Here is a 144,179-nt window from a genome sequence, read left to right as displayed (position 1 = left end):
CCAGGACCACGTGGCAGCAAAAGACTGCATCAAGGAGAGATATAGGGACTGGTACTATAAGTTTACATTTTCTGAGATTAGCATGGCTGGTGCAAAGCAGAATACATGAAGCGGAAGCACTCGTTTGGCCAAGAAAAATAATTATCCTGCACCAATGACAAGGAAGCATGCACCCTGTTCTTACAAGCAAGGTTGGGGATACTCCCATTGGCAGCAGTTGTAAGCAGTTGGGGCAAAGGTGATCTACCCCTGTGTAAAATCTGCAGGCAGGGAGATGAAGACCTTGAGCACTTCTTGTTTATGTGCCCCCATTACAGGAACATCCACTGCAACTGGCTTGTCCCTACTTATAGGACAAAAAAGCAGAGGATTCAGGCTAGGAACCCTCCCGTCCCCTGTACACTTTCAAATGTGTGGACTGGGTCCACTACTAAATTTAGGTATTAATATCAAGAAAGAATATAAACCAGAGGATCCAGTTCTGTAAGATAAAGTGAGAATTTATATCATAAATATATACTCAATGTTCATTCACAAAGAAACATTATAAAGTAAAGAAGCAAAAAGTGCATCAATAGGTCACAGCAAATTTGAAGAAATGGTGGAATCCAATTCAAGTGGCGACGCGTTTCGAGGATACTTTCCTTTTCCTCATAAGGCCAAAATTGAATTATTAATGCAGAAAAGAAAAAAAGGGACATTTGTACAAAATTGTCATTGTTACCTTAACATAGGCTATAATGCATGTGCTGTACATTCAAGTTTCATCAGTTAACATATCTATGTCATTTTTGTATGTCATATGTTAGACAAAAGAACCTCAATTTAGTTTACCCTGTACTGGGTACGTACATTGACTCATGATTCAAGGTTAAGTGGTGCTGGTTACATTTTATAGCGTTAATCTATTTATGTCCACAATGGGGATTCGCTCAAGACGACTATTTGACAGACAAGCAACATGAACACACAGTGACTAGAAGAGTTTCAAGGTGAGTGTGTCTGTCCTAAAGATCCATATAGCCCACAATAAGGATAGTGAGGGATAGTTATGGAAAAGTGTAATTACCAACAAAGGCAGTGTATTCCAAACTCAAGGTGCAGAAAAAATCGAGACTGGTGATTCAGGTAGTGTGATAAACCTCCGCGGGTAAGATCCTCCAACTGGAGAGCGTTTAATTACTGTAGCGACAGGAGACATAAAAGACAATAGATAGTATGTAAGTAGGAACAAGCTGATGAACAGTAGGAGTAGAACGGCTAGTGCACATCCAAAAGGTATACCTGAAGAATGAATGTAGACAGTGGATTGGTCCCTAATAACGGGAATAGTGAGAGACGGACAGTCTCAGATTCAAGCACTCGCAAGGCAGCAGTGCTTCAGAAGAGCAGCCTGTTATAAGTAGACTGGTCTGCAAGTACAAAAAATATCAGGGGCGTATCTTAACAACCTTATATATAAAGTACAATGATAATCTGAGATAATAACTTCTGGAAGTCGGTAAATAAAATACCTTGTGAATATGTCCTCAAAAAAATGATGTTGCACGGACTGTCACGCTCCACGAGCTGAGTATAAAGATGCTCGTTCAAGCAGTCCGGCGGCTGTAAATGCGCCGATCAGATTATGTATACATTTGGACGTTAAGCAGCTAAGTGAGAAAACTCACGATATGCCCATATGCACGTATTAAACCCTGCAAGAATGAAACAATAGGTTAACCCCGCTAACGGGTCAGATCTGTGATGGATGTACTATTCCGGGGAGGGGATAGTGTAGTACTGCTAGCGCTTACCTTCATCGAGGGGGACCGACCTGAACAGCAGCTGCTGTGAGGTTAAGCGTCTTTCCTTTGCAACTATGGAGACAGCGCGAGTTCTAAGATGTTGATAACAGATATGGCGATAGAAAAGGGACTGTAGGAGTCTCATCAGAGTTCGGCCATCTTTGACCGGTCTAGTAACGTTAGAAAGCAGCCATCTTAGAGTGGTCTATAACGTCATAGACTGATCTAGTAACGATATAAAGTGGATATTTTAGGAAGGTCTAGAGCGATATAAAGCAAGCTGTTTGCAAACGCAAATGTGAAAAAATAGAGAAGTAAAAGTATGAAAAGAGAACAAGAGATGGTACATAGTATGGGTACCAGGATAAAGATCAGATAAAGATATATGAAGTTCTACACAAGATGGAATGAATGACTGAAAATAAGAATAGGATTAGATCGATATATGTCAATGCTGTCAAATCGTCGGGGTGTGGAATTTTCCAACCTCGGTGGGGCAAAACAAGAATTTGTTTGGAGAACTCGGAGGGTCATCTGTTTGGTGCAAGAAATGCAAATATTCACCAGCATAGACATGGATCTAGTGCATATAATTCAAAGCAACATGTCAAAATAGTTTTACACAATTTAACCATAAGTAAGACATATCTTGAGAGGATATCAGGGTAAATCAAAGATTACAGTACAAAGTTACTTATTGACACAAAGTTCACAGTGGAATGGTATGCACATAGTTTGATCATCCCAAAAACCATAAGTCTAACACTGGTCTAGCCTTTTTGAAAAATGCCTGGCGCTTGAGAATGAAATGTATCTTATGAAGAGTTTAACCTTGTATTTTTAATGTTTTTTTCTGATTCCTTGTCTTTTTTGCTTTTATGGCGATGCTGCCGAAATAAAGATTATTACTACTACTACTACAATTATGTGTCACATGTGATGGAACCATTGTTGGAATTATTTCACTCTGCATTTATTGGGATTTTAGCTAATATTGATGCAAGTGTTATGTTTTCCTTTGACTCTGAGGACACTCTTGAGTTATTCTTCATGGGGTCATTTGGCTTATAGTTGTCAGCACCTGGCTCACAAAGATGAGTTGTACTCTTATAAAACTTTAATTAGTCTTGGAATATACCTCTTTCCCCTTGGAATTGTTATCTTGTTTCTTCACTGTACGTTCTGACCCTCCCTTAACCTTGGCTGTGGTTGCCAGCTTCTGCCTGGGCTCTGCACGAATCTGTATTTCTCTGGTTTCAATATTTTGTTTTCTCTCAAAGTCTTGAGGCTTTTGTCTATCTGAAAGTGTGCTGTAGCTTGGATTTTTGAAAAGTTGACAGCTCATTACTCTTGCTTTTCTATGATCGTGAGCTACATTCACGTGTCGTTCATGTTGCATTCAGCTTATACATTGCTTATGTTAGTATTCTTCGTGTCTTATGGATGCTATGTTAATAACCTTCATGTAAATCACCTTTGGCATCTTCAGCTTAGATTGTGTCCATCTCCAACAGTACCTGCCTGGGAAGATATCAGGACGGTTGTCTTAGTGAGAAACGTTTCTCACCTTATGACATTGTGCTGGGGGAGGGGCAGAAGCTATGGATGATGTACACATCTGCCTCCCAACACCATAGTATTGTCTAGCCCAAATGATAGTGTGTATCAAATGAACCATTCAAGTAATTTCCATAATATGGCAAGCAACAACGCACCATGCTCGTTATGGGATTCTGAAAATCCTATCTTGGAATATACAAGGTCTTACAAACACAGTCAAGAAGTCTTAAGTGTTAGCTCATCTTAGCCAACTTACGTGTGAAATCAGGAATCATACTTGGCTGCCTACAAATCAGCTAAACTTAGCAGGGATTGGATCAAACACTACATTTTTACCTTGGCTATTGACATGAAAGGTGGTATGACTATTTTGATAGGCACATCCATGTCCCATAAAATCTTACCTACAACATCAGATCACATGGAGAGATGTGGAGTTGTTAGAGTAAAAACTGACATTTATTGTTTGAATATTGTGAATATTTATGCACCAACAAAAGATGATCCCGCATTTTTAACTGCATGTAACAAACTACTTCACACATTTTCAAATGTATCTAATTTATCTCTTGTCCTAGTCGGAGACTTGCCCATGATCCACATTTGAACCCTTTCTCTTAACAAATCATAGAGATTGCTACCCATTAAGAACTTACACTTCTCTTTTTTCACATTCATCACTACCGAGGATAGACTACATGTTTACGAATGCCACTCTTACCCATGGCCATGTGCAGTCTGAGACAGGTTATGGAATTATTTATCACTACTTTCCAGTCTCCATCACTTTTCACCTGGAAGAGATTAGCCCCTGACCACATAGCTGATCACTCAATCTCACTCTTTTGAAAGATGTGGCAGTCCAACAGCTGATCCAATTTCTGTACTCTAGCTCTGATCTGGGACGCTTACTAAGCTTCTCTGCGAAGTGTCTTGATATCACATGAATCCCACTTTGGGAAGTGTGAGTTGCAATGCTTAGAGCAAGATTCCACAAATTTGAAAACCCTTGAAATGGAATTTGCTGCACCTCGCAAATAATCACTACTTCATTAGATGCATAAATGGACATTTGCATTTAATGTTTCTCTGAGGGACAAAACAAATTTGACATTCCTTAATAATACAGAAAAATATCATATTGGAATGAACACATGAGGGAGATTGTTGGCAGGATATTGTGAGGGGTCAGTAATGTGATGCAGACAACTGCCTGTAGTTTTCTCAGTATTTGAAATTTTATTAATAAATTAAAATGCAATGAAAACTTAACTAAGCCTACTCTACCAGGTAAATCTGTAACTACTCTAACTTATAAGGGAACATCTCCTAGCATACACAAAACTGGCCCTCACACTAAACAACAAATCATTAAACATAAATAAATGATTACCAAATAACCAGTGATTCAGAGAGCTTCCACTTTTCCTCGGAAGATCCCTTTCCCAGCAATGTCCAAAGTCAATCTTTCACAAAGAAGAGTAAAGTCTTGAACCCGTTCTTGAAAGTTCCAAAAGAAACACAAGTTCACCCAAACAAAAATCCACTGGTAACAGTTCTTTCTATGTCTGTTGAAAAGTTCCTTTTCCAATTTCCGCAAAGAAATTAGCACCAATCCAGGATAACCTCCTTCCAGGATAAGCTTCACAAAGTTCAAAACAAAAGTACCACATCTGCTTCAACAACTGGCCATCTTTTTGTAACTTCTGCAGCATCGTTAGGATAACTCGTTAGGATGCTTCTTCTAAGGGTGTTGCTTTCCTCTGGGCAACTCACTTCTGCTAATGGTACTGGGAAAGCAGGCTCCCTTCCTTCACAGTACACTACTGCTTCAACCACCTTCAATATAATGTTTTCTGACAATATTATACACAACCACAGCTCTGTTAGTTCTGCTGTAACTTGGCACTGAGAGAATGAATTAGGCAACTTAAAGACCAGACTCGTCGACCTCCACTCTTTGCAACCACTAGATTCTGCCTTGGCTTCTAAACTGCTAATTTCTCTCAGCTTCAACAGTCTCAGCTGTACAGATTGTTTTTTTGTTCTTTTAACAAGCACTCAGCTCCCTTCCCCAACTTTATGCACACCTTCTTGATTTCAACAGTGACTTCAAAGCTGCATTGCCACTCTTCCAGCCTTGGGTAACCTTATCACACTTGTATCAGAGGACACTGTATTGGTAACAACTTCGACAACTTCAAAATATAGGTGATTAGATCTTATTAGGGCTTATATCACGTTAGAAAATGGTTTCCTACTGGCTCGGGTAATGCTTGTTCTTCTTGCTACTTTTATGACTACCAGGTAGAATATGATATGAGACAAACTACCTTTCGGAGATCAGTGGATAGTGATTCTGTACATCACACTGCCTAATTTTGGAGCAATCCATTGTTTTTCCCCTACCTCTGAAAACATTACTGTACACATCAATGCCCACTTCTAAAAGCTGAAGAAGGTGATCTCCTTTTCCAAGAAGTCATTTGATAAACATCGTTCTAAATTGGGAAACCCTGATTGGGATTCTCATGTAGTTCTATTTGGGATAATTACCATATTAAGATAGGTGGCAAAGTTACTGCTTGGGAAAAATAAATTAGACAGGGGATACTCATTGATTATCAAATTATTTATGTTCCTACTAATATCCCTTTCAACATTATTTGAATTAAACATCAATTGCCAAACTGGCTTCAGTGGGAATGTATACATATATGGGTATCCAGTGAACATGTTGCCAACAAACATGTAGTCAGTGAAATAATCGTGGTGAAATTAGCTCTATAGTGAAAGTCACCTAGCAAAAAGCAGTATTAATATTTGCTGAAATGTAGGAAAAATGCAGTGCTGCTATGGTCACTGTTAGGGTTAAAGATAATTTTGTGAGCTTGTGATTGCCTGGATTAGGCTCAGTATAGGAGTTAGGGTAAGGGATAGGGGTTAGGTTAGAAAACATATTTGGGTTAGAATGAGGATAAAGGTTAGTGTCAGGGTGGTTGTGGGAGGGCTGGTGATCTTGATGTTTGGTTAGTGGTTAGGGTAGAAAGTGTCAGAGTAATTCTAGGGTATGGCTTATGCTAAGGCTAGGGCTAATAGATAAATGGTTTGGCTAAGTGTTAAACAAAGTAAAGGGATGTTGAAGAGGGCTGGTGATGTTGGCATAGGATAGCTTATGATAAACCAACGGGTTAGGATAGAGTAAGCATTAGGGTAAGTTGTAGAGTTGCGGCTAGGCTAAGTCTAGGGTTTGGGCAAGGGCATGGGATATATAATTTGTGGTGAGCTGGTTATGGGGTTGGAGTTAGGTTCACTGTTCATTTTCTATTTATTTGTTTTTTTATAATGAGTCACATGCAAATAAAATGCTTTAGCATACTATAGGGTTACCGTTAGGTAAGTGTTCAGGGTATAATAAGGGATTTAATTAGAGGTAGGATAATTGTTAGGAATTACGTTAGTGGTATTGAAGAGGTGTTATTAGAGGTGTTGCCTTTTACAGCCTTGTACTTTTGTGTGTTTAAAAATGTTTTTTTGGGCGACCTTATTACTGGCAACATTTTCACATTTTTAATGCTTGCATTGGGTAGCTACATTTTTAAAAACATTTTGCTGACCACTTTTTCACATGACTATATTTTCCTGAGGACATTTTCCCATAGAACTCATATCCCCAGTGATTTTGTGGCCATCTACATGTCTGTCCCACTGATGATTATGAACTATTCCCACTAGTTAATGAAAGGCACAAACTCCAGGTGCCTTGGGCACCATAAAAACCAATCCAAAACTCTGAGTACACAAGCCTGAGAAAAGACTAAGAATCCCCTTCAGCCATAGAAATATGGCCCACAATGTGGAAATTGTGGTATGCATCTTCCAGGGCAGCTTCGGTATCTCAGTTTATGTCTTCGATCACCTAGAGAACCCTTTAGAAACTGCACAAAACTGCTTTGCAGGATTCTGACTGCTGCTGTCACTGGCAATCTGAAACTGGTACTCTTGCCCATATGGTTTTTCAATGTCCCTGTATGTTTGCATTCTGGATACACATTTTACCTATCCTTAGTTATATTACATATTAGTACCTACATATTAGTACCCGGCGTGGCAAATACCTGAGATTAACCTACCTTCGATTGGCTACATTCCTAGCCTTACTGTATGGTAATCCCAAGCATGCAACAGCGTGCAGCTCACTCCAGTCCTGACATGTCTTTTTCATTTCGGAATGGCTGCCATGGAAAGGGAGAAGGGAGTACACCTAGCCCCTTCTCCCCTTCCATGGTGGCCATTTTCATTGTTTTCTGTGGCCACCATGGAAAGAGAAAACGGCCTATTTTTTCCAATCCACGGTGGCAATTTCTTTTACTTTTTTTGCCAGCTGCAAAACACAACGTGTTTCGCAGCCAGAAAAAAAAAAAAAACATTAGTACCTCGGTCTAACGGGCCGGAGTACTAATGACAATAAGTCCTTTGCTGGTGGGCCATTACTGCATAAGGTAATGCCCCTGGTGCTACGCTCGGGCCTGTAACTATGGGCCCAGAACATTACCTTATGTGGTAATGGACCGCCGGCTCTGGGCGTATTGCTTGAATAATGATGATAGGCTTACAAGGATGCCAGATCGGTTTAAACCAAACCATCATAGTTGTTGGTGTAGGAGTAATCTAGACAAGCCTATGACTCAATCAAAATGCTTTGGTAACTAGGTACCATGTGGTTGGAAATTAGTTAGACCTTTCTTTCTGGGGGATGGCCATTTTTACATCTCCTGATGTGGTCTATTTACTAACAGAGGTCCTCCATCAATGACATGCCAGGTTACATAGGTATATTCCTTAATTCCTATACTTTTTATTTATTGGGTACTAGCTGGGGTACCCAGTGTTGCCCGTGTCCTGGTCTAGTGGTGTTGTATGTACCCGAGAGGATGTTGCTCTTGTCGGCAAAACTTGCTTCAGTTTGCTATGGCATCTCATGTGCCCTGGAGAAAGTTGCTCTTGTCCTGTGGTCCGCAAGTCGTGCTGCTGTTTGTTGTTGTTTTTCAGAAGCTCTTGATATTGATTGTCGCTTTGCATCAGATGGAGCTTGTCCAAGTGATGTTCATTTTTTGTGCGGGATGTTTCAGTCACTCAATGGCTTCAGCACTTTTGAGAAAATATCCTAGAAAGATTGCTTGATTGATTGTGCTCTCTTCTTGTGAATGAACTTAAGTAAACTGCAACCTTGCCATTTCCCATTTTTGGAGTGGCGTTATAAAAACCTTTTTAAAAGTTTTTTTTTCCCTCAACATTTTTTTGCATATAAGATTCTTCGATCCAAACATAGACTACGATCTTTCTCCAGACAAAAGAGGAATCCAGGCACAATTTGGTAGACGTGGGATCAAACGGTGCGGATTTGTGTAGCCGGACAAACATATATACATTCAGCTTTATATATACAGATTTATAATGCGCCTATACAGCAAATGGTGTTCATATTTTCCCTCACACTCAGGGGTCTGAGCTGACATTGCTACCCCTCCCTCGATAGGCGTTGCTTTGCCCTCCCTATTTCTCCCTCTCCTGCCCTCGATTTTGCCATTTTTTACGGTTGGTTCTGGAATACCTCACAATTCTTCAGGAATCGAGCTGTGAACTTTATTTCATAATAACTAAATGACTGTGTTTATGTCATCACAAATGCTAAAATTGCAGCTGGCCAGGTCCAGAAATAGCCATGAGGTTTTGTGCTAATGTTCTTTATTTCTTTTTTATTCTTATGGACCGGCTTTCTGCCTATTTCTTAATGAGTATACGCTGCACACTTTGATGGTGAGACCATGTTTGATTGTACAGCTAATTATCAGTCATACCAACCTGGAATTACTTTATTTTTGATATTTGATTGTATGTGCTGATATTCAATGACTGCTGGTTTTGTGTTTGAAAATCATAATACAAAATAATAATTCAGAAATAGGGACAGGCGGGTTCCAGGGACCCTCCAGGGTTGTGAGTGATGGAAAGGTGCAGCTACTGATTTGACCCCCACTATGATATCAGTGCAGATGCCAAACCAGCAGCAGCGTGAGAAGTATGCTCTGATACTCCCGAACATGGAGGGTGTGCTCAAGAGCTGCATATTTTCAGGAATGGACACAAAGTTATAGGCTGCACCTGGCAACTTGGCTCCCCTTCACACCTGCGTATACTCCAGCTTTAATGCGATGACAATCATGTATTTCATTCACTGATCATTGGTTTATAGACTGTTAGCTTGCTAAGTCTTTCTTCAATGGTTCTATTTCCAACACCGCATGAGTATGTGCCATTAGTATCTTTTCCAATTTCTCTCTCAAAGTCATATTTTCTTCTATACTTTGACTAGATCTTGAGTAGACACCTTAATCTGATCACCTTGTGCCTGTGTCCATTGTTAGGTGAGTTGGTGTTTTATTTTTTGGATAGCTGTGTCTTTTTCTTGGGCTTGCTGGGCTCTCTGGTGTTTAATTATATTTACATTCTGTTGTAACTAACCAATTCAGCTTGCAAATCCACCGATTTAAAAATGAGTTTTGCAGCAGTTTTTGGCTCGCATATTTAGAGTCAGGATGCTGTCTTATAAACCATTGGCATAAGTGGTACGATCATCTTGTTTACTCTTTCATTTGGCATGTATCTGTAAACACTGACTATGGGCATCCGTAATACTCGAAAACTCATCTTCTAAACATAATTAGCTTCCTTGCACACATTCAGTTAATCTTGAAAGACCTCAAATAGACAGTGCTGTCTTTCGGGAGGCTATGCATAAACTCATTTATTTTGTTTCTTGTTCTTGATGATCACTCATGTGTTGAATGAGTGTTATTTCTGCTGATATCTTTTTCAAAGTCTCTTTACATGTGTTCATAGCAATTTCCCATTCAGCTAGTCTGTCCACCAACTTGGGTGGAAAAAGAGATCAGCTGAAAAGAACAAAAGAAGCATATGTCTCGCTTCTTAGTTAGAAGTCCTGTGCAGCCTCTACAATGACTGGTCTAATGGGGTTTGCTCTTCCCGGATATTTTCTCCTACATTCTCCAATCTTTCCTTCATTTTTTCTTTCCATGACTCAAGATCATGTGTCGACCATTGCCCATGCAAAAAATATCTGGACCGTCCATGATCCTGGGGTATTCTTAAATCAATAACTACTTCTTTGGATACTTTTAGATGAGATATTTGATATTTGATCAAGTACAATCAAAAGGCACCAAGCAATAATCAAATAAACAATCTGTCTGAATTATATTTCTGACTTCAAATACATTACCATTTTATCAAACTACAATTCCACAAATTACAACACATTTTTCAAATCACCTGTACGTGTCTTATTACTAGAACAACCTGTATCCTGCGTAACATTATTCAGCAGGAAACATCTAATGTGCAATTCCACACATATCTGTGATCCTGGGCATAATCCTTGCTACAAAATGGTTCATGTGCTGAGATCAGTGACATAGTAACATCTGCATCTTGGCGTAATACCCCATCTTGTGTTGAAATATATCCAAGGAATGCATATTTACTTTTATAATGGTTTCTATGAAAACGGAGAAATATCCCAGATCTAATACCCCACCGCAGAAATCTCACCCACCAATCTAGGAGAAGAAACAGGCGGTTTCAATCATAATATTTTGTTTTATTTCAAATAATCAAGGCATGCAGCTGTCCTCCTAGCTTCCAATTTTGGGAAACAGACATTTAAAATACTGCAAATATTATCAGACTACAAAGAACATGAATCCACTGCAGCCTGCCTGCTTGTGTCTCACCAACATTTTCATTTAAAATAAAACACACCCTCTACTTTGCAGATTTGCACAAGCACCCATATTTATAATATGTATGCACACTGCTTGACAATGATGGTTTCACAAAACATAAATCAAACAATCTACAGTAGAGAATTGTATCTACCTTAACCCACCTCTCCTTGAAATCCACAGTTGATGCATTTCTATGAACAAATTTGGAAACAAGGCGATGAACTTAATTTTCTTCGAAACCATTCAGACTTGATCACAGATGTCTTTAATAATCCACAGACAAAGATGTCAGGGTTATCAACCGTGTACAATTTTTAAATTAAACCTTCAGTGAGACAAATGGGTCCCTATCACTCCCGTGACCTCCATGTGGGCTCCCTTCACTGTAGCCCTGGCATCCCTAACTCCCAGAATGTCCCCATTTGTATCCCAAAGCACGGTAATCCCTACTGTCTTTGTCTTCACTATTCTGGGATTGAAAAATAAAGTGTGTCCTTCTTTTTCTGACTTCCTCAGGTTATTTCTAAATGGTCGTCTATCTCTCATCAGCTTTCATTTCAAATGGGATTCTCCACCAGCCGTTCTTGCTCACACTCTCTCTCTCTCTCTCTCTCGTTCTCCTTCTGCCTCTATTTCTCCCTCCTCTCTCCTTCTTATGCAATGTTTGTTGTCTCACTCTCTCTCCCTGTACCCGTTTCCTTCTCCTTTCACTTCTCCCCCTTCCCGCTCTCCTTCTACCTGCTCCCCTCTACTTTTCCTCTCTTCTGCCACCCTCACACTAACTGCTCCACTCTCTTCTACCCTCTGTCTCTATGCTCTCTCTCTCTCTCTCGACCTGCACGACTCTCTTGTCAGATTCCTCCCACTATAATCCCTGTCAACTCTGATGTCTCCTGAGCTTAGACACTCTATCCACCTGTCTCTCCCCACTACCTTCCTACTCCCTCTATCACCTTTCACTTTCTTGCCACTCTCTGCCCCACGATCTCTGTCATTAACAGTCACTCACACCTTCTCTAAATCCTCTTGCAATTCTCCCACTCTCTCTATCTCTATATTTATTTCTCTTTTTCATCACCTTTTACACCCCATCTCACCACACTACACTTTACTGGTACCACTCTTTTCTAAATACAATACCTAACCTGCACTCTCTGAGAACACTGTCGCTGTCTCCTCAGCACCATCCACCTCTCCTTTCCACCGACCCCCCTCCTCCTGGCCTCTTGGTCAATGACCACTCCACTTCACCTCAACAGAACACCGTTTCCTCTCCTCTGTGCTGGCTCGGCTTTTATAGCCCAGCCTGCCCTCTTCTAACACGTCTCCCCATTCCCATTGGTACCCGTGGTACCATGTTCCCCTTAGCCAATCTCTGGCTAAGTGAAGCTACTGGAGTTTGGGACTTCGTATGGAAGGCTTTAAGATGGATTTTATCCCCACTTCTCTTTCTTCTTATTGTCATGGGGCAGCATATCCTCAGGCTGTTTGTTTTGGTTGTGTGATTCTCCATGCTCCAGTGAGTTTCAGTTTCATTTCAAATTAGACTTCGGAAGAATGTCTGTGTCTCCCGCCCCCGTTCCTTGGAGTACCTTCTTAGTCTCAGTGTATTTTCTGTTGCCCAACCATTACCCTGGGTCCTGTCTGGGGTTAGTGGGTTGGGTGTCTCATTCCCCTTAGGCAGGAAACATCAAAGTCAATTCCATGTCTGTTCTTGATTCCATTCCATAGGTTCCAGTCTGTTTCTTGGATGCACCATGCTGCATTCTGGGATTTGCAGTTCTGAAAAAAGACAAAAAAGAAATCTGGCCATAAGAGAGCCTGGCGGGCTTTGTGGATGGGACAGCAGTATGAGCATATACTGCAATACACACCGAGAAAGTAGGGACTGGGCCCCCCACCAGCTATCTAAGATAACATATTTTTTTATAGCTTGGCCGGGTACACTATTTGATATAATCTTGCATGATGTTGGATTTGTGGCAAATAATTACAAAATTCTTAGGTTTCTCGGGATTTCAGTTGCTTTTGGAATACTGGGACAGTGGAGCCATCCTCTCTCACTGTTGTCAAGAAATCAGGTTCACCCTCACAGACACCAGTTCCATGTTTTCATTAAGGAATAGCTTTCAATTATTGTATTGACAATAGCATACACCAGTAAAAGTACTTGTTACTTCACAATTACATGTCTCAAACCTTCAGAGATCTCAAATTGCTGGAGAAAAACCCTGTATTGAGGGTGCTACCTAAGGTTTCTATTTTACACATAAATAACAATGAAAACACACCTTGCACTATAAGCCCTTTTTCAGTGAAATGACATTTTAAAAGGGCACCACATTTTTTCAGTGCTATATGTGATTTATTAAACCTCAGCAAAATTATTTAAATAATCTAGCATCATAGGTACTCACTTTTTGTGTGTCTTTCATTGAAACACCAGGGTATGTTTGGACACAGACCGGCCTCAGTAGCTCCATCGGGTAAGGTTTCCCTAAAGTCTGTGCATCTGCTCCCAAAATCACTCTCAGATAATCATATGCTGCTTTGGGAAAGGCCTCTGCATTCAGTCTTGTCTGGATATGGCCCTTTTGAAGAGAGGTACCCATCAGCAACATCCAGGTGAAATCCAATTCTGCTTCTCTCCTGTCAGCCAAACTCTCTTGCTTCTCTTTTCTCTCCAAAACGCACCCTTTCTCCTATGTTTTTGAGCTTAAATACCCAGTAAAATGTACCCATGCAGCATGTTGTGACACAGCATTTTGGATTGCACAATCCCTTCTCCAGAAGGGCAGTCCGCTTGCCACCTTTCTTACCCCTCTACACCAGCAACCAAATAGTGACCAGAATGTGGTTTCCCATTTCATCTATCTTGACTTTGGCAATGTATGTTTATATCTGATGATCTGTATGTCACAACACATGAACAGCAAGTTTTACAACTGTTGGGTTTGCCAATATTCCCCCCTCACCTTGAGCAATGTTTGTTATCTTGGTATTGCTGGGTTTTTGCATACTCTTAGCATGGGTATTGTTTGTAGGCTTTTGGTTTTCCTAAAGCTTCTCCACTGGGTTTATGGGCCTTCCACAATCTCACACGCTTGCTTGCATAGTCACTTTGACTCAACAAGTATAACCTTTGTTGGTTTAGTTTAGTTCAGTATTCAAAGTTATAGTCATTGCTTTTTTCACTCACACATGAGTGGCTGCTGTGAACACGCAGACAGCGTTGGAGTGCTCTGAAGTCACTTTCAAGCTCTGAACGCACTGGGTAAGTCGCTCGTTCATGCTCCACTTGGCGTTCGCAGGTCTTCTGTGTTTGTGGCTCCTCGCGATTGGGCGGACAGCTTCCTCAGTTCAATCTCCGCTCATGCCACTGGGAAATGGAGCTTCCTCTGCTCCAGAGAGGGTGAGGTGCAACCCAGCCGGCTGGAACCTATAAAGAGGGCACACTTCCCTCACTACTGCTGCTTCAACTGCTCAACCTCTTCACAACGGATCTTCACCGGGCAAGCACCTTTTTCTTACACCATCCGCTGTGCAACCTCTTTTCACCTTCTCTTCTCTCCAGCTTCACTTTCAGCTGCATACACAGCCCACGCTGCTTCCTCCTCTTCTGCTGCTTCTTTCTCCATGCCTGCATCTGAGGGGGCTTTTTAAGCCTCTCAATCTTCCGCAGGTGTAGGTCATCTGCACTAATTAGCTGACCGCTCCCACAGCAGTGTTCCTCTGCATCCCTCTTCCTCGTCCCAGTACTAAGGACTGAGGGAATTATGGGACTTGAAGTCCCTGCCAACAAAGTTCGTTTTTCTAACCCTTTCTGCTTTAATGATTTGATTTCCTCTCATTGAAGGAGTATCATACAAATCATTCACCAATCTTGTTTGGAAAAGAGGAATACGGCTTGCTAGGCTTTTGTCAGTTAGTATTTACAGACTTCCTTCCAGTACCTCCTTTAGGGTTAGGGAAGTTTCCAGCTCTATCAGTTTGAGAAGTGTTTTTATTCACTTTTATATCAAAGGAGTTATGGCTGATTTCACCCACATTAAGTTGTTCAACAGGTGGAACAGTTAGATTATTGTGGCAACAAGCGATTATATATTTTGGCAGTTGTGATATCTCTTCCTTCTAGAAAGGCAAATACTTGTCTCACCTTGCTGGATCCTCTCACTTCCTTGAGCCCTTTCTCCTTCTAGGTGATGCTCCCACAGAACACCACCCCCTGGTCAGGATCAGGAAGTGTCTGCCTTTCCCTGGCCTGTTGGAAGGATACTTAAGGCAGGGGTTTAGTGAGGGATCCGTAGGAGTCATCCCATGTGTTAACTTGAGAAAAGGGGAAAATAACCCAGAGTCTAAGAAGCACACATTATAGCACACACATTAAAACATAATAGAGAGAGATAATTGTGTGCCAAAGACCTGAGGGATCCCTAGGATAGACTGTATACAAAGAGGTCCTGAGAAGGAAAAGTTGAATCACAACTGTATAGAAATCCCAAGTCTCAGAGGAAAAGACACTACAGGAAAGAGAAAAAGAGTCCGACCAGAACAAAGCATCCATTAATAACAGGAGATAGAAAGACTGTCAATCATGTCAGGAAATTACAACCAATGCAAGGTATGGACTGTATACAATGAAGTTCTGAGAAGGAATAGTTGAATGAATCCCAACTGTATAGAAATCAAAAGTCTCAGAGGAAAATACACTACATGAGACATCTCAGAGTCCTATAGGAAAGAGAAAAGGATTCCACCGGAGCCAAGAAACCATGAATAAAAGAAGCTAGAAAGACTATCAATCCTGTCGGAGAGTTACAAAAACGAATACAAGGGATCATGAGAGACTATTTGAGAATTGCATACCAATCAGGAAAACAGAAAGAAGAGAAGACAAGTGCAGAAGCACAACCAACAGGAAAAGGGAGTCATTCTCCTGACCTTAGCTGATTATAAAGGTGGTAGCGTCAGTTAGCTTAGCTTTGGGTGGCAGACTCTTTTCTTTGGACATTTATACACGACTGACGAGCACCTTAGTTAGTAAAATTGGTAGGGAAGCCCCATAGTGATAGGGAAAGATAGATAAAATACACATTACAAATGCCCTCGTATAGTATGTGTCAGATGGTTTTGCATTCCAGTTCTGAAGTAGGGATCATCCCCTCCAGTGACAAAGCACAATTTAGCTATCATGTGTATTCCATTCCAGAGATGCGTCATGATCAGCCCTTACCAGATGCATACGGAGCAGCCCCTAGAATGCTTCGTTGTAATTAATCTATGCAAATACTTAACCTGTCACTGAGTACAGCTCATTTTTCATACAACAGGCCCCCAAAGCAGCCAGGCAGATGACATCAGCAAAAAATATGTACCATGCAGCCCAAAGTCCAGCAAACCACCCGAAACACGCAAAGAAACCTGCAGCCACCATGACACCTCTGTTCACACCATCTTCAGGCATCACTCCCACTGCAGCATCAGAACTTCCAATTGCCACCACTGCCCGTCAGGCTACTGCCACTAATGGTAAGGAACCAACCACCATCACTGCCAGTCAAGCTGCTGGCACTCATGAGCCTGCATTGGTCCCCAGCATCATTGCCAGCATACTGGTGGGCGCATCCTCAAAGGACAACGTGCCTGCACCTGCCCACCTTAACAACCTTGAGCCCCTGCATCTGCTTCCAGCTGTTCCTCATTTGCTTGGGATCAACAGTGGCAGCTCTAGCTGCACACAGATCTCGTCAAGGATGACAATGACTCTCCAGCTGATGGGGATGACAGAAGAGGAATGCGCTCACTAGGTGACATGCCCTCCCCTGCCCACCCACAGAATGGGCTGCCACAAGATACCCTGACAGTCATTTGGGAAAGGCTCACGAGGATGGAGCATTGCCAGAAAAGAATGGAGTAACTGTTAGACCTCCAACTACAGCTTATGCAAGCCATGCTGGGTGTAGTACAGTCTGCATCTTGCTGGTTGGCAAGGGAACTTGGTCGCCAGTGCAGTCATCTCACAGAAGCCAAAGTTTCAAATGCTGTGGTTGGGCAGAGAGCCTGAGATCGAACTGGAGCTATATTGCCAGGTCATGAAACTGTGCAACGTGATCTGCTGCTAACAATACAGCAAATCTCTGGCCTTGATTCAATTAGCTCTGCATCTGCTACCCTAAAAGAGGGATCCTATGATGTCAGTCCACACCGGCGGTCTCAATACACTGCCATGTGTGCACTTAAGCAAGACAGAGGAAGTACAGCAACAAGTGAGCCAACAATCTGTGGACATTGATTTGTGCTTGAGGGTGGAGGGAGAGCTTGGGTGTTGGGGACTGGGTTTGGAGGCAGAGCAAGTTTGGTACCCATTAAATGAATGGAGTTTGCATAGTAGGTAAATAGATGATGGTTGTAATTTTAGGAGGGGCACACCATTTTGGCCCCATTCATTTGACTGGGGCGCCTTTTCTTCAGATGTCATGTCCCCCCCAACATTTTCAGCATAGTTACTCCACTGAAATATATGGTAATCTATTGGGTCTTGTCACAGATTTTACTACAGCAAATTCTTTATTTACAGTGTGCAGTGTAGATATCATTGTTCAGAAACAAATGCTTGTCAGTTCCTGACGTCACATGTGTCCATCCTTCGGTGGTCTGCCAGCCTCTGTATCCTCATCCTCCTCTTCCTCTGATTCTGCTGGTCCAATGTCCTCCTCAGTAGCAGTGGCACATTTCTCCTGATGCACATATTATGCAGAATCGCACACACAAGAGCGATCTTACCAACCTTCACCTGACTGTGCACAAATGCCCACCCTGTCCGGCCGAAGCACGTACATATACATAATGGTAATACTAATCCACCACGACAAAGTGGTGATGCAGCGTGATAATGGAGGCACCGTAATCTTCTTTTCAGGAGTCCAAATGTTCACTCTATGCACACTTTGTTCCTTCTGTGTGCCTCATTGTAGAGAATCTCCTTCCCAGGAGTTTTATCAGGCTCATGAGCCATGGTAGTTGTGGGTAGCCTGGGTCAGCTGCAGTGGCATGATATTGGGTCACTTGTACATAGGCAATGGTCGTACTCATCTGTTCTGACTAAGAGGTGATGGCGTTCTACTTCCATAAAGTAAAGTGGGTCCACTCAATTGCCATAAGGGTGTGTCCCTTGCATTTGACGATGGCCAAAAGAGTTGTGCGTATCCTGCTCTGCAGCCCCATTTTCTGCATCTCCAATCCTTCCTGCCCATCCCACAGGATACTTGGTCTTTTGCAGCATGTGCTGGCTTTTTCTTCGTCATGATGGTGCATTTGGCGTGCGCCTATGGCAGTCTTTTCGATCAGCACACTGCATATCTCCAGGCAGCTGTGCATTAGTAAGAGTGGTGGAGTGCTTTAATTTCAGCTTCCATAGGTAACCACCTAAGCTGTTCATCATTTTTGAGTGGTGGGAAAGGAAGCATTCTAGTAATAGAATGCAATTACAGCTATGCCATCCGATACATTCTGGGACATTGGTCCCGTCAGCCCAATTGCTTCAGTGTTGAGGGACATGGCATGTTGTCTTAGCGAGGCCATGTGGATCATCTCCAGGAAGGTTCTCACTAAATCTGCACAGTGTATTATTGCCCCCCTACCACTAATTCACTTCCACATGTACCTTCGTAGATACATACCCAGGATCCAAGTGTGCTCTCCTCTGTATGTGTCCATGTATGCAGGCAAGGTGCTGCTCCATAGTACCAGGGTGTCATGACTTGCACCAGAGAAACAGGTGCAGCAGTGGGTCACAGTCAGGTCTGCATCACATATAAATTGTACTTTCATAGAATGGAAGTGTTTCCTATTGTGAAACACATGCTCTGATGCATGGGGTGCCACCATTGCCATGTGTGTTTACTCCTTAGCTGATATTCCATTTCGGCAGTGGCATGAAATCTGACCTTCTTGGCATGCACTTCTGCAGGGGTGGTGGGCAGAGAGACGTGATGCTGCATGGTTCAGTAGTGCATCTAGTGCTTGTTCCGGCAGTTTAGAAAATGTCGGCAGTGGCATGCAGCAAGCTGTCAGTGTGCTGATACGTTCCTGTGACACAACAGTGCAGGACTGACACCAGCTTCAGCAACGGTGGTATGGCTGTTCGTGTATTGCTCCCACTCTCAATGCCAGGCTGGGCGAGGAGGTCTGCTCTAGTGTGGTGGTTTAGCTGATTGTACAGTGTCACCAACAGCGCCTCTGCCAGTGCCCAGAGAGATTGTCTGACTCTGGGAAGAGCCCGTCTTTTTGCCACACCTCTGCTTCACCTTGGCCCTGTTGGGTTATTTTGTTGCTGCTGCTTCTGCACTATCCTCTGCAGAACAATGAAGTGTAGGAGCCTCTGTATGTCGAGGTGTACAAGTGCCAGGGGCTGCTTGGTGCCTGAAAGTGTGTTTGGAAATGGTGTGTCCCGTACACACCCTTTTACATGCCTTTGTGTGTACTAGTGGGTTCATTGTATTCACTGGGTGCATCTGTGGGTTCATTTTCTTCACCTGACTGCATTTAACTGCGCCCATTTCTTGGTGGAATTACAGTTTTTTTAATGGTATTTTGGCGGACTGTGCCTTGTTATACTATGGAATTAACACTGGCGTTTTTGGGAATCATTCTGATGGAGGAATTCACTCTGGCGCAATTACCACTGGTTACTTCTTGTCAATTCCTGTGGCGCTAATTCCTCTGGCTAGTGCATACATTTCAAATAGAATAAATGCTTTGGCATCCCTGTCCCCGACCTGCATGTACAATATTGTGTCCAATGAACATTTCCTTTTAAAAGAACATTTGTACAAAACAACCCGCTGTTTGGTGCTGTTGGTCCTGTGCCAGTGTTTAATTTGTGAAATGCAGGTGGTGCATGGACCGCTGTAAGCAGCGCTTTGGAGGAGCTTTTCCATTGCACGGATCTTTAAGCCTGTGACCCATCCTGCCATCGTACATAGATTTTAAAAGAAAAGGAATGGAAAATATTCAATATTTTTTCAGAGTCAGCACTAGGATTGCGCAGCTGATCCATCCAAATGTTATAGGTGCATGTTCAGTGTGGTCATATTTGGAAAATCTGAGTTTTCTTCTGTAAAAATGACGTAGCCATTAAACACTGCTTATGTCCAAGAGCCATTTATTGGGAAGTTTATTGAAAGCTGAAGGCCTTCCCAGGGGCTGTGTAAAGTGCAATAAAAAATGCAAGCCTTCAGTTGTGAGTAGATTTAATTGGAGGAATTTCCATTTTCTCTCTCACCGTACTGCTTTATGAAGGCAATATCAACAGTTGCCATGTCTGTCCAGCTCTGTACACTTACACTGCTTTTTAGCACAATCTTTGTCCTATTTTCTATTTTTGGCCCGACTGCATTTGACATTGGTGATACAAAGAGAAAACCAGTACCCGTGCCTTTGCTTGCTCTGCCGCTGCCTACTGGGACACCATCCCCGATCGCAATCAGGACAGCGCCAACGCTCCTGTCTTTCAGGAAGGAACTCAAAACCCTACTCTTCAGGGAATACCTAGGGGCACGTAACACCTTCTTTTGTTAGGTATCTACGACCTCTGTACTATGGGATATCCAAACTATTATAAATAACCTTCAATCACTCCTTCCAGTGACTTCTGTTAACCTCACATTACTTGTACAGAGCTCCATTGCTGACTAACTAGGTTTACACTACATCAATGCGAACCATGAGTGCCAGAGACCACCACTTGCTCCGTGATGCAGGCTTCTCGGGGGGCATACAGAGGATCCCCCAGGCTTATTTGTCCATCGGTAGCCTTGAATGTATTCCCTTGCATTTTGCACAAAAAAAGCATTAATGTGAGCAAAACACTAAAAAGGCAAAGACAATACAGTTTGTGGACCCACCACGGTGGGTCTAAAAGAGTGGTGTGGTTTACAAAGAGAGAACATCTCATGATTGTGGTGCATCCAGCAGTCCAGGGACCATCACAATGACTACGAAAGAGAAGGAAAGGCTCCATGCCCCAGGTAAAGAATTGACGTCCCCCACTTAAAAAGCAAAACAAACATGGTGACTAGATGTTTTAATGTGTCAGTTAGTAGGACTGTATGGCGGACCACTAGCCAAGTATTTTCACCTATGATATTTGTTGTTTAAATAAGAGCCATACACTTATGAAGTGTGCTTGTACCACAGTCACAGTGGAACACACTTGTCCAATTGAGAAATCCAGGCTTGAGCCCATGTGGGAATAATGGCGACCTAGGCTAACTGACATCCTCGAAGTTAAGAGTACTGATAGCGAGGAGGTGTTTGGAATATGGTGGTCTTTCTAGGTGAGAAAGCAGAGAGATAGAGAAGATAGAGAAGCAGGGAAGGAAGAAAGTGGAGCAGAGGCAGAGAGGACAGTGGAGGTTAGGGAGAGATGAGCAAAGGTGAAGAAAGGAATGAAGGAGGGAGAAAGAGGAGCAGCAGTGAAAAGAAATTGCAGTTGGGAGAGTGAGTGATGGTGGGAGAAAGGAGTGGAGGAGAAGAGAATTAGAGTTGGAGAGAATATCAGAGGTGGGAAAACGTGGCCCAGAGGAAAAGAGAACTTCAGAGGAGTAGGGATAAAAGCCAACCTAGGGTGCGGAGGAGAAAAGAGTGGTGTTGGGACAAGGCCACTCAGAGATGGAAGACTAAAAGCCAAGGAGAAAGAGAAGAAAAGAAACCAGGAAGTCAAGGGAGGTAGAAGATGGAAGGAGGTGCTAATGATAGACACAATGTGCAATATGGTGTAAAAGAGAATGACACAATGTGAAGGAGGTTAGTTAAAATGGCGGGGAGAAGTAAACTCACAATAGATGGAGAGGAGTTGAGAAATTCGAACTTAAGCTGAAGTTGGCAGAAAGGAGAGAAAGGAATAGAGTTGAGTTGAGGAATGTGCTGCATGGAGGTTTGTCAAGGAGACCAGAGAGGAGCAAGGTGGGAACAATCAGAAAAAGACTGAGACAGGAGAGAACAAGCACAGATGAAAGAAGTGCAGTGATCAGTGGTAACTGAAGGCATAAAGAATACCCATCTGTTCTAGGCTCATACCATAAACAGGCGGAAGCGGTTTGCTAACCTTACAGTACAACACCCATGGAAGGGTCTAAAGCAAACCACTACCAAGACTAACCATGTTAACAGGGGTAGTGGTGTCAGGTATTCTCAAAGTCCAGATTGACTCATGCCACATCCTGACGTGAACAACCCAAGCCGAAACAAACTATACACAATTCCTAGAAATAAGTGCTGGGGTACTCATAACCCAAAAGTCTGCTAGTGTCTGTTTACAGCCCAGAAGGGAGATTTGTTCATTAGAAGAAGGAACGACTGAAAATCATGTTCCTAAAAATGACTGATTCACTTGCACCTATTTGGGAACCCCACTCCATGGAATCAGACAAAACTAATACCATTGTTTCCTGTTGTGTCCAATAAAGAAACTGAACCTTAATGTTGACTCTGAGTTTTCTTTTGATAACCAGTGGTGTCACTAGACATTACCTCAGCAGAGTGGTATTATTGATCCATTATAATACCACCTAATTAAACGTACAGTTTACCAAATTTGCGGGTGTAGCTAGCTTTCCTAGTCATACATGTTGTGTTGTTAGTATTTATACAGATAGTGCAAATTATCATGAGTATTTACAATTTGTAATTAATGTACAATGTGCATATTCATGATTTAGAGCAGTCAGATGACATGCTGCTTTACATACCGGGGATACAGTTGCTAATACATTAAACAAGATCTGTTGGCCAAGGTGGACATTTGAAAAGCACAAGGCAGACATTAAATCCATCATCAATATTATTTGAGGATGGATTAAAGGCCTGTCTTGTGCTTTTCAAACTTTCCACACCACATCTGGGAGTCAGCAAGCTGGATGAGGCAGTTAGATTTAAGAGAGCTGGGGCGCAGAGAGTGGGAGGGATGAGAAGCAGATGATAGATTAAGCATTTTAATAGCAAAAAATGTTGAATAGATAGCCTCCCTATTTGAAGGTGGTGCATAAGACATTGAGGATTGAGGGAGTTTGTAGAGGGTACATGTAACAAACTTCAATACTCTGTTGAGAAGAGCAAAACAATGGAGGGAGAGGTTCATACAAAGGCTGGAGTAGTAATCTAGCCTGCTGCTGACAAATTTGGCTATAAGTGCTCAGGTAGATTAAAATGTGAAATACGTATGGGGTAAGCAGGCCAGAGGGAACAGAAAAAGGAAAGGAGCGAAGGTGTGTAACATTGGAAGAATGATGAAATATTGTTTCTGTTTTTGAGGAGTTCAGTATGAGCCAAAGCAGTACCAGATAGCAAATTGGCACTTTGTGACATAAGATGACAGCTTTGGGGGGAAGACAAAGAAGAACATTTGGGCATCTTCAGCAAATAGATAAAATGATATGGCAAAGTAGAACATGAATTGACTGGGGTTGAGTGTGAAGATAGGCCCTTGCAAGACCCCTTGAGGGAATCAAGAGGAGAAGGAGAATGGGTTTCAGACCAGAGTTGCAGGTTGAGGTGCATTTTTATCCTCTGCCATTTTTATGTTATTGGAATTTCTACCATGGCCGACTACCATTTGTATAGTTTCCAGGGACTGGCAGATCTGAAAGAAAGTGGGTGGATATGATTAGTTGGAGGTGTCGGGGAATTCAGGATAGCTTTGCTGTTGTATTGATGTGTGAAGACCAGAAATACCCTATGCCATGGGTGTTTGTTTCTGGACGATTTGTGTCAAGAGCATCAAGGCATTTGTGTCCACAAAGGAAACCATGTGTCCATGGTGCTAGAATACATTGGCCAGGGTGTGATATCTATGTTGGCTCTAGATGAGTAGTGTTTGGTAGTTTGCTGTCTGGTGCCAAGGGAATTAAGAAGATATGTACAATTGACACGTTGGTTTGTGTGCAGTGTGTTTGAGCAGGGAAGTTGAATAATTGATTGGTAGGGTTAGCAAAGATCTGCAGTGGGCCATTGGAGCACAGATGTAGTCTCATTGCCCATGTTGCATAGGTGCCAGACGGTCAATCGCCACTTAGTGCAGTTTATGACATAGCACTTGGGCAGGGCCTGCTTGTGATACTAGAGGGAGGGTTGCATGTGCCCTGGTGTGACTATAATGTGGTTCTCAAGTGCAGAGCTAATAGGAGAAAAAATCTTTGTGGTACAAATTGCATTGCCATGGGGAGGAGCAAGAGTGGCATTCCTGGTTACTTGGCTGACACCGCGATGGGTGAGCATAGGCCATGGACTCAGGTTCTTGTTGCTGGTATGTGTCAAATGTTGAATTGCCTCCCATTTCTGGGTGCTATTCTAGTAGGTTAGGTGTTGAAAAGCCAAGTGGTTTACTGAAGCTAAGTTGATCCTGGATAGTGTGGGTTCCCTTTGGAAAAGTATTCTAGAGTTTTCTCTGCAATGTTGGAGAAAGCTGATCCTCCATGTCCTGCTTCTCTGGGGAAACCCATGATTGAAGGTGTGGGCTAGAGGTAGTGGAGGTTAAAGTGAGCTGAGAGAGAATTGAATTTCGGAAATGGAGAGGTGATTTTGGTTCATTTTAGTGTGAACAGTGAAGACAGATTTTTCTATATTAAACAATTCTAATAATGACACTAAACTTTAGAAATTATCATTTTTTAATTATTTATTTCGATAATATTTCAATTTCATAAGAACTGCTTAAACCACATAACACAAAGCAAATTTCCATGGTGGGATTTGTCGGAGCGGGAGAAGGGGAAATTGCCAAGTGGATTAAATGTTCAGGAGCTGACACAGGGGAAAATGTAGTGACAGAACAATGAATAACAACACATAAGTCAAAATAAACCACAGGAAACATTCCTTGACAGATTAAATCCGATACTTGTGGTGTGATGATTTTCAAATAAAGATAGTTTGTAAACGATTTAGATCAGGTGCAATGTGAAAGAGTGTTTGTTCATTGAAGGAATTGATTTTTCAGTAGGATTTTGAAGATTGTTGGTTTATTTATTGAAGCAAGGGAACACAATTAAAAGTTGTTGATTGTAGGGGCAGACCCACAGTTAGGGTCAAATGTGAAATAAACTTCGTTGGAAAGGAGGAATAGAATGTTGATAAAATCAGGTTTGGTTTATCCAAATGTATGCTGGTAACTGCTAGGATATTCTAGGAAGAACCTCACCCAGTGCCAGAACCTGCTCCCCAGAGAGCGTTCCCGCAGTGGGGATCCTCCCCATCAATAGAATGTGACCTGACCTGGGTGACAGTTCATGTGCAGCTGTTTGCGAAACTGATGAAGAGAGGCAGAAGACACTGAGCACAGAGATTTGCATTCAATTGGAACAACACCATGTTTAAAAAAAAAGGGCAATTATGGACGTTTTCCACTTCTTGCCATACTTCAGGAACCAGTGCACACAAAAATAAAGAATGGTTGTAGTTCCCTCAAATCTATGACCCTTCCAATTGCTAGCAACAGGAAGCACGGGCAAGACAAGAACAAAAGAAACCATGTCCAAGAACAGAGACACAAAAAAATGCTGCCCATGATTGACAAGGAGAGCACAGACCACAGAGACATGGAACATGGTAAAATGAACTTGACCTGCCATGGCAGGATATCCCCTTCTATCTTCTCTTATATTTATGCCAACAATTGTTCGCACGCTTTCACCATCAAAGCCTTGAGTTTAGAAGTGACTGAGTGTAATGAGAAAGCATGAGCCAACCAAATTGGTTTTTGGGAGGTCTTCCACATGAGAACATTTTAAAAATAATGGGTTCAAATGGTGCATTTTACTGCATACATTCAGTGAAAATTGGGTACACCCTGCATAGTTCACATTTAGTTGTGTAGGGTAAAACATGAAAATATCCAATATATCTAAGTCACCAACAGCGCACAGATCGGACTTTCTGCACCTATGTAGGCCAACCTAGACATGCAATAACTCTCATCATGTTTAGTTTACCCTTGATGCACAGGAAGAAATGTCATGCCAAAAGGAGAAAATGTACCCAGACTGGCTGCAACAATTTAGTGCTGTCGAGCCACTTAACAACAATTATGTTTGCTTTAACCCCGATGCCCTGTAAAAACTGCCATGACAGTAAGAAATCATGACCAGAGTGTCTGCAGCAATGTAGGCACGTCACGGCACATAATAAAAATGATCAAGTGTCCTTTAACCATGATTCCCAGTAAAATAAATGCCATGCCAGAAGAAGTAAAGGTCACCACACTGGCTGCAGCAGTGCAGGCCAATCTAGCTATGTAAAACACTTTCCACATTTTCTTTATCCTTGATGCACAAGAAACCACCATGCCAGAGGCAGAAAACATAACCGGATTGGTTTCAGCAATGCAGTCCAGTCTAGTCACGTAATAACACTTATCATGCTTATTTTAACATTGATGGCCAGTAAAATATACCAAGCCAGAGAACATAACCAGACTGGTGGAAGCATTTAAGGCTAGTCTGGCCACTCAAAACGTATCATGCTGCGTATTACTTGAAACCATAACGTCCCTTTAACAAAGTTTTTTCTTTGAATTTTGTTGTGTCAATAACCACACCGGGTGAGTTTCTTCAGTGGTTTATTGAACACTTAAAGACATACTGCAAAGACCCCCAACCAGCACATCAGTCCATATCTAACTGCCAATACTTGAGCAACAACAAGAGCTGTGGATTCTATGCTCTAGAATCCCTTGACCTCACACGCTTAACAGGAGATAGGAAATAACAGGGAGAAACGGTGCCACATGTTATAATAACATTAAGCATTTACACAACACCCCCCCCCCTTATCTAAAACAAAATAAATGATTGAACTTGGTTCTCAGATTATTTTAATTTACAGTGGGAAAACCAGGAGAAAAAAAAAAAAAACTAAACGTGTTTTATGTACATAATAATATTGCATACACTTTACCTTTTTAATTTTGCAACTCTGGACAGATTCCATACCTGTCCACTTTCTAATCGCACTGCATTTTCAAACACTTGAGCAACTCTAACAGGATCTAATAGAGAGGCTCACCTGTTTTAGGAATAAGAGTTCTCCTTATCCTGATAAGATCTCCTACTTCAACAATGTTTTTTTTTTCTAGGAAACCACTCATTTATCTTCCTCACCCATTTCTCTTTTCGGGCATCCATCCTTTTCCTCACATCCTCAACTACAACATCAGTCCCTCTTGCCCTATCCAGCCAGGCCGGTGATAGTAAGGTGTTACCCTTTCGACCTCTCATAAGTTCAAAAGTACTTACACCCGTTTCCATGCACGGTGCCATTCACAAGGCATACAAGCGCTCTTTGACAGCTACCTTCCTGTCCATACCACATGCACTTGCCTCTCTAAATTCTTCCATGATACACCTATTGACTCTCTCAATCATGCCATTCCCTTGTGGATAATAAAGCACAGTTCTTTTGTGTTTATTCCCACACTTGTTTAAATATTCTTGAAATAACCTTCCCGTAAATTGCGGACCATTGTCCGTAAGTACACTTCTAGGCAGTCCTTCCCACTCGAATATTTCTTCCAAAAATCCCACAGTATTCTAGCATGCCACGTCTCTCAGCACTATTAACTCTGTCCACCTCAAAAAATGTGTCTACTAAAGCAATAACAAGCCTTCCTCGCCCCATACCCATGTCAACCGGGCCCAAAACATCTATTGCGATATCCTGCCACACTCCATTAGGCGCATGTACTTTCCTCACCGGCTGGGACACAGCTGACAAGTTTTTCCCTGATTTGACACAATCAACACATTCTTCAACTGCCCTCTCAATTTCATGATCAAACCCTGGCCACCAGTAGTCAGCTTTTATTATTTTTTGTTTTGTACACACCTATATGACCTTGATGTGCAGTTCTGATTAATCTTTCCCCCAAGCGTCCAGGCACAACCAACTTGTCCCACCGATATAATAACCCATCCTTCACTGACAACTCAAACCTCACTTCCCACATTGATCTTTCTTCACCAGACAATAACCTCTTCTCCGGCCATTCCTCACTGACAAAACTTGTTATGCGTTTCCACATTTGTTCCGACTGCAACAACTGGATCCATTCTTCTTTTTGTATAACTCCTTCTACAGTGGCAAAAACCATATTTCCCACCTCAACTGCCTTATCACTTTCATCATTATTGACTTTGTCTTTTCTAACTCTGGATGCGTGATCAGCCTGCACATTTTCTTTGCCTGACACAACCTCTATGACAAATTTGTCGCATTGTAATCTTGTTACCCAGCAGGCGACCCTCCTTGACACCTTATCAAGACCTTTGCTTTCAAATATAGCTTTTAGGGGCGTATGGTCAGTTCGCAGAACTAATTCTTGACCCCACATAAAGGTTTTTAGTTTCTCTATGCCCCAATGACATGCCAAAGCTTCATTCTCTAGAACGGAATAATTGAGTTCGGCACCTTTCAACATACGGGAGGCATGCATCACAATAGCTTCAGTACCATCCGCACCAGGTTGTGACATCACAACCCCAATGCCCGCATCACTGGCATCAACAGAGAGGATCGTCCTCCTTCTTGTGTCATGCATAGCTAAGGGCTTTGCCATGTCAATTTTCTTTTTAATTTCAGCGAACTCTCAGGCGCATTCTTTGTCCCACTCAAACTCCACTCCCTTCTTCAACAATGCCCTTAAGCTGGTCAGGCTACCAGCATAATTTTCCACAAAACGGTGGTAAAATTCAATCGTTCCCAAAAACGATCTCAATTCCGCTTTATTCTGTGGTGATTGCATTCTCACAATACCATCCACCAATTCTCTTTTCGGCCTCAACCCGTCCTCTGATATCTCATGACCCAAATATTCTATCAATCGGGTAGTAAAGACACATTTCTCCCCTCGCAATGTTATACCTCTTCCTTTGAAAATTTCTAATACCACCTCCACCCTTTCTTTCAATTCCTCCTCAGTCTTCCCGCATATTAGCACATCATCTTGAAAACACCATACTCCACTCAAATCTTTTAAGAACTTATCCATAACTTTTTGAAAAACAGAGGACGCCGATATCAATCCAAAAGGCATGCGCCAAAATTGATAAATTCCTTCATACGTGATAAAAGCTGTAAGCTTGCGAGACTCAACATCCAAATTTATCTGGTGATAAGCACTTGCCATTTCTAGTTTGGCAAAGTACTTTGCATTACCAATGCGACTCAAAAGTTCTCCCATGTTTGGAAGAGGGTGACGATCAGCTACCACACATCGATTAAGTTCCCTCAAGTCAACACAGACACTCTCATCGCCATTTCCCTTTTTCACCACTGCCACTGGGAAATCCACTCCAGAGCTTTAGCAGGCTCAATTATCCCCGCTTTTTCCAGTTTTCCTAGCTCTTCACGTACTGCGTTTCGCATTGCTAACGGCAAAGAGTTTAGCAGCAACTGGCACACTTCCCTCTTTCACAACAATTTTGTGCACCATCCCTTTGAGACATCCTACACCCTTGTTAAATACTTCTGGATATTTCAATATTGTGCCTTGTCCTTTACAGGCACTTTTATCAATCTCTGCTGTGTTGGCTACATTTAGGACTTGTTCTTTACTATTAGGGTCTCGTTTAATGCATAACCCCTATGCTCTTTCCACCCCAGTAAAGTTTCACCTTTCTTAGTAACATATATTTAACCATACGTCCTCCTACCTTTAAATTTGAATTGGACATTACAACATCCCAGTACTTCTATTCTGCTCCCATTGTACCCTCCAGGATTCTAATCCGAGGGAATCAAATCTTCCATATGTCCACCAATTATATTTTCATAAACCACCCTGGACATCAACGTAATTTTCGAACATGAGTCCGCTAGCATTTTCACTTGATGTCCATTCACTTCAACCCAAGCAGAGGGATGTTCACATTCATCAGATCCCGTGCAACGTACCATATGCACAGTAACAATCTCATTCTCTGACATTTCCCCTTCCTCTGATGACCCTACATTGCACTCATCAACCAACATGGTCCCCTTTCCTCCACCAATGCGGTAATTCTTACCACAATTCTCAAAGTGCCCCCACCTCTTGCAAATACTGCAGTTGGCACGTCTGCCAGGACAAATGGTAGACGTCGATAGATGGCGTGCACTGCCACACCGGAAACACAATCTATCATCCCTCTTTACATTTCCTTGCATGTTGTCTTTTTGGGGCCGTTTGTTACCCAGTTCACCCCCCTCACCTTTGCCCTGGTTAACATCATAACGTTTGGCAGGTCTGACCTTCTGTCTCTTTTTCTCCTTCACACTCTCCTTCTTTTTGTCACCTACCCTCAACACTTCAGTGGGCTGAGATGTTTTGATCTCTTTAACAGACAACTTGGCTACACACTGCAAAGTAAGCTCAATTCTTTTGGCTATACTAATAACCTCTTCTAAATTTCGGGTAATCTTTTAGCCACACTTCCTCACAGATTTTGTCATTGGAACAGTGCAACATCAACTGATCTCTTATATGTTCGTCCAACCCCCCACCAAATTTGCAGTTCAATGACAAATGCCTCAGGGCTGTAACATAGTCTTCCACAGATTCCCCTTCATGTTCGAACCTCATGCCAAAATGGTACCGTTCCAGCACTGTGCTTATTTTCGATTCAAAATGCTTATCTAGCTTAGCTAGTGCTTCATCAAAATCATTTGCTCCGCCTTCCAAATCCAGTTCAGCAGTGTCAGGTAGGGTATCATAAATCCTTTGCCCCTCTTAGCCCAGAAAGTGCATCAACATAGCCACCTTACATTCCACAGACATCCCATTGCCACACGTAGCTTTGACGTAGTGTAGAAATCCCTTCTTCCAGGGGGCCCACTTAATTCTGGATGGGCCCGGTCCGGGCATAAACACCTGAGGGCCAGGAACTCCCAATAATGCCATATTTCTTGCTCACCAGTTAAATGCAGTACAATGACAAACCTCCAGTAGATGCACTCAACATCTTTTGCTAATACTGGAGATAGTACATGAAGGAGTGCTCAGTAGGTAAATGCAGGCACTGTTTCTTCCTCCGTATTCACCAAAATAATAAACAAACGTCTGTGACCAGATGCCGAGTCTAACTTTGATCACTCTCACCTGTGATCCAGAGTGCTCCGTTGTAGCACACAAAAGCTGTACTGCCTCTTCATAGTGAATTCCGCGCACTCAACCAATATATTCACTCTCCGTAGTGGATGCGGCACAGGAAGGAGTCCTGTAATTGCTGGCGCTCACACTGCTTACCCGTTTGGGCACCAGGCGCGTCTGTGGGTACGACCGGCTCCCTTATTCCTACACTCCTTCCCACTTCCTGGTTTGACGCGTGCAGCATGACGCGGTGCTCATCACGTGACAGCAGTCACGGGGCCAAGTGGCGGAGGAGGGGCGGCCCCTCCCCTTTTGAGACGCTGAAGCCCTCCTTACTACTCGAATGGGTGCAGTTGCCGGAACCTCCTTCTTCCTCCGGTGCGGCGAAAAAGAGGCAGTCGCTCACACCGCCATCATCACACCGGCATCCGTGCTTCAAGATGGATCAGCTGGGCCGCCAGAAGCTGGGCATGCGCAAGGGCGACCTGGCCACTTATAGGCCCGCCCAGGGAACTGCTGGGCACACTGTGGCTTTGTGGATCCAGACGACAGGGCGGCACAATGGCGGGCAGCAGTCCGGGTGCGCAGCGACCTCTCCTTGCTCGCAGGCTGGGGCTCTTGGAGTAGCATTTTCGGCTCCTAAGTGGGTGGTGCCTCCTTCAGCATCCCATCCTCATCGCCAATGTTGTGTCAATAACCACACCGGGTGAGTTTCTTTAGTGGTTTATTGAACACTTGAAGACATACTGCAAAGACCCCTAAGCAGTACATCAGTCCATACCTAACTGCCAATACTTGAGCAACAACAAGAGCTGGGGATTGTATGCTCTAGAATCCCTTGACCTCAAACGCTTAACAGGAGATAGGAAATAACAGGGAGAAAGGGTGTCACATGTTATAATAACATTAAGCATTTACACAACACATTTCATAGGTTTTTATTAGTGCATCTTAACCATAACGCCCCTTTAACAAAGTTTTTTCAGTGAATTTCATAGGTTTTTACCCGTTCATGCTATTTTCCTACAAATTACTAATATAATACTAACCCAATATAGCAATGTTTGTGTCCAATTTACAAAGTGTCACCTTAAACCTCTGCCATTTCCCACCTTATGGAACCATTTTTAACACTTCCATACAGTTTTTGCAACTATTTCAACTAGTTTTGCATCCGTAGACATCTACGAACATCTGACTTCATAGCGGACCTTCCGGACAGTGCCACATGACCAATTCGCTGGCGCGCGGCATGATGACGTGTCCGAGAACCCGTCCACACTTCACGATAAGATCTCTGCTTCGTGGACAGTTCAGAACTGCATTTTCTACTGAACTAGGAACTTTCAACTTCAAAACTTCACTTTCACAACTCCAACACCTATTCCTACTCATTATCCATTAACAATCTAGTACACAGTACATACTTTTAGAAAAACTGCTATGTATCTTAAAATGGCATCAGCTAATGCCATCCCTCCTCCCCAAGAGCCACCACCACAGGGACTGGAACGGTTGATACTGGCTCAGCAGCCCAAGTTATCAGCCTAAGCGAAGCGAGGGTGGATAATGAGGTCTCTGGACCATTATCCCCCCATTCCAGTCCCTGAAATGGGGGATCAAGGCCATTGGCAAACTAGGTTCCCAAAGCGGGAACCCGGGGTGCTAAAAAAGAGGATTTTTCTTCCTACACCGGGACACCGCAGGCGCCCCGGTGTAGGAAGGAAAATCCTTTTCCAAGATGGCTACCATGGAAAGGGAAGGTGAGGGTTCCATACAGGGCCCCTCTTCGCTTTCCATGGCAGCCTGCAGAAGGTAAATGACCATATTACGACAATCATATTTTTCTTATCTTTCAGATCTATCCTAATTTCGAATAACTTTACCACAAAGCCAGTCCCAGGTGGACATGGCCACTTTAATCGTATGTTTTGTCCCTTGTGGTCATGGCCAGTAGCCAGATTGTTCGGATCATGACCTTATTCCATAACGCAGACAATCTGGCCACTGCCCATGGCCACAGGCTACCCCTCAGTCACTAACGGTATACCGCTATTTTTTGTAGCTACATTATGACACTTGTCAAATAATAAAAGACTGGCACATTTGCAAAAATATGCTTGTAGGCCTTGCCAATGCTCCTTACGCAAGTTTGCTGGCAATCCACCCATGTTTTATTTTTTCAAAAGTGTCAAAAGTATGCACATACAATCGTCATATAACCTAGCCCCTACTTGACAAAATCCATTCAGACTTTACGAAAACATCTATACCTAGATCTATAATCTTTTTGCAAACCTTTGTGTAGATTTGTCAAATGACACCACATTTATAAATCTTTACAATAGTTTGGTACCCCCCTACAATTTTGCTACTTCTTGACAGAATCCCACCAAACTTCACAAAAACATGTATATCTAGTCTATTATCTGTTTGCCAAATGAAGTGTGGTTTCATCAAATGGCACCTCATTTATAAGCCTTTACATTATTTTGGGACCTTCCCCTCTAATTTTGCAACCTCTTTACAAAATCCCACCAAACTTCGCAAACACATTCATATCTAAATGTATTATCGGTTTCCAAAATTAAGTGTAGATTCGTCAAATGGCTCCTCATTTATAAGCCTTTACATTATTTTGGGACCCCCTATAATTTTGCCCCTCATGACAGAATCCCACCAAACTTTGCATACTCACTCAGAATCAGGTCTGAAATATACATGCAAAATTTCATGCAGTTCCATTAAGTGGTGCCAAAGTTATAAGCCATCCAAGAACTGCATTTCACTAACCCTGTAATGCTGAGGTTTCCGCGAACTTTTCAGAACTGTTCACGAACATCTGAACTGTTTGTGGACTTTTTCGGCAAAAAACACCTGTTTTTTTGCTTCTTGCAGCCATATCTCATCCCATCCTCATCACCCCTCACCTCCCAGAGATTATTTGATACATTTTCCAAGTGCAATTTTGCGTTTTTTAATATGTTTTTACCGCGATGTCCATGGACACCAATCGCTGTCCGTGAATCCAAGATGGCGGGCGTTTCCAAAAATCTGACGCACTTCACACTCTTCACCATACAATCAGCAAACATGTCGCATGTCCACGGACATGACGCAAGCCAATTAACCAATCGGTGTCCAGTCCGCGGAGCGGACATAGATATCACACATTTTTTGTAACCTACGTTTTGGTCATTTGTCATTTAAAAAAAAACTACTGGATGGATTTTCACCAAGCCGCCCTGCCGCAAATTTCGGGAAAATCCGTCCAGCGGTTTGGGCTGTAGGGCATGAGCAAAGTTTTTTCCCCATTCAGTCTATGGGAAAAAAAGAAATTTTGGGACCCCCCGTATAACTTTGCTCCCTGGACCAAACCTCACCAAACTTTAGAAAAGAAATTCAGAGTGGGCAATATACTTTTTTTGCAAAGTTTGGTGTGGATAATTATTCAGTGAAAAAACGTTGTTAAAGGGACATTATAATGGCATGTATCTATAATTTTAGGTAAGTTCCACATCCTCTCAAGGATTTGCTTTCTCTTTTTCCAAGCCTGTGTTTTGAGAATCTTTCACCTAAAATGCTGTATTGATTCTCCATGACATAAGTAAAACCAAGAATACCCCTTTTTTAAGAATCCTTTTTCCTCTCTTTTCTCTACCATCATCCTCCTGAACTAGTCTTAACATGGATTTACACTGAACAATACTTGGTTAATTTCCTTTTGAACCAATTGGATTTCCAGTATCACTTTAACCACAAATACTTGATACAACAAAATGTACCTTTTGGAATTAAGAATTAGGATGAGTCAATAACTTTATTTATTTATTTTTGAAGAGATGCAGCTTAATTGTTCTCACAATTATGAATTGTTAACTATTTGTTACAGCCCCCGCTGCCCTAAACTTTACATTCATTATTTTTTCTTCTTCTTTCCTTTTCTTTTTCTCTTTTTGCCTTAGAATACCCACTGTCTCTCCTGATGAACCACTGTCACAATCAATGTGGAAACATGTGTTGAGAGGGTTATTTGCTTAAAGATACTTGAAAATATTATTTGCTTTGCTAGCTACATTGTGAAAACAGATATCCACTGTCTATTTCAATCTGAATGAAGCTACAAAACACAAGGTGTGATGTAACATCAAATTGTTCTCTCTATTTATGTAAACAAATAAAATTGGATTTTCCTTTTTGATCCCAACACAAAGTTTCAATGTATCAGTTCTTCAATTGACTCACCAACAAAGAACTCAAAAATCAGGTTGATGCATTAGAGTCTCTTTCTCATCAATATATATTTTGACGTTTAGCGTGTGTGGCAACCCCACACTTTGGGAAAGTACTTGTGCTTGACAACCATGTTCTCTTTAGACTATTAACTTTGTTTGACCAACATTATTGATTCTACATTAACTAATACAGGGAACGCCAAGGGAGAGCTTTGTAGGCTGCAATATATGTTTTCGGACATTATGGCTGGTTGTACTAATATAAAGCTGTGAAATTCAGTGAAAAAACTTTGATAAAGGGATGTTATGGTTAGGTTCGACTAATAAAAACCTGTGAAATTCTGTGAAAAAATGTTGTTAAAGAAACGTTATGGTTACAAGTACAATTGCAACCCCCCAAAAATATGTCAGTTATGGTAAACTAAGCAACCATAACTCAGGCCACCACCGTGCACTGGTAAGACTAACACCCAGGACATCACAGATTACATCACAAATGTGATGTCATCTTAATATCCTAGGTGTGAGTCTTAGCAGTGCGCGGTGGAGGCACGAGTTATGGTTGCTTAGCTTACCATCAGTGGTGAATTTCTGGGGGGGTCAATTTTACTTGTAACCATAACATCCCTTTAACAAAAAAGTGTCACTGAGTTTCATAGGTTTTTATTATTGCAACTTAACGATAACGTCCCTTTAAAAAGGTTTTTTCACAGAATTTCATAGGTTTTTACCAGAGCACCCTAATTTGCTACAAGTTCCTTATATCATACTCACCCACAATGTAGCAGCTGTAGAGTCTGCGCACAGTACGAAAGTCCACAGACAGCAGTTAGCATCAACCATACCAAGAAGCACAGGGGACAACAGATCATTATGTATCCTTCAAACAACAAAAACATATACATGAAACAACATTACTCATATTTACTACACCCAAATATACCTTTTTGTATAATTCAACCTTTCAAAATATACAAACATGTCTTGTATTTAGCACACCATATTAAGGAATGTACCAAGCACAAACCAAAACTGTACACCTCATATTATCAGTTAGTACAACTCTTCATACAGAATGAGATACACTAACAGCTCATTGCAAAACAACATCTTACCAAATTGTAAGTACAATGTATTTTTTTTTATTACCATTCATTACATTAACATATCTCACAAGCAAATATCACAATTCTTTTATTTTGTCAGAAATTGCTACCATTCTTTAAGAAAACTTTCCCAAAGAAAAAATGAGTGATGATAAAATCTCTAATAGTAGACAATACATCTTTCATTGTAAACAAATGATGTAATTTATACAAAGCTCATAGAAATAATAATTTATTATTTTGTTATAGTACAAAGTTTACAAGAAAAAACTATAAAACAGATTAATTATGGAGAATCCCAACAATCAGAAAGGCAATCCCAATCCCCAACTGTACAGAATGAAATCATGACCAAGTCTTCAAAATTGGATAAACTTAGCAATTAATTTAAGGAACTTCTAAATTATGTTAATAAACTTGTTATTAGAAATGTTGATTCTCACTGTCCTACTTGTAGCTGACCCCCATGTCTCCAGCATACACCCAATCAAATTCACAAAACATAAATCAAAGGTGGTTTGATGAAACATCTCTCCTTCCCTTCCCCTATAATGACTTTACAGAAATTCCAAATTCTCACATTTATGTTTCCCATTCCAATAGCCCATACCTGTAATAAATAAATTATTTTCATATACTATAAATATTGTGAATATTATTCTGTGATAAATTCCTTTTCTTTTTGTTAAAACAATGAATAGTCCACAGACTAGACAACATTTTGGGGATCAGTTTATGAAATGCGGTGTCTGCAGACATTGCGCCATGTCCGGGCATGCCCGGTCTCGCATGACACACTTTTAATTGGTCTGGGGACAGTGTGCCCAATGACGGACATTCTGTGCATTGACCCGCATCTCCCACTCGCCGAAGTCCATGGACACTTGTTGGCATTGCTGACACCCGCACATGTCATCATGTGACTGCGCCTGTGCGGCATAATGATGTGCCCATGAACTACCGCCTTGTCCATGGACGGCATGGCCAATTAAAGAGGGTGGGGAGGTTTTTAACTCAATTTAAATAATGTATTCTGCAATGAACCTTTTTTGGGGAGATGTTTAAAAATACCCTTTTTTCCTTATTTTGCTTTTATGTATTATAGTCAGACATGCTAAACTGTACTTATGTGTTTTTGATAACTTCTACAGAAACTGCTTCAGATTTTTGTTTCACATTTTTTTGCAATGCTTTAGTAACACTCCACATCTTCCCTTTTAATTTGTTCACACAAACTTTTTCAATGCAATTTTGAACATTCAAAAGAAAAGTCTGATTGCCAACATCAGGCAAATGCACTCCATTGCTCCAAAAAGTATTTTCGCCATCCAACTTGATATTTTTATTGTCAAAAGATGCTGCTCTTGAACAATATAAAAAGCATATACACCTTTACTAACATGCTGCCTAGCTTCTTCCATGTGTGGACAAAACAAGTTTGGACTTCTCCATATTTGCCTTTGATGGATTTGGGAAAAAATCATCTTTGCAGCTGGAAACAGCTCCATTTGGCTTTTCAACATATCCTTCATGGCAAACTGCAAAGATACTGCAGTTTCATAGGCCAAAGAATCATCTTTGCAGCTGGAAACAGTTCCATTTGGCTTTTCAACTTATCCTTCATGGCAAACTGCAAAGATACTGCAGTTTCATAGGCCAAAAGGTTGCCTCCTCAATGCACAATAATAATATCCAGAACTTTAAAGTCAGTCATACTCTTACAGAATGGTAATACGGTCACCCATTTTAACCACAAACTGCATACCACAAAACTTCCACTTCTTCCAATCCATTAGTAGCAGAGATGTCACAAGATTCAGTGTAAACCTCCAATCAATGGATCCAAGAATCTCCCACCATCTACACACTCTGCTTCTTCATAGCCATAGCCATCCTCATCTCCATCTTCACTGCACACAACAAAGAACACACTTGCTACCCTATCTTCCTGTACACCACAAAAACAAAACCTGATTGGCTAATCCCCCAATGTCGGTGGACGTTCGTGACTGTCCACGGTACCTGCTGTCTCATTTCCATGCCTGGCATCCTTAAAGGACCCAGATGACACGTGCTGGTCCATGGACTAACGCAGTGTCCGCAAATGCAGTAGCACAGGGCAGCCCTTCTACCCTTCTTACATTTATGTTTTAACACTCCCTCATTGGCTACTTTGAAACAGTCACAAATCTGCCCACCAAACACGTCACAATCTCTGCATGTAACTCTGTCATTTCAGTTCAACAATTCAGAAAAAATCTTGAACTCTCAGAGTACATGTGTTCTCTTGGTCACAGTCACCTGCATCAATAACTACTGTGAAACTCTCCAAGATTTTTATTTGCAGATTCAACAATATCTGCATTTAACAGAAAACATGCCAGTATGCACATATTTGTAAAGTACCATTTTAAAACAACTCTATATATATTTATATAAAGGGTTACTGCCACTTACATTGTAATAAGCTTCTCAATAAGCATATTGTCTTTTTTAACCACTGTATCAAATGCCATGTATTGCAGCATTCTGCACCTGGTCACATCAAGTGACAATTAGTTACATGTACTGCCAACATGTTAAACTTCCACACACCACTTAAAAATGTTCTACAAATCTTTTGCATCTGCTTTTCCTTTCTTTTAGAAAAAAGTGATACAAAGTGCTGTTATAAATGCACATATGCATTTTTTTTACTTTCAATAAAATGCTCCTAAAAAGAAACATTTTTAAACGCACAGCATTTTCAGTTTTCCCTACCATATAAATGTCATACTTTCCAACCTTTCTCATTATATCCCTTATAGTGCCACCATTCTACCCCTTAACACACATATGTGCATACCACCAAAGTGTCTATATACAACACTTCATCTTACATATAAAGTACTGTTCATTTCCAACCACAACTATAAGACACCATACACTGCTCCAACTACAATCTACCATTGTATTACCACTAGGCCAGTTTCCCTATTATCTAAAAACACTGCAACACATTACAAATACATTGAACCAGAATCAAAGCACTTCGCTTATTAAAATCACCAGCACAAAAATAACCTAGACATGCATCTTTTTACATGCTCCTATCCACATGAGGTCCTAATTCCAACCCAACAACTTTCAAACTCATTGCATTCCAAATCACTACCACACATTAACACACATACAGACACTTCCTCACCCCTTTTCCATTACACCCACACTCCCCTCATACCTATGCACATAATCACACATTATAACAACCACTGTTTTCCTCAAAACATCATAATGTCCCTACTTATTCAATCACACCGCCACTCCGTTACTCACTAAACCAAGCGCATCACACCTGTACAAAAGATGTACAAACAAAAGAAGACATATTAATGAACCTAACACCATATCGGCCAATGTTAACGTAAGCACAGTAAAGCATTCTCCAAAAAATATATTGCAAACAATTGTCCACTGTATAGTTCTTTACAATCTTATAATGACAGCTAAAAAGTCGTGATCCTCCCTTGAAAACTACTGCTGAAAACGAATCCCATACCTCCAACTCACACGCTTTCAGCAGGTGTGATCCGCCACTTAGGGAGCTCTCTCACTCACCAAGCTTGCTGCACGATCATAGGAATCAATGGGCTTTCACCCACCAAATGTAAAATCTGGTGTTTTCACCTGCCCAAGGGCCATGAAAGGTTGAGAGCTTTGGAATCCTCAAAGCTCTAATTGACAGCACATTTCTACTAACGAGAAAACATGTTATATTAATTTTAAACAGAATGAAACCAATAACTAAATGAATCAATAAATTACAAAACGTACATGTAACATCTGCAATGTCAATATAGATACCTTCTCGAACTTTTTAAAAATGTTTATTTATATTATTTGTAATGCGCTAAAGATGAGCCCGAGGGCATGGTAGCACCAACAGGACACAGCACACAAACAACAGAGCGTATCCGTGGGTAGCAGAAGATGGAAGGGATATGTTATGTGAACATGCAGAGTCAGATTATTGAGTGGAATTTATTTAAAAAAATGGGTTTTCAATCTGCTCTTGAAATGCTGCATCCACATAATAAAATGCATTCTCGGCATCTCTAGTAAGCTAGTATTTTTTTACCTCATTTCTCTATGCAACGATAAGCGCGAAATGCAACTGGCCTGTTACTTGGGGGCTTGCCCTGAGATACAATTATGCGTAATACACATCACGCGATAATTGATACGGCTACGAATAGGGAGCCAATGTAACGCCGTTGTAACGTGGTCCCTCCTTTGCAGCCCGGCCACAATGCTCACAGCATTATTCTGGATCACCTGCAACCGGGTCAAATCGTGTTTGGAGATACCAAGCAGTAAACTGGAACAACAATCAATCTTGGCTCCAATAACGGCACGAGCCACTGCAGCACAATTTGATGACAAAAATGGCCGCAGATGAGCTAAAAGCTTCAGATGATACCACGTGCTGGAGACAAGATAGGTAAGCTGCTTTTACATGGTCAATTCCAGGTTCAAGATCACACCCAGTGTCTTGACCTTATTCTGGGTGTTAATATTGCAGTCAGCAAATTTAAAAGATGAGTATGCCGCATTAAGCTTCTTCAACTGCGTTGCAGTGCCCAGAATCATAAGCTCAGTCTTAGAACTATTAAGGGCCAGCTTATTTACTTGCATCCATGATTGGAAAATTTCATAGATGGAGTTTAGCGAGACAAGAAGACGCGCGTAATCACTGGTCATAGGCACAAGACACTGTGTATCATCCGCATATTTCGCGTACACCACACCAAGTTTATCCACTTATTCAAATGATGGGATCATAAAGATGTTACAAAGGGTGGGTGCCATGCATGAACCCTGTCGGACCCCGCATAGGACAGTAAACTCCTAAACCATGACATTATCAGAAAAAACCCTAGCTCTGCGATCCGCAAGGAAAGATTTCACCCACTCCGTCGCTGGTTCGGAGAAATGCGCTGATGTCCGCAACCTCTCTGCCAGTATAGTGTGATCCACGAGATCAAATGCAACAGAGAAGGTGAATGGTTTCACACAAGCAGCACAGAACCATATTTCAAAGAAATGCTTATAAACAAGAATAAACAATCCCAGGTGCTACATACAACAATGGCCAAGGTTATGAAATGATAGGAGACACCATTATGGCACAAGAAACCCTTATAGAAAGAAATTCCCCCACAAACTTTCAACCTCATTTTCCTTTTGACAAAGCAAACTGCCCAGTGTACACATGTATGTAAAGTTCAATATTTAACATACACCAAAACCCCTTCAAATCTTTACAACAATTCCTCAATCACTATGTAAAAGTAAAAAACAAAAGTAGAGTAAAACCATTTCAAACCACAGACTCCTACCTAGTACACATCCACACTGGACTGCAAAGACATTCATTAGCCTGCATTCCAGGAACTGCTTGTAAAAGCAGCTTCCACCACATTAAAATGTTAGCAACACACCATTCTGCTATACAAAATCTTTACATAGACTGTAATATGCAAAATGTCCTGTTCGAGAACTGAAAAATGTTAATAACATTCTCCTACATGGAATTGCCAAATAACTCCTTCGAGAAATGGAGCACATCCAAAGCAAACATTTTGGAATTGACGTTGACATTGAAAATTCCATAACTTTAGAAAACATTTGTGAAAACCTCACAAACACTGCCCACATTACAAACACATACAAAAAAGTAATAGCTAAGTTTCAAAATACATCTGCCAAAATACCAGACAAAGTATGGGGCTGTTGTCGCAGAACGTTTTATAAAAAGAGCACAAAATAGTAGATATGGCCTGAAAAATAGAGGACAATGAAGAATCCCAATGGTTATAATGTGCTTTATATCTAACAACAGAAAATAAATACAAAACAACTGACCCCTCAATAGTTTGCACATACTGCCATATAAAGCTTGACACTAACCAAATGCCATCATATGCTATCATTAATAATTTAGAAATCTTCTCACTTCCAAAACCTCTCCAACAACTTAACTTATATGAGAGCATTATAATTCTACCAGTACACCCATTTCAAGCTATAATACGCCTTTAGCAGAAAACGGCCAAATTGCCTCCATCTGAGTTACTAAAAAGCATTTTTGGCAAAGTAGTATATTTTCCATTAGAGCTTAAAGAAAATGTAGAAATACTATGTGTACAACGGCCAATAGAGCAATCATTGATTGTACTAGTTAATGGTGTACCAACAAAAGACAACACAATTTGGCAACAACTAGTCATTTTAAACAAAGCTAGACAATCCCTACAATATCTCAAAGAAAACAATGAATACTACAAATATATAAACATAGAGGAAAACTTAAAAAGAAACACCAAAATAACACCACAATAATTCAAGATGCACCACAAAGTGGTCAGTTTGAATGTGTAGATCCTGTTACTGCAGCCAACATTCTAGACCAGTATACAATTCACCCGCTACACTCCAAAGACACCATTGAAGATGCATTAGAAACTATCAAATGCATCAAGCCAAAGGCTCCCCAATTAGCATATGGGAAAAAAGTTTAGAAACACATTATTTTTCTCTATTCTTTCCTGCAGAAAAAGGAGGAAGATATGTTGAAAGATCCACACAAGTTAGTGCATCAGAAGATTGCTGTTTACAAATGTATTCTGAAGAACTCTGATTCAAACAAAACGTAGACTGCATTTTCCACCTCGTGTTTTAAAGTGAACTAGCAACTCTATGTCATGGAGTGTGCACACATTAAAAACATGCTCTGGTTTGTTAAACATATCCGCTACACAACTGCTTCAAAAGAAAAAAGACAAAGGTGAAGTTTTGCAGTCAGGTATCACAATTTCTTGGGAAACATGTGCTGCACTTCATCAGCAATAAAACTACCCCTTCACTTGGAGAAGTGGAACACTTCTTTTGGAGAAAAGAATATCAATCCAGAGGACCACCACACAGCCACATGCTTTTGTGGATAAATGATGCTCCCAAATGTGGCCATGGCACTGATGCCACTGTTTTACAATCCATTGAAAAATAAATTACCTGTGATATCCCTTCAAACACCACACATAGTGACCTACATAAGCAAATCTTACACTTCCAAAAACATAAGTTTGACAAATACCTGCAACATCAATATAAAAACAAAGGTAAATACTATATCAAATGATGCTTTGGCTTTCCTAGACCAGTTTACACAAAAGGACAAGTAAATAGCTTGATGTCTTCTGTTAGACACAATGTAAAAGGCAAATCCCCTAAAAACACATATAACATTAAAGGGGAAGAAGCAATCATTGCCCTCTTGTGGAATGCAAATATAGACATACAATATATTGCAGACCACTCCACTGGAGTTGCAAAATATGTCACAGCTTATCCCACCAAAGCTGAGAAAACAGAGCTGAAAGACCTTTGCGGTGACATATCATCTGACAAAACACTTTCACAAATATTGTACAGCTTTGGTATAAAAATGATCTCCCAAAGAGAATGCGGGTGCTACACAGCTGCATTGACTGGTTAAACCTTGGTCCAGGATCATCACGAAAAAGGGTACTAAAATCCTACCAAGAGATAGAAACAATAGCCATAAGTGATCCCAACAGCCAGGACATTTTAATAAACAATTTAAGTGACACATACTACCCAAACAGAAGTACTGCTTTGGAAAACATGTGCCTCTATTACAAAGCCCAAAACTACTCCTACAAAAATAATGTCACACCAGATGAGACAACTGGTAAATATGTAGTCTCAAATTGTGAAGAAAGCCAGTAGAACTTACCAAACCAAACCTAATTAATCATATAAAGTTATCATTTAAATATCCACAACATAGAGAACTTTATTACATGGCCCTACTACAACTTTTCAAACCTTGGAGGAAAGAGGAAGAATTATTAGAGGACCATGACTCATTTGAAGCTGCATTCAATGTAAATGAAAGCAGTATAAGAAATGTCAATGTTAAACAATACAAACAAATGTTGGACAATGAACGCCAACAAGAGGAAGAAATTGAAGCTCTACTAGATAAAGACACTCCTGAAGGCAGTCAACCTTCTCTTACAGGAAGCCAAGAACCACTCATTCTAAATGAAGCAGAAATAGCCATGACTGAGGTAGAAAATACCATGTATCAATCTAAACAATCCGAAAAAGACTTGTCAGTGCTGAAATCACAGCTAAATGATGAACAACTCACCATTTATCTAGAAGTCACTGAAGAAAATGAACATGGTGTTAAACATTAAACTAAAACTTGTAGCTGTAAAGTTGTAAACCTCTGCTCCTGTGCGAAAGTGCGGAAGCTGGTTCTGGCATAACGTTTTGAATTAAAATAATCAGCACATTTCTAAACAACTTAACAAACAACAACCTTTCAGGTGTTGTATCAGCCCCCAGAGGTCTAGCTTCCTGCAACATATGAGGTGTAACTTTACACCTACTGCTGCTCCTCCCAGTAGAATACCAAAACAAATTAGAATACTACAAATTATCAGAAGAAGCTGCTACTGAAGTGCGCAGGATTCTGAAACAAATGAAAGTGCTCCTGATAGATGAAGTAAGCATCAATTCATCTCAGAATGCAAGAAGTCCTAAAAATCGACTACGAAGAACTGTTTGGAGGAAAACAAATTATTGTTTTCGGAGACCTCCAACAGTTAACACCAGTAAAAGGTCAACTTATTTTCAAAACATTAGGACACAAACAATGCTGTAACACACTTGGCAGCATAGGAAATATAAATCTCTAGCAACATTTTTGCTACAGAGAACTAACATAAAACATGCATCAGTCTGCAGATCTCACCTATGCTTACATTTTAAAAAGCATTAGAACTGGCCTGCTTGTTGTATTTTGAAACTTGTATAATATTGCATTTTCTACTGTATATTCTACTGCATCTATCTCTGTATCTTCTTTTTTATGGTATATTATTGTGTATAAACTATGTAAACTCCTGCCTAAGAAAGCACCCAGATACCCTTGGGTTTGGCGTGCTATACAAGCAAATAAAACAAAGAAACAAACAAACATCCATCTTACAAATTAGACTAATACATGAGCTTTATGAGCAAAACACATCTCCCCCTGATGTCATGGAACAATTAACTCAACAAAATATAACATGTATGTCCTTATTGCCAACCCTTGCAAGCTATAGTCCATTCAACAATACAATGTTGAAAAAAGAATTGCAACCCATACTGCATATCAGTTCCACAGACAAACTAGAAGTGCACAGCATGACACTCCCTATGTGTCAATGGGCGACAGCACGACCAACAGGCCGATTCATGGAATAATTAGCGCGGCGCAAGTGGGCAAAAACGTGCGAATCGCAGTGGAATAGCGAAAATCGCAGTGCAAGTGTGAAAATCGCACGAAAAGCAGCGCACGTCGATTCATGGAAGTCCGTGCGCGAGAAAACCAGCGGATGTGCGATAAAAAAGTGCGCCGCGCACGTTGGCGCACAGGCCATCTAACAGCGTGCGCCAGGTCACAGCGAAAATCGCACAGGCCACAGCGAAATTCGCACATAGCGCGGCGCACGCAACAAAAGTAGGCGGAACACGGGCGTAACACTCGGAATGGGGAACAACTTGCAAAAACGTGGGTGTCACGGGGGAAGTACAGGGCACAAGTGCGCGGAACACCCACACGCTCGCCTACAACACGTTTTCATGGAATAGAATAGGGCAAAAAAGCGCACGCTCAAACCAGCGCACAGGCACAAACACGACCGCCACAAGAAAGCAGGCGGTAGCGTCTCTGCGGCTGTAAGAAATGTGCGCCAAAAGGTGCGCCAACAAATAGCACCTATATACTGCCATGATGAATGTCCTATACTGTGGCCCTCCAGGACAAATGACGTGCAAAGGGGTACCCACAAACACGGACACCCGCTGACAAAAAATACGTGTGCGTGTATACCGGGGTGCGCGGGAAGTCTCACACGCGATTTCAGCAGGGTACATGTATTACAGGGGTTCGCGTGAAGTTTTTCACGTGATCGGGCCTGGGGGAGCGGGCTACGTGTATTACAGGGGTTCGCGTGAAGTTCCTCACGCGATCGGGCCTGGGGGAGCGGGCTACGTGTATTACAGGGGTTCGCGTGAAGTTCCTCACGCGATCTGGCCTGGGGGAGCGGGCTACGTGTATTACAGGGGTTCGCGTGAAGTTCCTCACGCGATCGGGTCTGGGGGAGCGGGCTACGTGTATTACAGGGGTTCGCGTGAAGTTCCTCACGCGATCGGGCCTGGGGGAGCGGGCTACGTGTATTACAGGGGTTCGCGTGAAGTTTTTCACGCGATCGGGCCTGGGGGAGCGGGCTACGTGTATTTCAGGGGTTCGCGTGAAGTTTTTCACGCGATCGGGCCTGGGGGAGCGGGTTACGTGTATTACAGGGGTTCGCGTGAAGTTTTTCACGCGATCGGGCCTGGGGGAGCGGGCTACGTGTATTTCAGGGGTTCGCGTGAAGTTTTTCACGCGATCGGGCCTGGGGGAGCGGGCTACGTGTATTATAGGGGTTCGCGTGAAGTTTTTCACGCGATCGGGCCTGGGGGAGCGGGCTACGTGTATTTCAGGGGTTCGCGTGAAGTTTTTCACGCGATCGGGCCTGGGGGAGCGGGCTACGTGTATTACAGGGGTTCGCGTGAAGTTTTTCACGCGATCGGGCCTGGGGGAGCGGGCTACGTGTATTTCAGGGGTTCCCGTGAAGTTTTTCACGCGATTAGCCAGGGTACATGTATTTCAGGGGTGCGCGGGAAGTTCCACACGCGAATAGCCTGGGAGCGTGTATTTCAGGGGTGCGTGGGAAGTTCCACACGCGAATAGCCTGGGCGCGTGTATTTCAGGGGTGCGTGGGAAGTTCCATACGCGAATAGCCTGGGCGCGTGTATTTCAGGGGTGCGCGGGAAGTTCCACACGCGAATAGCCTGGGCGCATGTATTTCAGGGGTGCGCGGGAAGTTCCACACGCGAATAGCCTGGGCGCGTGTATTTCAGGGGTGCGCGGGAAGTTCCACACGCGATTAGGCTGGGTGGGTCACAGGTGTTTCCTGTACACCTTCGACGGCCCCTGCAGGCAGCCCACAAAACAGGGGACTACCCTGCACACCTGCTCATGTCCCCCTGCACCCCCACCCCCCAGCAGTGCAGGGGCAGCCTCCACCAGGCCCCCACCCATGTCTCCCACCACCCCCACCCCCCAGCAGTGCAGGGGCACCCTCCACCAGGCCCCCACTCATGTCTCCCACCACCCCCACCCCCCAGCATCCAGGGGCAGCCTCCACCAGGCCCCCACCCATGTCTCCCACCACCCCCACCCCCCAGCCACCAGGGGCAGCCTCCACCAGGCCCCCACTCATGTAACCCACCACCCCCACCCCCCACCATCCAGGGGCACCCTCCACCAGGCCCCCACTCATGTCTCCCACCACCCCCACCCCCCAGCCACCAGGGGCAGCCTCCACCAGGCCCCCACTCATGTCTCCCACCACCCCCACCCCCCACCATCCAGGGGCACCCTCCACCAGGCCCCCACTCATGTCTCCCACCACCCCCACCCCCCACCATCCAGGGGCACCCTCCACCAGGCCCCCACTCATGTCTCCCAGCGTGCTACGTGTATTTCAGGGGTGCGCGGGAAGTTCCACACGCGAATAGCCTGGGCGCGTGTATTTCAGGGGTGCGTGGGAAGTTCCACACGCGAATAGCCTGGGCGCGTGTATTTCAGGGGTGCGCGGGAAGTTCCACACGCGAATAGCCTGGGCGCGTGTATTTCAGGGGTTCGCGTGAAGTCATTCACGCGATCGGGCCTGGGGGAGCGGGGTACCACTCACCGTCTGCCTTGCGTGTTGAAGAACGCGTAGCCAACACCCGCTGTGAAGTAATAGCGTGTGAACCCCAACGGATGGAAAACACACGCACCGCACGAAAAGCACGTACAGAACATAAAGGCACGCGGGATCACCAAGCCCTGCCAGGGCAACGCCCGTGCGCAAAACATCACGGACGCGCTTACGCTGTAAGGGCCTTTGGTCCAATGAAATCGCGTACGGGCAACGCCCGTGCGCAAAACGTCACAGACGCGCTTACGCTGTAAGGGCCTTTGGTCAAATGAAATCGCGTACGCGTGCTGACGCGCTTACGCGGCAAGGGCCTTTCCTCGATTTTCACGCTGACGTGCAGGATTTTCACGTGCCAAATCACTCCGTATCAAGCTGGCCACGCGAAAACACACGGAAGACCACGCTCCTGCCCAGAAGGCCGAATTACTGCCCCCCAGTGCCCCGAGCAGCCTCCCACGTGCCATCTGCTGCTGCCTGCCTGCCTGCCTGCCTGCCTGCCTGCCTGCCTGCTGCCACCGTGTACTGCCATTTGGTGCCTGCACATCAGCCATCTGCAGGTGTCCAGTTGCTGTGTCCACCCCTGCTGGAACAGAAGACTCCCGACTCGGATAACATCGCTCCACAGCCCTGCCCCAGGACCCAGTTGCCCACCCACTCCTGCCCCTGGGGTTGCCATGTCGGGCACATCAACATCTGGCACCAGTGGCAACCCCCAGCCAGAGGGGCAGAGGGGCACCAGCTTCACTGCCACCAAAGTTGGTGTCCTGGTGGAGCAAGTCCTGGGGCAGTATGATGCCCTCTTCGGATCGTCCCGCGCCAACAAGGAAGGACGGGACAGGATCTGGGCCGACTGTGTGGTTGCCATCAACGCGGAGGGGGTGGCAACCCGCACCATCCACAAGGTCAAGAAGCGCTGGGAAGACTTGAGGTCCAGGACCCTCATGAAGGCCCGGCGCCTCGTGGAGGGGGGCCGGGGCCGCATGAGTTCCATCCAGTTGAGGGTCCTGAAACGCGCACACCCAGCGCTCCACGCCCAGGTCCTTGAGAGGGAGACCCGTCTGGAGTTGAGCGGTAAGTGGCCAAGCATTGCTGTGTGAGACAGGGCATGTTGCAGTGTGCTGGTTGTCTGATACTTGCCTGCATGTGTGACATAGGCCATGTACGCATGTATGTGTGCAGGGACATCATGGGAATGCATGTGCGACCTGTAATGTGTGAACCGCACGGTTGTTGCATGTGTTTGAATGCGACATGGGGAGCCCTGTGCAGATTGCACACATGAGAGCATGGCAGTCTCTGTTCCTGGACATGGGTGGGGGCGAGGGATGGGTGCTGATACCAGATACATATGTGGTATCCATGTCTGTGTGCCTGACCTGCGTGTCTGTGACTTGTGAGTGCCATGGATGCATGACACATGTCTGTGACAATGTACAGATTCACTGATGCAGCCTAGTCATCCTTGTATGCACTGTGATTGGGGTGTACGGGGCCAGATGGATGTGACTGAGGTGAAGTGTGTGCATGTGATAGGCATGACCCATGATGCATGTGAGTCCCATTACATTGTACGATTCGAGAGTCCATTGGACATGCATTGAAATGTCCATGGCACGCACCATGACTGTCACTGTGTGTGTTTTGCCTGGACTGACACATGTGTTGTGGTGTGACATGATGGAAGTGTACTTTGACAGTGGCACTCATCTGCTATTGCTTCCTGTCTAGGGGACCATTGTACAGTACCCTGATGCTTGTGTTCTATGTCTCCCTCTACGCAGCGGCTAGTGAAGGAGAGGGCGGAGACGGCGCTGTGGAGCAAGGCGGCGGGGATGCCCCCACGGCTGCAGCGGAAGGGGTGGGTGAGCCCCCACAGGGGCCTGCTACGGCAGTAGACGGCGAGGAGCCATCCAGGTTGGTGGTTACCACAGAGGAGGGGGAGGCCGCCACTGAGGCGCACATGGGGCCTGGTGGGGGCATCCCTGCTGGTGCAAGTGGTGCAGTCCAGGGGCAGGGGCAGGAGGCAGCACAGGTCACCGTGGAGGGGCCTGTGCATGCCGCTGTCCCTGAACCTGTGGGTGCACCACCTTGCACCAGCAGGGATGCCCCGTCCCAGGCCCGTCCGCAGGTAGAGGGGAAGTCCATGTCATCTGACTCCCCTCCACCTGCGGACGAGGGGACCCCTGGCCGTGTGGAGAAGGTCCTGATTGGGGTCGCGATGCGCACGGCTGTGATTCGTGATGCCGTGCGTGCTTCCCAGGAGGAGCACGCACGTCATCACGAAGAGCACCGTGCCGACGTGGCCCAATTGGGATCGTCCATGTTCGGGGGTTTCCTGCATGTGTCGGCCAATCTGGCGACCCTCTCCTCCTCTGTGGAGACTATACGCCAGTCGTTCTCCTTGCCGTCTTCCGGCCCAGATGCCACCAGGGCCCCCTGTGGACCTGCCCTGACCTATGCAGCCAGCTCGGTGGGGATCCCATCCCTGCCACAGTCGGGAGTCAGAGGTCCAGCAGGGGTGGACAACACAGCAACTGGACCCCAGCAGATGGAGGATGTGACGGCATCATCGGGCAGGGCACGTGCACGACGGCGTTGGTGGTTTCCATCATCCTGGATGCCGTCGTGCTGGCAGAGGCAGTGGCGTCGGAGGCAGCAGCAGGCTCGACGTGGGAGGCATCATGGCTCGGGGCCATCAAGATCAGAGGGGCAGGCATCGGCCGGAGGGCAGGAGAACCCTGGGATGGTAGTGTCTTCCGTGTGGGAGCAGTTGGTCCAGCGGATAGGTGCGGAGCGGCAGCGGGCGGAAGAGGAGCGGCTCACCATGGTCAGGGCGGAGTTTTCCATGCGTCGGGCGTTGAGGCGGGCTGAGTGCCTCGAGGAAGCTCACAGGGAGTTTGAGGTGAACATGGGGTTATCCCTGCGAGACCTCGGGGCCAGGACAGAGTCCCGCCTCCAGGACATCGACATGGAGTTCGATGATGCCCTGGCCGGCAACATCACAGAGTGAGCCGCAGGACTTGCCCGCTGCCATTGTATATAGTTATATAGTGAGTGGTAGGTTTCCTTTAAATTTTAATTTTTTTTATTTGGTTGCGATTGGACAATGCGCCACTTTTTTGTATATAGTTCAGTTTTTAGTTAGTTGACATAGTTAGGTTTCATTTGGTTGGGCTCATGGACCCGGGATTGTCTTGTAAATAGTTATTCTATGGATTTTTTGATTTCTTGGATTTTTTTCATGGACTTTCATCTTCTTTTTGTTGTTTTGCTTTGTGGTTTTTCTAATTTCATTTCCATTCAAGTTGATTTTCAATACATTTTTATTTTCATCCTTCAATGTGTCGTATCATCTCATTGCTTTCATGCATGTCATGTTGGGTGTTTTAACATTCACTTGCAGCCATTGTGTGTGACAGACATGTGTTCATTTGCATTATTTACATTGGGTGTGTAACATGTAATTGCCTTTGATATGTGGGTGGATGTGATAGTTGGTTGGGCCTTTTGGCAGGGGAGGATGGCCATTACGGACATGATTGGGGATTGTTGGGACCCAGGTGCAGGGGGGCATGGATGGGACATGGGCGAGGGCCTGCTGGCAGGTGCCCCACAGTGCTGGGGGGTGGGGGTGGTGGGGGACATGAGTTGGACATGGGCGGGGGCCTGCTGGCAGGTGCCCCACAGTGCTGGGGGGTGGGGGTGGTGGGGGACATGAGTTGGACATGGGCGGGGGCCTGCTGGCAGGTGCCCCACAGTGCTGGGGGGTGGGGGTGGTGGGGGACATGAGTTGGACATGGGCGGGAGCCTGCTGGCAGGTGCCCCACAGTGCTGGGGGGTGGGGGTGGTGGGGGACATGAGTTGGACATGGGTGGGGGCCTGCTGGCAGGTGCCCCACAGTGCTGGGGGGTGGGGGTGGTGGGGGACATGAGTTGGACATGGGAGGGGGCCTGCTGGCAGGTGCCCCACAGTGCTGGGGGGTGGGGGTGGTGGGGGACATGAGTTGGACATGGGTGGGGGCCTGCTGGCAGGTGCCCCACAGTGCTGGGGGGTGGGGGTGGTGGGGGACATGAGTTGGACATGGGTGGGGGCCTGCTGGCAGGTGCCCCACAGTGCTGGGGGGCGGGGGTGGTGGGAGACATGAGTAGGGGCCTGGTGGAGGGTGCCCCTGCACTCCTGGGGGGTGGGGGTGGTGGGAGACATGAGTGGGGGCCTGGTGGAGGGTGCCCCTGCACTGCTGGGGGGTGGGGGTGGTGGGAGACATGAGTGGGGGCCTGGTGGAGGGTGCCCCTGCACTGCTGGGGGGTAGGGGTGGTGGGAGACATGGGTGGGGGCCTGGTGGAGGCTGCCCCTGCACTGCTGGGGGGTGGGGGTGCAGGGGGACATGAGCAGGTGTGCAGGGTAGTCCCCTGTTTTGTGGGCTGCCTGCAGGGGCCGTCGAGGGTGTACAGGGAACACCTGTGAGGACCCACCCAGCCTAATCGCGTGTAAAAATTCCCGCGCACCCCTGAAATACACGCGCCCAGGCTATTCGCGTGTGGAACTTCCCGCGCACCCCTGAAATACACGTACCCTGCTGAAATCGCGTGTAAAACTTCCCGCGCACCCCTGAAATACACGCGCCCAGGCTATTCGCGTGTGGAACTTCCCGTGCACCCCTGAAATACACGTACCCTGCTGAAATCGCGTGTAAAACTTCCCGCGCACCCCTGAAATACACGCGCCCAGGCTATTCGCGTGTGGAACTTCCCGCGCACCCCTGAAATACACGTACCCTGCTGAAATCGCGTGTAAAACTTCCCGCGCACCCCTGAAATACACGCGCCCAGGCTATTCGCATGTGGAACTTCCCGCGCACCCCTGAAATACACGCGCCCAGGCTATTCGCGTGTGGAACTTCCCGCGCACCCCTGAAATACACGCACCCCGGCTATTCGCATGTGGAACTTCCCGCGCACCCCTGAAATACATGTACCCTGCTGAAATCGCGTGTAAAACTTCCCGCGCAACCCTGAAATACACGCGCCCAGGCTATTCGCGTGTGGAACATCCCCGCGCACCCCTGAAATACACGCGCCCCGGCTATTCGCGTGTGGAACTTCCCGCGCACCCCTGAAATACACGTACCCTGCTGAAATCACGTGTGAAACTTCCCACGCACCCCTGAAATACACGCGCCCAGGCTATTCGCGTGTGGAACTTCCCGCGCACCCCTGAAATACACGTACCCTGCTGAAATCGCATGTAAAACTTCCCGCGCACCCCTGAAATACACGCGCCCAGGCTATTCGCGTGTGGAACTTCCCGCGCACCCCTGAAATACACGCGCCCAGGCTATTCGCGTGTGGAACTTCCCGCGCACCCCTGAAATACACGTAGCACGCTGGGAGACATGAGTGGGGGCCTGGTGGAGGGTGCCCCTGGATGGTGGGGGGTGGGGGTGGTGGGAGACATGAGTGGGGGCCTGGTGGAGGCTGCCCCTGGTGGATGGGGGGTGGGGGTGGTGGGAGACATGGGTGGGGGCCTGGTGGAGGGTGCCCCTGCACTGCTGGGGGGTGGGGGTGGTGGGAGACATGAGTGGGGGCCTGGTGGAGAGTGCCCCTGGATGGTGGGGGGGTGGGGGTGGTGGGAGACATGAGTGGGGGCCTGGTGGAGGGTGCCGCTGCACTGCTGGGGGGTGGGGGTGGTGGGAGACATGAGTGGGGGCCTGGTGGAGGGTGCCCCTGCACTGCTGGGGGGTGGGGGTGGTGGGAGACATGGGTGGGGGCCTGGTGGAGGCTGCCCCTGCACTGCTGGGGGTGGGGGTGCAGGGGGACATGAGCAGGTGTGCAGGGTAGTCCCCTGTTTTGTGGGCTGCCTGCGGGGGCCGTCGAGGGTGTACAGGGAACACCTGTGAGGACCCACCCAGCCTAATCGCGTGTGGAACTTCCTGTGCACCCCTGAAATACACGTACCCTGCTGAAATCGCGTGTAAAACTTCCCGCGCACCCCTGAAATACACGCGCCCCGGCTATTCGCGTGTGGAACTTCCCGCGCACCCCTGAAATACACGTACCCTGCTGAAATCGCGTGTAAAACTTCCCGCGCACCCCTGAAATACACGCGCCCAGGCTATTCGCGTGTGGAACTTCCCGCGCACCCCTGAAATACACGCGCCCCGGCTATTCGCGTGTGGAACTTCCGGCGCACCCCTGAAATACACGTACCCTGCTGAAATCGCGTGTGAAACTTCCCGCGCACCCCTGAAATACACGCGCCCAGGCTATTCGCGTGTGGAACTTCCCGCGCACCCCTGAAATACACGTACCCTGCTGAAATCGCGTGTAAAACTTCCTGCGCAGCCCTGAAATACACGCGCCCAGGCTATTCGCGTGTGGAACTTCCCGCGCACCCGTGAAATACACGCGCCCAGGCTATTCGCGTGTGGAACTTCCCCCGCACCCCTGAAATACACGTAGCACGCTGGGAGACATGAGTGGGGGCCTGGTGGAGGGTGCCCCTGGATGGTGGGGGGTGGGGGTGGTGGGAGACATGAGTGGGGGCCTGGTGGAGGGTGCCCCTGGATGGTGGGGGGTGGGGGTGGTGGGAGACATGAGTGGGGGCCTGGTGGAGGGTGCCCCTGGATGGTGGGGGGTGGGGGTGGTGGGAGACATGAGTGGGGGCCTGGTGGAGGCTGCCCCTGGTGGCTGGGGGGTGGGTGTGGTGGGAGACATGGGTGGGGGCCTGGTGGAGGGTGCCCCTGCACTGCTGCGGGGTGGGGGTGGTGGGAGACATGAGTGGGGGCCTGGTGGAGAGTGCCCCTGGATGCTGGGGGGTGGGGGTGGTGGGAGACATGAGTGGGGGCCTGGTGGAGGGTGCCCCTGCACTGCTGGGGGGTGGGGGTGTTGGGAGACATGGGTGGGGGCCTGATGGAGGCTGCCCCTGCACTGCTGGGGGGTGGGGGTGCAGGGGGACATGAGCAGGTGTGCAGGGTAGTGCCCTGTTTTGTGGGCTGCCTGCAGGGGCCGTCGAGGGTGTACAGGGAACACCTGTGAGGACCCACCCAGCCTAATCGCGTGTGGAACTTCCCGCGCACCCCTGAAATACACGTACCCTGCTGAAATCGCGTGTAAAGCTTCCCGCGCACCCCTGAAATACACACGCCCAGGCTATTCGCGTGTGGAACTTCCCGCGCACCCCTGAAATACACGTACCCTGCTGAAATCGCGTGTAAAACTTCCCGCGCACCCCTGAAATACACGCGCCCAGGCTATTCGCGTGTGGAACTTCCCGCGCACCCCTGAAATACACGCGCCCAGGCTATTCGCGTGTGGAACTTCCCGCGCACCCCTGAAATACACGTAGCACGCTGGGAGACATGAGTGGGGGCCTGGTGGAGGGTGCCCCTGGATGGTGGGGGGTGGGGGTGGTGGGAGACATGAGTGGGGGCCTGGTGGAGGGTGCCCCTGGATGGTGGGGGGTGGTGGTGGTGGGAGACATGAGTGGGGGCCTGGTGGAGGGTGCCCCTGGATGGTGGGGGGTGGGGGTGGTGGGAGACATGAGTGGGGGCCTGGTGGAGGCTGCCCCTGGTGGCTGGGGGGTGGGGGTGGTGGGAGACATGGGTGGGGGCCTGGTGGAGGGTGCCCCTGCACTGCTGGGGGGTGGGGGTGGTGGGAGACATGAGTGGGGGCCTGGTGGAGAGTGCCCCTGGATGCTGGGGGGTGGGGGTGGTGGGAGACATGAGTGGGGGCCTGGTGGAGGGTGCCCCTGCACTGCTGGGGGGTGGGGGTGGTGGGTGACATGAGTGGGGGCCTGGTGGAGGGTGCCCCTGCACTGCTGGGGGGTGGGGGTGGTGGGAGACATGGGTGGGGGCCTGGTGGAGGCTGCCCCTGCACTGATGGGGGGTGGGGGTGCAGGGGGACATGAGCAGGTGTGCAGGGTAGTCCCCTGTTTTGTGGGCTGCCTGCAGGGGCCGTCGAGGGTGTACAGGGAACACCTGTGAGGACCCACCCAGCCTAATCGCGCACCCCTGAAATACACGTACCCTGCTGAAATCGCGTGTAAAACTTCCCGCGGACCCCTGAAATACACGCGCCCAGGCTATTCGCATGTGGAACTTCCCGCGCACCCCTGAAATACACGTACCCTGCTGAAATCGCGTGTAAAACTTCCCGCGCACCCCTGAAATACACGCGCCCAGGCTATTCGCGTGTGGAACTTCCCGCGCACCCCTGAAATACACGTACCCTGGCTAATCGCGTGTATAACTTCACGCGTACCCCTGATATGCACGTTACCCGCTTTGCGTTCCTTGTTTGGCAGCCCTGTAAACTGGTCCAGGGTTAGCGCAGCCCTTTGCGATGATTTAGCGATTTTGATGGCTTTTCCTTGCGCGAGGGCGTTCTTGGGGGCGTTACTGGCGCTGCTGCAGGGTCGCTGCGATACTCTGCGCCACGGCTGGTTTGGGAGCCTAAAATCCATGAATACGCTGTGCGCGGAAATCGGTTTTAGCGCACGTGCCGGGCGCAGACAATCGCACGCGGACACTCTGCGCCAGCCGCTTGCGACACTTTTCTGCGAAATTCTATGAATTAGCCTGCAAATAGCTTAGAAAAATGCATCTCCAACACAGCTGGATTAGAAAAAGAATTACCTCTGTGTTTAAGCTGCAGAGTAATTCTAAAACGTAGCCTTGGCATAGAACAAGATTACTGTTCACAAATTGCAAGGTCTAACAGTAGATCACACATTGAATGACATTGGCAGCACAGTCTTCATAGAAGGTATGAGTTACATAGCACTTTCACATCTCCATACACTCAAAGGTCTATTGCTAGTTAACTTTGTTGCAAACAAAGTCAACGCTGACATTCCTTGCATCCTATAATGCAACAGGCTATGTGCACTGTACATCCCCCATCTAGATATGTACCCTGTACGTCAAAAAAAAGAAAACCTCTAAAAAGTAAAGTAAACAAACAGAACCTATAGCAGATCTCCCAGCAATACCACTAAAGAAACAAAGGACAACTGCAGCTTAATCAAATAACACAACCACAAAACTCTGTAGCCCAAAATCAACTGCACATCCATCAGAAGACAAAGAGACAAATGTTTATTCTCAAAAAACAACTGCAGGCCGATCAAAGGATACAGAGGCACAACTCTCTGGTCCATTTAAATAAATTCAGCAATACAACTGGAGCAAATTGCTATACTAATGTAGCAATCAATCTTCTCTTCCAATTGCCACCAATTGTTCACAACATTCACTCAAATTGCTCGGAACAGTTTTGTATGTAAATGATCATCCTTCAAAGAAATGCCACAAATAATCCTGTATACAATAATTCAGTGTCTCAGGTATAAGGAAAGAATTGGACTACTGTACAGGAATGGTAATATTCACCCTGAAATCTCTCAATTGGCTCTCACTGGCTGCAAGAATTAACTCCAAGACCCTTTGCATTGTCCACAAGGCTTTCTGGGGTCTGGGCCCAAAGTACATTCAGCTCTCCCTCAGTAAATACCTTCCCTCCCAAGCTCTTCGCTCCTCCACCTCTAACTCCCTCAGGGCCAGTCACTTTTCTAAGAAACGGGATTGGGGTAGATCTCCTCTTTGGCTGGGCCCTCTCTCTGGAACAGCCTCCCTGCCACTCTTGGGAATAACCATCTCCAGTTCCGGAAGTACCACAAGACCTTCCTTTTTGCTTCTGCCTTCTCTCCTCCTCTCCCTTGCTGATCTGTTCTTTTTCTGCATAGTGCACCTGGTCACTCTCTGACTTTTGGGCCCGGGTACCTGCTCACCCTGACACCCACCCGCACTGCCTCCTGGCTACCCCTTGCACTGGGGTCTGTATCTGCAATCCTACAGTCCCCCCATCTGTTTTTTCTGCACTTATCTGGCACACGGTTTCTGCTGCCTTAAACCTAGTACTTGCAACTTGCTGGCTGCACTATTACTGTTTGCTGCTTTTATTTATTTATGTATGTTTTATTTATTTTCTCCTTGTTCAGCACGTTTCCTCCTCTCACTCCCCCCCATGCACTTTCCCCTTCTTCCTCTACCATGCACTTGCGCGTCCTCAATGTCACTGGGCCTAGTAAGATAGTAAGATCGTTGTTTCTGTTCTCCCTTTTTTCCGTCCCTTGCCTTGTCGTGCTCTAAAACACTTGTGTACGAGCGCAATACAAATAAAATATCAATATCAATAGCAATGTGGCATGAAATACACACATTTCACAACAAACTTAAAATACGCTGTCTTATTAGCCAAGCTCTAAAAACAAATTTGGATACATAAAACAATTCATTGAAATCGCTAGTGCATTTACAGTGGTTCACTGCAAAAGTGGTCTGTCTAATATTCCTGAGTCTAAAAAGTGGGAACAGATACTGCTTCCTCAGATCCAAATAACCTGGGCAGAATAGCAAAAAATGAGTATCTGTTTCCGGATACACTCCACAGACCTTACATTGTGTGTCATTATGTGGTGTCCACTTAGCTCTGTAAGTAGTTAGTTTGAGGGTATTTGTGTGTAGCTGTAAAAATAACACCACAAAATCCAAATACTCCTCAAAACCCTGCATCGGTTTTAAATCATAATATCTAGCCCCAGTTCTCAAAGACTGGCAGACTCATCTCATACCAGAAGAAATACACTCCTTGCATGCTCGCTTAACCACTAACTTGGAGCCTGATGTCAACACATTTAGACCAGGGCAGGGAGCCAGAGCCAGATATGCTCAGTAGATTACCCAGAGCTTCCCTGTATTTACCAAATGCAGAGCACTCTAAATGTTCACCCAATATAACAGGGGTTTAGCCCCTAGAACCTCAGAAAATGGGTAGAGGTGCCACTCTCAGTGAAAACTGGCCATCAGAGCCCCCCTAGATTGCATTAAAACAGCTCTCAGGAATTTGTTTCTGCTACACACAGCACAGGTACCTTGCCATGTCCCCACAGCTCAGCCCCACTAAAGTGCCCACCAAAGCCATAGATAAATATAGTGTTAATACTGGGCAAATCGTTCCCCTACTGTATTTAGAGACGAAATGGCAGATTCCCCCACCATATTTCTCCAAGGTCACTATTGCCTTGTGATGCTGGGCCTGCGAAGATAGATCTTCAGACAGCCTGACTCCAAGATAATCAAATGAACTCACTTGCTCAAGCACAGATCCTTCAATAGCGATCTGCATTTTGGTTGCCTTGCCACGCCTCCATTTTGGTTGCCTTGCCACAGCTCTGGCCAAAAACCATGACCTTGGTCTTGCCGATGTTTAGATGCATATGAAACTGTCTACACTTCCCAATGAAAACCTCCAGTCCACGTTTAGCACACATTGGGGTGGTCGACACAATCACTGCATTGTCTGTGGAGAACAATGCGGGGAACCTATTGCCCTCCCAATTTGGGCAGATTAAGGCAGCATCCCATCAGATCCTCTATAATTTCATTCATATGCAAACAAAATAAGATTGGGGCAACGCACAGCCCTGGCAGACACCCTGCTTGATCTCAAAGGGCTCTGTTTGTTCACCACCCAGGCCCCATCTCACTGAAACCCTACTATCAGTATGTAGAACAAATGTAATACAATATCACCCAACCTGTGTTGTTGCTTGTTAATCAACGTCAGAAGGATGAATGGGTGAGTTTTCCTTGCCGGGATTTGAACCTGCAACCGGCAGATCGCACACACATCGCAGCAGCAAGTGTTCAACCCACTGAGCTATGTTACCGCCTATAGCTATTTTACCAGCTATAGTAAAATGAAAAATTACATGTTTGAATGTTCTCAAAGTCTCACAGTTCTCAAAGTCAAAAAGAAAATTGCACTCTCTAGTGGATATCATTAAACTGGTAACTGAGAGGGCACTTGTTACCTCATACATGCAAAACAAACATCTTGAACTGCATGCCATGGAGATAGGAAAGATAGACACATTACAGCAAGCCATTAATTGTGACACAATGAAATCAAGGGTCACTTGATGTGCTACGATCAAACATTTCTACACTGTTCACAAGCTTTTAGGCACAAGGATGTTTTCAAGTGACCAAGGACACCAAGATGGAAAACCTTGTGATGATCAGAACAGAGACAACGCCAGAAAAAAAACATGCTATAACTGCAACTTGCGAAAAGCAAAATACATAGTCCAAAATGGGTGTTTATTCTAATGCTTTTTGGATGTTTTGGTCTGCATTGTGAATTTGAGGTGTTCAATAGCAGACTAAATCAGTGACTCACCCCCTGAAGTGTGCCTGAAATAAACCTTTAAAGAGTCTAGGAATTATTGTATATAATTCCAGAAAGACAAATTATTTGTTATTCCTATTCTTTCCTCTTTAGGGTCACTGCTTAAAGTGTTACACTTGTTTAACCCCCTCTTATTTTTTAAGAGGCCTGCACAAGAAAGCCAGCCATTCCAGGAACAAAGAGCCACATGGCGTTGGCCACAGCCCCGGAGCTTCAATGAAAAACAAATCTATATGTATATATATACATATGTTTAGGGGTAGCGAGGGCGACCTCAGAGGTGGCAAGCTGGCGATCCCCAAATCACGTCCCTGCCGCTCTTACATTTAGCAGCATCCGACCATAGCAACATAGTTTATGCAGCCACATTTTCAAAATAGTCAACGCACAGAACTTAGCCGCACTTTGAATTCACCCCCTTCAAAATTCAGCTGCATCAACGAAAGCAAGAAACCAGCCAGGATACATGGGTATGTATCACACTCCATGCTTATGCAAGATAGCCGAAGGTACGGTCACCCACTGCACGCACCTGCTATCATATACTACTTTAAAACACATTGCACAGCACCCCGCCATAAGAATGCAGATATCCACAATGCGGTCTAGCTGCACACATAATGAGTCTCCTGCATTTGCATACTCTCCAGACTACCTCTCAGGACCATATACATGCCAGCTTGACATGGATGGCTAGCAGGGACTTGGACACCCCTACCTACCTTCGTATGGGCTAAAATGCACACACGCATTCAAAATTTCTCTGTTGATTTTCCCATACCAGGACTTTCAGTTCCCCGAGGGCGTTCAACCTACAGCACTTTAGACCATACCAATGGGCTAAGGCACTATACAAATGACAATTACATTACATTAAATGAGGAGTACTGATAAGCTTGCACGGCTTTTAATGTGGGGCTCGAAGATGCCATAAGGGTTGAGGAAGTCCCTGACTGACCGATCCTCTTGGCAGTCTGGTGGATTGATCATCTGTTGCTGAAGCAGTCTGTGTTTCCCCAGCCATGCCTCTGGCCTGCCTCTTTGCCTGGCAGTCATGGCCTGACGTTTTAAAGGGTCAAAGGCCCCCCGGTGGTTGCATCTATAACTACTCCCCTGAATGGGGCAGCAGGTTTTTGACACCATAAATGTGACTAACATTCGCTTTAACCATGTGTATTCTGTTAGAAATGCACTCTATAAAGCCCCTCTTTCACTTCAAAGTAATTTAGACTTGCAAAAGATGTGCATGTCGAAAATATTGTTTTCCTAATTGAATTTTTGAATTTTCCAGTGGTTTGTTGTCATTATTTCTACAGAATATAATCCGTTTCAATTATTCTTTATTTCACATATGAAACAATTCCATAAAAGATAAAAACAGCACAAAGATAAAATAATTAAAAAACAAAATATTTATTAATAAAGCTATAAATATTGAAGATTTCAGAGAAAATGCATAAATCATGATGACCCAAGTTTCAGAATTCAATGCCAAACTCAAACAGATGAAACGGCTAAAGGTCTGCCTATAGTTAGCAGGGCAGGCTCAATAAAATAAAGTGACAACGTGGAATACTCTTCCAGTAAGGCATGCATAAAGCACAGGGCTGTTTGTACTTGTCTAACTCCACAATTTCGAACCAAAGAAAATAAATAATTCCCTTTTATAGAACCATACTTTGGACAACAACAGAAAATGATGCATGTCCTCTTCTGACAGTCCATCACAAATACACTTGCTATTTTCTGGGTCAGTTGTATCGCGGCGGCATGTTGTAGCAGCTAGTGGGAGCATGCCCATACACATTACCATTAAAAGTGCCTTATGCCTTAGTGTAATCACCCATTCCATGTAACTTTCCAAACTTGAGGGCCCCTTATTTGAAAGACAGAACTTGATTATTGATTTCATTGACTCTTCAATTTCTCTCTCATGGTCCAGGACCTCCAGAAACCATTTCCGAATCTCCCTACCACTTATTTTCACAGCACCCGATGTATTCGTAAATAGGTGCAAATACTCCAGTGCCACCATTTCCTTTTAAATGTATAAAAGCCAGGCGCAACTTGGGATGGTCTCGGAGAGCAAAACATCTCATACCAACAATAGGGTCTGCTCCAAGTTTGCATTATGCAACAAGCAGATACAGTAGACCAGGGGGCTGCGACCTTTGGATCCCCAGATGTTTTGGACTACAAGCCCCATCCTCCCAAGCCAAATAGTTAATGGTGAGGGATCATGGGATGTGTAGTCCAACACATCTGGGAAACCACAGATTGCAGACCCCTGTCGGTAGACTAAAGAATTCACTGCGTCCTGGTCTTCTATATAATTTACACCCATTTCTTGATGTAGCACATAGGCCAAAAAGCTCTGCGGGGGTCCATTTACCATACGCAGAAGCAATTTTTCTTTGATCTGCAATGAGAGAGGTTGCCCCAATGGGCAGAACCATAGGTTGCTAACATTGTAGTTTTCACATTCCGCTAGCACACCACCCAGCTTATTTTCAAACCTTAAAAGGGCACACTTCACCTTTGCCACCTTTATGGCCCGATTTCCTCCATGCCAAGTTTCACAGTTGCATGCGTGGCAACTCAAGCCAGTCCTGGTTTTTGCTTCCAATTGCATGCTGGCACTTGTACTTTTGTTGCTCCCATTGCAAGGGTGGGCCTACAAGTGCCAGCACGCAGTGCAGAAAAAAAACAGGACTGGCTCAAAGTTTCCGCATTGAACAGGGAAACTTGGCAGCTATATGATTTCTATCATGTGTAAGCCAGTTTAGATCCTGGCTGATGCTTACACCTGAATGACAGAGAGTGCTGACTAATTGCATCACCCAAAGCCTGCATCTGATCTGCATGACGTAGTACAGCAGGTCAATCTTCACATATCTGATGCTAATGACACATTTCTGTTCATCAGCGCATCAATAGCAGAGCCATGACATACCATTTAATGCAAAATAGATGAGGTTTATACATCATTTACATTAGTGCAGCTATCTAATTTGGGGAAAGGTTCACTTTTAAATTTTAAAAATGTAAAAGACAGAGAAAAAAAGAGAAAACAAGCATTGGCAAAACCAACAGTTTCGTTCTTGCTTGAAGACAAGGCATAGGCATGTTCCAGACACTGCTATAAAGGTTATCTTGGCCATGAGATAGTAACAGCTGGACAATGTTATTAGTACCTGGGCATATTATGGAAATGCCAATGCAAAAGGAATTGAGTGCACGGAACTGATGCAAAGACAGGCATATTGATTATAAATCAAGTGGCTGGAGGCACACTTAGTTAAGAATGATTCCTAACACTAGGGGCTGCTTTACAGATGGAGTTAAGTCATTACCTTTCAAAAGACAACTTAGAAATAACAATGTCATCACCTAAAAAGTAGAGAGATAGCTCAAAGAGATCTCAGAGGTGTGTGCTGTGGTTGGGAAGGTGCAGGTGGTGCTTGGGAATGGCCACAGGGACTAGCATAGCTATGGCAGTCACTAAGCCAAACCACACGCATAAGCTTTCTGTCTCTCCTCACATCCCATCTCTCTTCTATCTTCCATTCCCATGCCAATATTTTCTACTAATAGGCTGCACATACAGCACCGAGAACAAAGGGAGAGACACGGGGTAGTTTCCTGACACAAGGGTTCGACCCCAAAAGAAGCAATGGACAATCTAGAACTAAAGAACCATTATGTCATTCTGTTTTCTCCTCATTGACCAGGCCATGACTTATTCAGTTCATTTAACAAATAAGAACTGAACCAACAATCTCAAATCAATATAAATCCGTTCACTTTTATTCACAAAAAAATCTAATAATCATTATTAAAACCAGATAAAACAACATCAAATATCATCACAATTACAAATATAGAAAATCTCGCAATACAATATGTAAACAATACACTAAAGGAATAGCCTGAAACAAACATTAAAGTGCAAAGTTAGAAAGCACCGCTGGTTGGTGGCTAAGGGACCTCTATCAATGATGGTTACCCAGCCTTCTCCAATGTAGACACTAGTGGGTGAATCCTTTCACAAGAAAAGGTTCTTCAAACAATTGAATATATAATTGAGCACACTGTTGATCAATCCAGTGTTAATAGACCCAACATGTTTCGTTCTTCATTCATAATACAAAAATCACAGAGAACTTCTTCAGGGGACCAACAAATACATAACTCAATACACATAATTATTTGTAATGTCAGTAGTTGAAATTTCATATACGATGTTATGTGTCCCTTTCTAGGGGAGAAAACAAAAATAATAAGCAGTTTTAATTAATACTGCTAAATTATTGTAGCTCAATCTATAGGATTCAATCAATGTCCCTAGATAGGCTTACCGGGTATAATAGATGGGCCTCATTACGAGGTGGGCGGTAAGGGATACCAGGCACCGGTAAGGAGACCAGTGCGGTAATCCCTTACCGCCCAATTCCGAGGTCCCTTAGCGGGAACCGCAAGGGAGGTGTGGTCTGACCACACGTCCCTTACGGGTCCTGTTAGGGGACCAGGGCGCTAATAAGGGGCCTGCCATTAGCAGGCCTGTAATTAGCGACTTCCCCATTCCCATTGAGCCCTGTTGGGGCTCAATGGGAATGGGGAATGGCATTTGGAATGGGGACTTACCGGGTCCGCCAAGGGCGGAATGTCCTGGTAAGTCCCCAGTCTACCATGTCGGACCCGGACACGATTTTGGAGGCAGCCATGGTGCTAATTGCACCATGGCAACCTTCAACGTCGTAATGAGGCCCAGTATGTTCCGAAAACAGTCTGAAGTGGGTGTCTTCTTAATAGACAACGATCTGAGGAACAATACAAACAACAGTATAAGAGTGGAAACACATATAGAAACAAAAACACGTTTCAAGACAATTAGAAATTAGTAAAGAGCAGCCAAAGAGATGATGGGTACTTCTTATACTTAACACCACTTTTGTGGTGTCATAAGGAACGCCCTATTCGCTCAGATTAACAGAATAAGTGCCAACTCCTACTTCAGCATACTAGCACTTGCATCTCTTGTTAACTCATGATTCCAATCCAGAGTGCGAGCTTAACAACCTCTGTTCTCGTTTACTAGATGATAACCATGTGATAGGGTGCTCAAACTCAATCTACCAATATCAATTTGCATCCCAATGTGGCCTTAACTCTTCAGACCTCAAACGTTCGTCTGACACTTCTTCAAAAGCACACTAGTTAATGGTTCCATCTATTACTCAACAATCGTTTTGTTGTTAATCTAATATGGACCAAGAAATAGTACATTCTCTACAAGCTGTCACATGCCAAAAAAGCAGCTTAATATACCTTTCTGTTACGCAGCTGGAGCAAGGATAGATCTCAAATGTAGTCGTATTTATCCCAGGTTAACGCTCGTCTTTCATTCCTCTGGGTTTGCAATCAAACGGACGGAGGAAGCCTCCTTGTTTCTGTAGGAAACACTGCTGTCTCCTGATAAAAACAGTCGTAATTGAGATAAACAGTGGCAGGGGCTTAAATAGCTAGTGACTAGATTCAGTAATCCTGCAGTTGTTAGACCGATCTAAGATTATTTTTAATCGCCTTACTAACAGATTTAAAAGGAATGTATCAACAGCACAGTGTTTCTGTTTCTCCGTACGAGTTGTCCAACACAGCGTACACACGACGGCACTGGTCACCTGACTTCAACCATGTCGTGACGTGTGATCACAGATGTATACCGACTTTCAGACCACAGATACGTATGATGTAATACGTGTCTTGTATCTTAGCCTTAATTAAATAACACCTGAATGTGACCTACGCTCGTAATTAAATGTCACCAAAACATGGTAACATTTTTAAATGAAAATGCAATGTATATAACTGATCTTAATTTTTATAGACTTAAAAGCCTCTGAAACTCTATTTGTGACCCGCTGTTCTCGGGCGTTTAACAAAAAATAACATATTCCTACCCGGCTTAAATATTAAACCGAACTAGGTTCATGTCAATTAATAGTGACTTGTGTGTAGAACGATCAGTTGGCCACCACTGTGCAAAAAGATGGCACTTTATCTTCTAGTCTGAGATAAACACACTTCCTAATAATTCCTGAAGGAGTCAAAAACTATGCCACTCAACTGACTCGTTTAGCCCAATCTCTGACGAATTAGTAAGGAAGATGAGCCACTGTTCCTTGTTGAATAATTGTTTCGGCAATTTTTCTCCTTGGTATGCAGTTGAAGCTTGTAGTAATACTGTCCATTTTAATGTATCATAACCATGATCCATTGCGAGGAAATGATTCACCAGAGGAGCTGTCAACACCTTACTTTTAATACAACTCCTATGTTCGCTGATTCTCAGCTTCACTTCACGTTCTGTCATTCCCACATAGATCTTAGGGCATGGGCACCAAACTGCATACACAACATTCTCTGAATTACAATATGTAAAGTGGACTTGAGACCACGTTTTTTTTCAGGCCTATATCTACTTCGATAGATCTCGTCGTAAACTTACAATTGACACATCCCGCACAAGGAGAATGCCCTTTCACTTTTGGCAAACCCCACATTTCTGTCACGCTTCTTTGTTGATCTGATCTTATGGAAATATCATTCTTCATGGCAAGCTCTTTTAAGTTAGCAGCTCTTTTGAACGTGAACAAAGCGCCTCCAATGGGCATTCTCCACCTAGTAGTACATTAATGATCTTTGTGATCTCATTAGACAATGGTGTAAATGTGCTTACAAACACGATTTCTGCATTTCCTGCAATTTTCATATTGTATTCTAGAAGTGCTTCTCAGTTGTTATTTATAGATCTCTTCAGAGCCTGTTTCACTCTTTTCTTGGGGTATTTCCTCATTCATTTTTGTACTAAGCAATTTGCTTTCTGACAGGAAAGTACTATTTTTTGTACTGTTACGTTTTAGGTGTAAAAACTGACCAAAGGGCAAGTTCTCTCTGGTGTGCCGAGGGTCACAACTGTCAAAAGAAAGAAGAGAGATCCAATCTGTCGGCTTATGAAAAGGTCTTACCATGAAGATGTTGTTCACTTTGTCTGCTCAGATCGTAATATCTAAAAAGTTGACTTCCCTGTTGCTCTGTGTGGAGGTAAATTTCAGGTTCAGATTCTGCTGATTAAACTTTCCATAAAATTAAGAAAGGATGTCTGCGAACCTTCCCAAACATTCAAAATATCATCCATAAAGCATCTCGGTAGCGCTATTTGATTGAGAATTTGGTTTGTAGTGTTGTATATGGTTTGGGTTTCAAAAAATAAACATACAAATTAGCAGCTGTTGGAGCTACCGGTGACCCCATAGCTGTTCCATGGATTTGTTGGTACAGGTTACCATTGAAAATAAAGTAGTTTTCTGTAAGTGCTAATTCTGCACACCACAACGCAAAACTATTCAGAGTGACGCCTGTTGTTCTCTTAGACAGTAATACTTCTTAAAGTACACTCAGAGTGTCTCTTTGCGGTATACACGTGTATAATGATACAATGTCTAAACTGACCAACAGAAATGTTGTGTGGTCAAGTTGCATACCTTCAACCATATTGATTACCTCAGTTGTATCTTGTATGTGAGAAAGCACAGTAGTGACAAACGGTTTGTGGTATGTGTCAGAAAATTTAGAAAGTGGCTATAACAATGATCCTGTACCGGATACAATAGGCCTGCCCAGTGGGTTTACCAAAGATTTATGAATCTTTGGAAGTGTGTATAATTTAGGTACAGTGGGTTCCTGAACTAGTAAGTACTCATATTCCTGTTTGCAAATCCAGTTTCTAGCCAGTGCCTTGTCCAATTTATCTTGGATTAAGGCAAATTATTTCTTGGTTGGGTCTTCAGAGATTAGTTGGTAAAAAGAGTTGTCTTCTAACTGTCTATTACATTCTGCAATACAAGCTTGTCTTTTCAGCATCACCACTGCACCACCCTCGTCAGCCTTGCGAATAACCACTTCTTTATTGTTAGATAAGCTTTTCACAGCGTCTCTTTCTGAATTACTGAGATTTTGAAAAACACTAGGTCTGATTTTTTTGCACTTACAGCATCACCAAAAAGCAGAGAAAAAAATGCCTTTCTTCCTGTGTAAGGTGTAGGCTTTTAAAATTGATTATTTTCTAGAGGGGAAAGAGATTTTAGGAAGTTACATAATGGAAATAAATAGTTCATAAACTATACATTATGCATAATCATTCAAACATATTTATTTATTTTGTGTTTTTGTAAAGTGATTCTTTGTTGCTTGAGAGAACTTCAGGGTGCTTTTATGGAGAATGCTCAACTATGTTTCATGTCCAGTCTAGATGTTTGTGGGCTAAGCAATATGGCGGAACATGCATACATGCCTGCTGTGCTTAAAAACGGCGAACGTTTGATACCACTTCAGTTGTCAAAGGAGAGGAAATCCAGAAAATGATTGTTGTTTGGGTCAGGCTCTCTCATGGATTACTGCATGTCCTTTTGTACGAGAGGATGGTGATCCATTGAGTGGTAGGGCCCGATCCCTGACTCCTGTAATCCCAGTTTGGCATGCAAGCCTGCAGCATTTGCTGCAATGGGCTATTATTCTGATCTCGCCTGAATTTTAGGTGAGCTGCATGGTTTTGCAGCCCCAAATCCAGATCTTTCCAGAGTATTGACCTTGGGTGTCTGGTAGATTTCTTCTGTTTTATCGTGTTATGACATGATGATGTTGGTTTCTTGACCGGAGGATTCTAGAGTGCAAGTAGCTAGTTTGATAAATATTTGAATCCCTTGTTCCAGATGGATGACCCAGTGTATGGTGAATGGATCCTAAGCCTTTCAAATCACCTGAAGCCAGTGTAGGTATTTTATTGCCTGGTTTATAGGCTTGTGTTACATTAAAGCAAGGTTTGGCTTGAAAAACCAGGGGTCTGTAACCTGTGGCTCTCCCAATGTTTTGGACTGTGATTTCCATGGCCCCTTAAAATTGTCTTTTTCTGGCTTTTTTCTGGCCAGAATTCATTAGAGTTGCTGTCCAAAACGGTTGTATACGAATTGTTCGTTTTACAACTGTTCGAATGACAATTGACCTTTTCACAATTGACCGAATTGTGAAGGTCAATTGTACCATATATGTGGGGGGAAACCCCCCACAACTCCCCACACAACGCCAAATCCCCCAAAACCCCTATCTATATATATATATATATATATATATATTACCAAACCGATATATATATATATATATATATATATATATATATATATATATATATATATATATATATATGGTCAATTGTGAAAAGGTCAATTGTGACCCTTTAAATTCGATCAATTGTTCATTCGAACAATTGTAAACGAACAATTTGGGTAATACCGTCCAAAACATCTGGAGAGACAAAGGTTGCCATCCCCTGACCTATTGTTCGTTCTCCTGAGATTTTAAAAATTATCTTATATTATCCGAAATTAACTTATAGAGCGCAGATACACCCAAGGGCTTCTTGGCGCTAAGCAGTAATACAGTCACCAGGCCAGCGCCTTACCAAGAACTGATCAGGCAAAGAGGATGGTCTTCAAAGATTTACGGGAGAGAGATGATCAGCCCCTGCCTGAAGATGGAATGGGAGCGAGTTCCTTGCTGCAGCAACAGAGAAGGCGCATCCGCCCATGCCGTACAGGTGGGACTGAAATAGTGCAGACTGCTGGGAACGGAGAGGGTGATTATGAATATAAGGGTGGAACTTAATCTGCAAATATCCATTCCCTTTGTCATAGAAGGACTGGCGCACAATGCACTTGTATTTAAATGCTACCGCAGGTCAAGAGAGATATGCATACGGTATGGGGTATGAGCCACCAATCTCGCTGCAGCATTTTGCAATGTGTACCAAGTATAGTGGATGGGCCAAATACAGCGAGTTGCAATAATCTAGCACAATAAGCACCAATGCAGCAGCCACTGGTGCATGAAACTGCACAGACAAAAAAGCCCAGTACCCTGTGCATGACTGTAAGCTTGTAGTGTCTAGATTGACATACAGGTGCCACCTGAGCCTTAAATGACAAAGAGGGGGAAAAGCATAACTCCCAGAACCTTCAGCACAGAAACCGGTTTTGGAAAAGAACCAAGACAAGAAGGCCAGAAAGAAGAAGTCCATAGACAAGAAATAGAAGGGTGCGGACCTCAGTCTTGTCCCCGTTCAATTTAAGCCAGTTGTAGCCCATCCAGCAACCCACGTCCTCCAAGCAACTCGGTAGCAGAGACGCTGGATCGGCTTTGATTGGGTCACTGAATTCAGATGCTTTTGAGATAGTTGTGTCTCTAGTGGATCAAGGATCAAAGGTACGTTCTGTTCAATCGTTTTTTTAAGTAGTGGGAGGCCCCTAATATGGCAAGCTGGATGTTGCTCTCATACACCTTACTATGACTAAAGCCGCAGCCACCGAGGTGTCCTATTATGCATGTATCTTATTATTATGATTGTGATTATTATTATTATTATTATTATTATTATTATTATTATTATTATTATTATTATTATTATTATTATTAATTATATTATTATTGTTAGGGTATTTATTGAGCGCAGACCTAGCTTTGAGAAGCAATTGGGCCCTTTACAATCATATGGGGAAGAGCATGGTGAGGGTAGTAGAGAAACAAGGGTGTGGGGAGCTAACAACAGGGGAGGGAGAAGGTGGGCAATTTGTCAGCAAGGGATTTACAAGCAAACAGGGGAGGAAACAGTGGAGATCTGATCACCCAGCCTCAGGTAGGGGTCAGGAGTGGAGGGTGTGTGGACCTAGGTTTTTGGGAGGAGGAACCATTCCTTTAAAATAGGGCTTTGAGCTCCTTCCTGAACTGTATAAGTGTGGGGTTAGGGGGTCAATATTGACAGAAAGGAGGTTCCAGAGTCTTGGGGCATAGACAGAGAAGGCCTGTTTTCTGGTTCTTTTCTTCCTGTACTGCCAGAGTTGAAGTCTGCACAAGTCCTTAATTCTGGTGGATTATAGCACTCCAGAAATGCTGCGTTTCACAGTGAGGTAACTTGGGGACTTCACAGGGCAGTCTTGTATATGATGCAGCAGGATTTGAAGATGATACAGGCTTGCAGTGGAAGCCAGTACAGTTTGATGAGGGTCAGTGTGATGTGGCCAAATTTGCAGAGACATTTGATGAGCCATGCTGTAGCATGCAAGAGCCATCTCAGGGGTGCCAGAGTAGTCACCGGAAGGCCTTCCAAAATGCATTGCACCAACCAGTTTGAAGAGGACCCAGGCTTGGACAGAAGATCTAAAGTTCTTTTCTGGGATGGAGGTCTTGATTTTCCATAGGAGAGAAAGTTGGTACCAAGCTGTTTGTGTCTTCCAGCTATGTACTCTATGAAGGCGAGGCCTCTGTTGATGTTGAACCAAAGGAACTTAGTGCAGGTTGTCAGCTGGGATTGGAAGCCCTCAAGGTGCATAGTAGAGGGCCAGGTCTTGATGTTAGGGTATTTGGAGTTGTTGATCAGGAGAAGGAATTCAGTATTGGAGGGTTTGATATTTAGGTAAGAACTAGACACCCATGACTGGATCAATGAGAGGTAGGCCTTGAGCCTGTGCATGTCTTCATTTGAGGATATCTTGAAGGCAGAGATGCAGGTCATCTGCATATTGGTGTATGTGGATGTTGTGTAGAGCGTGGAAGGTTTCAAGTGGTTCCATGTAAAGATTGAATATCATAGGGGAGAGGATGGATCCTTGAGGGACTCCACAGGCGATGGGTAGAGTTGATAATATGGAGGAATCCATTTGTACAAACTCGTGGAGGTTATCATGTTACAATTGAACCAGCTGAGAACGATTTTGCTGATCCCATGCAGAGATGTAGATTGTTCGTCAGCATCTGCTGCTCAACTGTGTCAAATGCTGCTGAGAGGTCAAAAAGAACAAGGAGGCAAAGATTGCCAAAATTGAAGCTTTTAACGGCATCGTCAATCACATTGATGGTAGCCCTGTCTTTGCTGCAGCTGGGTCTGAAGCGAGATTGCTAGGACTGAAGGAGATTGTTGGCTACGATGTGTTGGAAGAGTTGCAAGGCTACTGCTTTCTCAAGGATATTACCTAGGAAGGGATGATGGGTGATAGGCTGTAGTTGCTGAGGCTGGCAGGGTTCAGTGTTGCTTTTTGAGAAACATTAGTATTTGTCCAGCCTTAAGGATCAAGCGGAAGGTGCTTTGAGTTAGGGAGCTGATGATGATTATCAGGTAAGGAAGGAGTGCTTCAGAAGGAAGGTTCTTGAGTATGAAGGCAGGTGGTATGTTGTTCGCTTATAATTATAATTGGTTATTTATAACCGCTTAATACCGGAGAGGTTTCTAAGCGTGGACCCTGGATTCAAACCTGTGTTGCTCTGCATTGTCTTGCTTCCAAGACTTGCGCATTGCCACTGAGCTATACTACCCGTGTCATTATAATGTGGACTTGAGGGATGCTAAGGTGGCAGTGAGGTTTTCCATAGTGACGGTCTTGAAATGTGTACATGAAGTTGTGGTTTTGTGAGATGGGATGCGTAGTGTACTATGAGCTGTAGCGTTGGTGTCTATGTGTTGGCATATCATGCTGATCTTGTTGATGAAAAATGAGTTGCTGGCGATGAATTATTCAATGGAATCTGGTATGGGTGGGTGAGGCAGAGAGTTGATTCAGTGCTTGACGACTTTGAAGAGGGCTCTGCTTTCATTTTGGGCTTGGCTATGGTCTTTTGGTAGTAGCTGGCCTTGACAGTGGGGATCAGTCATCTGCATGTAGCATGGAGTTCGTTGAGCAGGGTGAGGTTGGATTTGCTGCAGGATTTTTGCCAAGTCTTTTTTTGTTTTCTGATTATTTGTTGAGTTTGAGTTCTTGAGTGTACCACAGTCTGGAAGGTTTAGTCTTGAGGGGGCGTTGTTTTACAGGAGCACAGCAGTTGATGGTGGTTGTGAGAGTGGTGTTGAGTTCTTGGAGAAACGAGTCACAGTCCTGGTTCATAAGTGGTAGATCAGCCTATAAGAAGTGAGTTTGCCGAGGTCTTTGGTGAGAGCCTCCACTGGGAACTTTTTGAATGATTTGTTGGGTTTCCAATGGATTTGCTTGACTGGTGCAGTGTGACTCAAAGAGGATTGCCAGATGTGCACACCAGTTGAGCAAGATTTAAGAGCTGTGATGGAAGATGGGCAGGGCGGGGGTGGTGAGGTCAAGCATATTACTTTTCCTTTGAGTTGGGTGTTTTGTGTGCTGTGTGAGGTTCAGAGTGTTGAGTAGGCAATGAAGATCTTTCATCATTTATTTGATTGCTATGTTGCCAGGGCTGTTGAACTCGCCAAGGAATATGTTGGCATGCATGAGAACATAGTGGTGACCAAGTCTGTGAAGTCTTCGCTGAAGGAGGTGTTGGACTTAGGTGGTCTGTAGATGAGGTGAACAGTGACTGTGTCCACTGGGGAGAGTGGGAAGAGGCAGGAAACATTTTTGAAAGAGACAATGGTGTCGATGTCCAGTTGGGTGCATGGCCTGTATGCCTTGTGAATGATTGCCAGGCCTGCACCAATCTTGTTTGGATGGTCTTGTTGTGGAATTCTGTAGCCGTTGGGGATAATGAAGTCTAGGATGTGTGTGGAGGTGGATGTCACCCAGGTCTCAGTAATGAGGATGGCGTCCATATCATGTGTGGTGATGAGGTTGGCGATGTCTGCTGCATGGTTGGTTGCTAAATGGACATTGGTGAATATCAGTTTTCGTGTAGTGGTAGAGATGATGGAGTGCTTATGGGGTCTATGGTGACGTTAGTGAGATGTTTGTGATGCAGTGTCCATGATGTTGCTAGTGAGTGCCATGGTTGGCAATGAGTGGTGATGGTAGGGATTGTCTGTTTGGAGAGAGCGTTGAAACACATATTCGAGGGAGCTTACCCGATGTTAGAGTTGCAGGGCTTCTGGTCCTGGACCCTCCCAGTCTTTTATTTCTAACCATCCAGCAGCACAGAAAACATACTTTAACAAAACCTTTTAAGAATAGCATCACCAGTCTTTGAAAGAGGATATGAAATGGAGCGATCCAATGAGCTGGGCTCATGTCCCCCATTCCACCAAGCACCACATGTTCCAGCACATAAAAGCTTGCTTGATCAGACTGCCTTCCTCTTCTTTAGCTTTCAGAAATAAAATATCTTAATTCCTCTCCGAAATAAATACTTTCATTTCTCTTACACAAAAAAACACCCAGGAAGATGATCACCCTAACATTCACAACTAAGACCAATTGTGTAATCGAACTCCTTTCCCAACAGATAAGCCTTTGTTAACTGAGAAAAGAGAAAAATAATTACTCATTAAGTTATAATTTTGTCTTGCTTGCACCCACTAACAATTAAGGATAGTTTACTCATCATCAATAACTTTATTTCGGCCCAGTGGCCATAAAAGTACATCCATAAACATACAATTAAATACAAATGTCAGATATAATATATCCTTCCATGGAATGGTGTGACTTTTACTGTCTCAGAACCCCAGTGCCCATCTATTGATCAGCGGGCATGTGTCTCTGTTAGAATCTCTTCCATTCTGCAGACGTTCCAAGTTCCCCTATCCAGCTGGACCTGCCCTGGGTCCTTTATCCCAATGGTACTGCATTGGCACCTGATAGCACAACTTGTTGGGACCAGGTGTCTAGGTTACAGGCATTGTTGGGTTGGGTTTGATTTCTGATTTCAGTCATGCTATTAGATCTCAAACCACCTCTTGTCAACATGCCCAGCATGCCATTGGCCACTCTATGCTCCCAGAATTCAATTTCATAAGAGGTCAAAGGCACTCTATCCTGGCTAATGTAGTCTGGTGCATTTTGCGATATCTTCTCTAAGTATGGAGAGGCAGCCGCACACTGCACGAAACCAGTCTGTGTATTTATTTTCGAGTCCTTCCCTTGTTTCCAGATGGATTAGGTACCTTTTGTAGAAAGACTGTAGTCCCAGTGTGACCCCTTCACTTTGTTGGTTATCAATCCATACCCGAGCCGTGATCTGCACGCCCTAAGGGGGAGGGCAGGGTTCCATGCTCCATGGTCAGTCCTACCAGCTTGCTCCTCAACCGTTAAAGTGGTGCTCAGCACTTGGTCTGGACAGCTGACTAGAGGTTGCTCAGGCAGGTGCCCTACATGGTTCCTTGTTCCTGAGGTGGAGGTGTGGGGGTCGAAATAGTTTGGGGTTTGGGACACTTTGTTTTCCAGGGCACTATTCATGTCACTGCTCTCTGCAGATGTACAAGTGGGCCCTGACACATCCTTGCTGGTACACTTCTTATTAGGGGAGGGCAAGAAGGTTGTAGTCGGCTATTGTCTCCAGTGGTTTAAGGGCCCCCATAATGTCCTCTATCCCTACTACTGGTCCCTCGATGTCTCCCCCTCATGCATGGCCTTTCACAAGAACAAGAATCGGCCGCTTTAGAACCACTATCTCAGACAGACTATGGCTACATTTGCATTCGCTAACCACAGGTACCCTCTTGTCTACGGAATCAGAGAAATGTGAGATAGGGGGACTGTGTAGCGTGGATGCACAAGGTGTGATGAACCCCATCTCGGGGCTCAACGGGGAACCATTCCCATCACTCCCATCATGCATATCCTGTTCATTCTTATTTGGGGGTGGGCTCATAGAACACCTAGGACTCATGGGGGAAAGGCTGGTATGAGTGTACACACACACATATTGACCCCAGCGCCCTCAATATTTATTACATTCATTAATTCCATCGGTGCTGGGAAACTGTTGGGATCTGGAAATGACGCCATCAGTTTGAAATCGGGTTCGAGGTCCGGTAGAATTAGGATCTCGCCATCCTTATGGTCTCTCGTGCTTCCAGGCCTGGCGGCAACCCCACTGCCTTGTGGCCTGTTTGGCAGATCTAGATTTACAGGGTTATGTCCTGTGGGCACCCGCGCGATTGCAGGCACTAGGTTGTCGTTGCCCAGGTCAGCTGCCAATTAACAAACTATCGGGGGCAATGCTGCTCAGTGCCGGGAGCTTATTGGTAGCCATGGCTTCAATAGTTGACAGCGCTGAGGTTGCACTCTTACTGCCCTCCATTCCCTTTGCCCGTAGATTTTGTTCACCTAAGGCACGTGACTGACGCGGGGGCGAATCCTCCACCTTTTCGATCTCAGCTTTGGCATTGTTCACATAAGTGTCTTTTTCCAATACTCAGGGCTACAAGTTGCTGATCTACTGCTACTGCCGAAATGTGGATGGACCCTTGCCTTATAAGCCAGGCCTGAATGTTTAATCTCCCAGGCATCATGATTAGTCCCAAGGAACAGTTTGATTTCTTTGATTAAGCTATCGGCCTCCCCAGTAATTCTTATGGGATTATGGGACAGTCTGTTAGTGCCTGTATCAGTGCCTAGTACAGTGAGTTTCACTACTAACTGTTAGTATTTTGCGCTTTAGGGTCTCTTGTTCTTGCATGGTGGAAGGGGGGCTGGTAAACGTATGAGAAAGAAACTTGCTTGTGCACCAGCCGGCTCAATAATCACAAAATAGTCTCACACAACATAGGTCTCCCTCACACAGTTCTAGACCCCTGTGTTGGTACACCTCTGTACAGGCTACACCACCTTCCTCCTGCGGCGCCTAATACCCTGCCTGATCCCAAGACCTGCACCCTTTCCCAGCGGGCTTCACCTTGTGGGGTCGGCCAGGAGAATTTGAAGAAAAGGAAGCGTAGCCTCCAATGCCGCCATCACTAGAAACACAGGAGCAAAAGGGGGTGTGGCCTCCGCTGCACCGTCCAAGTCCGTGCTATGAGCCCCCTGGCTCAGTAGAAATGCGGGAGCAATGTGGGCCCAACACCCATACCCTTCCTCCACAGGCTTCACCCTGCAGGGTGGGGCGAGATCATTTGAGGAAATGGGGGCATGGCCTCCAACACAGCCGTCACTGGAAACATGGGAGCAAAAGGGTCTGTGACCTCCGCTGCACCGTCCAAGTCCATGCTATGAGCCCCCTGGCTCAGTATAAGTGTGGGAACAATGTGGGCCCATCACCCAGGCCCTTTCCCTGCGGGCTTTAATATAGCGTGATGTGATGGTCTCGGGAGGATAGCTCATGGGCAACGTGCTTGCATTGGAAGCAAGACGACACGGAGCACCACAGGTTTGATCCCAGAGTCCGCGCTTAGAAACCTTTGTGTATTAAGCACGTTATAAATAACCTATGGTATCATATCATATATTTTCTACCAGAATTTCTCATATATTTCCCAAAAGTGTTCAGTCATCTTCTAGTATAGCTAGTAGAAGTGGTTGAGCACTATAGCGCTTTCTGAAGCGCTAGTTAAGAGTTCAATCAATTACTATTAGCTAAATAAAATGGCAATGTGGCGCAGGCAAAATAAACAAATTGTATCACCATTTTGGACACATTTGACAAATTGAACAACCTGTATTATCTCCTTATTCTTTAATAAATGACACAAATTAAAGTTTTAAGTAGGTGGCACAAAGAAATTACACATTTTAGCAGACTTTGGAGGCAAATCTGTTACCTTAAAGCATTTGATAGACAACATCATATCACTGTCTGTAAAGCCAAGATGTCAATCCAAGAACATTTCAGGCAACTTCATCATCGGTCTGAAGAGGATTAATACATTAGGAAGAGGCAATCTCTTGTGGTAGGAGAAAACCAAGAGCCTGTGTTTCTTTTTCTGACCCACCAATCCTGAAAACAAATATTTTAAAACTATACTTCTTAGCACGTACCTCTGAGGGTCCCAAGAATCCTTTACCTATGGGGCAAATAATTCCCTTTCACTGGAGAAACTGAGCATTAATATGCATTAGGTTGAAAAAATCGTGACAGTAGGGAAGACAGAAATTATATGTAGGCACATACAAAAACGCACTTTGAAATAATAGAGGCAGGGGTGCTTGATGGGTATGGACAAAGGTACTCATTAAAAGCATGGAGGTGCAAAACAAATGGTGGTAATATGGTGGTGCCACTTGACTGCCACATTACTGCACCGCCTGTGGTGAAAAACGAACTACTGGTCTGTAGGAGTACAGTGGTGAGTAGTGGTTAAGCGGCCTACTCTGTCCCACACTTCTACTAAACCAGCAGTGATCCCATTCATAAAGTTAATCAGACACTGCCCACAGGATACAACTGCATTGTCTTTGTTGGCACCATGGGTCGGGGGCAGGCTAGACTCTTCAGTATGGGTGACAGGTGATTCACCAACGCAACCCAAGTAGCATTAGTACAGAGACTCAAAAATAAAATTGTATATCAAGATTCTATAAAAATGTATATTTTAGTTAATACAAATACAATCACCTCACTAAAATGTTTTGAAAAAATCCACCCCTGTAAAGAAAACACAAAAAATACAGACTGGTGTAGTATGACACTAGGGGTACTTCAGCAGTGGTGTCGGTACAAGAAATTACACCAATGTCACTGTTCAAAAAGGTTATGACTTAGAAGAATAATAGGGACAATAGCAGTGGTGTAACATAAAATATGGGGGCTCCCCTGCGAGCCATGCTGAGGGCCTCCCATCCCCAACTCGGCAACAAATCACGGGTCGCGCCACACTCTGGGCCGGCATAGATTACCGCGCTTGTGCAATACGCACAATCGTGCTGCTGCAGGGGTACACTGCATTCTGCACTAGGAGAAAGATATGAAAAATGTGTTTTAATGCATTGTACAGCACACTTTCTGCGAATAAGTGGCTAAAAGGCCAGAACATTTGCAGTTGTTTTATAGGGTAAGAACAATCCAAAACTCCAATACATGCAAGTCACGAACAGTGCACAGGAACATTAATACTTTAATTAATGTAATACTTTCCTATTAAAAATGCCATGCCACAATAAAAACATGCCCAACTGGCTGCACAATGTAGACACATAATAACATATTACAGTAAAGCATACCAAGCCACATTTAGACATACCTAGAGTGGTTGCACCAAAATGCCAGTTGAAGCAATAACACTTATCATGGCTATTTTACCTGAGATGCCCAGACAAATATACAATGCTGCAGTAAGAACCGGCTAGACTGACAGCACCCAAATGGTAGTCTAGCCAGGTAATTACACTTAGCAGGACTGCTTTATCAGAGATGCCCAATTAAAAAAAGTGAAGCCAAACTAAGAAATGACTTAACTGGTTGGACCAAAATGCCTCTCTAGCCACTAATACCACCCACATATCATGCCTGCTTAGCCAAGACCTGATGACCATTACAGGTTATCACACAATTCCCAGCCCATCCCACCCCCACCACCACCCCTTCACACTCCTTGCCTCATAGGTAAGTGCTGGGAGGTGGAAGAGTGGGACTAGGAGTAATGACTAGGAGTAATGAATATTACAGATATATAAGCCAAGCATTACCTCCATGTTCCTGCACCTCATCCCAATACTTGTGTATGAGGCAAAGTGCCACATACACAAGTACTGGGATGAGGAAGAATAGGGCTATGAGTAATGAAGATTACCAATAAGTAACCAAGGGATTAAACACAAGTACGCAACACCATTGGGCTAACTGGGCTTCAGCCCCCCCCCCAACCCTGAAATTTTCGGATATGTTGACTCGACCTGGCTGACCTACAGAGCTGTTGCCAGACAGAACAGGATGTTAGGTAAGAATTGATGGAATCACAAAGTGTGAGACTACACAAGACGTATCTGCTTGGCATTAGCTTACCCACCTTTTGGGATAGTTCTGTACTACATGAGTTGGGTTCCATGTAATAATGTCCCCTCAAAAATATCGCCGTGCAAAAATATCGCCGAAAAATGGCCGTTTTTTGTGGGGACATTATTTCATGGAACATGCGGGGGACACCCCCGCAACCCACAAACCCTTTTTTTTTCTTTTTTTTGGCTGCCCCTGTCCCTATATATATGGTCACCCATATAATATCGCCACAACCTTTTCCCGGTGATATTATATGCAGCAACCATATATATGGGGATAATATTACCTGATACCACGAGTTGGTAGTGTGACAGAGCAGCCACACCTATCTCAATAGGGGTAAATGTGAGCTGTACAATTGAAATACATAAATACAAGTAGCCAAGTAACACTTACACTCAAGGTTTCAGTTATAAATAATGATTTATTTATTTAACACCAGTTTTAAATACACATTCTTTAAAAGGGTAATTTGTTGTAATCTTTCAAGAACACTTTTACTTTTCAGAGTCAATACAGCAGGTGGATAATCTTTCGATATGCTTCATACGTTAATCCTACACCCTTAGGTGACTTCAATCACAAGGATAGTATTTGCATTTATAGATCACACCAATACATTTTTGTAGACTCTGAGTTGCTGAAAACAAAGGTTAGGAAAGTAAGAAGGTTAGAACAATTTCTCAGAGATTGTGTGGACAACTGAATCCTCCAAGGAAGTCTAGATAAGCCTTTCCCAGCAGGAACAGTATACAACAAGCTGCCACCTATGAGGGACAAACAGTACCAAAGTCAATGGATTTAGAAGAGTGCCTTCAGGGAGCCAGGGCAACCAAAGTTATTCAGACAAAGTCAATAATTCTGATGCACTTCTTGGATAAAAGTCTTAAACAAAGTTATAGAGTTCAGAAAATCACTTGCACCAACACAAGCTGGGAAGCCTGTGCAAAGGGAGTTGAAATCAACTCGAAAAAGGTAAGCCAATGCAATTCCCAAGTGAGAAAAGTCCAGCTAAAGGCAATATGGTAAGTACCCAAAGCCTAAACAGTACCTCTTGTTAGAAGAAGAGTGGTCCAGCTGGAGTCCGTCTTGCTACACCGATGCAGACCCTGGTTCCTGAGCCTCAGTTGTGGGGACAAAAGGGAGAACGTCTGGAGGGCTCCTGCGGCAGTACTCAGGAAGGTCGTTGGCAGCTACGGGCTCTTTTCGGTTCAGCAGCACTTCACGGTTTCAGCTCTTAGCAAACAGGTCTAATGTGGAACAATGGACACTGATTGGACTTTCCTTGCTCCCTCGCTCCTACACTCTGGTGAGCGTACTCTGGATCTAGAGGTTCTGCTTCTGGAGGGTACTTAGGAGGCTCCTGGTACATTTAGCCAGATTTGTTCTGCGGCAGACATTGCACTCGACAAAGTACACTCGACCCCTAGCATTGGGCTTCCGCAGCAACAGAGAGGCACAGCAAGTCTGGGATGGTGTTCCAGTGGAGTTCGCCTTGGGGTTAGTTGGTCCCACTAACACAAGTGCAGATGTCATTCCGTCGGAGCTTCTCTGTCGAGGTGAAAAAAAGAGGTCAGCACAGCAGCAGGGCATCATCGGACAATTCAACATTCCAGAAGGTTGCAGCAGGCTTCTTTTACGGTGTCTTCGTCGGGTGTTTCTCCCAGTGGTCGACTCTGCCTGTAGTCTGAAAACCCTCGCCTTTTAAGCAGGTTTTTCCCATTCATGCACAGCTTAGGCTGTCAATCACACAGCAGGGTGCCAGCCAGCCAATCGGAACCAGTTTCATGCAGGCACATCTAGAGACAAAGGACAGGGGAGTTTTGGGACCCTCCCTCACATCCTGTCATTCCAGACACACTGGAGCCAGGGGATGGCTTCGGAGCTGAAGCCCACAAAAGGCTGAACAAACAAAGACCTCAGACCTGTCTCAAAGCACAGAGTAAAACCCTAGAAAGACCTCACAAACAGAAAATGGCAAAAAAAGAAGACAGGGTCCATTTTGACAAAATTGTCACTTTAGGTGCTGTACTGCAGCTGAGGGTTCAGCCTGTTGTAGAAAAGCACAATGGTACGAAAAAGTAAACCACTGCCACCAGCCATTTAAAGTAGTGAGGGTAACAAAACATGTTACATGAGAAAGTAGGATAAGGGGCTACTAAGTAACCTTCCAGCACTCTGCATAAGATGATGTGTGCAGGACCTACAAAGAGAAATGTAAGTAAAGTCAATTTCCCTTTACCATTCTTGGGAACTGTAGTTAACCCAAGAAAAGGTAGTTAAACCTTAAGAGAAATCTGAAGGATTTCTCAGTGTCACTGCACTGAAAGTGCTGTGTGTCATCATACAAAAAGCAGATGCCTATGGAGTTTGTCAGACTCCAAAAACAGTGCAAACACAAAATCCAAATCATGAAAAAACACATTAGAGAATAAGAAAAAGGTCCCACTCACTCATGAGTTAAAATTAGAAAGTCCTAAATCCAGCAAAAGAGCTGGGGGTCTCTAAGGTGGGAGGAATTAAACAGTGAAATGAACATTCTCCCTAATACAGGACACAGTTGTTAAAAGGCATCTGGGTTTCACTGTTAACAAAGGCCCGGAAATTACTAACATAAAGCATTTCCCTGTTAGCGCCTGCATTGCTACCAAATTTTTATACTCTTCCCTGGTCATCTCAGCCGCAGTATGCATTGCTCAACCTTACCTCCTATTAAGCTCAGCCTCCGTATGCACTGCCTTCATTCTTAGTTACTCTGCTAAGTCTAAAATGTACATGCTGGTCAACGTAGCACTAGCATATATTGCTAGGCATCCACTATGTATTACTTTATATGTAATTCCATTATGCCATATTCAAATGTTTGAATAGCCATCGCTGATCACTCTGGCATTTGTATGTACCTATAGGCATTTTAGGCACTGTGCCTCCTTTGTTGCTGTGCTTTAAGGTTTATGGTAACCATCTGACACTCGCTGCCACGATATGCCCAAATCAGCATAAACCCAACACAAAGCTACACCCAGAACCTGTTGCCTACCTTATTACGCTGAGCTGTCAGCCTTCCACTGTGTCACCCTCTACCCACTAGCTCCCCACAACACATTGTGCAACACTACTATTAATTATGAATTGCACATGGATTACTTACCTACTATACCCATTACCTGACTTCATCACCCTTAAGCGTGCCCATCTGCACGCGCTTCACCTTTATTTACTGTCTACCGTTCTGGCCTCAATCTCACTACAACCTGGATCCACGATAGCCATGCACATTAGACCAGCTACCACTACTACTACAACACTATCGTGCTTACCTCCTCCATCCTGCAACACGATATCGCACAATCCATACCTAAATGAGGCAGCCTTGTGGCTACAACACTTCACCACAAAACCTATCCCGAACCAACCTTGCCATACGCACATCAGGAATGCCAGGCTTTGCTCTTGCATTCAATGCCCCTCAAACACACATCTCTGGAACTGCATCTCGTCTCACGATCACACATCACCCTTGCTTACCACTGCTAGGTCCAAATTCACTACAGATGAACCCTCACCACTACGCTTACCTAGTTGCCTATCCCCAAGCCGACGGAGCAAACCTTGTGCCACTCCAGTCCGGAACCAAAGATTAGCAACCAGATGTCACCACTGGTCCTACCACCTGAACACCGACATCAGGGCCAATTCGGCCAACTTAACCCATACCTTAGATGCCCCACTACCGGTAGAGGCCTCCCCAGCCAACACTCCCAAGACCCAAGCTAAACTCAAAGGGGCACTCATTAACGCCCGCTCTGGCTCCGCCCACGCGCTAGACATCGCTGACTTCATTGTGACTGAAAACCTTGACTTCCTGGCTATCACAGAAACCTGGTTACATGCGGCATCTGGCCCTGCCCTGACCCTCCCCATTCCTGATAACTACTGCATCATTAGGTGTGATAGGGACACCAATCAAACTAAGGGGGGTGGATTAGCATTTATATTCAAGAGCTCTCTTAATTTAAGAGTCACTAACAGTCTTCAGCTACCTTCGGCTGAACTACTCTCGATCAAACTCCCAATCTCACCTAATCACACCACCTCAGTGCACCTCATCTATCGGCCACCTGGTCCCACGTCACCTTCGTAGAAGATATCTCTTCCATCCTAGCAGCCAGCACCAAGCCTAAATCCCAAATGATCATACTTGGAGACCTTAATCTAGGCTATATGGACTCGAATGACACTAAAGCCTGTGACCTGGCCAATGTCCTATCCGACTTTGGCCTCACCCAGCATGTCAATGTACCTACCCATATCAAGGGACGCACATTGGACTGGGTTTCAGACATGAATTGCGCACTAAACTTAATCTCAGTGCTACCGTGTGCATGGTCTGACCATCACAAAATAACATTCTCCATCAATTCTTGCCCATCCATGGATAAACCTTGCACTGCGCCACCCACACTTACTCGCAACAAGAAGGATATCACAACTGAGAAACTACTTCCACTCATCCTCCCACTATTAAACTCAATCTCCACAACCTGTGCTGACCCTACCGTTCTGGTGGACACCTACAATCGAGCTATGTTAAAAGCCTTGGATTCCATTGCCCCACTTAAACAGCGCAAGGAAAAATCACGCAACCACCTCAACTCCTTGTTCACCCCACTTCTATGAGAACTTCGCAAAGATAAACGTAAAGCTGAGTCCCGCTGGAGAAACTCACCTACGCCAGTAAATAAAACTAACCTTCTATCCATCACCCTCTCATACAAAGAAGCCATACTAGCAGCAAAAATATAACAACAGGATCATACAAGCACAATCCAATACGAAGGAACTCTTTAGAATTCTGAAGGAATTAGAGTCCCCAGCCGCCCCCATCGACACATGCACCCCTGACACCGAATGGTGCGCCAACATTCAAAAAGCACTACTCAACAAAATCACGACACTCCAAGCTAAAATCAACAGTAAAAAAAAACATCTCAGTGACTCAGCAGGCAACACCCAACCTTCCAACTTCTCACCCCCCATTCATTCCTTCAAACCTTTTAGCTTCTCACTGCTTACCATTAGGGAAGTGGAAAATATCATCAAGAAGCTAAAACCTTCTAATTGTCAAGGCGACGCCTGCCCAGCACCAATAATAAAGGAAGCAGCGCCTGAGCTCGCTCCCTTTATAACTTCCTTCATCAACACCTCTTTTAAATCTGGCATAGTACCAAATAACCTCAAGGATGCATGGGTAATCCCCTTAATCAAAAAACCTAACTTAGACCCTAGTAATCCTTCCAACTATAGGCCGATCACCACGGTACCTTACCTCCTAAAAATCCTGGACCATTCTGCATTTCTCCAAATTCAAGATTATCTTGACAAGAACAACTTATTAGGACTCAGGCAATCTGGGTTCCGACCGAGACACGGCATGGAGACAGCTCTATTAGATCTAAAAACAAAAATTGAGAATCTGAAAGACAAGAGCAAACAAGCGCTCTTACTCCTCCTAGATCTATCCGCCGCCTTCGATCTGGTCGACCATCAAATCCTTTGCCAGCATCTCAAAACGGCAGCCCACTTCTCCGATGCAGCCACTTCTTGGATAAGCTCATTCCTTGCCAATAGATCCATGAGAGTCTTCTCTCCTCTTGCCGCTGCTGACCCAGTGCACGTCCCTTGCGGAGTCCCATAAGGCTCGTTCGTATCACCCACGCTACACAACGTTTTTGCTAAACCACTCTTTGATATTCTTGACCATCTGGGTGTCACCTACACAAATTATGCGGACGACACCCAGATACTCATCCCTATCACTGGTGACTATGTAACTGATGTCAAAGCTCTCAATGCAGTATACACCGTCATCCAGGCATGGATGGCCCACCACGGTCTCTGCCTAAACGATGAGAAAACTGAGCTACTCATCCTAGGTTCTCAATCCAAACTTTCAAAACTTGACAGCAAATATGATGTCTTTAACATTGATGGTAACATCATCAAGGTCACCAAGGTCACTAAAACTCTCGGTATCTATCTAGACTCCACCCTCTCTCTCACTAGACAAACCAACTCAGCAGTTTCAGCATCGGCGTACACATGCAAACTAATCACTGCTTGTCGCCCCTTCTTATCTACGGACAATTGCCTGATCCTTGCCAGATCCCTCATCCTACCCAAAATTGATTACTGCAATGCCCTTTACCTGGGAACGAGTCAAAAAAACATCAACAAACTGCAGGTAACCCAGAATAACGCCATCAGGGCTGCTCTTAACATACCTAGGCATGCCCACATCTCCTCCACTAGACGCAACTTACAATGGCTCCCCATCTCAAGGCGCATTGCCCTCAAAACACTGGTTCTTAGTTACAAAGCACAGAATAACGCAGCACCAGCCTACCTGTCAGAGCGCTTCACACAACACACAGCCTACAGACCTCTAAGATCTGCACAAGCACACGCACTCATCATTCCTAGCTTTAAGCTCCAGACTGCCAGAGGCTTGAGTTTCCCAGTCCTGGCAGCTAAGCTCTGGAACTCACTACCGAATAACCTCAGGAATGTCCCCTCCTTTCAACCCTTCAAAAACAGAGCTAAACAATGGCTCTATGAGCAAGACAAAGCTTCAGCCACCTTCTGGTAAACACTTACTGCATGCTGTGCCACTTCTATTACCTCTGTATATATTGAGACGACTAACTACCTTTGTAAATGTATGTATATTTCTTTGCCCTATGTATATTTATACTTTGTAATATGTAACTGCCTTCTGTAACTTCTCACTGTAACCTTTCCAAACATGCGCCCTGATGCCCGTGGGCAGGCTGCGCAATATAAATAAATAAATACAAATACAAATACAAATACAAATGCATAATTGTTTAGCTAATTGAAATCTTGATGTTGGTTTAGTACTTGCATGCCAGGGAAGTGATTTGAATGGTAGAGAGGGGACAGGATACCACCTATTCTCACAGCAGTCTATAAGTGGGTGCTTTCAGACTTAAAAGAGGGCGTTAACTTCTTGTAACATTGAAGCTGCACTAGAATAGTCTCATTAAAATGCACAAAGAAGTTACATGCACCCACACAAATAGGTTTGCCCCTCCCTCACTGCCCCTGAGGTTAGCACCTCTCCCAACATTTGAAGGGTTAGCACCCCCTCGCAAAATGTAAGTTTTGTGGCTCCCTGAACACAAGCACATACACCATTCACCCTACACACACACACACACACACACACACCCAGCCACCCATACATTTAAATGTGTACACTTTCACCATACAGTCACACCCAGGCAGCCACCCATACATTTAAGTGTGCACCCTTTTACCATGCAGGCACATCCAGGTAGCCACCCATGCATTTAAGTGTGCACCCTTTCACTGTACACTCACACAGGCAGTCAACTATACATTTAAGTGTTCACCCTTTCACCATACACTCGACACACACACCCTGCCACCCATACATTTAATTATGCACCCTTTCACTATACACTCACAGACGCAGCCAACTATACATTTAAGTGTGCACCCTTTTACCATACACTCACACAGATAGCCACCTACACATTTAAGTGTGCACCCTTTCACCATACACTCACACATCATGGGGTTCAGTGGAGCCCTAAAGAAATTGTTTCTTTTTGAAGTCACTCTGACTTCATAAAGAAATTATTTCCATTAAGGACCGAACCATAATGGAAATTATTTCTTTATGAAGAGAGAGTAACTTCAAAAAGTAACGACTTATTTTCGATGTCATAGAGCTCCTCCCACCCCATGAAATGGAGGTCTCCAGCCTCGAGGCTTCCATGTCATGGGGTGAGAGAGCCCTCAGACTTCAAAAAGAAATTGTTTAGTTTTGTAGTCACTCTTCCTTCATAAAGAAACTGTTACAGAATAACAGAAAAAATGTGTTTATAAAGGCAGAGTGACTACAAAAAGAAAAAAAACACATGTTTTTCTTTCTTTAAAGTCCAAAGCCCCCCTGCCCCCACGGACATGTGCTAGTGGGGCCCCCCACACCGCAGGATCTGCGGGCGCCCCCGTTACGGCATCGGACAACAGGCCTTTCAAGTCATTATGGCCCCAGAAGGTGGACCGCGGGGACAGGGCCTCCTAACAGTACCTTATTCTGGTCATTTGAGGCTAGTACAGCTGCAAGCCAGCCAGCTCACTAGATGTTTAAACTTCTGTCAAGTTGACGTAGAGATGGTTGGAGTTGATGTGATACCAATGCGGTCAGCTTTGAGTTGCTTCAATGGCAACAGTTCCCGGAGAGTCGAGTATGCATTTTAGATGACTCAACAGTCCTTCCAATGGCTTGATCAGCATTCCAGTCTGCTGCAAAACAATGTTGTCTGCTGAGTCGAGTCAGTATTCACAACAGCGACATTGATCAGCATGTTGAGTAGGTGCTCAAATCAGTTGTTCCCTTGAAGGTGGAGCCTGTGGTCGGGTTGTTTGAGATGGTCCATGTGACTTGAGATGCAGCAATAGGTTCAAAGTTGGCTTAGAGCGCAAAAGCCAGCAACACAGTGGCCCTCATCACGAGTTGGGCGGTATACCAGTGGTATTACTGCCGGGATACAGCCCGGGCTAACGGCGTTACTACCACCAGGTCCGGCGATATTAGCGCTGGATCAAGGGTTGGGCGATAAAGGGTAGTCCCTATTCCCCATTGGGGCCTTTGGACCCAATGGGGCATTTTCGGCGGAATTAGCGTGAGCTAATTGCACCCAGAAATGGGTGTTAAGTTAGTGCATTTACCCCAGCTTAGAGCTGGGGGTAAATGCTACCAGACTCGTGATTGGGTGGACCCTTAAATGCGGCACGAATATCGTTGCCGCCGCATTTAAGGGCTACTGCCCAACTTGTGATGAGGCCCTTTGTCTTGCAGTGGCTCCAAGGTGTCAAGAGCAGCTGAAGCAGCTCAAATTCATCTTGTCTTGAAGGGGTAAAACAGGATTTCAACTGCTCTTCGTCTTTAAGGGTCTGTGAGTCCCAAACCAGGGGCTCTAGGAGAATGTTGATTCATCTGATGGATCCCAGTCCAAAGAACTTGGCTGGCTACAACAGGGTGATTCTGCGAGTGATATGGTCCTGGTTCCGGAAGAGCCCCTTGAGGCACATGTTCTACAGCAGTTCACTTCAAGTTGCATGGGAATGGCTAAGGACCAAAGCTTCCCTCTGCCTTGGATGCTTTCTGTATTCACCTCTGAGGCAGAGTATCTGGAATGGACTGCACACACAATAGAGTTCCACGTGTGTATTCGTCGTCATTCTGGTGTCCAAAGATGAATGAAGGAAGGAGTTGGAGTCCCCTTCCTTATGAAGGCAAAATGTCACAGGGTATTGGTCCAAAGCAAGTCTGTAATACGGAGTACAATCCCTTTTGATGTAACAAGTGATCCTTGCCTTAAGACATCATGTCCAGAGTACATTGTCCTGAAGAAATTGGAGAAGGCAGGAAGGAAGAAAGACCTGAAAGAAATCCAAGATGCTAGGACCCTTTGCCAGGCCTCCCTTCCATCTCTGGCTACTCTAGCTCTGCCCTTTTGCCAGGCCTGCTGACTTCAAAGGCCCTTCCTCCACGGAAAAACAATAGAGGTAGCATCCTGGCTATTTTCTCACTTGCAGTAGTGGAGGCAATCACACCAAGCAAGAATACACAATGTCCTTACATAGCTCTGCCTGGCCTTTCAGGGTTGACACTTGCATGATATCAAACGTTTGTGGCTCTTGTAATGGTGTGCTCTTATCAGCCACCATAACGCAGCCAGGCATGGTTTATTTCTAGGGAATACCCTGGCACGAGACTGATTAAGGCAAACAATTATTATAATTTTGATCGGAGGGGCATATGCTAAAATGCTACCTAGGGCTGCAGAAACTTTGGGTTGAAGCAGCTTCCTGAACCTACCCTGTGCCACTGGAGAGCAGGAGCTGCAGATGTCAGGAGACTAGTGCAGAAAAGGTACATGGATGCACTATGCTTTTGGTATGGAGCTTTTTTTAATTATTTATTGATTTGGCTAAAAATGTCAACCTTTCAATATACATTTTCAAAAAATTAATTTTGACAATTCAAACAAATTCATTCAACAAGATGTCAATCTTACAATGTCCAAACTCATAAATTACATAATAGAACATGTTAAAATATTCAACGATATATAAGAGATTAATACAATTAGGCTAATACTTTCATATTCATCATTTGGGCTCGAAATTTACAATCAGTTAATATTCCATCCTTCAATTGTCTCATCATTGTTTTCCAATTGTATCACATTCAAGTAATTCATAATTGCATAACCTATGATCCTTGACCGTATATGAAAAAAATAACACCACAACGTTTGCTCAGCTACAGCATCATATGCCTCTAAATAGTTTCTGAAATGTTTGATTCTAATTGATGACAGATTGGGACATTGAACCATAATATGTTGTAAGGTTTTGGTCGATTTTTGGCAATATAGACACAATACAGTTAGTTGTGTCAATGGGTACCATCGCGCTAAAATTTCCCTAGTTCGCCATAAATTCAATCTAAAGCGTAGGAGACCAGCACAATGCTGACAATTTTGCGATTTTTCCAGATAGGGTGCTGTGACTCTTTATTGTTTGAAAGTGAAGGGAAGTGTAACCAGCCAGTGAGTTACGGAATGCTGCCTCTGCACTGGAACATCCCTGGCGAGAGGGGCTTGTACACGGGGAAAAATAGAGAACTGAAAAACAATTTTATGAAATACATGATATGTTATGCTAATATACTTTTATTCTGCCCCATATCACCACCCACCGTAGTAGAAGCAGAGCACTTAGGCTGGTCTGTGGAGTGCCATAATATGCCCCTGTACAGTATGAAAGGTTGGATGCATGACAGCTCGAGAATGTGCTTGGACAATCTTGGACATTGGAAGGCTTGCTTGCCCAGGCCTCTATACGTTGGACCCCAGGTACAACTCCAGAATGTTAATTCTGTGACTGCCAACTCTGGGCCAAGAGTGGTGTACTGAAGAATAGACTGTGCATAAAGGTGAATGTTGTTGGTAACAGAAGGTAAGGGGACGGGGTGTTATGTTATGTTACGCTATTGGGGTTCAAGCGGTGTGCTGCTGCCATTTTAGGGGTCTCTGGGGCTCACATGGATCTGAAATGTAAAATGGGGAGGGGTGGTTATGGAAGTTGATGGAAAGGACATGGTGCTTTACTTAGCTGTTGATGTGTGTAGAACCAGAAACATCTGATGTCTGTGGTTATAATTTCTAGGTGGATTGTGATGTGTACTCGGAGGCGTTTTGTTTCCAGATGAGACCTGGGGTCTTGGAGGACCTGTGTGCATTAGCTGGTGGAAGGCTTTAACAGTTAATTGGAGAGGTGTAGAGCAGTATCAAGTTCTATTGTATTGTATTGAAGTACTCATTTATATAGCAGCTTTTCCCATTTGTATGGCCTCAAAGCACTTTGGGATAAGAACGCCATTGGGGACCGAAGTCCAGGTATGGGAAATTTCTAAGAGGAGGCTTAAGATGCATGCGTGCATTTGGCCAAGATTAGGGCTAAGGAGGGCTGGCTACGCTCCAGTAAGCAACCAAAGAGGTAAGGCACGTGGTAGTGTTCTGAGGAAGGTCACGACAGAGCACCAGTGCAAGACACTCAATATGTACTCAACAAGACTGAAATTTGGCATAGGTTATCACTGTTGAGGTGTTGAGGCAGGTCTGGTGTTTCAGTGCAAAGTGGTTATGTGACCAGCTAGACCAAATGTGTCATAATTGTAGCTGCATTCTAGAGTGTGTGGATCGATACCCATGCCTGCAGCAGATGTCCACCGAAGTGGCGTGTTTTGACATACCTTAAGTTCAGACGGAGCTTATCTTTGATGTCACTGTGTCATCCGATCTTCTGTGGGGAAGAAAAAGGACAGGCTACCTTTAAGTCTACCAAATGCAATAGACTGGTTGTCCTAGAACATCTTCTAGGTGGGAAAGACAGGCTACCATAGAAACTAGGGAAATGGGATTCTCTGAGCACAATATACAGGTTACCTTTATAGTCTTGCTACATATCTTCCACTTTCTGCAAACGCTAACCAAAGCAGTCTAATAAGCGTGAAATCAAGAGTACCTGCATGTAACGACTGTGTGCTAAAATGGCTAACTTTAGCAGGTATAAGTGCAATGGAGGGTTCCCAACATATATCTTCAAGCGTTATGGTCCGGCCGAATATTGTAGGCGTAAATGCTCGAAGTGTGCCACATGTGTTAACCTGCATGGGCTTACTTCTAGTTGCAATGCCAGGCTACCGGCATATCTAGGTACAACCCCATGGATGTCATTAAATGTATTATAAGCAGTCTAATATCAAACTGTCAGGTCCTGTACCAAAGCCCTGGGGCAGTGGCAAGCTATCCTGATGGATTTTTAAGCACAGAAGGGGCAATCCTAATACATCTTCTTAGTGCAATTAACAGTCTATCCTCAAAGGGCTTTAGGCGGATTGGGCTGGTTCTCCCAAATATCTTCAGAGTGCTGGGGACAGGACATCATCCTAAACCTCTGCGTTAATGGACAGGCTAACGAAAGAGTGCAACACCATTCCTACCCTCGCCCCCCCATGAAAATCCATTTAGGTGCAACACCCTTCCAACCCCCAAAAATCCAAGTGCAACTCATTTCATACCCCAAAAATCCATCTAAGTGCAACTCATTTCCTACCCCCCAATTCCATCTAAGTGCAGTACACAAATAACTCCCAACACATCTAACTGACTGTTTTATAGACTGCAATGAAAGAACCATCCAGATTTAACTTTGGCATGGTAGTGAAAACCACTAGGCTAGATGCCCATAGGTATCGGATTTCAGGTAATAAGAGTGGTGGGGTTTTATTGGAGTCCCGTAATGGCTGTACTCTCTGCCCACACAACACTTACCTTATCAGTTGCTGTAGGCTGTCTGTGTCAGGTGTCCCAGGCAAATACATGCAAGCACAGGCAGGAGCTGCTTAGTAGGGAGCTGCCCTTAGCTGTGGCCCTTCAATGGCTGCGCATGCAAGGCTGCCCTGGGAGCACCTCAGAAGTGGACTTTCTTGTCACGTGTGCAATTCGCATTGGGCCAATGGGTGACTGGGAGGGCGGGTGGGGGAGGAAGGTAGCAACTATGGACAGAGATCGAAGGAAGGAAACAAATGTGCAGGCAAATTCTAAATGAAAGGGAACCAAAAACAAACACAACACTGGTTGTGTTGCTTACAAGGCTACAGGGCTATTGGCAAATGCTGCGAGCAGCTCCTGAATTCACTGAAAAGGCTCTCTGGTGTTACACTATGTTCCGGTCACGTGTGCAGTTTGTATCCACCAAAGGGTGACTAAATTGATGTGAGTTGAGGGTTTTATTTAACCGTTTAAGTTTTGTGAGTTGGTTTGTTGAGTGGGTAAATGATGAAGTTATTAGTAGGTTATGCTTTTTGTGCATTATTTGTGAGTGGAGTTATCTTGACGTGTGCAGATTTCTCGTTGGTCTTGGTGATGGGGAACTTTTGACAGAGCGTTCGGGTCCATGCGTTTCTGGCTTATGGTCATGTTTCAAAGAAAATTAAAGAAAAGCTACGGGTACGATCCTTAGATGGAAGGCGCTAAAACACTGTAAAATAGTGAGAGATGGGAGGCTGCAAATACCAAATGACCCCAAAGGCCACCCGTAAGGCCTTAGAAAAAGGGGAATAAAAGTAAGTGAACGGGCTGTGTCTTATTGTGTCTGCGCTCTACCCTGTTGGTTAATTCTACACATTCAAGTTCACTCAGATACAAAGTCCACGTCCTATTGAGTTAGAAGTGTGTGAACACGTCGTCGGAGATAGCTGCCTTCTTGACATTGTGCAGGGATTTATCCCATAAATGGACCATGGTAAACAACACCTGTTGAATCACAAGATAATACGTTAAATGTCATGTATGTGATTCCCGCTGAGAATACAAGGATATGGTGCATTTTGAAAACCTTCTTTCGTCACAATCAAACTTCTAACATTGTTATGGAAACTAAAATAACCTGGGACTTTTATGACAGTTTGACTGGCCTTGAGGATGACCAAGTGGTGGTTGAAACACCTGTCGGCTGTACTGACCAACAATTAAAAGACTTCTAACCCAATGCGACGTGGACTTTGTATCTGAGTGAACGTGAATTTGTAGAATTAACCAACATGGTAGAGCGCGGACACAATAAGACCCAGCCCTTTCACTTATTTTTATTCACATGTTTCAAAGAAACTATGGGCCGATTCTGTGGGGTGTGTTGGTCGAAAGACTTTTTTTGACTGTTTTATGTTAGTATTTCTATTGGTATGCTTCTGTTTAATACTCTGTACCAGCTTTTTTCCTTGTATCGATGTTCATGTTGTGTGGGTGTCGGGTCATCCGATGATGGTGATGCTAGAGTGTAGTGTCTGTATGTCCCAACATGATCAGAGTCGATGAAGTCTGTGCATTTAGTTCCTTTTAGGGTGTTTGCTCTTTTTGTTCATTCTGGGAGGTCTTTGTTGGGTATCTGTCTGGTCATCTTGTGGCAATAAATTATGGCTTTGTGCTGTAATTATTGTTTTGCTCTTTGCTGGTGGCCGTGCTTATCCTGGAGTTTGTGGAATTTTGCTAGTCCAGAGTTTTGTGTGTCTTCCTTTTGTGTTTTTTTGTGGATTTGTTTTTTGTTTAATTTTTTAATGTATGATTCCTGTATCCTGTTTGTGGTGGTGGTGCCGGGAGAGCTATACCTGTGTGGCATGCCAGCCGATGGCATTGAGTTGCTGCGATTTCGGTTTATCATGTTTTACTTGTTGAATATTTGCCATTGTGGTGACTTGTCTTAAGATGGTTTGTTTGTTTGTTTTGTTTATTTATAGAGCGCGCCACATCCTAAGATATCGGGGCGCATTACAAGACAGCTTAGATACAATTTGATACATACAGAATGGTCATAACAGTGTGCAGCACGCAACATGCATGGAAAGCAAGAGCAATGGGATGACGGTTATAACCAAGGCAAATTAAACAGAGAAGGCAATCTAGCATTTGTAGAACACAGCATTTACATTGGTCAGTAGACAAGTGCATAGTCCGAGAAGCTCTAGATACTTCGGTACTTTGTGTTGAACCTAAAACTTTGAGAGGTCTGAGTGGAATGCAATTGGGAGGGGAGATTGTTCCAGGCTTAGCCGCTAGGACAGGGAAACTGTTGCCCCCAGCTCTTTTTAGGTTGAATCTTGGCACTGTGATACAGAAGGAGTTGCCAGCCCTAGTTGGCCTGGATGACATTTTTGGGATGATTTTGTCTTTTAAGTACCGTGGAGCAGCATTATTAAGGCATTTATGTGTGATTGATACAATTTTGAAGAGATTCCTGTCCTCAATGGAGAGCCATTTGTGATTCCTTCTGCTTTCAGAGATGTGATTTCTCCTTGGTTTTCTCAGGGAAGCTCTGAGAGCATTATTTTGTAATATTTGCAGTTTATTTAGGATTTGTTTGTTGGCACCTGCATATAATGCATTACAGTAATCAAGTCTAGACAGGATTAATGCTCTAGCTAGTGTAAGACAGCTATTTGTTGAGAGGTACTGGTTGCAGGCATGTGTAAGCTTACAAGTGTAGGACGTGGCTGAGGCTGTCGCGTTGACTTGTTTTCGAAGGGTTAAAGTGGAGTCGAGGAAAAAGCCCAGAGTTTTAGTTTCCTTAGCAGTTTTGATAATATTGCCATCAACACTAAAAGAGGAGTATTGGGTGTCAAGCTTATTAAGGTAGGTAGGGGCACCTAGTATTAGGATTTCGGTGTTCTCATCATTCAGGCAGATGCTGTGAAATGCTATCCATGCCTGGATGATGAGATAGATTTTGTTTAGTAAGGAGAGGTCAGTGTCATAGTTCCCTGAGAGTAGAATGAGTATTTATTTATTTATTTATTTATTTATTTATATTTATATAGCGCGCAAGCAGCCCAGGGGCATTGAGGCGCTGTTACTTGCAATAACTTAGTTACATGGTACATATGATAGCGATTGTTGACACATTATGAATAGTACAAGAAATCATACTGTTGTTACAAATATTGCATTTGGTCGTATATTACAACATATATGATAAGTATTCGTGCTGATGTGTCGGTCCTTATGTGAAAAGGGTAGTTTTGAGTGTTTTGCGGAAAGTGGTGAGGGAGTCCTCGCCACGAATAGTGGGAGGTAGGGCATTCCAGTGGGTGGGCGCGAGATAGTATCTGGGTGTCATCTGCATAGTTTGTGTAGATGACACCCAAATTATCCAATTTGTCGAACAGGGGTTTGGTAAATACATTATACATGGTTGGGGAGACGCAAGAGCCTTGCAGTAGTCCACATGAAATAGGGGTCAGGTCTGCAGCCGCAGACGGAGAGAAGACTCTCATTGATCAGTTGATTAGTTAGGATTTAATCCAGTTAGCAGCTTCTTGAGCGAAGTTTGCTGCTGTTGAGAGGTGTTGGCACAGAATGTTATGGTCAACCAAATCAAAGGTGCGGTGTGTTGTCGACTATTTGCTTCTCCCAAGGTTGCATTTGTCTATCCCAGTGCATTAAAAGCCATGTTTAGAACTGTTTTCTAAATGTTAAATGGTCTTCTCTTGTCTTCTTTTGTCCGGATTTCTTTCCGGGTGTTTTGCTATGAGGTTGAAGAAAGCTGTGCCTCTGTAGTTGCTTTTCTCATAGTGCCTGGATATGATAAGTATGTCATTGCTAGATGCTTTATTTAAGGGTCCTTCGTGGTTGATAGAAGGTGATTTTTGATTCTAGGAAGTATACAGCCTTTTCAACACTGGTAACCAGTCGAGGCTTCTCAGGGCTGAGATGATGTGCCCTCTTCTGTTTAGTCTTCGTTGAAGTTTAGCTGCTGTGTCTTGAATGCACTGCAATTTCTTGATGAGGTAGTCTGGCACACCTATGTAAAGGCTGTTTGCATAGTCTATTCTGGGCAGAATCTGTGAAATTATGGCGCGAGAACTGTATGGAAAGCTAACATATGGGAAGATGCATCTGATTAAATGTAGGTGTTAGAACCATTTCTGTACTATTGCGTTGACATGTCGTTTTAGTGTGAGTTGGACAGAGCCCTCTTTCCATGAAAATTCCAAGAGTGGTCAAACAAATACAGTACAATAAAAAATTCCTAGCACCTTGCTGTCCAAAAGGATATTATTAAGAGTCTGTTACATGTCATGCCATGCTAGACTTGTTTAGTTCACAGGTGGACAGGGTGGGCCTTACTTGGAAGTAGGCGTTCAGAGAATATTAATGTATTGCCTTCCTTAAGAGAGAAAATATAGTGTGCGCACACTTACAACCATTGTTACAAGATTGAACACAGAAATAAGGGTATCACTACATATTATCCCCACCAAAAATATCGCTGTATATATGGTCGTCTGGAACGGCCATAGGCGACATTTTTGGGGGGGTTATTTTGGGGGGGTTTGGGAGCGGGTGTTGCGGGGGTGTTCCCCGCTGCTTTAAAAATAATGCAGGGGTTGCTGGGGTGTCCCCCGCAGGTTCCATGCCTTAATATTGCCGCAAAAATATGGCGATATTTTTGCATGCCGATATTTTTGCAGGGATATTAACACATGGAAACGAAATTGTCAAATGAGAAAGTATATCGTGCCTCCTATTACAATTAATATATGTATATTGGCCTACGCCAAGCTGCTTATAAGTCGCTTGCGAAGAAATCTGTGTTGCAAGGTCCTGACCTTAAAATCAATGTAAGCCGCCATTTTAGGTCAATCCGCCATTTTAGGTTCACTTTGTAAAGTCACCCTGTGAGTTAAAATGGTGTACGATGTCATTCCGAAATACAACATGGCTGTCTTGACTTCTGTATGTAGCTAATATGTAACTTGCCTGCAGGCCAATTGTTGAGGTTGTGAACTGAGACCTTGTCCTTCGTTGACCTGTGTGTAAAGGATTACTCGTGCAATGAAACTAATCCATGAGCATATGTTAAGAACAATGTATTCAAATACTGAATGTGGAACACTTGTTTAACTACATTGTATTAATGTTTGAGAAGACCTGCATAGGAAATCCCAAAATACACAGTTGCCGTATAGGCTTGTTGATATATGTATTAAAAGCAAACCAGTTACATGTGGATGTGCGAAACTCGGCATGAACCCTAGATCGGTGATGTATTAGCGGAATATTAACCCAAAGTAGGGCTGGACATCGTGCTCACGAAGAGTATAAAAGACCAATGCATTCTAATGTACAGCGTCTCTCACTGAACACACTGAACCACGCTGGAGTTCGTTGTGTTGGACTGAGGCCCGATAGCTATCTGTTCTTCGTAACTGGATTCAGTATAAAATAAAGTACTTTGTATGTTCCTTTGTAACCCGTGTTCTGTGTATTTCCTTTTGGGGTACTCAGCCTCGATATTTTGATTTTGTTTTCACAAAATAACCAGTCAGAATGTGTTTAAATGCAAAGTGCTTTTTCTGCTGAGATAAGCAGCAAAGAAGAGGAAGAGCTACTGATGGCACACGCCTTTATGCGATGGTGATTGGTGGTATGGGGGTTACGACGCTGGTCATTTGCGAGCTGCATTTAATGTCTTCTTTCAGACTGTTAATGCTTTTAAAAGTTGTTGTTTTAATTGCTGCTGAATGAGAAGATGAAGAAAATAAATGCATAATAGGAAGCCTCGGGTCTTGATGTAGAATCCTTAATCACATGCTTTGCTCTGTGCGTAGAAGGGTGTTTCATCAACAAACAGCCCTTCCAAATGTTCACCTCCAGTCTCAGGGCTCTTCAGGACCTTTGCAAAATACAACAGCCAGTGCGTGCTCTCGCGAGACTTGGTCCGCCGGGGCAGAGAAGGAGGCGAAAGTGGGGGAGCAACAGCACCTCAAAGGGAGAGCGGTTGCCCCGGAGTCGCTCGTGCTAATTAGCCGATAAATACTAATACAACAGAAGGACCAGAGAGAAGGACCTCAAGAGCGCACATTGAAAGAAACTGTGCATCCTGCATGTGGTTACCTGGGTACATGATTAATTAAATGGTTAAATCTCCATTACATGGAGGCTCATCTTTTACAAGGCCATAACAGGCACATATATTAAAACAGGAGCCGGCCACATAAATGAATCGTTTTCTCAACAATTGTGTCTGCCCTTGGTAACCAAGGCATGCAATGTTGCTTTGATTTTGGGATGTCATTTAGGGGTCGCCAGGGGTCTCAAGTCTCCCTTGCTACCCCTGAGGTCTCCTTTGCTACTTTTTTTTATTGAGGCTCCTGGGCGGTGGCCAGCAGCATGTGGCTGTTTGTTTCTGGAGTGGCTGGTTTTCTGGTAGCTATAGCCAGTAAGATCAGTGGGTAGAGCGCTTGCTGCTGCAATGTGTGTATGATCTGCAGGTTCGACTCCCGGTAAGGTCAACTCAGCCTTTCTTCCTGCTTCGGTTGATAAATGAGTACCAACACAGGTTTGGTGATATGGTATGTATATTTGTTTTATATGAAGCACTTAAGTGTAAGTGCTATATAAAAACACACCGTTATGGTTTGGCCTTGGATGTCTGCTTGCATTCATAGTAACTTGGTAATATGGGCCTATATGCACTTATATTAATGATACATGTGGTGACCCATTCTTGTATGCAATGAATATCACTTTACAGTGATACTGTAACCATATTTTTCATAGTGTACTTAGAAACAATGCTATGTGATATCATATGTGAAATCCCTCCATTGGCTCCCAGTGGATGCAAGGATTACATTTAAAACCCTCTGCATTGTCCACAAGGCTTTCTGGGGCCTTGATCCAAAATACCTTCAACTATCCCTCTATAAAAACCTCCCCTCTCAAGCCCTTCGCTCCTCTTCCTCTAACTCCCTCAGGGACAGTCGTTTTTCAAAGAAACGTGCTGGGGGTAGATCTCTGTCTTCGGCTGGGGTCTCCCTTTCGAACAGCCTCCCTGCCACCTTGAAACTCATCTCCGGTTCTGGAAGCACCTCAAGATCTTCCTCTTCAGCTCTGCCTTTTCCCCTCTTTTCCACTGCTGATCTGTTCTCTCTCTCGGCACCGTGCACCTGGCCACTCTCTGACCTTCGGGCTCAGGTACCTGCTCACCCTGTCACCCTCCTGCAGTGCCTCAGGGCCACCACTTGCACTGGGGTCTGTATCTGTACCCATACAGTTCACCACCCAATTCTCATCTGTACTTATCAGATATACCCTATCTGACTATCCTAACACTTGCTGACTGCACTACCACTGTTTATCGCCTTTATTTATTTATTTTACTTATTAATATTTATTCTGTTCTCGCCTCTGTTCCGCACTTCTCACTTCTCCCCCTTCCATGCACTTTTCCCCTTTCCCCTCTCCCATGCATTTGCACGCTCTTAATGTCACTGGGCCTAGTAAGATCGTTGTTTATGTTTTCTCCCGTTCCCCTCCCTTTTGCCTGGTCGCGCTCTGAAACATTTGTGTACAAGTGGGATATAAATAAAATATCATATCATATATAATTTCCTGTTTTGTAAAGGGGTGACAGGTTGTGTTCCATCGCTTCCTGTGGTGTCACTTCGGTGTTGGGTCAGATAACATCACTTCCTGTGATGTCATCAGAGGTCAAGGGTTGTGTGATGTCACTTGCACTATCCCTGGCATTTTGGTGAAACGACGTCCCTCTTTTGATTGCTTTGAAATGACCGTTTTTATGACAAACCCTCAAAACCAAGCACGCCAGCAGTGGCATATGTTACTGAAATTGACTCAAACCTGATATTTCGACTTGAGAATATAACGGAGTTCGTGGTTTAAATGTTGGCAGATCACAGGGCTAATCCGAGTGACGTGCCTAGCTAATATTACACATTCTTATGACGGGAAGATACTTTTGTGGTCGCAGTCATCACTTACAGGAAAAAAAATGGTGTCATTCTGAACCGAAGTCAAGTCGAGCACTGCGCCAAAGATGACGCTGCCACTGGCCTCTACTCCTCCTGAGAGAGTTCGGATGCCTTGGCAGTGCGCTTTGTGGCGGTGGCGGCTGATTGCTACCTCACGTAATTACCGGTCAGACATATCCTGTCGAATCAGAACATCCAAGTCATTTCCTTTGCCCCTAGAATTCCAGGGAGTGAATCACTGGACTTCTCAGAGCGTGTTTTTCACTCAAGTGTACTTTGTGTGTCTTGTGAACCGATGCGCATGTCTGGTCTGCCGGTAGCCATTATCTGTGGTTGGTGATTCGCGAGTGAACGCCAGAACACTTGTCAGGACTGCTCTCCCATTGTCTCTCAAGCACCATTCCCCTTTTTTGTCATCTCATTTTTTTTAAATCTTTTTTTTTCACCCTGAAATCATAAGCTGCTGTTGTCTGGAGAGGAAAACTCTGTTTTTTTTCTTCTGCTGGGGATGTTAATTTCAAGGTTGGGCGGTTTCCAGTCACCAGGCCGCGCTGGAGGTATCATTCCGGACATACGCGCAGGCAGCAGGGGGGCCGTTTGTCTCACCTGCGGCATACATGGACCAAGGAAAAAGGCAATAACTAAAATGTAGGCCATAGATCTGCACCTGTTCCTCCTAAATTATGTTTTCATAGCCTTTAATCCGTGACCTGCTTTTCTTGCCGCACGTGCGCGCGCGTCCCGCGACCAAGCTGTAAAACTTCACAGCCATTTTGGAAAGTTTACATTTGTGCAATTAAAAGAGGGCTACTCGACAGCGAGCATGACGTGTATTTCAAAAACAATATTGTTACTGGCGCTGCGGACAAGGCCTGTTAAATCTTGACAGAAACCAGGTACACTTTATTCAAGTCCGTTAACACTGGGAGTTCCCGAAATGTGCAAGCCGCCCTGTCAGACCTATGAGATGTGAACAAATAAATACATATGCGAGCTGTAAAAAACGTTTTTAAACTTTGCTTTTTAAGTCGTGGTTTTTTCTCTAGACCCAATGCAGGGGACACACATGAACATATCTTGCTTATACAAAATACAACACAATACGTTTTGCCTCGTAGCCTTTTAAAAAATGTTTTTATTTTTTTTATCCAAAACACCATTTGAGGCGTTTTAAGTGATTTTGATTAATGGGGGGACCGGATTGGGGGGAGTGTGGGGTCGTATGGGGTCGTATGGAGGGAGGGGTGATTTTGAAAACGGAACTATTGTAATATAAGTAACTACCAATCTCCCAAAATGGATATACGTTTTAAATATAACATAGAAAAAATATTACCTCCACGTCCACTCAAAAGTATTATTCCTGAAATGAACGCTGCACTCTCTGAATTATTTTTATTTCAATCTGCGCGGAAGCTTCCAATCTGTAGGCGTGGCGCCTCCTTTCTACCCCCTCATAAATTACATCTGTAATGAAGTCGTCACTCATTCCCGCGCAGATGATAAATGCCTTGCCCTGGGAGAAACTAACGAATGGGCGAGTAGATCATTTTCATATTTGGTGAAAACAATATTAAGTACCCAGACCCCGGTGATTGCCCTAATAAATGAATAATCCGAGGTGAGGGGTTTGGCAGTCACCGTAAAAAATAACCTGAGCTTTTCTCTGTCGTTTGTCAGGTTCTGCTGTGACAGCGTGCATTATGGGTAATTGGGCAATCAGCGGGAAGCGTGTTACGGCTGGGGCGTTTTTGATAAATTTATCATACGGATTGCTTGGTACCTACAAGACCTTACGACTTAATGGTCCCGGTGCGTGACTGAGAGTGAACGCATCTCATATTTACAATTGAACGCGTCGTTTACATTGGATCTTTTTTTTCTTTACTTAATATTACATTGCAATTCAATTAGCTTTCACCTTGATATTTACTTCAACCGCTTCACTCTAGGGTTTGTTATCACAGTTCCTTTAATACTTAATGGTGGGGCAGCCGGAGCATAGACAGACACATGCATCACATTTTATGACGCGAGAGTGGCTTTTGTCTGCTGCTTTGTGCACACTGGGATGTGACAGACACATTTTAACATGCTTAACGGATGTGTTTATCATTCCTGGGGAACAGGAGGCGGAGGGCAAACCGTGGGGAGGAATCGTCCACTTCACTCCTTGCTTTCACGCATACCGAAAAGAAAACGTAAACACTCTTTGGCAGTTTGGAGGCCAACAAGCGGTAGCAGAAAAAAAAGCTACACTTAAATACACAACATGTGCATATGGGGTTTAGATTTTGCTAAATTTTAGGAAATGACTAGAACATTATCGCAGTGCTGGAATTATTTGTCAATATCTAATTAATTCATTCTGTAGTTGCCAAGGGCCCAATGTCAAGTCTGTCATAATGACACAGTATTTACTTTTTTTCTGGGAGTGTTTTTTTGCAGCCCCATACTTATAATGGGAAAATAAAACTGCATGCCCCAGAATTCATATCCAAAAGCCAAGACTGGCTCAAGGGGACACATAATAATTGTAAGGTATGTTGATTGTTTCATAAATGTACATTTTCCCCAAAACAAATACTCTCGTGTGAATGAATATTCCCTTCAGATACTGATCTCTCCAGGTGCTCTACCTACAACAATTTCCCAGGGAAATAATGTGCACCCTCGCCCAGCCTCAATTCACAGTCTCAATCATGTAGTGCCGAGCTGCTTCTTGCCTTAATACATAGGGGGTCATTAGGAGTATGCAATCCAGAAAAAAGGTGCCGGTAACAACATTTACCGGCACCTTTTCCGGTATTTCAGCCCCTGCCGGCAGATAATTCACTGAAGAACCAGCACGTTAATACCGTTAACAACTTCAGTGGTTCCCAGTCCTATGGGACTCCATGGGAATTTACCATTCCTCCGCCGCCCGTAATATCCCCGTAATACCGGGATATCGGGCAGCGGAAACGGTAAGACGAGCTTGCCAGTAGGCCGCCGGTACGTCAGGCGATGTACCAGCAACCTCGTAATGAAGCCCATAGTCTCAGGGATATAACGCCCAGCCACGTCTTGGTTCCAGTCACAGTCTAATTGATATATCACCTTGCTGCATTGCTGACCAATGTTCCTACTCAGAGAAGTTTGGCCCCCTTCTTCACTATTTATCATCTACACCAGGAGGAACATTCCTGGTCCGCTTTTTGATGGTCTGTGATTGCAGTGTCCCAGGTCTCTCTAAGGGATATGGCATGTACAGTATTATATGATCACATGTAATGCTCTCTATTAAATAATGCTGTTCAGAATGGCATGACACTGAAATATCAACTAATCATTGTGATACAGGCAACATTTAATCTTCCAAAAACATGTTATATTGTAAGCTTTAATACAAACACAAAAAATGTAACTTAAACTATGCTTTCACATATTTTTTGCCATTTGCATGGGCAAATTTCCTTCTAAATTCTTGCTGGAAGAGAATTATTCCAATATTTGACTTCTATACATGCAAGCAAAGATTGTATATTTATTATTGATATGTATATTAAGTGTACACAGGTTTATTTATGTTCATAGCACATATTATAACGTCAACTACAGGTTTTGTGATACTCACAGGCAATAATTAAGCAATATGCCCCGAGCGGCGGGGGCATTACTGAGTCAGGTAATGCCCCGGGTCCCATAGTTATAGGCCCGAGCGAAGCGAAGACTGAGAAAATGGCCACCGGGGAAGGGAAAACTGAGTCCTTTTTTCCTTTCCATGGTGGCCATCGGGAGTGGACGAGCTGGGAACACTTCTGTACTCCCGAAAAAAAAAGAGAAGATAAGTGGGGTTGGGAGGGCAGAAGGGAGGGCGGGAAAAAAATAAAAAACGTACCTGTGTCCCCGGTGGGGGACGATGGAAGCCTCCAGCCATGTGGATGCTTGGAGCGGGGATGGCCCCACTCCGTGTCTCCACACGGCTGGAGGTTGCCATCGTCCCCCACCGGGGACAAAGCAGCTTGAAGGTAAGTGGGGTTGGGAGGGCAGGGAGGGTAGAGGACAAAACAAATAAATAAAACATCCCTGAATCCCCGGCGGGGGACAAAGGCAGCCTCCAGCCGTGTGGAGGCTCGGAGCAGGAATGGCCCCGCTTCGAGCCACCTCATTGGCTTAGGGGCTACCACGCCCGCGCCGGGGACAAAGGCGTGGAATCCGAGGGATTCCCAGCTGGGTAATGCCCCGGCGAGGGCCAATCAGAATGGTTCTTTCATTCTGATTCTCCCTCGCCAGGTAATAATTACGTTCACAGTTCATTTAAAAAGCAGATATCTGTAAATGACCCTGCCCTCATTAATACCTTGAGCTGAAAAGTGTTTAGATTATGATCTCCTTACTCTTCTGTATGACCTTTAATTATAAACTGATTATGTCTCAAAAGGCCTAGCAAAACAAAACCTATTCATTTTGATTGACCTACAGGTAATTAAGTGTGATGGGACCCAACATTCTAAAATAATTCCATAAGTGCACATGGCCTTCAAGTCAATCCCTAATGCAACAGATTTTATTTTATTGTAGGTCAAATGATAAACCAGGAAAAAGAGAATGGTTTACAAAGAATGGAAGCTGATACTCAGATTGTGTTGCAGTAAAGAGAGTACATGTTTAAAATTAAAATACAGAACCACATTACATGCCATAGCTCGGTCTAACAATGTCCGTTTGCAAAACTATGCATATCTAGATTCACGTGACCTTATGCTGCTGCCACACATATGACAATTACTGCCATTTAGTGAAGGTTTGAAATGAAAATAATAACATAACAAATGTGTAACTGTACATCATAGAGAGGAGCAAATTGGTATACAAGTTACACATTGAGAATATGATATGATTGTTTATTTATATCGCGCTCGTACACAAGTGTTTCAGAGCGTGAATCCATGAAAATATGATTTTATAAGCTGTCCGATAAACAGAAACGATACATAATTATGGGAATAGTTTGTCTAAAATCTGTAATTCAGTAATGCCAGATTCTAGAGGGAGGGCTTATGAAGAAAGAACACCAAAAGTCAAGGCAAACACTCCTATGAACAGGCGGTATCCCAAGGTTTCAATGCTGGAAATTACTTTGAAGTAATTTACTTCGAAGTGATTACTTCAAATTACTTCAATATATATATATATTGTGGGTTAAGAGGCAAAAAGTTGGTGGCCTGGGGCTTGTGATAGGGGTAGTGGTGTAGGGGAAGGGGGTCATGGGGGGACATGGGGTGACCCACCCCCCAAAAAAATTGCAACTAACATTTCAAAGTAATAACTTCAAAGTAAATGACCTCAAAATATTTTTGGGGGAAATATAACATGGAGCCAATCTGCCCTCTTAGGTGAGAGAGCCATTTGGAAAAGAGGGGATGTGAGAGATCTCTCCTTCCCAAGGCTCTGGAGACCAAGCAACCATGCTGACCAATAGGACCCAGCTATTTTCAAATGCCCCTTCTTGGTGGACTTTGCTGGCTATTTAAACTCAAACACATAGGAAGAGAGAAGAGCTTTTGGAAGGCAGAAAATAAAGTCTGCAGGGGGCAAGCAGAGTTTGGGAATCCAACTGGAAGTCACTGATAGGAAATCTCCTTTTAGATTGCCTTTTTCCTGATCAGACGGAATGCAGTGGCCTTTCCTAAGACAGAACCAGAATATATGAAAGGGATTTTGAGAGCAGGCGGACAGACTTAAAGGAAGAGCTTGCCTGAAAGTGATGTCTGAATCCTATTGATGTCCCTACCTATCCTCAACCTTGTAAAGATAAATGAAAGTGCATACAATGACCCGAACTTATCTAGCAGCTGCCTCCAAATTTTATAAAATCCAAGGTAGCAATTAGAAATATTTTTGGGAACCTTGCTTAAAAACTGTGCCACTGAAATTGGAATATCCTACTGGTGTATGCTTTGTGACACACATTCAAAATTGAAACCCTAGATAGCTTCACCATAATTACTCTCTTTTCCGGTTTATAGTGATAATGTAGACAGACAAAATGTAGAAAGTCAAAATGTCGAAAAATAAATGTAGAAAAGAAAAATGTCGAATTTTATTTTATGACGTTTTTTATTCGAAATGGAGGGGGTTGGGGGCTCGGGGGGGTTCCCACCCAACCCCCCTTTTTTTTCCTTTTTTTATTTTTCCTATTTTTTTTTATTCCCGGACCCCAAAATAAATATATAATTTAAAAAAAGGGAATTCGACATTTTTTTTCTACATTTATTTTTCTACATTATTGTCATTCTACATTTTATTTTCGACATTTTGACTGACCACCCTCTTTTCCAGCAATGTGGGATTTCTGTAGGGCTTAGGTTCCAACATTCAAATGTTAAATGACAGACATTTGAGACTGGTGTCTGCCAAAGTTAATGAAGTAATTGATAACTATTCCTGAACTCATGAAATTGTATTGTTGTGAGGATTAACTTAATTCCTAACTGTGAGAGGGCTAGGGGCTGCCTTCCCAGCATAAAAAAGAAACAACATTTCTGAACCAAAACATTTAAAATTCTTTGCAACCAACTCAACTCCACATGGATGTGATGGTGCAAATGGGGCAAACACCACTTCATGCACCGCCCCCTCCCCCACTCCAAAATGTTTACTTAAATAGAAGATAAGGGAGTTCACTTAAATTAGTGGTTTTAGGCCCTTTTATCTGCTCTGACTGTTTTCAAGAAGCCTGAACATAAGTAACGTACTATTACAAGTAATACAGGGACAAGTGTCTTCTGTTAGAATATACACACATGTAGAATAGAATTAGTTGCAACACTATAGGTAGTTGTGCCACATTGAGGAAGTTAGGTTGCAGCGTACACTGAGAAGATCACAGAGAAATATAGGGTTCCGAATACACTGAGATTGCTAAGAGATACATACACAAAGAAACAGCATTCCTGATGAACTCTAAATGTAGCATTGAGCAGATGTTCTGCCATTTTGCAGCAAAGGCCTTGTGTGAAAGCACACAACATGCTATTTTAGAGCGGCCGTGCCGCAGTGCTTGGATTTGACCAACTGTACAAGAAGCCCTTTCTCGCCTGAAAGTATGAGACGGCCAAGCTTACCGTGAAAGGGAGTACACGATGGTGCTCGACGGATCAGCAAAAAGATATTGTTCCAATGACACAAGAGCAGATATGTAGCAATAATGTTTAGTCTGAACATTAAATTGAATAAACATGCAGAAGCTTTGACTGCCAGGTGCATGGTGCCCCAAGAAGAAATATGACCAAAGACACTAAACTAAGTTGTATACACAGTGCCCCCTATGGCCAATTGGTGCCACTAAACCCTGTACTAAATACAGTAAAATAGAAGAAAATATCCCCGGCAGAGCACAAATAGACTGTTATTCATTCTATGAATCAATTAAAAGATTATGCACCTGTGTTGGCAGCGAGTATCAACGCAGTTGCTAACTGGAACATTCAAAGTAGGGGAAACTGTCTGGGACAAATGGGGCCCTGGCATGGGAGATGAGATGGGAGTATCTTTTTGTTCTTGGAAGCAGGGGTTTGATCTCTCTATTGCCGGTCAGAAAATTAAATAATAATTGGACTGCCTAGGACCATTGCCACAATTAAGGCCACCTTAAGAGGTGCCAGCCAATGGCAGTGAGGTATTCTTCTCACTGTCAGTATGTAGTGTGCCAACCAACTGAATTGGGTGGTATTGTAGTGATTGTAATGATGACTATACTTGGAGGAATGGGCATGGGGTGGGTTGTATATAATGGAATAGCCAATGGTAGACTCTGATGTATAGGGATCTATAGGTGTTTTGATTAGTGTAGTCAATTATTATATTAGAAAATGTCACAATAATTAGAGAATCATATGCAAGAATAAATATTTTCTCTAATAACCATACTTGATGATGGTTTCAGAGAAAATTAAAGACACTTGGGGGTCATCAGGAGTTTGGCAGTATCCCAGCGGTAAATGTGCTGGGATACCAACCAATGCTATTAGCTTTACTGCAACTCGGTCTGGTGCAATTTGCGCTGGATCCCGAGTTGTGGGGGTTAGGGGGTGGTGATATCCACATTCCCACTGGTTCCCGGGAGATATTGGGAGCAATTACCATGGCACAATTTGCACCACAGTAATAGCGCTGCAAATGGGTGGTGACTCGCCAGATTCACCTCCAGCTCAAAGTTGGAGGTAAAGCAGGGCGACTTACCACCCAACTCATAGTTGGGTGGAGTGGTAATGCAGCGGTAATAGAGTTATGATGGAATTTTTACTGCTCCACCCAACTTATCATGTGTCAAGGATGGCACTCTGTCAAGAGTGGCACAGGGCCCCCAGGTAGGGTTTGGGTGGCTGTGTTGATGTAAGGTGACAGATAAGTACACACACACAGCAGGAAACTGATCAAGAAAGAAAAGTAGGCAACTGTAGTTGTGAACAGAAAGGGGCAGGAAATACAAAGATACAAACAAACTGGATTCCCTCTTGGGGTGTATGCAGATATGGAAAAAGAGTGTTCCACGGACCTTTGGAAACTCCAGCCTTCTGCAAGGATTACTATTACAGAGGCCCACTCTGTCTGCTCATGGCTGGGAACAACAGCTGTGGGTGTCTGTTAAACAGAAAACACGACAAGGGAAGGGGCAGAGGTTGCCTGCCGGAAACCAACAGTCAAGCTCTGTACAAAGGATCAACCTAAGACACAAGAGAGACAAGAACAGAAATAACCATTGACAAGGAAGTCTAAGAGAAATCTAGCTGAAGGGAATGAAGGAAGAAACAGTACAATAGAAATGGGTAAACTAAAGGGGAGGACAGAGGAGTTAAGGAAGAGAAGGACAGGGATCAAGAACAAGGGGTTGCAAACAAGGAAGAGAGCAAGGGAGCAGCAGCCAGGAAAGAGGGGGGCTGCAAACAAGGTAGCAGGGCTGCAGTACCAAATGGTACAAGGTACAGAAAAACTGTAGTGGATTGCAGAGGACTGTAGTAGGCTGTTAGGCAGAGGGTCCAGAGGAGCAGGACTGAGAGCTGTAGTAAGCGGCAGATAGAGAGCCCAGAGGAGTAGGGCAGCAAGGAGCGAACCCAAAGGAACAGGGCGTAGAGGCAGAGAGACTCGAGGGTCAGGGCTGAAAGCAGAAGAGTAGCAGGCTGCAAGGCAGGTAGCCCAGCGGAGCAGAGCAGCAAGGAGCGAGCTCAGAGGAGCAGAGCAGCGAGGCAGGGAGCCCGGAAGGCTATGGCTGTAGGCAGGAGGATGTAGCAGGCTGCAAGGCAGGAAGCCCAGAGGAGCAGGGCTGTGAGGCAGGGAGCCCAAAAGGCTAGGGCTGTAGGCAGCAGGGTGTAGCAGGCTGCAAGGCAGGGAGCCCAAAAGTATAGGGCTGTAGGCAGCAGGGTGTAGCAGGCTGAAAGGCAGGAAGCCCAGAAAGAACACTGGAACAAAAGCAGGAAAATGCAGCAGCAGGAACAGCATACAAATTCGAGACAAAAGACAACAAAAAGGGCTGGGAGGACTCTTGATGCAAGAGACTGAGCTCCTGCAGGCAGCTGCTTAAATACCGCCCTGCCCTGTACTGAGGCAGGCTAATTGGCAGCACCTGGAGCAGCACACTTGAATACAATCTGCCTCCTCCCTCTCTGGTCCTGAGATGGTGGTAGCAGCACTGATCCCTAAGGCTTCTGGGGATTGTGGTTCCAATGCTGACGTAAGGGAATGGCCAGGAATTGATAGCTGTAGCAAGGTGCATTGTCGTACATGTAGTTAGTTGAGTTATATTAGAAGGCACCAAAGTCACGCAAATGGGAATTAAGTACCAAAGTGTGGATAGGGGTTGTTCCAAGAGTATTCTGAAGATAAATGAATAACAAATAGTCCATGATGGTTGCCAATGTGTGCGCCCATGGCACAGGCATGACAGTATGCCACTCTCCAGGCTCCCTGAAGACTGACCAACAAGAAGAGCAAGACCAAGACCTGCCACACCGTGAAAAAGTCTTATACCAAAAAGGCACATCATGAAGCTCCAAAAACTGTTTAAAGCTGCAAGGTGAGAGTCTTGAAGGGAGGAGACAATACCAATGTTCCAAACCTTTGAGGTAGAAGTCAGAAAGGACAAAGTCTTAAGGGCCCAAAACCCAACAGTGCGTTCATGATCTGAGAGACTGTGAAGATCTGCTGCAGGCTCCATGGCATATATGTCTTTGAAAGTAGTGGTTTTCCTTAAGGCTGGCAGCGGTACAGTGCTGAAAGGTGGAACCAGAGATACAGCTGAATAGGTTGCTCTAGGAGGGTCTTCCAAATATTCAGAAGCAGCAATATCAACATTAAGATTTGCAGCAGGGACTTCAGGAGTCACAAATGTTGCAAGGACACCCTGAGTAGCAGGGAGTTCAGAAGCCACAGCAGCCGGAAGATCATGAATATCAGTCAGAAGTTCAGGTGATGTAGCAGCTGGGAGTATAGGTGTCACCAGAGTACCAGCGGGCAGGGACGCAACTGAGACTGAAGGAGTACAGTCTGGTAGTTTAGGTGCTGCAGAGGCACCAGCAGGAACACTCGTAGCTGTAGCCTTAATAGGAGAGCTGTTAACTGGCGTTGCAACAGGTATTGTTCTTGCAGGCAGAGAGGAAGGGGGTGCTTCAACTGCAGTAAGAGTGATTTGAGATGCTGCTTCAGTAGCAGATTTAGGAGTACTAGCAGGAAGAGCAGCAGAAATTGGGCTTGCAGATTCTGTAACAGGTAGCATGGCTGACGGAGGATATGGGAAGGGTAGGCTTTCTGATGGCTGGCCTTCAAAGTCTTGTGTGCTCCGGTGGATAGATGGGTCTGGGATATTGACTGTTGGCAAAGCTGGATTCCAGACAGGTACTGGGTATAGTTCAGGATCTGACACATGGTCTGGTGCACAAAAGTCCATAGAAGCAGAGTACCTCTCTGACTTGGTCACCTCTTTAGAGGCTGTAAGTGCGAGTAAAGGACCACCATCAAGGGTAAGAACGGGACAATCCTTTGACTCAGCAGGGTCTCCAGCCAGATGATTACACTTGATTTGTGGCGTAAAGGCAGTGTGAGTGATTTGGCCACCGAAGTAGTTAATTCTTCACTATCTGAGCAACAGCCTGAGTTACTGTGGCTAGTAAGTGAATTAGCTAAGTCAAACTTTAGAAGGTATGCATATGCCAAGTTCAGGTCTTCCATCTGCTCTGTATAAGTCTGTATCCTTTTCTGTATTACCCTTCCAGGCCTTATCATGCCAATCTCTAACGACAGAATGTCGGGTGTTGGGCATAGTGCCAGATGGTCTGGTAAATTGTGTAACTTTGCTAGATTCTTACTATGCAAATAGACAAATTCATCATAGAGGTCTTCGGTTTGTCTTTTAAGGCGTAAAAGTTGTTCTTGTAACAGGTATGTTCCATTAGCCTGTTCTACAGCTTCAGAATCTGGTGTAGCAGAAAATGTGGGTGTTGCAATGGGAACACTGACCTTAGAGTTATCATGGTTAGTAGTTACTGGGGAAGCATTAAGACAACCAATGGTCAGTATTGGTCTTTTGTACCCAGGACCAGCTGCACTAACCTCAGGATACTGAATGCCTTGTCCTGTTAAATGAGTGTTTCCCGCAGTCTGTGGAGGTTGTGTAGCTTGCCAAGCTGATCTTGATCATATCACTTTGGCAACAGCATACTCTGGTTGAGAGTCTGCCACAATCAGTGCAATATCCTTGGCTGTAGCAGTGTTACGACATTGGTCCTGAGACAGGGTGGCCTGGGATAAAGGAATAGAAGGTTCGTGTACCGGCTAAATGTCGAATGCAGTGTCAGAAGAAATGCCAGAAAATGCATGAGTGTTTTCCACTGGTTGGGCTAACACAATCTGCAGGAATTCATTTTCTTGCTGTAGTTCTTCCACAGATAGAGACTGCGGATCATAGTTGCAAATGTCATAATAGTTAAACATAGAAGGGTCAGCGAGCCAGTGAGTGTAGTACTGTGCTTGTAAACCTTTGTTTACTAGGGTGAGTCTGTCTTTTAAACTAGGGATTTTGTTTGCAGTCCTTAAGAAAGCTTTAGATTTTTGCAGAGGTTTCTTGAATCGAAAGGAAAGCATCCTTGGTATGTGTGTGCCTTTCCTGCCAATGGAACAAGAATTTATTTGCTCTTGCATTCTGTCAAGGATGGCACTCTGTCAAGAGTGGCACAGGGCCCCCAGGTAGGGTTTGGGTGGCTGTGTTGATGTAAGGTGACAGATAAGTACACACACACAGCAGGAAACTGATCAAGAAAGAAAAGTAGGCAACTGTAGTTGTGAACAGAAAGGGGCAGGAAATACAAAGATACAAACAAACTGGATTCCCTCTTGGGGTGTATGCAGATATGGAAAAAGAGTGTTCCACGGACCTTTGGAAACTCCAGCCTTCTGCAAGGATTACTATTACAGAGGCCCATTCTGTCTGCCCATGGCTGGGAACAACAGCTGTGGGTGTCTGTTAAACAGAAAACACGACAAGGGAAGGGGCAGAGGTTGCCTGCCGGAAACCAACAGTCAAGCTCTGTACAAAGGATCAGCCTAAGACACAAGAGAGACAAGAACAGAAATAACCATTGACAAGGAAGTCTAAGAGAAATCTAGCAGAAGGGAATGAAGGAAGAAACAGTACAATAGAAATGGGTAAACTAAAGGAGAGGACAGAGGAGTTAAGGAAGAGAAGGACAGGGATCAAGAACAAGGGGTTGCAAACAAGGAAGAGAGCAAGGGAGCAGCAGCCAGGAAAGAGGGGGGCTGCAAACAAGGTAGCAGGGCTGCAGTACCAAATGGTACAAGGTACAGAAAAACTGTAGTGGATTGCAGAGGACTGTAGTAGGCTGTTAGGCAGAGGGTCCAGAGGAGCAGGACTGAGAGCTGTAGTAAGCGGCAGACAGAGAGCCCAGAGGAGTAGGGCAGCAAGGAGCGAACCCAAAGGAACAGGGCGTAGAGGCAGAGAGACCCGAGGGTCAGGGCTGAAAGCAGAAGAGTAGCAGGCTGCAAGGCAGGTAGCCCAGCGGAGCAGAGCAGCAAGGAGCGAGCTCAGAGGAGCAGAGCAGCGAGGCAGGGAGCCCGGAAGGCTATGGCTGTAGGCAGCAGGGTGTAGCAGGCTGCAAGGCAGGAAGCCCAGAGGAGCAGGGCTGTGAGGCAGGGAGCCCAAAAGGCTAGGGCTGTAGGCAGCAGGGTGTAGCAGGCTGCAAGGCAGGGAGCCCAAAAGTATAGGGCTGTAGGCAGCAGGGTGTAGCAGGCTGCAAGGCAGGAAGCCCAGAAAGAACACTGGAACAAAAGCAGGAAAATGCAGCAGCAGGAACAGCATACAAATTCGAGACAAAAGACAACAAAAAAGGGCTGGGAGGACTCTTGATGCAAGAGACTGAGCTCCTGCAGGCAGCTGCTTAAATACCACCCTGCCCTGTACTGAGGCAGGCTAATTGGCAGCACCTGGAGCAGCACACCTGAATACAATCTGCCTCCTCCCTCTCTGGTCCTGAGATGGTGGAAGCAGCACTGATCCCTAAGGCTTCTGGGGATTGTGGTTCCAATGCTGACGTAAGGGAATGGCCAGGAATTGATAGCTGTAGCAAGGTGCATTGTCGTACATGTAGTTAGTTGAGTTATATAAGAAGGCACCAAAGTCACGCAAATGGGAATTAAGTACCAAAGTGTGGATAGGGGTTGTTCCAAGAGTATTCTGAAGATAAATGAATAACAAATAGTCCATGATGGTTGCCAATGTGTGCGCCCATGGCACAGGCATGACATTATGAGACCCATTGTATTATTTCAAATCTTATTCTGAGAATTGCTTTTCTTTTTGGAATCAGACAATCAATGTCAATTTGTGTCTATACGGTGAGGCATATTGCATTTTGCTTTGGGTAAACCAGCTGCATGCGTCCTATTTCATGATTTATTATTTTAAATAAAACAGAATATTCTGATTTAAAAAAAGGCTTTTCCTTGTCCTAGGTTGTTGGGTGGTATTGTCATAGTGTAGGTATTAGATCTGTTATATTTTGCCTTAAATGAATCAATCACTAGAAATATAAACATGTTCCTTGCATTGAAGTCTTTACCAGTGCCCTTCTCACCTAAAGATATGATATTTTTCTCACACAGTAAGTGATGTCGCCCTTTTCGCTCTCGAAAATATAAGTGATCTGATGCTCTTCTCCTACTGTAAGGAATTTCCCTCCATTTTCTCTCTTCAAAGTTTAAGGGATATTGTGCCCTTCTTACCTAAGATATATATTGTCCTTATATATATGAAATAGAATTGGAACAGTTGGCAAGTCTTAAGGCACTGAACATGATTCCCAAAAGGATCGAAATCTTTCCAGATTACTTTGCGCTGACTCCACAAAGTCTTGTTCTGTGCCTTTACCTAGCACAGAACAAGGTGCTTCCAGGTCTTCATTGCAAGCTCTCTAGCCCACTAGCAACCCCAGCCTCCAAGGTATTCCTTGTAGTTCTTGCTTGGCCTATCTCAGCTCCTCCACATGCTCTCACCCAGCTCTTTCCCTCTATCCAGTTGTGGTCCAGTTCTCCTCTCTGCTCTTACCCTGATCTCCTGGATCCTCATATTTCTTTTTACCTGTTTCATGTTCTCTCTGAGATATAGATTGCTCAGATATATGCAGTGTTTGTATGCAGCCCAAATCCAGCCTGCACTGGCATGTCAGTGCTAGCGGCTTTGAACATTTTCCAGTGTACCACCACATCTGGCGGATTCATCATCATCAGGGGGACAGAAGCAGGGGTCTGTGGGCTGACCAAGAACAATTCGGGCCTGGGTCACTGGCATGGTGGTCATCTCATGCGGGGTCATAGGGCATACCTTCCTGGGCCTGTGTTGTGAGGCACAGAGATGTCAGACACTGGAAGTGGTACGCCAGGAGTAGAATCCGGGGCCTCTACTGTTTAATGAAGGGGCTTGATCAGCAGTTCCCACAGGGACCGCACCACCTGAAACACGTGTCGGAGGCGTGGGTCATGCTCTAGCACCTGGGTGTACTGGGGAAGTGAAATCAGCAGTCTGTTTCCAGAGTCGCTCGTGCAGGGCCTGCAGTACTGGAAGGGACTGGCGGGATAGAGACATGGTCACTGGCAGAGGTGGTTGATGGTCACGGTGGAGCCAGTGCCAGGTCACAGAAGATTGGGCGCAGCAGATTTGGTGTCCTGAGGGGTGTAGGGACCTTGCAGCAGTGTGCTGCATGGATCCACACCATCAGTCCAGTGCACTTCAGGGCAGTGTGGGTCATCCATAGGAACTGGTAGGGTCTGCACCACCTCAGCTGGAGTGCTGATTTCCGTGGATGAACCTTTATCAGGAGCCAGTCCCTGCACTGTAGAGAATAGCAGGGTTCAGTAGCTGGTTCAGGCAGGGCAGCTGGTATGTGAGTATGGAAAGAGAGAACTGTTTTAATCAACATGTACCAGTATGCGAGCACCATGTCATCCTCTAAATGCATGTTCAAGAGATGTGGAGAAGTTGGCGAGTGGTTCTCACTCTCATGGGGCGACCTGTAAGTATCTCAAGAGAAGACAGTTTATGTTTGCGCTGGGGATTATTGTGCCTGGCAAACAGGGCTAGGAGCAGTGCCTTGGGTCATTTCAGCCTGGTCTCATGACACACTTTGGACAGGCGGAGATTTAAGTCTACATTGCAGCACTTTACATGAGCTCTTAAACTGAGGGTGGTAAGTGCAGTGAAACTGCTGGGCTATTCCTAGGGCATATCTGTTCTCTGGGGTAACTAGATTGAGAGTGCGCTGAGACTCTTATTGTATGGTTGAGTTTGGTTGTCACCTAATCTAAGTAATTACTGAGAATGGGAATGACAGCTGAGAGTGAAGTGGAACTGAGAGGCTACCCAAGCGTCGGATTATTAGAGTATGAGATTGATAATTCCACAAATACGCACTGTACATTATAAGTATTAGTTCAGCCAATGTCAATTTGCAAATATGGATCACTTTTAATATGTATAGTTCCCAAAAACTAAAATTTAATAGTACCTCCAGTGCTAGACAATTATCCAGTCAGGACATTATACATATTTCACAAGATGCCAAACGGGTGCCAGAAAATGTGCCAAAAAAATGGTCAACACGTGTTTCGACCTGTTCGGTCTTCCTGTGGGCACAAAACAATATTCTTAATAGTAGCGTGTTGTTAGGACCTATTCAATTGCTTTTTGGGTGGCGTGAGTCCATGGGATTCTGTATGTTCCTCAAATTTATTTGAATTCCCACTGGCCCTGTTGCCAATAATTTGTTATCAACACCGGTCCCAATTAATAGAGTTTTGTAGTTTCATAGTTCAGTGACAAATTAGGTGTGCTGTTTCCAATTGTTAGTTTGTGTCTGTAACGTCTATGTCTCTGTATGATCTATTCTTTGCCAGTAAATAGCACAATACGTTCTTGTTGTCTGTTTAATAGTAGCACGCTGTCATGATGCCTACCCCCGGTGACCCAGACCAAGTCCAGCAAACCCCGGAAGCAGGCATCAAGTTATCCCAAGCAAGCGCAACAACCCCTGCTAGGGGCTATTTGGGTGCAGTCCTGGCGTCTATGGCTCATGTGGAGTGTCAGGCTCATGTGGAGAGTCAGTCCTGGCGCCATAGGCTCATAGATTAAAACTTACCTGATGCAGACCATGCTGCAAGAGCTCCAAGCCAAAAGAGGCTTGGAAGTGACTACTTTACCTAGGGACTATTTTTTTACTCGGGTGGGGCTGGGGAGGAATACTTACGTGGGACTACTTTGGAGGCTATTTAAACCATGCCAGAAGAGCAGCACACGCTTCGCGTTATTCTGCATACAGCAGCGTAACGCTCACCGTGCCTGCAAGTCTGCATCCAGTCTTTTGCCATGCCCGCCTCGAGTCTGGAGCTCCTAGAAAAAGGGAGAAAGAAGGAGAAAAGGTTAGAACAAGAGCAATGCCTTCGATCCTTACCTGAATTCCCGATCCATCGCACCTTCGAGCTGGAAGAAAGAAGTTATTTTAAGCGCGTCGCCTCGCCTGCTGCAGCGCCGCGCTGAACTCACCGGCCTTCGCAGCATCTTTACATTCCACCGCATCCTCTTGCATGTTCCCACCGCACTCCGGCACCTAAGGGGACGACAAGAACAGCAAGGTGAGCCAAGGGAATACACAGAGGCAATATTAGTTAACCCCCATAGACTTACCTGATTTTACCACCGGGGGTACTATTTCTCTTCACGGGTCGGCGCAGCTTCCACTGCATCTTCGCCGAACCCCGGCCCCTAAGGGGAAACAAAAGGACAGCAAGGTGAAACCAAAGGACAAACAAGGGGAAACCTCCTCACCACAATAGACTTACCTGATTTTACCGCCGGAGGCATTATTCCCCGAGACTTCATACTTTCTCCCAGCGCCTGAATAAGGGAGATAGCAACAGGATACATATTGACATTATTTTATCGAACTGCGTTGGATAATACAAATCCTTCCCTGAATATTACCGGTTGCCACGAGGAACTCTTCGCTAGGGTCAAGCTGCAACCTGCAAGGAATCGGACAAGAGTGAAAGTCAGACATTTGAACTCTTACGAACTGCATACTTACGGCGTCTTGCCGGGAATCTCAGAGTCAATATTGTTCTGGAACTCACCAATTCCTTCGAGCCAGTGAAGCAACTGGTTATCTACGCACCCCTGCGCTCAATGCAGGATGGAGAGCTCATCTCTCCAAACCATCAGGTGAGACTATAAGAGGGGACATCAAAGGTGATCAGTGGGGAGAACAGCAGGAGTGGGGGGGTTAACGGTCAACTCCACGGGTGGTTAATTCCCTTTCTCCATTTGCAGAAGAATATTCCTACGGGCCAAGCAAACGAAGCTAGGTGGGCCAGTCCAGTCCGTCATCTCGGCACTATGCATCACATTGGTGGAGACCGCAGCTGTCCAGTTCAGATCGACGCCCCTGTGGGAGCCAGGTGAGCGTAACAGGATGCAAAGCCTACCCACAAATTCCCACCCGGGCGTTATGGATACCTCAGAAACTGACCAATTGGCCCAATTACTATGGGAACTAAGGGCTGAAGTGCATTCTGCCCGTCAAGAAACCAATGCTCTTAGGAGAGAACTGATTTTGTCAAAGGAGCGAACTGATGACCTTGCTAGGCAACTACTGCAAAGCCAGGCTGGACAAGCACCCCTAACAGGTTCCGGGGGAAATCCAGCTCCTGTGTTATCAAGTAACCCTGTGCAAATAAACCTACCAGGACATATTCCATTAGCTCCGCCCGAATGCTTTCCAGGAGTACCCAAAAGGTTTGCCGTGTTTATGAACAATGCCGCTTGCACTTTTTATGCAGACCTGGAGCCTTCCCAAACGATCAAGCCAAGGTAGCCTTTGTATTGTCATATCTCAGAGGCAGTGCAGCTGATTGGTCAATTCCAATAGTTACTCAGGATGACCCAATTCTTCGGGATTTTCAGGGCTTTCAAATGAGCATGGAAAGACTATTTGCCCGGCACTCCCAAGGACAGGCCCTGGATAACAAACTTTTGTCCCTACGAAAGGGTAACCAGGACCTTCTATCCTACATCGCGACCTTTAATAGGTTGATAGTGGAAACTAGATGGCCTGAGGTAAAACGAATCACGTTATTTCATCGAGGGCTTCGAGGAGAACTCAAGGATGTTTTGGCTCAAGTCGTGAACCCACCTCAAGACTGCGCTGAATATATAGACTTAGTGGTCCAGTTAGATCACAGACTTCAGAACAGAAAGGCTGATCGAGCTAAGTTTGAGAATCGGGTGTTGGTTAAAACCCACGCTAACCCCAAAGGAGCAGATGCTTCAGAACCCATGCAAATGGGAGGGGTTAAAGGGCCTTAACCCAGAAGGAAAGAGAAAGGAGACGGCAAATGCAATTGTGTCTATATTGTGGAACTTCTGGGCTTTTTCTACGGGATTGCCCTGTAAAACCACCCAGGAAGGTGGTAGATGCTGCTGCTAAAAGCCATAAGGAGTCAGACTCGGGAAACGACCACACCCGACAAGCGTAGAGGTCTGCTTGCCGAGCTTGAAGAAGGATACTCAGACCTCGCATTTCATCATACCAATGGTCCTCGTAGATCCAAGGCAGCCATCGCGTATGCACGCAGTAAGGGCATACATTGATAGCAGGGCCATAGGAAACTATGTGGACTACGAATTGGCTTCCAGGATGAATCTACCTCTCCGCCGAAAAACCACCTCAAATGTCATCACCACAGTCGATGGAACTGAAATTGCCTCTGGGCCCGTAACTCATTCCACCGCAGAGATGACACTATTGGGTCAGGATGGGCATCGCAAGACTATTGTGTTTGATCTAATCAAAGCCCCACAGTTCCAAATAATACTGGGGAAACCTTGGTTATAAACATATAATCCTTGTATTGATTGGCGAGAGAAGAGAATAACCTTCCCGGATTGTGCACAAACCTGTTACCCAAAGAAAAATCTGAACGCAGGCCTGGCCACAGTAACCACAGCAGTCATGCAACTACCTCCAGAATACCAAGAATTCCAGGATGTCTTCCAAAAAGAACAGGCAAACACCTTACCACCTCACAGATTGTACGATTGTCAAATCGATCTTATACCCGGTGCACAGCCCCCTTGTAGCAGGATCTATGCCCTTACAGAACCTGAGAAACTTCACCTACGACAATACTTAGACTAGTACCTTGCCAATGGCTTCATTCACCCATCCAAGTCCCCTGCATCTTCAGCTTTGTTCTTCGTGCCCAAAAAGTTACGTGACCTAAGAACGTGCATAGACTACCATGCATTGAACCAGGTAACTGTTAAGAACCGATACCCATTGCCTCTGATCCCTGAACTACTAGACCAAGTGAAGGACGCTTGCATATACACTAAGTTAAATCTCCAGGGGGCATACCATCTGGTACGTGTAAAAGAGGGCGACGAATGGAAGACTGCTTTTCGCAACTAAGTATGGGTTATTCGAATACCAGGTGATGCCTTTCGGGTTGTGCATGCACCAGCAGCCTTCCAATACTTCATGAACGATGTCCTTCGTGAACTCATTGATGTTTGTGTTGTCGTATATATCGATGATATACTAGTATACTCCTCTTCAGTATCTGACCATGTGAAGCACGTCCGAGCAGTCCTTGAGAAATTGGGCCAGCACAAACTATATGCAAAACTGGAAAAATGCGTTTTTCATGCGACAGAAGTTGAATTCCTTGAGTTTATCCTGACCCCAAAAGGAGTCCGAATGGACTCACGAAAGGTGGACGCAATCCTTAAGTGGCCATCACCAAGTTCAGTTAAAGGAGTACAAAGCATGCTCGGCTTTGCCAATTTCTACCACAGATTCATCCCGGATTTTTCACATGTTGTACATCCCATCACAGCACTCTTGCGAAAAAATAAACGCTTTATCTGGACTGAAGAAGATGAAAATGCCTTCCAAGAGCTGAAAGCGAAATTCACGTCTGCACCTGTATTAAAGCACCCACGCCCTGAACTTCCATACATAGCGGAAACTGATGCATCCAGTCTAGCCATGGGAGCTGTCCTGTCTCAAAAGGACCCTGAAACTGGCCAGCTTCACCCAGTAGCATTTTGGTCCAGAAAGTTCTCGGCACCCGAGTTAAACTATGCGGTTACCGACAAGGAGTTATTAGCCATTAAATCCGCCTTCAATGCTTGGCGGCACTATCTTCTCGGTGCCAGGCATACCATTACTGTGATCACCGAAACTTACAGTATTTAAAGACAGCCAAGGCCCAATCGTCACGCCAACTACGATGGGCATTGTTCTTTGCTGAGTTCGATGTCGTGATAACCTATCAACCAGGTTGTAAGAATGGTAAAGCAGACGCCTTATCCCGAATAGGGATGGGAGTGGCAGAAGTGAACCCAGAACCAGTACCTATAATTTCCGAACAAAGGATTCTTGGCCTAACTACTCTACAGACACTAGAGGACATTCAGGTAAAGATCCAGCAACTCTTTGATCCTACAGCCCTGCAGGACTGGGTAAAGAAAGGCCCGGACTACTCTGTCACCAATGACCTGCCTTATTACCAAGGGTGGCTATTTCTGCCACACAAGGAACTACAAGAGCTAGTCATTTCCCGTTATCATGATACCCTAATGGAGGGGCACTGAGGTATTGCAAAAACTGAAGCTAAAATTAAAAGACAATTCTGGTGGCCAACCTGGCGAAAGGATATTAAATTGTTTGTGATGTCTTGTGGCATTTGCGCCCAAAACAAAAGTCAAAAGAAAAGACCAGCCGGACTCTTAAAACCTTTAGAAATTCCGCCTACACCATGGCACACCTTATCATTAGAGTTTATTACTGATCTACCCCCATGCAATGGATTTAACACCATTCTAGTTATTGTGGATCTTTTTCCAAGATGGGCCACTTTATTCCTTTAAAAAGATTACCTTCAGCTTCAATTCTGACCAAGGAGTTCCTCGAAAACATTGTTCGCATACACAGATTTCCGTCCGTATTGGTCTCTGACCGGGGCAGTCAATTCATTTCACATTTTTGGAAAAAATGCAGTCAATTGGCGCAAATCGATGTGAGGTTATCGACCAGTCACCACCCCCAAACCGATGGTCAAACGGAGAGGACCAACCAGACTCTCGAACAATACCTGCGTTGTATGTTACATCAGACTGAGAGTAATTGGAAAGACATTCTTTGGATCGCCGAATATGCATACAATAATTCAGTACACTCGGGAACTGGACAAAGCCCCTTTTATACCTTATATGGGCACCATCCTCGAACCTCAGACCTTGACTCACCCCAACACTTAGAAATGCCCGCAGTGGACCATCTGCATGCTACGATTATACAAGCCTTTAAGGAAGCAACTGCACATTTAAAACAGGCAAAAGAAAAATACAAGAAAGATGCTGATCGGCATAGAAGTGATACTCCACAATACCAGATAGGGGACCAGGTATGGTTAGCCACAAAACATATACCTCTAAAGGGAACACAGACCTTTAACCCCAGATATTTGGGACCTTACTCTATTAAGGCCATTATCGACCCGGTGGCTGTCAAGTTGGACTTACCTGCTAATATGCGAATTCACCCCGTCTTTCATGTGTCACTTTTGAAGCCAGTGCAACCAGGGACAAGACTAACCAAGCCACCAGATCCCATCCTTGTAGACGGGGAACCCGAATTTGAAGTTAAGAACATCCTGGACTCCAAGCTGATAAAGTCAAAACTTTTTTATTTAATCGACTGGAAAGGTTACGGACCACAGGAAAGGTCATGGGAACCTAGTGACCATGTTCATCCACCCCGATTGGTGAAAATATTCCACCGAAATTTCACAGACAAACCGAAACCACAGGGAAGAACGACTTTAGGAGGGGCCTTGGGGGGGAGTGCTGTCATGATGCCTACCCCTGGGGACCCAGACCAAGTCCAGCAACCCCAGAAGCAGGCATCAAGTTATCCCAAGCAAGCCCAACAACCCCTGCTAGGGGCTATTTGGGTGCAGTCCTGGCGTCTATGGCGCCAGGCTCATATGGAGAGTCAGTCCTGGCGCCATTGGCGCCAGGCTCATAGATTAAAACTTACCTGATGCAGACCATGCTGCAAGAGCTCCAAGCCAAAAGAGGCTTGGAAGGGACTACTTTACCTAGGGACTATTTTTTTACTCGGGTGGAGCTGGGGAGGAATACTTACCTGGGACTACTTTGGTGGCTATTTAAACCACGCCCGAAGAGCAGCACACGCTTCGCGTTATTCTGCATCCAGCAGCGTAACGCTCACCGTGCCTGCAAGTCTGCATCCAGTCTTCTGCCACGCCTGCCTCGAGTCTGGAGCTCCTAGAAAAAGGGAGAAAGAAGGAGGAAAGGTTAGAACAAGAGCAATGCCTCTGATCCTTACCTGAATTCCTGATCCATCGCGCCTTTGAGCTGGAAGAAAGAAGTTATTTTAAGCGTGTTGCCTTGCCTGCTGCAGCGCCGCGCTGAACTCACCGGCCTTCGCAGCATCTTCACATTCCACCGCATCCTCCTGCATGTACCCGCCGCACTCCGGCACCTAAGGGGACGAATAGAACAGCAAGGTGAGCCAAGGGAATACACAGAGGCAATATTAGTTACCCCCCATAGACTTACCTGATTTTACCACCGGGGTTACTATTCCTCTTCACGGGTCGGCGCAGCTTCCACTGCATCTTTGCCGAACCCCGGCCCCTAAGGGGAAACAAAAGGACAGCAAGATGAAACCAAAGGACAAACAAGGGGAAACCTCCTCACCACGATAGACTTACCTGATTTTACCGCCGGAGGCATTATTCCCCGAGACTTCATACTTTCTCTCAGCGCCTGAATAAGGGAGAAAGCAACAGGTTACATATTGACATTATTTTATTGAACTGCGTTGGATAATACAAATCCTTCCCTGAATATTACCGGTTGCCATGAGAAACTCTTCGCTAGGGTCAAGCTGCAACCTGCAAGGAATCGGACGAGAGTGAAAGTCAGACATTTGAACTCTTATGAACTGCATACTTACGGCGTCTTGCCGGGAATCTCAGAGTCAATATTGTTCTGGAACTCACCAATTCCTTCGAGCCATTGAAGCAACTGGTTATCTATGCGCCCCTGCGCTCAATGCAGGATGGAGAGCTCATCTCTCCAAACCATCAGGTGAGACTATAAGAGGGGACATCAACGGTGATCAGTGGAGAGAACAGCGGGAGTGGGGGGGGTTAATTCTCAACTCCACGGGGGGTTAATTCCCTTTCTCCATTTGCAGAAGAATATTCCTACGGGCCAAGCAAACGAAGCTAGGTGGGCCAGTCCAGTCCGTCATCTCGGCACTACGTGTCACATTGGTGGAGACCGCAGCTGTCCAGTTCAGATCGACGCCCCTGTGGGAGCCAGGTGAGCGTAACACACACAAGCATTGTCATTGTTTGCTGCTGGGAGGAGATACCCTTTACGGTTGCTAAGTATGCTCTGGGTCCCGTGTTCCTAAAGACTGCTTGCTGGTGCGTTTAGGAACACGGAGGATGCAATGGGCGTGGCTATTTGATTCTTAGAATTCGACCATACAGACTATTTTAGAACACAGCACTAAATCGTCATGGGGAACTTATCGATTTAGAAACAGCCTGTTTGGTACATAATATTAAGAGATACAACTGGACGGGACTCGGAGCATACCTAGCAACCATAAAATGTATCTCCTTTCTTGCCCCATTTCTTTTAATGCAACACATTTGTATTACTTCACTGTGCTTCTATTGGCTTGAGGTATGACTTGTTCAAATTTTCCCCATTCTGCTCTCCCTTATATGGGGTCCGGTTCAAGTTCTGCCATTGTGCTTGTTTCTTTAATATTTATTTGCTTAGGGTTATATTTGTTCCAACCTCCCCCATCCAGGCATCCCATATATGGAGACTTGTTCAAGTTCTGCTTTTGTACTTCATGCGTTCGGTATTCAAATATTCGTATTTGTTTTGCAGGCTTATATGCCTGTAGGTACACCCCGGGATCCCCTATGGCTTAGGATGGACTCACTAGTGTTTCGTAGTATTTCTGACCCCTGGCACATCATCACGGTGAAGCTTCCTCTTAGAGACAACCTGTGTTGCTCTGCAGACCTTCTTTTGGCTCTCGCCACAACTTCCAGCCAACCCGCCGGCTTTTTTCTGTAACCGGGATCAAAGACTGCTCCCTTTCAGCTCGACCGCATCTCCGGTAGTTCTGCCGTTGCTGCCGGTATCTGACGGTCTTCCAGCTGTACCTGCAGCATCTCTCCGGATCTCACGCCACGCTGGTAGGTAGCTTAGGCACTTGCAAGCTGCCCTCTGAAATTGTCTGCCTTCTTGTTCTCCGCCTGTACGGTCCTTTCTCAAACTGCTTCCTTCTCCTGCTCTCTCTACAGTCAGAGTGTGGACAGAATCTTTAAATGTCCTGCAGATTTGTGATCTTTCAAACAACTAGTCGGCACATTAAATTTTAGTTTTCTTCAATCGGCATTAACTCCTCATCCCAGTACTTGAGGCTTTATGGGAGTTGGAGTTCACATAATTTTCAAGATTTTTACATTGATATTGTTTAGAATGTTTACTTAAGCACACATTAGAAGCAGGAGATGTTAGGTTTGGGTTATCTGTATGTGAGGTATTAATGGTATCTTTACTAGAATGATTTGCATGAAGGGGTTTTTGGGTTTTACAATGAGAGGTATCTATATGGTGACAGCACATCATCAAGAACTTAGAATTTATGAGTTCTTCTTTTCTAGTAAGGGAATAATATCGCATCTCTCCTGCTGGGGTCACCACCTCTCTCTGACAGCCGTCTGCTCCTATTTGATCCTCTGTCATAATACTACCACCAGGGTAAGGATCAGTTAGCGCAAATTGTTTTATCTGTACCTAGTTTATTTGCGCTTGTCCTATTTTAACTCTGATTCTCTATAAATATACAAGTTTGTTCTTCATAGCCACAGCCAAATTTAATTGAACACAATTATTTTTCACTGCCAGTTCATAGCCGCAGCAACACGTTTTCAACCTCTGGTCCTTGTCAAGGCTCACAAATGGCACAAACGATATCAATGCTATTAGATACACCACAGTGATAATAATGAATATTACATACCATCATTGCATAATTAGGTTTGTAGCGGGATAGAGAGCACATCAATAGGAGCAGAAGGATTAATAATGATTATGAATTAATATGTTGTGGTGAATCACATGAAAAACATGCACATCAATAAAATTGCATATCTCTACATGTCTGTGTTGTCCAATCTTTAATTATTTAAAACGTCGATGTGCTGGCATCATGCTCTTATTACATGGTTCCCATAATTTGGGCTTCAATCACCATACACCATGTGTAAGTCCCTTATTTATTTGTATTGTTTTTACTTTTTTGTGATATAGTTTGAAACAAACCTTTCACACAACCAAGAAAAGGAAAGATTCTGGTGCAAATCTAAATTACAAACCATACATCCATGCAATGGAATGCCAATATGTCTAATATATAAAAGTGAGGGTAACATCTGGCTATTTGTACAGTGATGTCAATCATTTCAGCTACTTATTTCCAGAATAGAGGATGCCTTCCTCAACAAGAGTGTAAAGTAGATAATACACACTTCACTCTTTCCGCTCAGAAACAATTCCCATTCTCCATTCGTTCTTTTGACATCATCATGTTCATGGCCAACTGTGTGGTTTGTCTCAGTGTGCCCGACGCCTCACACTCAAACTGAAGATGTTTCACTGTTTCCAGAATCCCTGCCCCACTCAGTTGGCATTCCCTACTTTCCCCCGGAAGACCGTACCATGCGCCCTCCATCTCGCTTGTTTTGACAATGTTGAATTTCAGTTTAATATAGTCCAAGACAAGAGAGTTGCCTATGAATTGATGGATGTATGGGGGTGATGTGTTCCGATGCTGCATGTACTGATAGAATTCCAGGGCGTGGTTTTTGGTAGAGATATTTACCATAGATTGCTCGTGACCACTTTCACTCAACATTGCCTGAAGTTGCTTCTTGAAAGTGCACAACGTCATGTCCGGTGTTTAATAACCCTGCTGTGAACAGTGATTCATGGGTGTACTTATTTTAGCCAGATTGCTCGGTGGCATTGTTGCTGTTCGTGTGAGCGTGACCATATGTATGAGACTCATAAATGACTGGGCCGGTGGATTTGCCAATTTCCAGGCTGTGGTCAGGCAACAAAGTTGAATTCTTGTCATGATCTCTGCTTCCAAAAGATCAGGACTTGCCCGACTCCCTTGGAAGCAGACCCATAACCCCGGTTCCGAGTGCCAGCCAGTCCCAATTGGGACCTTTTGGACCCTGTCCTGGCGCCAGTGGCACCAGGCTCATAAAGATGCCCAGTCCCAGCGCTGGAAGTGCCGGGCTCATAATGCTTGGGTGGACTTACCTGCAGCAGACCATGCTGCTTACTTACCTGCCAGTTGAACCCCTGATCCTCTTCTGTTTGGGACTACTTTTCCTGTTGGGTGGGGCAGGAGCCACTCCCTAGGTTCAGAACACTGGAACTCTTCTGGAAAGCAGGAACTCTTTTCTTACCTAGGCGTGGCTGTGGAAGGAGACACCTAAGCACTACAGGAGGCTATTTAAACCACACCCGATGGATGAATCTTGCTTTGTGTTATTCTGCATTCTCTGCAGCAGAACGCTCATCGTGTCTTCTGCTTCTGATCCTGGGCCTAAGGGAACAAAGGCTTACCATCCTGGAATCCAGTCTTCAGCAGCACCTGTAAAGAAAAAGAAAGAACAGGTTAGCACTACGGTCTTCAGTGGCAGCGCATCTCTTACCTGGTCCATCGGTTGTCACCAACGCCTCGCGCTGCATTCCGGCATCTGAAAGACAAAGGCTTACCTACTCTTCGCATGCTCCGGAGGTCTTCGCACTGCATTCCGGCATCTGAAAGACAAAAGCTTACCAGCTCTTCGCACGCTCCGGAGGCCTTCGGCGCTGCATCCCGCATCTGAAAGACAAAAGAAGGTGCGTTTAAAGACATTGGGCAACTTTATTACTCACGTGCCATTACTCCTTCCCACGCCGAATCCAGTGGGTATTCCAGCACCCTTCAGCTTCTCTAAAGCTCCGAACTTGTACCTGCAAGATAAAAGGGACAGTTAGTGCGCATCGTGAAGCAGGCTACAAGCGCTTACTTACGTGCTTCCAGGCGCTTCTATTCCTCACGCGGGTTCGATCCTCAACTCTCATCAGCCCGCCATCCGCCATCGCCGGAACCCTGCAAAACAAGAGATATCATTACAAAAGACTTTTAAGACATTTGAAGTGCCCAGAACTTACCGTTCGTGCAGTTAACGACGGACAGCAGTCCTCTGAGGTCAAGAGGCCTGCACCCTTATCCATTGAAGAAACTGGTTACGGCACCCTGCCCCGAGGCAGATGGAGAGCTCGGCGTTCACTTACCTAAGGTGAGGGCGTTAACCTTTGGGGTTCTACAGGAGAAGAGAAAGGGAAGAGGAGAGAGGCACCCAATAACCCCAGTTCATTAATCCCATATTTTCTATCTGGAGACATCTTACTCTTCGAGTCAGACATACAGTGCACAGAGGTCCAGCCCAAAGAGCCAACCGTGTGTTACACATCACCTTTGAAGATACGGCATTCACCCAGTCAAGACCGGCGCCTCTGCGGGAATCAGGTGAGCGTTACAGAACACAAAGCCTACCGCAAAACTCCCACCCAGGCGCTATGGAAACCTCGGATACCGACCAGCTAGTCCAGTTACTTGGGGAACTAAGAGCAGAAGTGCATGCAGCCCGTCAGGAAACGAATGCTCTAAGAAGGGAACTGATTATTTCCAAGGAGCGAACAGACGATCTCGCTAGACAATTGCTACAGTCACAAGCCGGACAAACTCCGTTACCCGCATCAGGGGCAAATCTTCCTTCAACATCCTCTACGAACCCAGTGCAGATCAACCTACCTGGGAATCTACCTCTGGCTCCGCCCGAACGATTTTCTGGTGACCCAAAGAGGTTTGCAGTATTTATTAATCAGTGCCGGTTGCACTTCTTATGCCGGCCAGCAGCCTTTCCAACTGATCAAGCTAAGGTAGCTTTCGTGCTTTCGTACCTTAGTGGCAATGCGGCAGACTGGTCGATCCCTCTAGTTAATCAAGATGATCCGGTTCTCCATGATTTTCAAGCTTTTCAGCTCAGTATGGAAAAACTGTTTGCAAGACATGCACAGGGGCAGGCCTTGGACAATGAGCTCCTTTCATTGCGACAGGGTAATCAAGACCTTTTGGCTTATATTGCGTCTTTCAACAGACTGATAGTGGAAACTCGATGGCCTGAGGACAAAAGGATTACGCTGTTTTATAGAGGTCTACGTGGAGAGCTCAAAGATGTGTTAGCCCAAGTAGTGAATCCCCCGCAAGACTGTTCGGATTATATTGACTTAGTCGTTCAAATTGACCACAGACTGCAGAACAGGAAGGCCGATCGTTCCAAGTTTGATGCTCGAGTATTTTCCAAACCACCAACTCCTACCAAAGGAGTAGACTCCGGGGAACCCATGCAAATAGGGGGCCTGAAAGACCACTAACACAAAAGGAGCGGGAAAGGAGAAAACAGCTGCAATTATGCCTCTATTGCGGAAACTCGGGGCACTTTCTTCGAGACTGTCCGGTGAAACCAGCCAAGAAGGCAGTAGGAGCTGCAGTTACCAGGGTCACAAACTCTGAGCAGGAAAACGACCTCGCCCGACAAGAAAAGAGGTCCTCTTGCCGAGCGTTAAAACCAGTTCAGTGACCTCGCATTTCGTGATACCTATTGTCCTCATTAGCCCTGAACATCCGGATCGATTACATGCGATTGAAGCTTACGTCGACAGCGGTGCCATCGGCAATTATGTGGATCATGAAATGGTTTTGAGGATGAATCTGACTCTTTGTCCAAAGGCTGTAAAGGACGTCATTACTACGGTGGATGGTACAGAGATAGCCTCCGGACCAGTAACGCATACCACCCAAGAAGTGACGCTAGTAAGTCAAGATGGACACCATGAGAAGATCGTGTTCGATGTGATCAAGGCCCCTCAGTTCCAGATTATTCTAGGAATTCCTTGGTTAGAGAAGCAGAATCCTCAGATCGATTGGCGAGCAAGAACAGTTCAGTTTCCAGAATGTGTCTCTACTTGTCACCCTCGACCTGGTGTTGCACTGGCAGCAATTTCCTCGGAGGCTCCCCAGTTACCTCCTGAATACCTAGAATTCCAAGATGTTTTCCGGAAGGATCAGGCTAACTCTCTACCTCCTCATAGGTCTTATGACTGCCAGATAGACCTGATATCTGGATCTACTCCTCCTTGTAGTAGAATTTATGCCCTCACCGAGCCTGAGAATCTTCACCTCCGACAATACCTGGATCAATACCTAGCGAATGGGTTTATTCGTCCTTCCAAGTCCCCTGCTTCCTCAGCTTTGTTCTTCGTTCCAAAAAAGAAGGGGACCTTAGAACTTGTATAGATTATCGCGCCCTGAACCAGATCACCGTTAAGAATAGATATCCGTTACCTTTGATCCCTGAACTCCTGGACCAAGTCAGAAAAGCATGCATATATACAAAGCTGGATCTTAGAGGAGCCTACCACTTGGTACGAGTAAAAGAGGGCGATGAATGGAAGACGGCCTTCCGCACCAAGTATGGGCTATTTGAATATCAGGTCATGCCCTTCGGACTTTGCAATGCCCCGGCCGCCTTTCAATATTTTATGAACGATGTCCTCAGAGAGCTCATAGATGTGTGTGTTGTTGTTTACATTGACGACATCCTCGTTTATTCTTCATCGGAAACTGAACATCGGAAACACGTGAAAATGGTCCTCGAGAGATTGCGTCAACACAAACTTTTCGCTAAGTTGGAAAAATGTGTTTTCAACGTGACTGAAGTTGAATTCTTGGGATTCATATTATCACCTAGCGGAGTGCGTATGGATTCAAAGAAGGTCGATGCAATTCTCAAATGGCCATCGCCATCCTCCGTAAAAGGTGTTCAAAGCATGTTAGGCTTCGCTAACTTTTACCGCAGGTTTATCCCCGAAATCTCTCGAATAGTCCAGCCCATCACCGCCTTGTTAAAGAAAAACAAACGTTTTGAATGGTCTACCGAGGCGGAACAAGCTTTCCAGAATTTGAAGACTAGATTTATCTCTGCACCGATCTTAAAACATCCTCGCCCAGAACTCCCCTACATCGTTGAAACTGATTCTTCGAGCCTTGCCATGGGGGCAGTTCTATCACAAAAGGACCCAGTAACCAATCAGTTGCATCCCGTGGCATTTTGGTCCCGCAAATTCTCGCCTCCTGAAATCAATTACACTATTACTGATAAGGAACTTCTAGCTATCAAGTCCGCCTTTAAGGCTTGGCGGCATTATCTTCTGGGGGCCCGACACACCGTTACTGTGATTACAGATCACCGAAACCTGCAATATTTGAAAACCGCAAAAGCTCAATCCTCTAGGCAACTCCGTTGGGCACTATTCTTTGCCGAGTTTGACTTCATAATTACCTATCGACCTGGTACAAAAAACGGTAAAGCTGATGCCCTTTCTCGGATGGGAGTGGAAGAACATTTGATCAATCCTAAACCTGTATGTAATCGCCACACAATCCATAGAGGAAGTTAAGGATAAAGCCAGGCTACTGGTAACTCCAGCAGACATACAGAATTGGCATCTGCAGGGAAAGGACTTTACGGTGAAGGACAACCTATTATATTTCCAAGAACGGTTATACCTGCCCAGCACAGATTTACAGAAAAAGGTAATCTCTTGTTATCACGATTCTTTAATGGAAGGACATCCCGGTAGGACCAAGACCTCGGAAAAGATCAACCGCTACTTCTGGTGGCCGTCTTGGAAAAAAGATATCAGAGACTTTATAATGTCCTGTGGAGTATGCGCCCAAAACAAGAGTCAAAAGGAAAAACCAGCCGGCCTCTTACGCCCTATTGACATCCCGCCTCGCCCTTGGCATACGCTTTCTATGGACTTCATCCCCTATCTACCTCCATGCTCCGGATACAATACGATCCTAGTAATCGTGGACCTATTCTCCAAGATGGCGCATTTCATTCCACTCAAAGGCTTACCAACAGCAGCAACTCTGGCCCGAGAATTTCTCGAAATCATCGTCCGACTGCACGGTTTTCCTTCAGTTCTAATTTCGGATCGAGGTAGTCAATTTATTTCTCATTTTTGGCGAAGTTGCTGTCGGTCGGCTCAAATTGATGTGAGACTTTCGACCAGCCACCACCCTCAAACCGACGGACATGCCGAGAGGACCAATCAAACTCTGGAACAGTATTTGCGCTGCATGCTACAACAAACTGAAAAAACTTGGAAAGATATCCTTTGGATAGCCGAATATGCCTACAATAACTCTGTCCACTCGGGAACTGGGAAGACCCCGTTTTTTCTTTTATACGGTAGTCACCCTCGAACCTCGGAGTTGGATCCACTCCAAGATCTTGGAACACCAGCAGTAGACCACCTGCATTCTACAATCACCCAAGCCTTTAAGGAAGCCGTTTCTCACCTTCAAGGGCTAAAGAACAATACAAGAAAGGAGCAGACCAACATCGGAAGGAAGCCCCCCAATATCAAGTAGGAGATCAAGTCTGGTTATCCACCAAATATCTACCTCTAAAAGGACCACGCACATTCAACCCAAGATACCTTGGTCCCTATTCCATCACTACCATAGTAAATCCAGTAGCGGTCAAGTTGGACTTGCCCCCTCACATGAAGATACATCCGGTCTTCCACGTCTCTCTATTAAAACCCGTGCAACCTCAAACCCGACTAACTACATCTCCAAAACCTATTCTATTTGATGGAGAACTCGAGTTTGAAGTCAAAAGCATCCTGGATTCCAAGATCTCCAAATCTAAACTATTTTACCTGATTGACTGGAAAGGCTACGGTCCCCAAGAAAGATCCTGGGAACCTGCAGAATATGTCCACGCGCCTCGTCTAATCAAAAGATTTCATCGAACATTTCCTAACAAGCCCAAACCCCCGGAGAAGCCCGGTTTGGGAGGGGCCTTGAGGGGGGGTGCTGTCATGATCTCTGCTTCCAACTTGCCCGACTCCCTTGGAAGCAGACCCATAACCCCGGTTCTGAGTGCCAGCCAGTCCCAATTGGGACCTTTTGGACCCTGTCCTGGCGCCAGTGGCACCAGGCTCATAAAGATGCCCAGTCCCAGCGCTGGAAGCGCCGGGCTCATAATGCTTGGGTGGACTTACCTGCAGCAGACCATGCTGCTTACTTACCTGCCAGTTGAACCCCTGATCCTCTTCTGTTTGGGACTACTTTTCCTGTTGGGTGGGGCAGGAGCCACTCCCTAGGTTCAGAACACTGGAACTCTTCTGGAAAGCAGGAACTCTTTTCTTACCTAGGCGTGGCTGTGGAAGGGGACACCTAAGCACTACAGGAGGCTATTTAAACCACACCCGATGGATGAATCTTGCTTTGTGTTATTCTGCATTCTCTGCAGCAGAACGCTCATCGTGTCTTCTGCTTCTGATCCTGGGCCTAAGGGAACAAAGGCTTACCATCCTGGAATCCAGTCTTCAGCAGCACCTGTAAAGAAAAAGAAAGAACAGGTTAGCACTACGGTCTTCAGTGGCAGCGCATCTCTTACCTGGTCCATCGGCTGTCACCAACGCCTCGCGCTGCATTCCGGCATCTGAAAGACAATGGCTTACCTACTCTTCGCATGCTCCGGAGGTCTTCGCACTGCATTCCGGCATCTGAAAGACAAAAGCTTACCAGCTCTTCGCACGCTCCGGAGGCCTTCGGCGCTGCATCCCGCATCTGAAAGACAAAAGAAGGTGCGTTTAAAGACATTGGGCAACTTTATTACTCACGTGCCATTACTCCTTCCCACGCCGAATCCAGTGGGTATTCCAGCACCCTTCAGCTTCTCTAAAGCTCCGAACTTGTACCTGCAAGATAAAAGGGACAGTTAGTGCGCATCGTGAAGCAGGCTACAAGCGCTTACTTACGTGCTTCCAGGCGCTTCTATTCCTCACGCGGGTTCGATCCTCAACTCTCATCAGCCCGCCATCCGCCATCGCCGGAACCCTGCAAAACAAGAGATATCATTACAAAAGACTTTTAAGACATTTGAAGTGCCCAGAACTTACCGTTCGTGCAGTTAACGACGGACAGCAGTCCTCTGAGGTCAAGAGGCCTGCACCCTTATCCAGTGAAGAAACTGGTTACGGCACCCTGCCCCGAGGCAGATGGAGAGCTCGGCGTTCACTTACCTAAGGTGAGGGTGTTAACCTTTGGGGTTCTACAGGAGAAGAGAAAGGGAAGAGGAGAGAGGCACCCAATAACCCCAGTTCATTAAACCCATATTTTCTATCTGCAGACATCTTACTCTTCGAGTCAGACATACAGTGCACAGAGGTCCAGCCCAAAGAGCCAACCGTGTGTTACACATCACCTTTGAAGATATGGCATTCACCCAGTCAAGACCGGCGCCTCTGCGGGAATCAGGTGAGCGTTACAATTCTGGAGGCGATGGGCAACACATTAAACACAAGGAAGATCATATCAATGCAGGTGTGCTGGGGTAGTCTTAGTGGCCCTTTTAGCTGAATGCACTCAAGTTGGATGACCATTGCAAGGTATTGCATAGCCCACAATTCTGTTCCATAGAAGATGATAGAAGTCACCTTTGCTTGATATAGCTTAAGCAGTGTGTCAATTGAGAACCCTCCACATTTATTCGCGAATGGGTGGATGGAACCAAGTAGGGTGGAGGTTCTGGTACAGACATTATCTAAGTGTACTATGCCTTGTAGCTTGTTGTCAAGATGCAAACCCAGATACTTGTAGGTATTGACCACTTGAATTTCCCATCCATTCATCTCCCACTAAACAATCTTTACCTTTCTTCTAGGCGGACAGAAACCATAATTTTGTTCTTCATCGTGTTCATCACCACTGAGTTGCGGTCGGTGTATTCCTTCAAGTTATTCAGGGTTGCCTGTCAGTCCCTTATCGACATTTCAGTATTGATAAGGAAAGCTGTGCATCCACACTATTTATTGTTATCATAAGCAAAGCTGCGCATCTGCACTATCCATTGTCATCTGCTGTAAAAATTAAGCTAATAGTAAAAATATCATTACTGTCACATCCCATCATGAGTGTAAAACCATTCCTGATTCACCTCTATGTGCCACCTACAAAAAATGTCTCCATATGTTAATGTATCTTGTCCTTTCTGAAATGTAAAGGATCAATGTTCAACTATGTGTAGTCCATTGCCCATAAACTGGAAGTCAACATATACAGAATGCATAGATTGGCATTTGTCGCTGATACTTACATACCAGGGAGAGATCCCTTAACTGTTTTACTCCATGAAGGAGTGTCCTGTCGGAATCACCTTGCATTTTGGCAACAGTCTGCGTATTAGAGTATCCCCCATTATATATGTTGATACTAAGGCAGCCTGATGACATCACATGCATGATACGTGTGACATCATCAAGTGCCGCCCAGTTGGCTTGTTTATCTGAATCGCACTGTGCATTTAATTGTATGCTATTAAGGCTCCTGATTGGGCCAAAACGAAATTCTGTAGTATAAGGTCTATTCAATACGACTAATGTACACTGCCCATTAAACTTGTGAAAAATCTCACAGTTCGTAAATTGGGAGTGGATGAGTTGTCATACACTAATATAGCATTGGCTGCCGTCCCCTGCCCCCCTTGGAGGAGATATTTGATCGGGTATCAGTGAAGACGCCCCAGGATTCATCCCACTACCTTGCAACCTTTTCCAAATGGATAATGCTGTAGGCTGGTATTTTGATCTAGCTGTATTTTGAATCTAGCTACTGCTTTGTGCCACTGCTTTGCATCGTTTCCCACAGGGATGGTGCCATGGACCTGCATTTTGGGTCTGGCTGTATTTTGAAACTAGCTACTGCTATGCAACACTTCCTTGCATCTTTTTCTACAGGGATAGTGCCGTGGGCCGGTATTTTGATTCTAGCTGTACTTTGGATCTAGCTACTGCTTTGTGCCACTGCTTTGCATCCTTTTCTACAGGGATGGTGTCATTGGCCTGTATTTTGGGTCTGGCTGTGTTTTGAATCTAGCTATTGCTTTGTGCCACTGCCTTGCATCTTTTCCCACATGGGCAGTGTTGTAGACTTGCATTTTGAATCTCGCTGCTGTCTGGTGCCACTACCCTGCATCCTTTCCCATAGGAAAGTGCTGTAGGCTTGCATTTCTAAACCTACAAGGACCATCTGGTATGTATAGCACTCCATCTCAATGGAACATAGCCGTATCCCGCCCGGGGCACGGCCACTCACCTGCATACCATACATCTGCAGAAATGTACTACTCAACTTCATAACACACATCATCTCTGCCATTATAATACAACTGAGTCCCACAGCAAAAATGTGATCCAGCTAGTCACATAATCAGTACTTATGATATGATATGATAAGCCATTTATAACGCGCCTATACTCAAGTGTTACTTGACTCGTCTACTCAGCTAACAGTGTTTCACAGCACCCATCCCAGAGGCGTATACAGGGTAGGGCCTGAGCGGGGAAGGCCCACCCAAAATCTGTAAATGCCCATTTAGCAGCTCTGTGTGGGCATTTACAGATGTTCATGTCACTGCAGTGGGCCCAACTACTTCTGCTTCAAGCCCCACTTATTGGACAGTCCTGGCTATACCTCTGATCCACTAGCCAGATCTCCATGGGTCACTAGCAGGGGCTTAGTCGCCCCTCCCTACCTTCGTGCTACCTAAAACGCACACACGCATTCGAAAAGAACCCACTTTTCAATTCTCATATCTCGGACTTCGGTCCTCAAAGGGCGCTCAGGTCACAGCACTTCGAGGCCATATGGCTTTGGGTGCTATACAAATGCCATATAACATAACATAGCATAACATACTGAGGATTGTTCGGGCAGTCGGCTTTCTAGTGCCTAAACTCTTTACAGTGGTTGCACTGGTCTCTGTACATGTTTGTGTGATATCCCTAGTGGCTCCATGCCTGTTTGTGTGCTTGAGAAGCCCCTCTTCCCCTTCCACATCCCTGCCCCGCCCTTCTGGCATGGAACAAACCCACCCCATCCCCCTGGGGAGGCCGTAATTGCTGTATTTGGAATGCCATAAGCTTGGCTTCAGTGCTTTCTTTCTGTCTTTCGTTTTTGTTCATGGAGATGCTGTGCAGCTAGAAAAACCTCTACCAAGTTTTTCCCTTCCTACCTGATCAGCAGAGATATTAAACCTCTAATACCTCGGGTTGCACCCCCATAACAAAATGTGTCACTACCGCCTGTGGTGCCACCACAGCGGCATCAATGATTGCAGAATACTTTCAAAATATTGTTTCAGATGCTCAAGATACTCTGCAGGATTTTATTCTTTGGCCTGTTCACAGGTTTTTATTTTGGACTAGTTTTTTAGAACACATTTTGACGGTGGCCTGCAAAACTCTATCAGTGAATGCTCTTAGCCCTCCCATGGTGGGAGGTTTTTCGGCTGGGCAGTTGGAGCGTACTTCTAACAGCGTGAAGGTATCGGTGGGCAGGGCTGCCCACAGAAATTGGTTAAATTCAACACATGTGGGGTAGTAACAGACTATGATGACCTGAAGTTCTTCCTGGAGCTTGACCGGGTCATCCTGCATCTTTGGGAATTTCTGAATAATATTAAACAAGTGAGTGGCACTCCAGGGTGTGTGCACCGTGACTATGATATCCCCTCCTGCAGGGAGCTGCCTAAGTGGATATGCACCTGTACTGGTGGTGGATGGATAAGCTGGGAATCCATCAACGGTGTATATAGTGGATGATGGTGACTGAAAGTGGCTGGACATCTGTGATCTTAGCTCAGCTGAGATTGGGCTAGTCATAGAGCTCATTGGGGTAGACTAGAGATAGCTTGGTGGCTGGGTAGAGTCTGGGCTATCGGCCTGTGATCAGGTGTGGTGTTTAGAGCAGAGGGATTGCAAGACTCCAGAATGTCTTCAGGAGATTCCTTCAGTGGGGGACCCTGTGGGATAATGGGATATAGGCGATTACACCCTGTGTGCTGGGCTGGGACTTGCAAGTTGGAGAACTCACTCTTTAGGGACTTGACTTGCTCTTGAAGCTCTTTTTCTTGGGCGTCTTTCAGGGCTCGGGTCTTTGAATCAGACTGTCTCTTGGTAGCTTCGGTGTACCAGTCTAGGTAACTGTCCCATTGTTTTTGGTGCACAAAGGCACCTTTCTGCTCTAGCGTTTTGCGCAGTATTATTATTTTGTCTAAATCGATTGTGCCTACCCGAGGAAAGTGTCTAGGTGACTCTCTCTGCGTATATTCGTGCCATTTGTACAGAAACGTACATGCATTGGGCGAGTAGTGTGTATACATGAAGTGTGCTGGACTTCCTTTATGAGGAAGAGGCACTTCTCTAGACTGACCTGAACACAGTCTCACAAGGCATACAAAAAGGTATGACATATTGCGCAGCCAGGTCTGCATCTAACGCTGCCTATGATGGGGCACTATTGTGTTCTGGGGCTGGCACAGCTGTTATGTTGTTGTTATGTTTTATTATTTATAATGTGCAATTATACCCAAGGGTATCAGGGCGCAGCATTTACAAGAATATGCGAAGTTTGGTTACAAAGTGTACAAAGTTCAAATAGCATAGGGGAATGTACAGAGCAATAGATGAGAGCACACAATATATACAGTATATACAAATCAAAAAGGTGGCACACAAGGTTACACAGTGTGCGGATCGCATGAAGGATGGCCTTAGCACTTATCTATCTTGGCTGTCCTTCAGTTTAAGCCATGAAATTACCTTAGAGCGGAAATTCAGGTAGGGCATGTCTACTCTGAGGTTGGGAGGCAAAGAGTTCCATAGTTTGGCTGCTTTTACCGGGAAACTGTTACCTCCTATGGTGGCAAGTTTGTAGTTTGGGACAGAGAGGCAATCTTTGTAAGCAGTTCTAAGGGGTCTTGCGGAGGCTTGTCTATGGAATCTGTTAGTCAAGTAGATCGGGGCAGCGTTGTTAAGGGATTTTTAGGTAAGTGAAGCCGTTTTTAGGAGAATTTTATCTCTAGTAGAGAGCCAGTTGTTCTGTTGGCTGAAACCTGATATGTGCTCTCTTCTGGGGATGCCTAAGGCTGCTCTCAGGGCGTTATTCTGGAGAGTTTGTAGCTTGCTGGTGGTAGCCTTGGAGGTTCCCAGGTAGAGGGCGTTACAGTAGTCGAGGCGGGATAGAATGAGGGCTCTAGCGAGTGTAAGGCAGCTGGTGTCTGACAGAAATGGTTTAGCTGAGCGGATTAATTTGCAAGTATATGCAGATGAGGATGCCAGTGAGCTCAGTAGTCTTTTTAAGGAGAGGTTAGAATCCAGGTAGAAGCCCAGTGTTTTGACCTCCTGTCCAACTTTGATGTTGTTCCCATCTATCATGAAAGAGTTGTAGGCCGGGCTGAGTTTCCTTAGACTATGCGTTGTTCCCAGGATGATAAGCTCCGTTTTCTCATCATTCAGGCATAGTCCATGAGTGGCCATCCATGCCTGGATGATGATTTACACCCTATTCAGCAAGGCCAAATCCTTTCCATAATCTCCAGAAAACGGAAGGAGGATCTGAGTATCATCTGCATAATTAGTGTAGGTGATACCGAGATGATCCAAATCATCGAAAAGGGGCTTGGTGAATATGTTGTACAATATGGGGGAGACGCAGGAGCCCTGTGGTACACCACAGGTGATAGGTATAGGGTCTGCTGCAGCTGTAGGCGAAAATACCCTCATAGTTCTTCCGTTAAGGAATGAGGTGATCCATGCGATGGCCTCGGGAGAGAAGTGTGCTGCTGTGTGGAGGTGTGAACATAGGACAGAGTGGTCGACCAAATCGAAAGCTGCAGAGAGGTCAAGGAGGAGGAGCAAGGCAACTTGTCCTTTGTCCCTGAGTGTATCAATCTGAGCTTTCAGGTCGATGAGAGCAGTCTCAGTCCCGTGTTGAGGGCGGAACCCAGATTGTCTAGATCCTAAGAGGTGGTGTTCTTCCAGGTGCTTCTGTATTTGAACGTAAGCTACCTTATCTAGGATTTTTAGTAGGAAGGGAACAGTCGTTATGGGTCGGTAATTGGTGGGTATGGCTGGGTCAAGGGTAGGTTTTTTTAGTAAGGGAAGTACCCAAGATTGTTTTAGATTGCTGGGGATGGAGCCGGTGGAGAAAGAGGCATTGATCAATTTCGTGATGAAGGGTGAAAGATCGCGAGTAGCGTCTTTGATGAGCTGTGCTGGGCAAAGGTCTCCCTGGCAGTTAGATGGTTTCAGGGACAAGATGATTTTTTCCACATCGAGTGTATTGACTTTAGTAAACTTGAAGCGCGTGGGGTCTGTGGTTGTGCACTTGTCCGGTTTTTTGGAGGGGGGCATGTCTTTTAAGGTCTCTTTTTTGCTGGAGATTTTGGTTTGAAGGGTCTTGATCTTATTGGCCAGGGCATTCTGAATTTCTGAGCACCAGTTTTTATCTTTGGTGCAGGTGTCAAGGGGTAGTATGGGAGTTTCAACTTCTTTGAGAATGGAAAAGAGTTCCTTCATGTTGGATTTGGCTGACGATATGCGAGAGTCATAGGACGTTCGTTTGGCCACATATATTTCTTTTTTGTAGAGTGCAGTTATTTTAGATAGATTAAATTTGTTAGCAGCTGAGGGACATTTTTTCCAAGTAGCTTCGCAATTTCTCTTTTGTTGCCTCAGGTTTTTGAGGAATGGTGTGTACCATTTGTTAAGGTGTGATTTCTGTTTGCTCGGTTTGAGTTTGAGAGGGGCGATGAGGTCCAGTGCTGAGGCCATGGCTTTATTATATTCCGCAACTAGGATCTCTGGGTCCGCATTGTCCGAGAGTGTGTCAAGTTTGGGGAGTAGGTTCGGGATGAGTCTTTCTGCTGTAATGTTTTTCTTGTTTCTGGTGAGAATAGGTGGGGCTGTTGTGATAGGCGGAGGTGTAGGTCTGTCGGTGGTTAACCAGAACGAGACTAGATAGTGGTCAGTCCAGATTAGAGGTGAGATATTGGTAATGTTTGCTACGCAGTTGTGATCAGCCACCCAATCAAGTATTCTACCTTTTGAGTGAGTAGGGGCCATGCTTCTTTGTGCAAACCCTAGTTCAGCAAGGGTGGTGCCTATAGAGTTAGATATTGGGTCTGCTGGGTCATTGTAGCCTAGGTTAAAGTCCCCCAAGGTAAGGACTTGAGCTGAGGTTTTAAGGTTGCTAGTTAGGATAGCGTTAAGGTCTTCATCAAAGGTACCGATGGGTCCTGGAGGGCGGTAAATCAAGTGGATGGTGAGGGTTTGGGTATTAGTGAGTGGGACTTTGACTGATAGGTTTTCGCAGGATTGGACATTGGAAGGTGTAGCGAGTCTCATGGGTAGGCTAAGTTTATGTATAATGGCGACACCCCCTCCTCTGGACTTGGGGCGATCTTGCCTCAGGATGGTGTACTTGTCTGGGACTGCTAGCATAATCATGGGGCCTGCTGCTGGGTGTAACCAGGTCTCGGTGACGGCGAGGAAGTCTAGGTCGTCTTTGAGGATCAGATCTGATATTTCTGTAGCATGTGCTACTAAGGATCTAGCGTTGATTAGGGCTCCCTTGATTTTAGGGCTGGCTGTCTTTATGGTGGTAGTTGTGTTTACAGTAGCGCTAGTATGGCGTTTATCTTGAGTTTGTCCAGGTGTACTCTGACTAGGGTGGATGAGTATGGGGCTAGAGATGAGGTTGTGATGTGAGTTAGAGGTTTTAATGTTAGGGATAAGTTGAGGTAACTGCTTTAAGGATTTTTGTGGGGTATGCAGCGAGCGGGCCAATGGCTCGTAGAATTTGGCTAATCTAGCTCTGAGTCCTAGGTTCCTGTCTATGGTAGTGCGAGGGAGACTAGGTAGTAGCTGAGGGTTGGCTAGGTCTGTATGGGGTGGAATCTGGTCGGTGGGCATGGAAGAAATGGGCATATTGGGCAGTTGAGGTGCCATTTTACAGTAAGTGTGTAAAGTAATATTCAGGAAGATGAGGACAGAGGCGTGTAAACTTGTGATAGGTAGATGCATTCTGAATAGAATTGAAGGTAATGTCTTGACTAGGTAAACGCTAGTTGTCTGAGGACATCTAGAAGCGAAATTGAACAGTATGGCTAAATAAGACTGGATTTGCGAACAGGCAGCATGTCTAGATACAACTAAAATCAGGATCAAGCGGCATTTAGATTCGAAATTGAGCAGTATAGCTAGGTATGACTAGAGTACAGGCAGCATGTCTTGATACATATGGATTTGAGCGTGTTAGAGGCTGGATAAGCAGTACAGCAATAGGTGTAGATCTGGCAGGAGAGCAAGGTGCAACTCTGAGACAGATTTAATAGTAGGGAAAAGATGAGATTAACAGACGGGTCAGATCTAATACATGTCAAGCACGTGATATATAAGCTGTAGATATTGTACGTTAATTATAAAATGAGTAGACAAAGTCTTAATAATTATTGACAATGAAGTTCGCCAAGTGTTAGAGAGTAACCACCAATCAAGTTACCTTATGAGATGTATTGCCTTGCACTAGTGTGTCCGCAAGTAGGAAAGCAAAGTGGATCGTTGACCCTAATATGTTGCCTGAAGCGCCATGGAGCGAACAGGGGGCAAACAGGGGCCTTTGTACGGGCCTTCGTCGATGGCCGGCGTTTCCGCCCGCCGGCGGAAGTAGCGGGATGAAAAAAAGCTTCAGTTGCTTAGCAACGAAGCCACGCGGCCAGAGCCTCGCTCTGGTGCTGCGATGCGCCCGCAATCTTGGAATCAGGCGGAAGATAGTGACGGGGTCAGGCGGTGCCTGCAAAGCGGTGCGTTCGTTTCGGCTCATAGCTGGCCGCTCTGCCAAGTCCATCCAGAGGCCCATGTGAGGACACCTGGCCTCTTTTTCTTCGCCATTACAAATATTTCAGGGACACCCGCAGCTGTTGTTCGAGTTCAGAGTACTGGCCTGAAGAGTCGTTATTCTCTGTTATGCTACCCACAGCACAGAGCGATTTTCAGCTTTTGGGAGACATTGGTAGGGCAGGTTCTAAGACAAGACACATAAACGGTGGAAACAAAGCCGTTGC

This window comes from Ambystoma mexicanum, chromosome 10, assembly GCF_040938575.1.
Source record: "Ambystoma mexicanum isolate Mex_15411 chromosome 10, UKY_AmexF1_1, whole genome shotgun sequence".
Lineage (NCBI taxonomy): Eukaryota > Metazoa > Chordata > Amphibia > Caudata > Ambystomatidae > Ambystoma > Ambystoma mexicanum.
The sequence above is the reverse complement of the archived record's forward strand: the minus strand, read 5'-3'. Positions refer to the sequence as shown.